The 144,179-nt window shown below is 45.6% G+C and overlaps 4 protein-coding genes across 5 annotated transcripts; 3 read left to right on the top strand and 1 right to left on the bottom strand.

The window, feature by feature from the left end:
* Positions 1-29,803: 29,803 nt before the first annotated feature.
* Positions 29,804-34,430, top strand: ALKAL2 (ALK and LTK ligand 2; the record flags this gene model as incomplete). The annotated part of the gene is made up of 4 exons (XM_080711909.1): positions 29,804-30,047; positions 31,448-31,501; positions 31,578-31,658; positions 34,366-34,430. The coding sequence occupies 4 exons, from the start codon at positions 29,804-29,806 to the stop codon at positions 34,428-34,430; spliced, it is 444 nt and encodes a 147-aa protein (XP_080568035.1).
* A 5,329-nt stretch (positions 34,431-39,759) lies between these two features.
* Positions 39,760-53,167, bottom strand: ACP1 (acid phosphatase 1; the record flags this gene model as incomplete). Of its 2 annotated transcripts, none has more annotated exons than XM_080711748.1 (6): positions 39,760-39,837; positions 39,971-40,076; positions 42,475-42,536; positions 46,308-46,421; positions 46,509-46,582; positions 53,125-53,167. In XM_080711748.1, the coding sequence occupies 6 exons, from the start codon at positions 53,165-53,167 to the stop codon at positions 39,760-39,762; spliced, it is 477 nt and encodes a 158-aa protein (XP_080567874.1). The 2 variants fall into 2 exon arrangements, with proteins under 2 accessions (XP_080567874.1, XP_080567875.1); XM_080711749.1 differs by lacking the exon at positions 46,308-46,421 and adding an exon at positions 46,155-46,268.
* Positions 53,168-53,478: 311 nt separating this feature from the next.
* On the top strand, positions 53,479-81,676 carry SH3YL1 (SH3 and SYLF domain containing 1; the record flags this gene model as incomplete). The annotated part of the gene is made up of 11 exons (XM_080712066.1): positions 53,479-53,609; positions 54,090-54,194; positions 60,783-60,910; positions 62,404-62,517; positions 64,828-64,892; positions 69,513-69,625; positions 70,233-70,361; positions 72,846-73,014; positions 73,654-73,732; positions 77,978-78,034; positions 81,486-81,676. The coding sequence occupies 11 exons, from the start codon at positions 53,479-53,481 to the stop codon at positions 81,674-81,676; spliced, it is 1,281 nt and encodes a 426-aa protein (XP_080568192.1).
* Positions 81,677-89,627: 7,951 nt separating this feature from the next.
* FAM110C (family with sequence similarity 110 member C) lies at positions 89,628-138,267 on the top strand (the record flags this gene model as incomplete). Its single annotated transcript, XM_080712062.1, has 3 exons — positions 89,628-89,687; positions 137,086-137,228; positions 137,352-138,267. 3 exons carry the CDS (start codon positions 89,628-89,630, stop codon positions 138,265-138,267), a joined length of 1,119 nt encoding a protein of 372 aa, XP_080568188.1.
* Between the last annotated feature and the right edge of the window lie 5,912 nt (positions 138,268-144,179).

Raw genomic sequence — 144,179 nt, 5'->3', positions numbered from 1 at the left:
TTAGGTCCGGAGTTGCTACCATTCTGGTTAACAGGGCGGCGTAAAACACCTGATTATGGGCACCCAGTGATGCCCAGGAGACACGCTGAGAGCGTCCTGGGCAACCCCAGCATGGGAAAACCACAGGCTGCACTCCCACACTCTGACACGGCAACTACAGCCCCAGGCACACGCCTGTGCCTTTCGTGCAGGTGCCCACGGCCTGCCTGATGCCCCCTGCTGCACACGTGCTGCGGCACAGAGTGGCCCTGCAGCCGGTACCAGCGACTTCAGGGGTAGAGCACATTGTGCAGTTGCTAAGAGGACTCCTTTCCTTGGGAAATCTCCAGGGCTGGATGTTGGGGGCACGCTGCCCACCTCCCCTTGGTCATGAGCAGTCACCAGGGGGTGGGCAGATAGCATCACACCCTCTACAAGGACAGTCGCCTTCTCTGAGGCCAGCCTTCCAGTTACAAACCCACCAGGGACTCACAGCTCCATCCCAGAGCAGCCTGTACAGGGCTGGGGATCTCTTGCTGAGAAAGGGAGACCACCACGTCTAAGCTCTCCAGAAGCAGCGCCCAGGAAAAGACGAGACTGAGCCTCACCTGTTTTCCACCGCGAGTGGGCCAGCATGCGGCTCCCCGGTCCTCACACCAGCGCCCAGAGTGCGTTGGCCCCCGCCAGAGCCCCAGCAAGCGCACGCCGAGGCACCGCCACAGGAAGCCCAGGATGCTCAGCCTGCTGCAGACAACACAAGCGAGAGATGCCTGCTTTTGCATAAAGTCTGATATGCACATCAGCTGATTGGGAACTATGTCAAGAGGAACATCCTGGAGCCTCAGCCCGTGAGCGCGGGTCAGTACAGCACAGGACACACACACTGCGTGGCAGCCACATGGCAGCCACTGGCAGGGACTGGCAACCGCACACCTGCCCCTGTACTGGGTGAGGTGAAGTGCAAGGTGCTGGCTGGGTGCATCGGCTGGACCAGTGAGGCTGCAGACTGTGTGTCGAGAGCAATTACGCTTTTAAACAGGCGCAGTTATTTTTAACCTCTTACAGTCCCTTCTCCTTTTCAGTGTTCAGAGGCTGTTATAGCCCACTTTCTTCTTTGTTGATTTTGGAAATGCAAATAGAGGTATTTACTGCAAATTGTGAATGAAAAAGCAAGAGGACATCATCAAAGGAGCGAGGGAAGCACACCCAAGGCACGCGGGGCTGGAGTACACCCCTGAGGGAGGGCAGGACGAGTGGTCCCTGGAGGGCACACCTGATGAGGATGCTGGGTGTGGAGGAGCACACCTGAGGGCACCTCAGTGAGGAGTAGGCACCTCTGAGGAGGAAGGGAGGCACACCTGGAGGCATATCTCAGTGAGGCTGAGCACAGGGAGGTTGCTGGGCAGCCCCATTGGTCAGTTCCTGTGCAGGCCAGGATCCGCCCAGGTTTCTCTGACACATCTCTTCCCTTTCCGTGACTCCTGCTGTCTCCCATCCCCATATATGGTGGGCACAGGCTGCATGAGGGTGCTTTGTGAAGCCAGCTGCTATGCTCCCCTGCAAGCCTCTCTGGAGCACCTGCACTGCTCCCTGCCCCTGCCCAGGAACGTGCAGGGTTAGGGTGGCCTCCCAGGTCCAGCCTGCCCTCGGAGTCGTCCTCCTAGAGGAGGGCTGGAGGGATACAGTGGAGATCGGGGTATCCTGCTGCTGATTCTTCCTGGAACGTGCAGCCCAGCTGCAGTTCCTCCCTCCTGTGTCCCTGGCACTGGACTGCAGCCTCTCCTTGCCCTCCCTGTGACCCACTGTCCCAAGGAAATCACTCTCCTCAACTCCCCAGACCCCTCCTGACAAGAAAGATGCTGGGGGCTGGGGGCTGGGGGCTGAGGTGTCAGGAGGGGTGTGTGGAGAGGGCCTGGAGGAGGCAGAGGAGCAGGCAAACCAGCTGCCCCACTCTAGGGGTCGGGGTGGAGCCCTGCATGCAAAGTGGGATGGAATCCTGCTAGGGGGAGGGGTCCCGACAGGTAAAAGTCTGGCAGAGTCTGTCTTACTGTGTTGCTGGGATTTAGAGAATTTCACGTGTGACAGGTCCAGCTGAGCATTTCTTCCACTTTAAAAATAAAAACGAAAAAAATAAATACTATTTTCACATTTTCTCTAGAAGAGTACATCAGATATGGTGGGCTCCCATTGTGTGTGTGCGTGTGTGTGCATGTGTGTGTGTGTGTGTGTATACTCATTTAATCTAAGTACAGAATCTATGCTTTTACTTATTTTCTGCTACTTTTGAGGTTTTCTTAAACAGCTAAATGTTCATGGGGTCAAGTGTGCTGACCTAAAGGACATGGTTGGTATTTTGTAAATCGCAACCATGAACCTACGGTGCCAGTGGCATTTCCTGCAGCAGCTGTAACAAATTACTGCAGAGCTGGTGGCTCAAGCTGGTGGCTCAAGCCAGCACACATGTGTTCTTACAGCCTGGCAGCTGGATGTCCACAGTGAGTCCCAGGTGGGCTATGCCTGCTCTGGCCTCTCCGGGTAGACCCTCCCTTCCTGCCTGCCTTCTTCCTCTCTCCCTTCCTTCTTTCCTTCCTTCCTCTATCTCTCCCTCCTCCTTCCTTACTGCTTTCCTTCCTTCCCTCCTCCCTCCTTCCTCCCTTCTCCTTCCTTCCTTCCTTCTTTCCTTCCTCCCCCTCCTTCCTTCCTTCCTTCTTTCCTTCCTTCCTCTATCTCTCCCTCCTCCTTCCTTACTGCTTTCCTTCCTTCCCTCCTCCCTCCTTCCTCCCTTCTCCTTCCTTCCTTCCTTCTTTCCTTCCTCCCCCTCCTTCCTTCCTTCCTTCTTTCCTTCCTCCTCCCTCCTTCTTCCCTCCTCCCTTTCTCCCTCCTTCCTCCTCCCTTCCTCCTCCCTTTTCCTTACTTCCCTCCCTCCCTCCCTACTTCCTCCCTCCTCCATCCCTCCCTATCTTCCTTCCCTCCTCCCTCCTCCCTCTCTTCTTCCTTCCTTCCTTCTTTTCTTCCTCCCTCCTTCCTTCCTTCTCCTTCCTTCTCCTTCCTTCTTTCCTTCCCCCTCCCTCCTTCCTCCTCCTCCCTTCCCCCTCCCTCCTCCTCCCTTCCTTCTCCCTTCTCCTTACTTCCCTCCCTCCCTCCCTACTTCCTCCCTTCCTCTTTCCTCCCTCCTCCCTCCCTCCCTCCCTCATCCGCCCCTCCCTATCTTCCTTCCCTCTTCCCTCCTCCATCTCTCCTTCCTTCCTTCCCTCCCTCTTTCCTTCCTGGTATCTGGGTCTCTTCTGTTCCTGGGTAATACTTTCTTCTCATCTCTGTACTGTGGTCTCATCTTTCTCCTTCATCTTCAAGCCTCCCTCTTACCAGAACATTTGTGGCCACAATTAGGTCTCACTCAGACAGTCCAGGACGATGGAGAATTTCAAGATCCTTAACTTAATCACATCGTCAAGGCCCTCTTCCAAGTCAAGTCCGCAGACTCCAGAGTTATGACCGGTGTCTCGGGGGCGTTGTTTGGCCATCCACAACAGTCAACACTCTGCCAGCACAAGGAGATCCCCTCAGCCCGATCCAGACCTAGCTGCCACCACCAGACGGCCTCTGCTCCCGCTCCGTGACCCTCAGGGCCTACTCGTCAGCGCCACAAGAAGGGGATGAGGCAGTGCATAACATTATCCCGGTCCTTCTGCAGAGCAGAGGTCCCTAAATGTCCCTACATCCCATACACACCAGCGGTACATCTCTGGAGCTGAATGCCTCACACTGCGAGACCCTCTTCCCCGAGCACAGGCTTCCCAGTTTACAGCCTTTGGCAATGATGAGTAATATTACTACAAGCATTCTAGAAAAACTGTTTGGGACAGACAGATGTGTTCATGCTTCTCAAGTTAATACCAGGGTGGAATCTGAATCATACAACAGTTGTATTGATGCCTTGAAATAAACTGAATCCTGTCTCATGGCATAGAGGACTTCAAAGATCTCCTACCACCCAACATTTGGTATGTAGAATTTTTAATTTCAGCAAATTTCATCACTTTGTAGCATTAATTAATTTACTTTTATTTACTTTTAATTGTTTATTCATCTATTCATCCCTTTGTTTGTGGTACTGAGAATTGAACCCAGGGACATTCTACTGCTGAGCTACACTCCCAGCCCTATTTTATTTTATTTTTTAAATTTGAGATGAGATCTCACTAAGTTGCTAAGGGTCTCACTACGTTTTAGAGGCTGTCCTCAAACCCATGATCTTCCTGTCTCAGCCTCCCAAATAATAGGACTGTGGGAGGTGCCAGCACGCCCAGGCGGCACCCACTCACATTGCCGACATCCTGTGTTCTGAGCGCCTTGTCGTGTTGTACTGAGCTCTTGTGCCGCCCTTGATGGATCGCCTGTGTGTGTCACTCACATGTTTTTACTGACTTGTTGGGCCTCTTTGTACATTTTCTACATAAGCCCTTTTCTGACACACACTTTGTGAATATCCCAGTCTATGACTTGGCTTTGTACTTTGTTAATGACATGCTTTAAAGAGAAGAATTTTTAAATTTTGACAAAGTTTACTTTTCCAATCTGTTCCTTGTAAGGTCGGTGTCTTGTTTGTTCTCTTTAAAACACCTTTGCAGCTGGGCGTGGTGGGCCACGCTCCCAATCTCAGTACTTGGGAGGCTGAGACAGGAGGACTGTTAGGATGAGGGTGTAGCTTAGAGATAAAATGCCCCTGGGTTAATCTCCAGTACCTCCCCCAAAAAACTTTGCATATTTTAAAGTTGCCAGAATACTCTCCAGTGTTTTCTTCCCGAAGCTTTGGAGTTTTTGCTTATATTCTGTGTATGGACTGTAATTTATCCACAGGTGTAGTGTGGTGTGGTTTGGTGTGGTATGTTGTGTAGTGTGGTGTGGTGGTGTGTGGTGTGGTGTGGTGTGGTATAAGGTATAGTGTGGTGTGGTGTGTGGTGTGGTGTGGTGTGTGGTTGGTGTAGTTGGTGTGGTGTGGTATGTGGTATGGTGTGGTGTGTGGTGTGGTGTATGGTGTGGTGTGTGGTGTGGTGTGTGGTGCAGTGTGGTGTGGTATAGTGTGGTGTGTGGTGTGGTGTGGTAGGGTGTTGTGTTGTGGTGTGGTATGGTTTTGTGGTGTGGCAGGGTAGTGTGTGAAGTGTAGTGTGGTGTGGTGGGTGTGGTGTGGTGTGGTGTGGCGGGGTGGGGTGTGAGGTATAGTGTGATGTGGTGGGTGTGGCATGTGGTGTGGTGTTGTGGTATGGCGTGTGGCGGGTGTGGTGTGGTGTTGTGTTGTGGTGTGGTGTGGTGTGGTTTTGTGGTGTGGCGGGGTGGGGTGTGAGGTGTAGCGTGGTGTGGTGGGTGTGGCGTGTGGTGTGGTGTTGTGGTATGGCGTGTGGCGGGTGTGGTGTGGTGTTGTGTTGTGTTGTGGTGTGGTTTTGTGGTGTGGCGGGGTGGGGTGTGAGGTGTAGCGTGGTGTGGTGGGTGTGGCGTGTGGTATGGCGTGTGGTGGGTATGGCGTGTGGTGTGGTGTTGTGGTATGGCGTGTGGTGGGTGTGGTGGGTGTGGTGTGGTGTGGTGTGGCGGGGTGGGGTGTGAGGTATAGTGTGGTGTGGTGGGTGTGGCATGTGGTGTGGTGTTGTGGTATGGCGTGTGGCGGGTGTGGTGTGGTGTTGTGTTGTGTTGTGTTGTGGTGTGGTTTTGTGGTGTGGCGGGGTGGGGTGTGAGGTGTAGCGTGGTGTGGTGGGTGTGGCGTGTGGTGTGGTGTTGTGGTATGGCGTGTGGTGGGTGTGGCGTGTGGTGTGGTGTTGTGGTATGGCGTGTGGTGGGTGTGGCGTGTGGTGTGGTGTTGTGTGGTGTTGCGGTGTGGCGGGATGGGTGCTGTAGTTACTTTGTGAACTCCTTGAACTTCTCTGTATGAACAACTGTGCAGATGTGCACAGAGGCGCTCCTGCTCCTCCCTTCCCACCGTGTGCCTTCCCTTCTCAGGCTGCGCTGGCGCCTCTGGGCAGGGCTGAGTAATGTGGTCAGGAAGGCCGCCTTGCTCCTGGGCTGGAGGAGAAGTCCTTACTGCCTAGCAGTACGAGGGCGCGGGTGTTGCCGTTGCCTTCGCCACCCTGAGGATTTCCTCTATTCCTTTGCACTCCATGAACGTTTTAAAGTCATGAACAAGACTTTAAGTTTGTCAAGTACTCTCTGGATTTATTGAAGTAACCACATGGTTTTTCTTCTTTATTCTGGTCTACATTTCTTTGCTGAAATGTCCCATTGTGTTCCAGTAGGGCTAGTGAGCTTAGGGACATGTCCAAGAGTGCTCTCTGACCCGGGCATCAGAAAGAATTTGTGTAAGTTCCCATGGTCTCTGTCATATTCTTCTGGATTTCACCATCTAGGCTCCAAGTACCTCTGTTGTAAAGGGTTTTTTTATAAGCTTCAGTACACTTTAGTTGGAAAGTTCTAAATATTTATTAGATGCATGTTTATTCAAAGCATTGTTTCTTTTTGTGTCAGTTCTGGTAAACTTCCAAAAAGTTTTCTAATGTGTTATCATATTTATTGGAATAAATTTGTTCATAATGTGTCTTTATAATTTCTTAATTATGCACAGTTCACGTGGATTTACCCTCTTTCCTTTGTGAAATGGATCATTTCTGTCCTCTTTACGATTGTATCACACACTGTAGTTACACATCACAGTGAGGGTCAGTGATACAAATGTACACCCCTGCTTCGTTCTGTGTGTTTCCCTCTGGGACCCACCCGAGGCCCGCCCCTCTCCTGTACCTGTCACTGAGATTGGTATTGTCATAGATGGATATAGCAGTATTTGAAATGTCTCCTTTATCTCCCCAGCTCCCTTCAACTATTGTACTGATCGCCCTCATGTATCTAAAGTTCCCTACTTATCTTGATTAGCGTTGCTAATAATTTATGTTTTGTTTCCTTTCAAAGAAAAAACAGTTTTTAAATTCTTTAATGTTTGTTGTTTTATATTTTACTTATTTTAGCTATTATTTCTTTCATTCTATTAGTTTGGGTTTATTTTACTTCTCATTTTCAGATTTTTAGGCAGAAATACAGAACAAATATAGGCTAATTATTTTTCTAATATCAGCATCACAAGCTGTGGATTTCCTTTTAAAGAGTAGATTTGTGAGGTTTATTTTCATAGAGTTAAAATACTTTCTAACCTCCAGTGTTTCTATCCTTTACCCGTGAGTTGTTCAGAATCCTGTTATTTAATTCCAAGTGTTTGGGAGTTTTTCAGAAGTTTGTCTTCACCTATGGATTTAGGAAGGAACGTTGGACACCTCCACCACAGTTCTGGATTTGCCTGTCCCCCCCACCCGGGTGGCACGTGCCCCCATTCATGATGCTGCCTGTGTCTGACTACACCACTGTTGATCATTGTTGCATCTTCCTCAAAATTTGACCTTTCTATTATTTGAAAAACTGTGTTAGCCAGCTTTCTGTCTCTGACAAAATACTTCAAGGAAGAAGGGTGTTTGAGCTGTGAGTTCAGAGGTTTCATTTCATGCCTTCCTATCCCCGTTTCTGAGGTCCTGAGATGGGGCAGAGCCTCGTGGCAGGCGGGGAGCAGAGCCGCTACCTCACACTGGCCAGAAAGCAGAACACGGAGGAGATGAAGAGGGAAAGGGCCCGGGTCCACCTAAGGACCACTCCTCTGCGTAGAGCTTCCACCTCCAATGGCCCATCAGTGTGAGCATCCGCACGTTAGTCCACGGGAGGTCAGACTCTCACTGTCCAGCACCTCCCAAAGCCCCACCTCAACTCTGCTGCATATACGCCCTGGGGACACTCCAGACCCCAAAACAACAGAGGTCCCTCCTAGTGACCCTCACTAAGAAGGGAGCAGCCAGAGCTCCTCCCTTATACTGACCTCCTTTCTGCCTACTCTTTATATGTGAAATGAATCTCTTGGAGTAAGTCTCACTTTTATCCAACGTGACAATCTGAGTTTTGTGCAATATGAGCCCACTTACACTTAACATATTTATTGATATGGATGGATTCCCAGCGTGGAACCCTGACACCATGCTGATGAGACTCAGCTACTCTAATAAGTGAAAGCCAGATGGAGAATAACCAGGACCCCAGCCTCAGTGAGCTCCTGCCCTCCGCCTGCATCCACCCCAGCCAGTGCTGGCCAGTAGACTGACACCTGCCACAGACACAAGAGAGGTCAGTGAACTGCCTCAGGCCAAAGTCCCAGCCTCTAACCCACATGAATACACCCTAACTAGCCTGATCTCGTTCCTGTGCATCGCACTGGCTAATTAATTGATTATACTAACCATACCTTCCTCTGATCGTCTCAACTCTAAGTCCAAATATTTATTTGTCTGGTACTTTTTTCATATTATGCATCTTTGGTCTGTTAAGCCCACCTCTGGCTAATGAGAGTTTTTTGAGCTACATTTCATTCAGTAGATGATTTTGTTTCAGGTTTTTGACTTCTAAGACCTCTGCCCATTTTTATGAGATGACCTGTGTTCCTATATCATCCCAAATCACCCACCTGCACCTTTTTCTTATCATTAGGGTCCCTATTTTTTCTTTGATATATTTATGCATTAACGACCTTTGCCTTCCTTAAAAAAGAGACATATCTTCAATTTCCTGTCAAAGCACCTTTTCTAGATAACAAAAATTCCCACTCATGTCTACTCCTGAATCAATCTATAAGTATGGATTATGTCACTGTGAAAAATTCATTAATGCTAAAATATACATGGAAATATCTCCATGCTTTTCTAGAGTTGTCCTAAAGTTGCTTCAGCATAAAATGAAAATATCCCAGGAAAAGAGTCAAACCCATTAAAAAATTAATGCTTATTAACCTAGATGTATTAACAAGCTTGTACATCTATCTCAGAAGCACACGTCATCAATATGTGTCAATGATGAGTGGCTGACCTCAAGCTCTCTCCATCACGTCAAGTCAGGGGAGAGACAAAGGCTCTGCCAGGACCCGAGACGTGGCCTTCCATGCGGCCTCAGGCTGCGAACAGTGGCGGGAATTCCCTTGTCCTCGGTGATTACTGTGCAAAAGATTTGCACATAAGTACTTTCACTTTGGTAGCTATTTATTTATTTATTTATTTATTTATTTATTTATTTATTTTTCAGTACTGGGGATGGAAACCAAGGGCATTCTACCTCTGAGCTACACCCCCAATCCTACTTTTTAGTCTTTTTTATTTTTTGAAACAGGGTCTCACTGAGTTGCGAAGGGCCTAAGTAGCTGAGGCTGTCCACAAAATGCGATCCTCTGGTCTCTGCCTCCCAAATGCTGGGATGACAAGCATGCACCATCACGACCGGCTTTGGTAGCTTTTCTGAAGCCCGAGAATTATGGTCTAATGTAAAATCCAGAGTTCCTAAGAAATAGCTCTGGAGCCTAGAATATTAGGTACTGCTGTCTGCTAAACTGTATTTGTTTTTATGGCATTATGTTCTCAAAGCACAATGTTTTATTTATGGAACTCTATATAAAACTTGGAAAATTAAGCAAAAACAAACAAACAGTGTTTGCTTTTAAATCGTGAGAGCTCAGTGATTGCCGGCTGGACATGGTGCTCCTGGACCTTGCTGGGCCACACCTCTCAAGGGCAGCAGGTAGCCATGGCAAAGGTGGGCAGTACAAACCACCATCCCACATGTCCAGTCAGAAACGCATCTCGTGGACCTAACAGGAGAGAGTTCCCAGCTAGCAGAAGGCTAAGAAGTAAGATTGCTGGCATCTAGGTCCTGAATCTACAAACCATGAAACTTGGTGCATCTGGAAACATTAAGTTCTATGATGCAAGATACGGGTGGTTCATGCTGGAGCCTGGGAGAGGTCCCACAGCCAACTGGCTCTAGAAGGAGGCATCTCCCCAGCCGCCCTGCTCATGGGACGCAGGCCAAAAGAGTGTGATCTCTGTATTCTCACTGATATTCCAGTGCCCCACAGGGTTTCTAGAGGTTCTCCCTGTTTACATGACCTGTGAGTCTGGAGGCCTACAGGCAAGGACCAACAGCAAGCACAGTCCCCTGGGTGCTGGAGTCAGTGCACACACTCCTCAAAGCTTGTACCAGGTACTGGGTGCCAAGCTATGGACCTACAGAGCAAGAGAACCCTCTACGGGCCACAGACACCATGCTGACTTCTTGGCTCCTCTGGCCTGCTGCTCTCTCTCCACCTTCTTAGAAAAGATAGAGAATATCCACAGAGCAAACATGGGAAACACAAAGGATGGGAAAACCCTCATCTTCCACAAGACCTCACCACATTCTGAAGCCAGATGCTTCCTCCCACCGGCTCTCCTGACTCTGACCAGGAGTGTGTGCAGGCAGTGCCCAGGGTCACTGTGAGGTCCACACCCGGAGAGCAGAAGCCCGTCCCCAGGCAGTGGCCTTCCCAACAAACCCCACCGCCCGCCCGGAACTCCCAGACTGCCTCGCCTAGGAGTTGGTAAGCTCTTCTCCAGTTCCTAAGGTTTCAATTCTCAAAGCCTGTGTGTCCATCCTGCCTTCTGCAAGGAGCCAGAGAGGGACAGTCTGCCACGTCAGAATCCCACCCCTCCACCCAAAACAATGCAGGACAGGTGGTAACTGAAAACTGTGAGACTCCACCATCACCACCAGGACATTGCACCAAGAAGCCACCTCACAGGATCCTTCCACCAAGCGCTGAGGAACGACTGTGGAGAAGCCCCTGAAAACTCTGGTGGAGAGGCAAAGGGATCTGTCACAAAGCGCCTTGTGCTGTGGCTTAAAAAGGGAGAAGAACACAGTGGCTGCCATTGAACATGGCACCCGGCACACCAGAGACCAGAGCAGAAGCTCCCCTGAGAGCCCCAGGCCTGTGAGACAGGTGACGGGTCTGCGGCCCCAGGCCCAGCTTAGTAAAGGCTGGGGGCCCTTTCTTCAGGTAACGTTAATAACTGGAAGACATTGCCTCCCAACCCCGGCTGACGTCTTGTGTCCCCTTCAAACCCAGAACATGCAGCAGTTCCCTTCCTGATGTGAGATCAGGCCCTTCATTACAGTTTCCCAAAGTTAAACAGATTTATTTTTCTGTCCTTTCTGCTTCATAAGATTAAAAACATCAAAGCTCTGGATGCTACACACCCCTCCATCCTCTCATTTTTTCAGGCCCAGAGCTTCAGAGCAGCTGCGCTCCTGGACACATCCAGGGCTGCAGGATGGTCCTCATGGGGCCCCCACACTACAGCCCCCACTCTACCTCAGGCACAGCAGGTCAGGTGTGCTGACGGCAGCTTTAGGCTAATATCACTTCAGATTTTAAAAAGCATTGTCACACCTAAAAATTGGCATGATTTTAGATACTTAATACCTTTTAATTCTTCCTTTATGGCCTAGGCTTTAGTCTGGCAGAGGGGTGCCACTCTGTTGAGATGGAAGAGAACAGACTGCCAGGCTCCCCGTTCTTGCTTCTCATTTGTGCTCTGTCTTCACAGTCACCCGAGGGCAGGTGCAGAGCTGGGGATTGGTGTTCAGGGTCATGAGGTCTAAACACCACACAGGGCTCTGACCTGAGCCTCCTCTCGCTCCTGCAGCCTGTCTCCTTCTGCTTTCTCCCAGAGACATCTCTCCCTGTCCCTCCTACGAGACAGAAAAGTCTCCCCTGCCAGGCCAGAGCCTCAGAGACAGAGATTGTGAGAGTGAGCCCGAGGCCTCAGTGGACCTCTCTTGTGACTTCCGCGGTGGTCAGACGTGTTCACGTCTTGCGCCCCTCCTCTATGTACGTGGAGATCAGGACTGCAGGGAACAAGTCATCTGTCCGCACCATGCCATGCAGAGCGGGGGCTTTCTCCACAACCTCGTGGCTCCTGCCTCTGCGGCCACCTTGAAGTCAAATCTCACTCCGACCACGGGAATGGGTCAGCCCTCCACACACACACGGAAGGACCATGCCTTCCTTCAAGTCAGCGCAACAAGTATCGGCGTGTGTCACTGGAGTATCATTTTGTCTTTTGCCTTATCTGCTCAGACTGTCTCTAAGGAAAGGCTCTGCCCCAGGTGTGCACTGGGTGGCCCTTGTCCTAGCCTGGAACTGCAGCCCCAGCTGGCTCCCACTTTGCACAGGGCCTGCAGCTTTGCCCGGCCTCCAGGAGGTGCCAAGGTGGGGGTCGTCAGCACTGTGCGGGCGGCAGGGATACAGATGTGTGAGACAGACGCAGTCCCCGGGGGCTCAGAGCTGGCCAGTGGCCGGACATGTCCCGTTATAGTCCTACTGTTTTTAGGACAGAGCATTTCTGCCCACACCATCTCGAGAGATATGGGAAAAGACTTCCGGCTTCTGGACATTCAGGGCTCATAGATGCTTTTCTTCCACATCCCTTCCTCTCTTTTCTCAAAGAACAGTTTGGCCCTTCCCTACTCTTTCTCAGCAATGGACAGGGTTTTCGTTGACAGGTTTAAGACTTGGATATTATTCCCAAATAACCATAACTTCAATTGTCTATTGTGACTTGACTTCACACAGCCTGTCCTCCCAAAGATGGTGGCTTCCACAGCACCCTTCCCAGACTTGCTTTGGACAGAGTGCATCCAAGCACCCAACACCCAGGGTTTCAAGCCCAGGACAAGCAGGTGGGATTCATGCTTTATGGAGCACATGGGACCAGTGAGCTAAGTTTGCCATGGCCGAAGCAGGAAGGCCGGCATGAATTCATCATAAAAGCACCGGAGATGGAGGGAGGGTGGCCCTGCTCCTCACCACTCCAGAATCCAGAGACACCAGCACGTCCAGGCAGAGACAGCACCCAGCCTTCCAGGTACTCCCAGGGTAATGCCAGAAAAAAATCAATGTAGCTTCTATGTCTTCATTCCTTATAACTATAAATGGGAGAAGAGAAAGAAACACCTAAATTTATGAAAGAGTTGGGATTCCTATTATTCTGGGGTTTGCAAAGTCATTATTCTTTCTTTGATTTAAAAAAAAAATCAGTGGGGGCACATGCCTATAATCCCAGTACTTAAGAGGCTGAGACAGGAGGATCACAGGTTCAAGGACAGCCTCAGAAAGTAGTGAGACTCTCAGAAACCTAGTTTGACCTTTTTCAAAACAAAAACTATAAAATAAAAAAGGCCTGAGAGTATAGCTTGGAGGTAGGATTCCCCTGGTTTCAATCCCAAATACAAAAAAAAAAAAATCATACTTCTTAAATGTCCACAGACGGGATTCAAAATATCCAGAGCTGTGCAGCACACTGCCAGTGGCCCCAGCCCCCTCACAGAGAATCCCGGGCCTGGCTCCACATCCCATATCCCTTTGGAGCTGGCCCTCGCTCTGATGACTCCTGAACCCGACAGGAGCTTCTGGTACCATGCGCTACCCTAACCAGTGGGAAGTGGGAGTGCTTCCTAAATTTTACCTGAAAATGTTATTTCCCCTCCAAGCTCTGCTCCATGTCATCTGGAGAAAAACTCTCAAGTGAGCTGGAGGTGGCCACCACACCTGCCTGTAATGACAAGACCAGTGTTTAGCGTGTACCCTCAGGGAAACAACTCCATCGGGGTGTCTGGTGTGTCCAGTCCAATCTAAAGTGAAACTCAGATTGCACTCTCCCTCTCACAATGAGCCCTTCAGGTGGGCCGCAGGCACACGGGGCAAAGGGAGGTGAGGCCGAGGGGCTGGTTCCATCCTGTCCCCAGGAGGGGCGGCTGGCCTCTCTCCAGCCTCCCTGCCGGCCTGGTGCTACTGTTTATATCTGGGTGCTTTTCCTATTACTTGCTAAGCCACCAGAGGAAAATGAAACATTCTAGTCCCGGTGGTGCAGGAGTGATTTGGCCAGAGGCCAAGAAAGTGGCCAGTGGGCTGCCATGCCCAGCCAGCCACGGAATTCTGCCTTTATTTGGGTACCAGAAGAAAGACACAACTAAGAAGGAAGAATGGAAGCTGCAAACATCATCTGCATGGAAAACTCAAGTCCTTTTGAACATGTGGGCTGGCAAAGAAGGCTCCCGTGATCCCCCGGCTTCCTGGCCCTACACACACCCAGCAGATGTCTTGCATTACGAGCAGAATGCTGTGTGGCAGGAGGCTTGTCTAATCAGTGTTCATTAAACATGGACATATAAGGGAGCCAGATCCTTGGCTGGCCCATCCTTTCTATCAGACTGCAGACACTTAACAATGATTTACACTCAGGCGAGTAAAATGAATACATGTGTCCTGATATTACCATGTAACTGGCTAGTTCTCTCCAGAAGGGATGAGGAATTGGGGTTTTATTATTTCTTAAAACAGTCTCTCTCTCTCTCTCTCTCTCTCTCTCTCTCTCTCTCTCTCTCTCTCTCGCTCTCTCTCTCTCCTCTCTCTCTCTCTCCTCTCTCTCTCTCTCTCTCTCTCTCTCTCTCTCTCTCTCTCTCTCACTTAACTGACTCCAGATTCTACAGGCATCTGGTTGTTGTTCTACTCTGAAAACAATATAAAAGTTACAGTTTTTAGTCTCTTTTTTCCTCCTGTTATCACTATTACATCCATGACTTAAATTTCTAATTTATGCATTACTAAACTCAAAGATGTATCTCTGTAAAACAACGCTGATAAGTTGTAAAGCAACAGAAAACTTAAATTTCAGAGATTAACAGGCAAAAAAATTTTTTGACATATATAGAAAAACTTTTTGCTGAAATGACAGCTAAGTCTCGTGAACTGACAGAGTCCGATGCCAGTCTCCAACCTTGCCCCTGATTCAGTGATCCTTGCACATGTAATTCTCCATCAAGAAGATGCAACAGAGGCCCACAGAGGTGCTGCCAAGAGGAGGTGGGACAAGCTCAGGATCACGAGACAGAAACAGTGACCCTGCAGGCAGGTGCGGAGCCGGAACTGGTCGCCAGAACATACCTTACGTCAGATTTCCTCTCAACATTCCGGGATGTGTGTCCTTCAGGTGGACCATCAGTGTCCCAGCCAGGACAGGCCACACAAGGAGCCCAGAACCTGGTGCTCTGGACGCTTCATCTGCTCAATCACATGGCCCCAAGACACTCCACAAAACCCGTGCCACAAGCAGGGCCAGGACAGACAGGCTCTGATTTTTATCCTTAGTAAATGCACTCATTAAGCCGAACCCCCAAACTCTCCTCTCTTGTGTAGGTTGCCGGATTTAACCACACAACATAAAGTAATCTAACTGAAATTGAAGAATACCATCAGCTAGTCATTGTCACAATTCCTAGTATGCACAGAGCCCCTGGGGCCCGAGGAAGCCTCCCATTCTCCACGGAAGGTGGAGGCCAGAGGTCCAGCTGCTGCCCAGGTGATACATGACCCAGGCAATGCTGGGACCAAGCTCCTGTTCTGCAAAGGGACCACACAGCACATCAAGCGCAGGAAGCCCTGGTCTCCATCGCTCTCATTTGCCACTCAAAGCATGTACCCTCCGCTTCTCCACCTGGCCTGGCCCAGATGAGAAAGTTGTTTTTTATTCGTGGATTTAGACCAGATTTTCTTTCCATCGTTTTAGCCATTTCAACCAGTGATGGGTGGTTTAGTCAAAAACATGATTTCTTCCCCCCATTCATATGTGTCTCTGACGATGCTCTCAGACCAAGGTGGGTAGTAAGAGAAATGGACTGACTTTTCTACAGTCCCCATTTTGACTCTATAAATATCTCTTTACAAATGAGTCAAAAATTTTATTTGAGCTCTATTAAGTAGAGCCTTCAAGATCTCCTAAGTAAGCATATTTGATTTGAAAAGAATCTAGGGCCTTTGAACTGAAACCTCTCCCCAGAGGCTTATCTAAAGTGTTCACTCTTGGTGAACCAGGGTAGAAGGTTTGCTTCACTTGCTCAGGAGCATTTGTTGAGTGTCTGCTGTGTTTTAATCATTCAGCTAAGTAGAGTAGTATGCCAAAAACAATATAGATCTACGCTTGCTCTTTGATGCTTACAGTCTAGAAAGAAAAGCTGGCCAGCCTTTCTGAAGGCCAACTTCATCAAATGTCATTCAGTGAGGCCCCATCCTGCAGCACCCAGCCTACCTGAGGCCAGGCCCATAGAGGAGCGCATAGCGCCTCCCACACTGCAGCGATGAGCTAGAGCGCTTGGCTGTGGACCCGCAGCCCAGGCCACGCTCAGAGACTGCTGGTGACAAGGCCTCTGCTGCCAGATGCTGTGTGGCAGCTGCTTGCCCAGCACCCCGCCATGCACAGGCACACTGCCGTTGGCATCTCTTTGTAGACACTTCTCATAAAGCCCGCTACAGAAGGCATCGATGTCTTCAATTTGATGTGCAAAAAACAATGAGTCATTTTTCCTTCTTTCTCCTCTTCCACTTAAAACAAATCCTTTTCAAAAAAACTCAAGGGGAAAAATCAGTTAAATGTCTAGCAAATGCACTTTAGAACAAAAGAAAAACCAACATCTCAGGCGTGACACAGGTACCAATCAGAGCAAGCTGCCCTACACCAGCCAAGGCACAGAGAGATTCCTCTAGTGCACAGCGCGGTGGGGAAGACGCTGAGCTGGGTATGGCAGGGAGGGCCTGCCTGCAGTGCCCAGGCCACTAAAGCTACCATGTGTCTCCAACTCAGGGAACAGAAGCTCACCCTGCCCAGGTTGTCAATAGAGACAGCCCTCCCCAGCACAGGAGGCTGCCTCTGACCCTCCAGCAGCTGCAGTTGCTGCAGGAGATTTGGAGGACACAGGGTCTACCTTTCCACTACAAACTAGAGAAGTACAGCCCAGGACTGGCCACCTAGATGAGAGGAAGTGAGGGGCAATTGTCAGACTCCTGTCCAGAGGCGCAGAGAGCATCCGTCTTGCTGGCCTTCGTGATCTGTTTCCTTTGCATTCACTTAATGTTCAGGGTTGCTGTGTGCTTCTGAGCTGCAGCAAATGCTCCTCGATAATGACTCTCCCAGGATTAACAGAAGGTAAGAGGCCCACTGGACGACAAGCCCCAGAGCCGAACACAGCCTCAATGTATTCTGCCCTCCCTGCAATTTCTCTCTTCCATCTGAATTGAATTCCAGATGTTTACGAGCACAGAGTCTGTGTTGTGTGCTCCTTGCAGCAGGCAGTGAGGAAGTCCACACAGGAGTCCCGGCCATCACACCGCGCAGCACAACCAAGGTCATCCCATAAAGTCACTGTGCATACACATGAGCTCATCATGCCCAGTAAGCTACAGTTGCGGGGACAGCACAGACACAGTCCTGCAACCTCTTCCCTGAAAATTCATCTCCAGTCTTTTTCATTCATGTTTTCAGATGCTGGATTCTAGGATTGGCACAATCCAATTCTGGCTCTGCTGCCTGCTCCCCAATGCCTGTGGGGCTTTGTGGAGGCTCCACAGCCAGATCTGTGTCTGCACATGGTCATCACAGTGACCTCTCAGGACATGAGGGGAGCCAGGCAGCCAGCAGCCCACACTGGCTGTCCTTCTGTCCAGCCTCAGGCATTAATGCATGTTATCTAACATGTCTTAAAATAAACTCATCTAAGCAGAGAGGCTAAACCAACTCAGGCAGATAGACCTGAGAATCTTGTGGACTCAGGACAGTGAGTCCCCTTGGCAGATGGGAGTCATAACTTACGTAGTCCTGACACATGGCCATCCGACTACTGATTTTTTGTTTGTTTGTTTGCGGTGCTTGGGATGGAACCCAACGACATTCTACCTCTGAGCTACACCCCAGCCCTATTCTTTAGTCTTTTTATTTTTGAAACAGGGTCTCACTGAGTTGCAAAGGGACTTGCTAAGTAGCTGAGGCTGTCTGTGAATCACAATCCTCTAGTCTCAGCCTCTCTAATGCTGGGATTACAAGCGTGTGCCACCACACCCGGCTTTTCAACTATTGTTTAAGTTAGATGTTAAGTCACAGTTCCAAGATCTGTTGCGCTTGCACTGATCTTGATACTATTGTGCACATAGCTGATCAATTTTTTAGATTAGAGTTGGTTGTTTCTAATTCACTTTGGGGAAAACGTCCATTTTCTTATTATCTTTATGGAATGGGTCATATTTCTGCTAGGAACAAGATTCCTTTTGTGACCAAGGGTATCTGAAGTAACAGTGGGAGGTAAAGCAGGCGGCAGCTGGGCACTGAGAACTGAGCACGCTGTGTCCAAGGGACTCGGCTCATTTCCTCAGACCTGCAGAACTGTACTGAATCAGTTATCAGGGAGCATCATTTATGCACTTTCTATTTTATAATTTTGAAATTCTTCTGGAATCATTTAAAGAGATGGGTTAGTCTGTGGAGAAGGGAACTCTCGCACATCACAGACATGCGCTCTTGAGTTAAATGGTCAGTCTCATCCAGCATGGATTTTCAATCAGACTCAGTGCCAGGCTGCCAAGGAAAAATACTGATCTCTGGATAAGCAAGAAGTGTTCAGTAGAAACCCTCTGGCAAAACAGATGAGATTTGTTCTCTTAAAAAGCATATAAAAGATGCAGGAGTTACTTCTTGGGGACTGAGGCGGGGTGAAGAAGAAAGAGGTGGAGATGGCGTAAGTTCCTCCCTGCAGAGAGGGGTCTAGCACCCAGCACCAGGCATTCCTGCAAGGGTCCAGTGGGTGGGACCTGGCTCCTTCAATGTAGCCAAATGGTGATTTCTCTCCCTTAGAAGAATAGTCTTTATGTTACTGGTGTTATCCAACAAAATACAAAGAGCAATACAGCATCATATTGTGTTCTCTTAGGTATATCTTAGATAAGCTCGGCCATTGACACAGCACAATAAGTAACTACATATGGTTTAAAATAAGAAAAGAATTTAGGAGGGGAAAAATTGCAACATGCAGCAAAAGACCTAACTGTAAGACCCCCTACCCCAGATCACAGTCTCATGGTCAGCAGAAAGACCAAAATTTAATGCAAATTACATTTCATGTAACACAAGCATAAAAGTAGTGGTTACCATAGCAACACCAGCAGTCTAAGAGCCCTGGGTAAACCCAGGTACCTGGCTGATGCTCTTACTGAGTCCTGTGTCTTGAGAACCCCGTGTGCCTCTTACCCCTCTTAGAAACACTGAGCCATGTGAGAACAAGCATTTCCATAATACATAGAGAATATCAAATACATTTAACAGAATATTACTTTTGTTGACCAGAATTTACAAATTCACTCATCCTGTATGATGTCAGAAAGTGACTCCAGGGTTGGGTCCTTGGATGGGCTAACTCCGGCAGGCCCCTGACATCTCGGGCCCCCAGTCCAGGAGCCCACATTCTCATGCAGCCATCTGCAGAGTAGAAGGGTTCAGGCTTCATCTGTTGTTCTTCCTGAAGCCCAGAGACAGTAGGCTCCTTCCTCCACCTTTACCCCAGCCACTCAAAAGCGTGCTTAGCCATATGGCCACCAAACCACGCCCTCTCTATGAGATAGGCCTGCAAGACCATCACATTTACATAAGAAGTCAGAAGCCAGCGGGAAGAGCAGGAGAGCCCTTCCACATCTGAGTCTTGGCTACTGACTGCTCCTGGGAGAGCTGAGAACAGATAAGTAACTTCCAACTGTTTTTAGGTGGTGAAACTCATTTTTTCTAAGTTTAATAGTAGGAAAGGTCCAATTAAAAATGAAAAGCAAGCCAGGTGTGGTGCGCACACTTGTAATCCCCATGCTTAGGAGGTGGAGACAGGAGGATAGCACAGGTTCGAAGCCAGCCTTGCTAGCTTAAGAGACCCTGTTTCCAAAATTAAATATATATAATAGGTCTGGGAGTGTAGCTCAGAGGTAGAAGGGACCCATCCTCAGTACCTCCAAAAACAAAACAACAAAAAAACCAAAAAGCATTACAAATGAAGACAGGTGAGGTTAGACTCTTATCCCAGATTGCTGGGGCTCTTGTTTCGGTGGAGGCTTTGCCACACAGTGCAGAACTCCATAATTACATCCATTAACACCACGACAAAGAAATAAATGAAAAAATTTAAACTAGGTGTGGTGGTGTGAGCCTGGTCCCAGGTTGGAGGCCAGCCTAAACACTTATTGAGACTCTGCTGCAACATAAAAAATAAAAAGGGCTGAGGTATAGTTTCGATGTAGAGTTGCTCTGGAATCAATCCCTACCATCAGAAAAAAAAAGATTTTTATACAATAACTTTCAAGCACAAAATATCCTGCTACCTCCAAGATGTAGATGGCTCCCCGAGAGGCAGCTTCAGCAGCCTGTACCACGTGACCGCCTCATGATGTGAGTCTGAGACACACACATGTAGCTCATGTGTAATTGTGAGCCACTTAGGAGTTTTGTTACAAAAGTCATTGTTAAATCCTTCTTTTTTTACTTTTAGATCTATTATAGTCTGAGCTATAATTATTTGTGGTTTGAACAGGACATATGTATTAACAACCTTGAGAGTAAAAACGCAGAAGTCCAGATGCAGAAGTGTGGGGAGGGAAGAGACTTGCCTACAGAGTGAAAGGGCAGGGACACTGCCTAAAACAAAGGTGAGGCTAAGGTGTGTGTGCGTGAAGTTTTCAATAGGACAACGGAGATGTAGAAACAGAAGTACTTGCCTTGGCATTGGAGGGGGAGGGAAGAGAGGTGGCAGGCAGTATAAGGAGCTGAATCTCTGCTGCCCAGACATCTGCAGACGTTTGAAGAGTCTAACTTATGTAAAGGAATATAAGTTGGGGCTTCTAACCTTTCATGTGAACATAAATCCGCTGGAGTGGGTGAGTCTGAGCTCCCAACCAATGTCTGACCTGACAGCAGCAGCGTCCCATGATGGCCGCTGGGGACATGAGGGCCGTGACAGAAGCCAGGGCTTAAATGGGTTTAGGTCTGTTTCAAGCTTATTTGTGTGATCTGATAATATATCAGCATGCTTTGGAAGGAACAATGTATCATAACTACATAAATTGACAGTGGTTTCTCCTCCACCTGCAGAAGGTCCATAGAAAGTGCTGACGGTGATGATGATGATAACGTAGCTTTTTTGAATAAACAGAAGAAAGCAGTGCACTTTTACATGTCTTCTCTACACTCTGCTCAAGCTCAGCTGGAGTCTGCCAGACACTGATGAGGCGTGGGGAAGTAGCTTCTACAACTCTTTTTTTTTTTTTTTTTGGTGGTACTGGAGGTGGAACCCAGAGGCTTTCTACCTCCAGGCTATACTCCCAGACCCATTTTATATTTTTATTTGGAAACAAGGTCTCACTAAGTTGCCGAGAGCCTCACTAAGTAGCTGAGGCTGGCTTCGAACCTGCGCGATCCTCCTGTCTCAGCCTCCCAAGCGAGGGGATTACAAGCGTGCGCCACCACGCCCAGCTATACAACTCTTTTTTATGCAAGGTTAAATATTAAATACCAATATTATAATGACTATTATAAGATATAAATTTGCCTTCACTGTTTTCTGTTACTGTATTATTTCAATCTGCTGACAATAGAAATGAAATTTCTCCATATTGTGGTATGTGCATAAAATTGGTCATGCAAAATGAATATGCCGAAATGTACAGAAATAATCAAAGTAATTCTAAAACATCCATAAATTGCCTTCAAAATTCATTTCTACTTAATTACAAAAAACTTATGTTTATAAAAATAATAGAGACTTCCCTTATGAAGGGCTTATTTGGTTTAAAAACAACCCACAGGTTCTTCAAATAACAAACATTTAAGAGTCATTTCAACTTAAATTTTACCAATATTCTAGGGGGACTAAGTCAGTAAACACCAAGCATACCCTCAGGGCCAGATCAAAAGACACCCTTGTAAGAAGTTGTACCAGAAAGCAGAGGGAACTCCTCCAGATGCCAGGCTCTCCAAAGCATCTGGGTGGCTGATTCCACTTTTCCTCCTGTATCCAGTTGTTCTTGCATTTTGTAGAGTAGACATTGACGTGTCATAGAGCAATTTCTCAACACTGAATGTGTTTTAAAAGATGGAGGAAACTATAATTGCCAACCCCCTACATATGGGACTATTCTTTCACAGATCTGCTAATCATAAGAGTTCAAATAAAAGTCAAAGCTGTAAAGAGCTTTCACTTCTTATACATATCAGAAATGGTTGGGCAAAATGAAAGCTACCTCTTTGGAGTTGACGTAAATTTGCCTTCACTGTTTTCTGTTACTGTATTATTTCAATCTACTGACAATAGAAATGAAATTTCTCCATATTGTGGTGTGTGCATAAAATTGGTCATTAGAAATATTCGTCAAGATTTGAGTACGAAAGTGATTATAGACAATAAGAAGATCTGTTTGCCATTTTAAATAGCACCTATCAATTAATTTTAGCAAACACAGTCCCTTCAAAACTTCTTGCCAGCTCTTTGACTAGCAGTGCCTCTAAGGTACAACATTGATGGCAGGTGTTGCTTCCTCTAGACCTCCCCTTGGTTGTTCTCCTCCTTGTTAGCATCAGTTATTGATGGATTTAGCAAAGGTCCTATCGAAGAAGCCAGCATCCAAGATTCTGTATAATACAAATGGACTTTACTTTCCACTGTACATACCACTGTTATTTTGTAGCATAAATTAAATCGGGTCAGTCATTAAATATGCAAGATAAAGTACATTTGCTATTAATAAAGTAATAGCAATGTAAAGATGCAAGCTTTATAATAAATTGTCCCTCTTAAAGATGGGATTCCTCCTCAGAACCAAACATTTCCACATAGGGAAGCAATATTCATCATTGCCACATATCCATATGCCAAAACCCCACTTTTGCAAGATATTATTCAAATTTTCAATATAACAGTATTAGAACTGACCATTATCATGCCTAGTATGGTTACTAGTATGGCTTTTTTGGGGGGGGAGGGTACTGGAGATTGAGCCCAGGGACATTCTACCTCTAAGCTACACCCCCAACCCTATTTTTTATTCTTTATTTTGAAACAGTGTTTCACTAAATTGTAGTAGCTGAGGCTGGGTGAGAACCGTGATCCTCCTGTCTCATTCTCCCAAGTACTGGTCACCATGCCCAACCTAGTATGACATTTTTCTAATGTGTGTTTTAAAAATATGAAGTAGGAGCCAGGCGTGGTGGCTCACGCTTATAATCCCAGCACTTGGGAGGCTGAGACAGGAGGATCGCACAGGCTTGAAGCCAGCCTCAGCTTCTTAGTGAGGCTCTCAGCAACTTAGTAAGACTCTGTTTCCAAATAAAGTATAAAATAGGTCTGGGAGCATAGCCCGGAGGTAGAAAAGCCCCTGGGTTCCACCCTCAGTGCCACCAAAGAAAAAAAATATGTAGTAGTAGTGATTACAAAACCAACACACTGCATTAGAGAGACTCGGGATTCCAATATTCAGCTCTGTAACTTTCTTGTTAATCAAGGAGAGTTAGAGAGAGCTAATTATCAATCCTGTTTCCAGCCTCAAGGGCAGAGTGGGAAACAGCGACCTTCAGGCCTCCTGAGGTCTTCTGAGGACCTGTAAAAGGATCCATAATTTGCGCATATTAGTTACTGTCTGACTGTGGTCATTTATCCATAGTCCGGAAAACAGGGTAGGCAGAAAATGAATCTTTTCTGAATACTATGAATCCACTGAGGGTTGCCTTAGCACAGCCAGTGACAGAATTGTAAATCCTGTGCTGGTAGAAGTAATTTACAATTCAGAGTCAAGCCCATCAATGTCTGAAATACATTAGAAGATTGACATCTCAAAATTTTAACAAAAACCACAGGGGAATTTCACTTTGCACATATAAAGAGGGGAAATAATCTGGAACACACTCGATGCACTTCATTGATGTTTGACCACACAGCAGCAAGGCTGGGAGCCTGGCAGACCTGATCCCTGTAAGTATGGGCCCCACACGCCTATGGAACTAGAGAGAACAGCCGTGCAGTCCAGCACCATGGATGCAAGGTGGGGCACAAGCAAATATAACTAGCACTGTGGACAAAGCTCTCATCTCCACGTCATCGTGACAGGTTCCAAGACAAACAACAACAGACAAATGCTACAGTATAAGAACAGCCCCCCAAAGAAGGGTCCAGAAAGGGAGACAGGGGTGCATTAGTTCAAAGTCAAGTTAATCATGAACAGCATGAAAAAATACTGCCTGCTCCTGAGTTTATAAAAAACATTCGTATCGCCGGGCGTGGTGGCGCACGCTTGTAATCCCAGTGCTTGGGAGGCTGAGACAGGGGGGTCACACAGGTTCACAGCCAGCCTCAGCTACTTAGTGAGGCTCTCAGCAACTGAGTGAGACCCTGTTTCCAAATAAAATATAAAAATAGGTCTGGGAGTATAGCCCAGAGGTAGAAAGCCCCTGGGTTCCACCCCCAGTACCACCCCCCCAAAAATTTATATCTACTATTAAATCCTCTGAAAAGACTCTATGTACTACACAGGGATAGGTGCAACTGCATTTTGCACATGAGAAAAATAAAAGCCAGGCATTTAAGGATTTGGTCTGAGGACACAGGGACAGAGGAAGGTCAACCAGTCATCTTAGCTGGTCCCTCTGAGTCAAGTGTTTGCCTTCACTTGGAAGCTAGCCCCGCTTGTTGCTTCCTATGGAACTTTACTCTTGATCCCAGCACTCAGGAACAATGACTGACCCATCCCTGCTGGGAGGGGAGCCCCAGCTCGCTGTGTGCTGACAGTGGCCTACCTGCCCTGTCTTGAGATCACTCGGCCTAGGCACAAATGCTTGGCTCAGAGCCTCGACCAAGCTGCAGGGCCCGACCTCACTCAGCTGGTCAAGTACTGTGTGCCCCGCTGTCCCAGCAGCACCAGAGCATCACTGGTGCTCCGTGCTCCCACTCAATCCTCAGGGCAAGGTTCCTAACCCCCTGCAAGCAGCCAGGACAATGAGCTCCTCTCTGGTTCCAGAAAGCCAGTCTGGCACCTTCTTGTGGAAGCCCAGTAAAGGCTTTGCCTGTATATCTGTGCTCCTGTGACTCTATTTAATTTCTATTGTCTTGGAGTCTGAGTTACCAGTGTCTAGTATTAGCAGGGCTGTATGAGACAATTCTACTGCAGTTACACTGAGTGAGAGAAACAGGCTTTGCACATGATACCACAACCACATTCAGATTGTTTATCAGAATGGTTAGCTTACCCATAAACAAAAACAGAAGCAAAACTGCTGGATTTGGCGAACAGCTCCTCTGTGGTGCTTCACAAATTCTGCATGTCCTGGGTCCTCCCATTGGGGCACTGTTCAGCAGGACATTTATCTCCAGCAGAAACTACAGAATACAGAAAAAAATTTTTTGGTGGTACTGGGATTCCTGGAAACCCTTCTACTTCCAGACTACACTTCCAGACCTATAGATTAGATAGATAGATAGATAGATAGATAGATAGATAGATAGATATAGATAGATATAGATTTTAAATTTGGAAACAGGGTCTCTTAAGCCAGTGCGGCTGGCTTCGAAACTGCACGATCCTCCTGTCTCTGCCTCCCAAGCGCAGGCATTATAAGCGTGCACCACCACGCCCGGCAAAATACAAATATTTTAATGTTGTTCTTGAGCACATATGATTCTATTTTGTCCCATACTCTTATGTCCAGTTTGGCTGTTGAACATGCCCTTTATATCAAATAGAAAGGTCTTTTTTTAACCTATTGAGAATGGTGTGATATGTTTAATCAAATTTATTCTCACTGATAGTCAAAATAGGCTGGGCATGGTGGCACATGCTTGTAATCCCAGCATTTGGGAGGCTGAGATAGGAGGATCGCAGTTCATGGCCAGCCTCAGCTACTTAGTGAGGCCCTTTGCAACTCAACCCTGTTTCAAAGTAAAGAACAAAAAATAGGGCTAGGGGTGTAGCTCAGAGGTAGAATGCCCCCAGTACTGCAAAATAAAATTTTAAAAATAAAATAAAATAAAAAGATGCCAGGTTGAGTCTTTTAAAGGGCAAAACCACCAACGTCTTCTCCAGTTGGATTTTACAGCTTAAACAGGAGAAAAATCCGTACTTCCTTAAAGCCTTTCCCATATGAAAAATCTTCATCTTGGCTATGGGACAAGAAAATTGAGTGAAAATAAATCATTCATGCTATCCAGTATCCCAGCCCTTTAAACAAAGTGTTATTAGCTCATGTCCCTTCTAGCCGGGGCTGCCAGGAAGTCTGCAGATGCAAGAGAGGGGACAGCCTATACATCTCTGGGAACAGGAGAAAGAACTGCATAAGCCTGCATCCCTAGATACCATGCATGCATTGTTGTTCCTGAGGGCTACAGCAATCATACCATTAGACTGGTTCTGTGAGATGGCTGTCTTCCTAAAAACTTGACATATTTCTAATCATTTCTAATATATTCCTAGCACACTGATTGAATATTGGCAGTATGACCTATAGAACTGGTAGAGATAAAACGTTAAACAATATTTGGTTAAAGTATATAATGTTATCTTTTATGAAAGGTGATGTTTTTCTGTTTAATAAGAGTTGTTAGGTTGTTAAACGAGTAACATAATGGTGGAACAAATGTAACAGTTCATTTGAAAACGTGTTAACATATACTTATTTTAGAAGTTTTTGAAGGCAGTTAATATTCATCTAAAATTAAACAAGTACCTTTTAGGGAAAGACAAAAGGGTTACCATTGTAATGCTAGAGTTTTATTTATACCATCTATGAGTTGAAGAAAACTTTTTCATCTCATACTTCAAATGTTTCGTGAGAAGGGTTGTAAACTTCACAGCATGGCTGGTTTACAGTGAAAGCAGATTAAATCAACTTTTTCCTCACTGCTGTTTCTTCCCATGGTCAAGGTAGTTTTGTTCTATGGTCCAGGGTAGCAAATAAGTTATTTTTCCATTAATTTTAAGATATAGTTTGTTGCTAATTTTATCTCTTATTTTTGGCTTTTTAGCTCTTAACAGTGGATAGTTGTTTACTTCTTCACAGAGGGATTTACATTATTTAATATAAATACATAGCCTCTCCTGGTAGAGAAGACTCCTAGAGATGACTCCAAGTCAATCACTTCAGTGTCTTGTAGGAAACATTGCGTTTTGTTTTCAAGCATTTTGGGTAACAATGATAGGATCACATAGTTTTTGACTGGGGACAATGTCCAACCACCTCGTGTGTGTGTGTGTGTGGGGGGGTGAGGATGGAACCCCGGGGCATTCGACCTCCGAGCTGTACCCCCTGCCCTATATCTTATTCTTTATTTTGACACCGGGTCTTACTGAGTTGCAGGGGGCCTCACTGATACCCGAGGCTGCCTGCTAACCAGGATCCTCCAGTCTCAGCCTCCCAAATGCTAGGACCACAAGGGTGTGCCACCATGCCCGGCTTAGCCACCTCATTTCACACAAAAGAGGCGGCAAAGCTAGTGGCTGTGTAAACGCAGCTTCCTGTGTCCCTGTGAGCCTGGCCTGCTCCCCACGCCAGGGCGTTCAGCCAGCCAGACTATACTGATGATGAGCACAATACAAGTGTTTCTGGACACTGGAGAACTGTGTGAAGTTTATCCCCAACAGTACTGTCAATTGAAAAGTTCAGTAAAGGTTAATAAATTGGTATGTTCTAAGATGTTCAAAGTCTATAAATCTGTTTATGTAGTGTGAGGGCAACTGGAATCATGTTAGCACAGATTCATGAACTACCTGGCCCTTGGTTCTCAGTTCTCAGAATTCCAAACACCAGCCAGGCTCCGGCACCTGTTGGTGGTGTGGGTGTCCAAACAGTGGGGCTGAAGTAGCCTCATGCAGGGAGTGGCAGGAAGGAATCATTACGAGCCTCAGTAAGTTGCTGAAGCTGGCTTTGAACCTGTGATCCTCTGTCTCAGCCTCCTAAGTACTGGGATTACAGATGTGTGCCACCACACCGGGCTAAGGAATCCATTTGTCCCATTAAAAAGTACAGAAGAAGTTGAGTGTGGCGTCACATGCCTGTAATCTCGGTATTTGGGAGACTGAGACAGAGGGCTACAGGCTGGGGAACAGTAAGACACACCGACTCTCAGCGACCTGGCAAGACTGTTTCAGAAACAAAAACAAAAGAGGCTGGGGTGTAGCTCAGAGGTAGAATGCCTCTGAATCCAACCCCCAGTACCACAAAAAAAGAAAGGAAAAAAACACTGCAAAAGAAAAAGGTGATACTGAGCTCTAGCAAGGCTTTCTTGGCTGGTGGAATTTATGAAGAGTAGATCCTATGGGCATTTTTAAAAGGGTAGCTTTTGATTCTGTGAAATACTATTTAAAGAGTCTAGGTAAGTCTAAGTGAGATGACGCTAAAACAACAGCAAGAGCAACCACAGCGACCTGGGTACCTCCCTCCAGGCTGTGGACCCGGGCGCACCCTGCGGTGGCCACACTGGGAGGAGGACGCCACGGCCGGCCGGCGAGGAAGGCGCTGGGCAGCAGGCGGCGCACTTGCTAGAGGAACTTAAATTCTCTACACGTGGGAAGAGGAAAGAGGGAAAGGAAGCATATTTCCTTTTATCTGCCTAAGATCTGTTTAACATGCAATTTTACTTTTTTCCTGGGTGTTTCAGCAGAAACTTTCACGTTTTATTTTGCATGCAAAAACAAAACCCTCACTGTGAAATAAAGCCGTTTGCTGTTAGGGATCGGATCGGAGACAGACCTTGACTTACCCAAGGAGCCCAAGTTACCACCTCCCACCTCTGCCCACTCCCACTCTGCGAACGCTTTCTCTTCCTGAGAAAATGGACTAGGAAGGAAGGGAGACGGTGCTGGAGACCAGCGAGGGCTCGCCGGAGGCCTGGGGCGCTCCGCAGCCTCCTGCCAGGCGCGGTCTGCCCTCGAGCGCACCTGCAGCCGCAGTAGCTCCAGCACGTGCAGCGGCCGGTTAATGGCGGAGGCTTTTAGCCCTCGCCCATCTCCCTTTCTGGCACTGTATTAGCACACCTTTCCCCAATCAGATCGCTGACTTGGAGGACATCCAGCTCTTGCCCAGAAATCACCCATAAAATGGGAAAATACGCAACTGATAATACATTTTACAAGAAAAAAAACGCTCCAGGCAGTAAACTGTCGAACCCCCACAAGCGTGCCTGGCTACATCCAGAGAACCAAACTTTCTTAGCGACCACCCCGGGCTGCGGTCCCTCGCGACCCGCATGCCCCCGCGGGGCGCCGACCCGCCGTGGGGACCCAGGGCCGGCCGTGTAGACCGCGGGGCCTCGCCGGCTCCCTCCAAAACGGACAGGCGCTCTTTGACTTTTTATTCGTGGAGGCAGTCAGTCAGCTCCTCTTTTAATAGCCAGCGATCTGCATTTAGACATAAGCACCCCCAGTTGCTGGTAAAAGCGCCCCTCCTCGTGCTGTGGGAGCGGCGGGTCAAGGGAGGCAGCCGGCTCGGCCAGGCACGGAGGCCGGCGGTGCGGACCTGGGGACTGGGCGCGGGCGGTGTGGACTGCGGGCGGGGCGGGTGGTGTGAACCTAGGCGGGTCGGGGCGGTGTGGACCGGGGCGGGGCGGGCGGTGTGGACCGGGGCGGGGCGGGGCGGGCGGTGTGGACCGGGGCGGGGCGGGCTGTGTGGACCGAGGCGGGGCGGGCAGCCGGTGTTGATCGGGGCGGGGCGGGGTGGCGGTGGGATCGGGGCGGGGCGGGTGGTGTGGACCGGGGGCCAGGGGGGAGCGAGCGGTGTGGATCGAGGCGGGGCGGGTGGTGTGGACCGGGGGCCGGGGGGGGGGGGAGCGAGCGGTGTGGACCGGGGGCGGGCGGTGTGGACCGGGGCGGGGCGGCGGGCCGGGGTCTGACGAATCCCGCGGCGGGAGCGCCCGGCCCGGGGCCCTGACGTCGGCGGCCGCGGGGATAAGAGGCGCGGGCGCCCGAGCCGAGCCGCGCGCCGGCCATGGAGTAGCGGCCCGGAGCGGCAGGTGCGGCAGAAAGTTCTGCGGGACGTCGGGCCTCGCCGCCATGCGCGCGGGGCGGCCCCTGCTGCTCGGGCTGCTGCTCGTGCTGGGCGCCGCGGGCCCGGGCGGGGGGCAGCCCCGGGGGCCGGCCGACCCGCTGCTGCGGCTGCTGCTGGGGCTGGTGCAGGAGCTGAGCAAGCCGCACTCGGGGGAGGCCAAGCGGCTGCAGCTGCTCGGAGAGCCCGACTTTGCCCTGGGTCGCAGGGAGGCCGCGGACTACGGGGCCGACCCCGAGGAGCAGAGAGTGGGTGAGTGCCTGGGCGGCGGGTCCCGAAACCGAGAGACGGCCAGGGACGGAGGATCCGAGGGGCCGAGGGTCAGGGTCAGGGGACGGAGGACCCGAGGGGCTGAGGGTCAGGGTCAGGGGACAGAGGATAAGAGGGGCTGAGGGTCAGGGTCAGGGTCAGGGGACTAAGGATCGGAGGGGCTGAGGCCCTGCCTTGCAGCCCAACCCCACGGGGCAGTGGGTGAGGGGCCACAGTGCTTCCTGCTTTCCATGTCTGATGACAAACTAAATTTGTATTTGCTTGAAAATAGAATTGTCTTTAAAACATTTTAAGAGAAATCAATTTTGATTGTTTTAAGAAACCAAGGAAAAATTTAAAGGACAGTCCAGCAGGAGCAGGAAGCCTGTTCGAGGGCTGGCAGAGTACCATTCCTAGTTCACTTCCAAGCCAGGGGGCTGTTGCCGAGGCCAGTCACTTCTGCCAGGGACTGACTCGTCCTTGTGGAGAGGGGAGTATTTTAAGCACAGCCTTTGCAGCTAGGAAGAGACGGCCCAGCGCTCTCCCCTCTGAGGCTGCCCCATGGGGAATTTCCCAGGAAAGCATGCAAGCCTTTAATGCTTTCATGACACAATTAGGTCAAAAATGATAAAGTCATTTTATGTAGTGACTCTGGTGAGGAGTAAGTGTAGACGGACTTCAGGGAGGGGCTCACCTTGCCAGTGGAGGGCACAGATGCAAACTGTCCCTCTTCCAGTGCAGAAGCAAATGTGATATCCCGTCAGTCCTATGAAGCTACCACCCATGTTAGGGGGATGGAAACTGATCACACAGGCTGGGGAAAAGCAAAACACAGGCCGAAATCAAAGAACGTCCGGAGATGGTGCTGGGAACAGGTGCCAACCAAGAGCAGGGTGCGAGGGAAGTTTGCGTGGAGTCTCTGCTGGGGATCTGCTCTTATAAACGGATTCGGTGTCTCCACTCATGCACACCAACCTTACTAACAGGTGGTTTTAAAGGCATCGAGCCCTTTTTCTAAGTATTTGCCTAGGAAACATGTTCTAAATTGACTGAAGAGTTGGGTTTTCTTTCTAGAACTTTGAAATGCTGTGGAAATCGATTCCCAAGCCCTTCAAAATGAAATTCTAACAGTAACTTATTTGCCAACAGCTAACCATTAAAAACATAACTTTCCTCACCCTGTAGTTTTATGGTCTCTGTCTCTACACTGATGATAGGAAATAGATAGAGAATATTGGCATTTTATGAGTACTTTATACTCTTTAGATAACATATGTCCCTGATGTAAATCTTATCGAATTGTCTGAAAGGAGCAAGGACTGTCTGTCTTGTGCAGTTCCCAGAATTTTCTCAACATTCACTTAAGGTCCCATTTAGAATATGCTCCATTCTCTCTCACACAGAAATTGTCCCTCGAGACCTGAGGATGAAGGACAAGTTTCTGAAGCACCTCACAGGTGAGCACCCTCCTCACTCCTGCTCCCTGCTCCCCTGAGCCCCATGTCTTGCTGACCTTCTTCTCCTGTGTTTCAGGTCCTCTTTATTTCAGTCCCAAGTGCAGCAAACACTTCCACAGACTTTACCACAACACTCGAGACTGCACGATCCCCGCATGTAAGTGAGTGCCCGCCTGCCCTCCGCACCCCTTCTGTGATGCTGAGGGATGTCCCTTCCTAGCTGAGTTGGGGCAGGTGTGCCCAGAGATTGGAGAGGACACCTCGACTACATCAGCCACACTGAGAAGTCCTCACATCCTTCTCTGGAATCAATGGCAGTGCACCTGAATTGGCCTGCTTTGGAGATGGGCTGAACTCTGGTTCAAATTCTCATTTTGTTTATGAGTTCTGGCTCGGAGCCATGTTTGCTCTGCTCAGCTGGGACAATCAAACAGGTGAAGAATGAGTCTCTGAAGTGGCTGCTGCCCTGCAGCACTCTGGGCTGGACACCCGTTGACCAGGGTCTTGGGCTGAAAGCTCCATCACCTGTCCCCTCTGACCAGCCTCCTTTGACAGCGCCAACAGCTCCATCCCTGTCGTCACTGAGCCTGCTTTGCTCTAGAGCCCTGCTGCAGCTGGCTTTATCCCCAGGTCACACATGCAGGTTAGCTTGTCCTCCCTGGCCTCAGTTGCAGCTCTCTCTCTAGCAAGACCTTTTGGTTCTCCTCAATGTGCTCCAGCTATTTGCTTATACAAAAAGATTTACCTTCCCCAAAGTGGCTCATTGTGCTCATCACAAAGCCACTTCTCACTTGGAGCCACTTCCCCTTCATTCAAGTCTGGCAGAAAAGCCATGCAGACACACCAGGAATCTGGAGGAGGCTTTCAGAGCCCAGCAGAGGGCAGGAGCCCCAGACAGCAGCCCAGAGTGTGGGTCCTGCCTGCCAGAGCAAGCCGGTTCACAATAAGTAGTTTCTTCCATTGCTTAGGCACAGTGCTCTGAGTGGCAGTGCCCATCCTTCACAGAGCACCCTGCTCTGCCCATGCACATGTGGCCCACAGCTCTCAGCCTAGTGAGGTGCCCTTGTTTGCCCGGTCCGGAGCAGAGGAATGTGCACCAGGTGAGGCTGCTGTACCACGCAGCACAGTTTGTTCAGTTACGTCCATTTCTGGAGTACTGAACTCCAGTCCCAGCCTTCTCTCATGCCATGTGAACTGGGTGCAGTTATACCCACATACTACCTTCTCTTGCTTCTGCTTGAGACTTACTATCCTGCTTCCTGGGGCCACAGAACCTTTTAATTGATTAAATGTGTATATATCTTATGCCTTCCAATAATAGGATCATAGATTCTAAATCTGAAAGTGCCCTTCAGGTAACTACACTAGCCTTTTCCCTTGCAGACATAGGTATCAGTAAGGCTTGGGTCTCCTACCTCCCTCTGCAAAGCCTTTTCTAGGGTGCCATGCTATGCCCTGCATATGCAAGTGGGGCTTGGCTTGTGGTTTCAGGATACCAAAGTTCCTGGCCACACTCACCTGGGCCCTGAGGTGAAAGGCTGACAGATCTGAGCCCTGAAGTGCATGGCTCCTTCCACCTCTTCCCAGCCCATCAAGAGCTGGAAAGCAGTATCTGACCACTTCTAGGCTGCTTCAGGCTGTATAAAGAAAATACCTCGAATCCTGGCTTGCCAGACTGACTGGAGCTTAGAGCCTTACTCAGTGTGGTTCAATGAGAGTCTGGCAGATTGCAGAACAAAATCCCTCCCAGTCCTGAGGAACAGAGCCTTTTTTAACAAGGCTCCTGGGTACCTATCTGCATGCTAGGGTCTGGCTGCATTGCTCAGACATCTGGATTGATTGGGTGGACACCAACTGGGATCTCTAGACAAGGTGCAAAGCAAAATAATTCCAGTGTGCCTGCTAGTCCAGTCCTAGAGGTCAGAATCAATGCACCTGCGTTATACAGCCTCTTTAGGAAAAGAGATTCAAAAGCTGTGGAAGGAGCGACAGAAGAAGCAGAAGCTCAGGTGATTAGATGTCAGTGGAGATCATTTCTCCCTTTGAACCCAAAAGATGTGAGTCTAAATATTTAAGATATGTTCTTAAAAGTAGAGTTAGCTTTTCATCCAACATACTGTGTAGATTCAGTATTGCCAGTTTACCCATCCATTCCAGTTCTTAGACAAGTCTTCCTTTTAAATAGGAGTTTGCTGCTCCTGAGAAATAAGATTTAGTAATTTATAAACTACTATAGCTTTGTACAGGTCTTTGTCCTGAGGAAAGTGCCTTATGGGCACAGTTACTGAACTTCCCCACATTTTTTGAGATGGCACCTGGCTGAATGGAGGAATAGGAAGTTATGCGACGTGCCCAGGAACATCAGTTGTACTCCAAAATTCAGAATTAGCCTAATTTGATATTTAATAGTGCAAGGAAGGAAGGAAGGAAACAAGCTTCCTGCTTCCTTCCTGCTGTCAGCTGGGTCTCTCTGCTCTACGTCTTGTGACTCGCTTTCCTTGGGATATTAATGCAGGTGTCTTTGAATCTTTATTAGCTCAGGTGAGGACTCAGCTTGCTTGTGACCCAAGTCAAGTCACACAGGGCCTCAGGACTGTCTCCTCAGAAGCAGAACTGGAAGTATTCTATGAGCCCTGACGGCACACACACTTCAGCTTGTGATGCTGATGGCCCCAAAGCACCAAGAATTATAAAGTCAACAACAGAACCCATGATTGCTGATAACCGACTCTATATTGGTTTCAGGAAATTCAGAATATGTAAAGAAATACATTCCATTAGCAGTTGATACACTTTTTAGAAAGCTAACATTTATGTTAGTGTTGCTCAGGTTACTGATGGTCTGTGGTATATTTTTGTTGCAGACTATAAAAGATGTGCCAGGCTTCTCACCCGGCTGGCCGTCAGTCCCATGTGCATGGACGGATGAGGTAAGGTCCCCACAGACACATAGGTCACTTAGCAGGGGCCAGAGTGCCCTCTGGAAGATTAGAAACTCCCTTTGGCTGAAGTAGCTTCCTCTGAGCAAACTGACATTCTTAGTCTCACATAGGCTGAGTGAAAGGCGCCCCCTGCTGGCTGATGCAGTGGCCAGGGAGCCCTCACTCAGGAACTCGCAGCATCTCTAATCTCCGCCTCAGGAGGGAGTGCCTGACTGGGGTGCACTATGCTCCTTCACTAACACAACTGAGGACAAGTACTCCTTGACGATGGAGGCATTCCACGCCATGAGCAGTCAAACTGAGCCCAATACACTCAGCCCAAGAACATGGCTGGCTGGAAGCTTGGCCAGCTGCTGCTGCCAACATAAGAGAATCTTACGGTGTATATCAGCCCAGGAAATGATCAAAATTTAAAATTGAAGTATGACATACCCATAATATTTACAGCATGGTAGAATTGTCTAATTGTTAAGTCAAACTATCCACAGTTGGATACTTCTGTAAATGTCCACGTAAAGGTTTGGAGTGTTATTGGATTACTATCGTGCCAACTGTTAAATAGAATAGCCATCTTCTTTAAATGTTTTCAGTCAGTGTTCTTCATAACCTCAAGTGGCAGAAGTATAAGTGCATTATCGAGTTTACAGTTTTCATTAGCCTCTAGAAGATGCTGTGTAACAGGTAGACTGGCGGTCAGCCATGCAGCAGCAGTGGACTGAGGGATGGTTTCATCTTCCTGATGCAGAAGCTGTAGGACTCATTGTGGACAGCTTGGACACCAGTTCTGTACTCCTGTGTCTTGAGTGCCAGTACCGCCAGTGGTGGGCATAGCACCATACCAATTAAGACCCATTTCCTGCCCTGAATGGGGTCCCAGAGAACATGCCCGCTGTCTAGAAGACACTGATAGGACAACATTCTATTTTCTAGGGGTTGCTCTAGTTTGCCTCATAAGAAATGGATATGTGGGACTCTTTTAGATACCTGGGATGCACAGGCATCATGGAGCCAAGCCACAAGGCAGGCATGCAGGGCCAGTGCCCAGCGCCACCCGGGCACTGTCCCTGCCATTCTCAGCCCACCATGAGCAAGCCCCACTTGGGACGCGGAGAGCACTCTCCATGGAGTGAGTGTGTTTTAGTGCATGTTCCCGTCTTGTAATGCCCTCCAGGTTCTCACTGGCTGCCTTTGTGGCAGGCAGTAAAGACTTCTCTTTGAACCAATGAACAGATGTACATCCTACAAGTCTCCCAGGGCCTTCAGAGCCAGCTGCCACTGTTCAGAGGCTAACCAGGCACACCCTTGGGAAGTTTCCATTTACTGAGAAGTGGGGAGACCAAAGGCCTTGCCATTGGTCCCCCCAAGCTGACAGCTTCTGCAGGCACATGGAGACAGTCCAGCCAAAGCCAAATCCCCGTCAGGGCCATGTGGCCTGTGGTGGTTTTACGTGGTCTGCCCCATAACTGGCTGCAATCTGGCCACATGTGTGCCTTGCCACGGCATATCTTGGGGAAGCAGCAGGGAAAAAGTAGCCCGTGTGCAGGGCAGAAGTGGCCCCAGTACAGCCCGCTGCCTCCAGGGCACCTCCAGACCTGCACTGCCCAGGCACGGTCTGAGGGGACCCCGGAGCATTGCAAGGTGACAGGATGGAGGTCCTTATACGCATGGTTCCGGGTCACAAACGGAACAGGGTTCATTTTGGCCAACACATGGGTAAAGTTCGAACTTTGACATTTCTGTGAACTATGACGATGACTGTTAGGCTTTAAAGATTAAACTTTTCTAAGTTTTAAACTAAAATGGCAGACGTGTGACACTGATCACCAGTCTAGACAGGCTGTTTCTTGGTACCTGGCAGACTGACTCATGACAGGAGGGCAGGTCACTACAGGACCCCAAGAGTAGGAACAAATTCACAGGTCCCCTTCTCTCTGAACCTCACTGACTCACCTCAGATCAAAGGTAAACTTCATTCGCCAGATTGCAGACACTCCTGGTTATTGGACTTACAGGTCAGTTAAATAAAACACTAGAGCTCAGGGGATTTTTTAACAAGTGTTATTTTAAGCAGCAAATATGTACATCATTTAGCCTACAGAATACAGCTTACTAAACTTGAAGCTATCCTTCTTTTTAAAGGATAAATAGTATTCTAACATGGAATAACAGAAATAGCACTGTTCAGTCCTGATTAAAGAATTTGCCTTGCCAATCCTATAAACATGGAGATGAGGCAGACCAGCCATTTCCCAGAACAGCCACAGCCACAGGCTTCTGTTAACTGAAGGTCTAACAGCACAGGCAACACTACGCAGCTCGCCACTCAACGCAATGCCAGCAAGCGCTCACAGGCAGCCAGCCTTCAGCCTCTCTGCATAGCAGGCTTCACTGCAGAACCACGGTATGTTGTAGAGTAAACGAGCCTATCCTGTTTGGAACACAGGAAAGTATGCAGGCACACTGAGATTCCTTGTTTGTAAATGTGCTGTGACATAGCTGAACTTGCAGGTCCTCTAGAATTGATAGCACAACACATGAGCAGTGGTATGAAACCAGATGCATTTGCTTTCAGCTGCGAAGGAGCGGCGCTCCAAGAATCCTGAGAAGTGCCTTGGAAACCAACAGGAGACAGAGCTCTTCACACCCACTCCCTGTGGACAGAGATTTATTTTTGCAGACAGACTCTTCCAAATTCCTTTGCATTTTGTATGCTGTTGACACTGTTTGCAGATATATATGCAGTAAACCAGTGTACCTGAGAGAGACACTTGCCACTCTTCACCTTGCAACGAGCAAACACTCCACATTTGTTGTGCAGTGCTAGAAGTGAGAGAATGTTTTGTTTTCCTGATTAGGTGACATCATAGAAAATATTTCTTTAGAAACATAAGCAGACTCTTAAAATTATATTTTCATATAGCATAAAGTATGATTTGATACTTTGTATTACTTTTACATTTAAACTCCCAGAATATTGTTTGGACCTGCATGAAAAATTTTAAATAAGAATAAAAACACTTCAGTCATGTTTTAGAGACCATGGAGTATAAATCTGTGAATATATCCAGGCTAATTCCACTTGTCCTTTGTAAAATATAAAACAGCATTCCAGCTATTGTGCAATATGTGAATACTGTAAATAAACACGGGTAATAAATGAAGTGTTTGTTATAATAAATGGCTTTCTGAGTGGTTCTTTACCTCTGACAAGTTCATCGCGGGGGTTTATACATCTACAAAGAGATCCTTGCTCTGGCAGAATGCTTCAGATCTTAAAAGGCATAAACAAACTCAAGGCTCAATTAAGCTGGCATTCTTTAAGTCAGAGGTCAGTGAATCTAAAATGTGATTTCTGAGGTGGCTTGGTCAGACTGGCAGTAAATATTCCACAGGTGATGATCAGTTTGCCATATGACTGTTAGGAAAATACCATACTTAGAGGAAACTTAAGACTTGTGAGCAGTCCCAGATATTCACAGGTAGATCTAAATGGATGTCATTTAGAAAGGTAAGATGGACTAAGCAAAGCCCTGAGTTTCTCTGGTCTCCTGGCCCTTGTCATGGTGGGTGTTGTCTGAAAGGACCATAAGGACAGAAAGGTTATCCTACAATGTTTGAAAATCTCTATTTAGGATATATATGTATACCTTAAAGAAAACTAAGACTTAGGAATGTGAAGGGACACAGAAAGGGTAACTTTCTTTACTTTGAGAATATGAAGCCGTCACTAAGTAACGAGGACAGAGAACGTCTGAAGTGCTTTCATTCAATCCTATTTCCTAATTACGGCTAATCACTTAACCTTTCATTCCCAGTTCTTGAACTTTGGGGATACCATCATCATATTCCCCACCCAACTTTAAAAGTTTTCTGTATATCCCAACAATTCCACCAGAAAACCAGGCTCACAGATGTTAAGCCATCTTTGCAGGAGGGCACGATGGCCCTGGCGGGCAGCAGGTAAGTGGAGTCCTCACCGTCCTCCAGAGTGGAGGCCCTGGCTAGCAGGTATGCACCCCCAGCCTCTGAACTCTCCCTATTCTCAGGTGATGGTCTGCGTGACCTTTGGGTTAGGATCAATTTTTGAACTAAGAATTTTCCAGAAGGTAGAGGTCACCAGCTGTGTATGCAGGATCAAGATGAGGTAGAGCCAAGTGCCACTCACCTGCTGAGTCATGTGGGCAGCCTGGGCACCTACTCCAGGATAATAGCCTGAAGCAAGGATGCTTCTGGCTGCAGGACCCTGGAATTCTTGCATAACTAGACACCACTGTACTTGGCAATGTGCTTATTTTCATCATTTTACTTCCTGGTACTGAGGGTAAATATGTGCATGTTGGCACCACAGATCATTTGAAAGGGACAAGACAGGCAATGTTTTCCAGATGTCATTTCACTTGTCAATAAAAAACGCAGGCAGACATCAGATTTATTTCTCAGTTGTATTTTTATAACTCCCCAGTTTATTCTTTTCTCCATATGAATTTGAGATTGCACTGAAATTACCTATATTTGCTGTAACTTTATTAAATGCTGATGAGGAACACTCATGAATATTTCAATACTTAAACACTCCGACATAATAGAAATTTTTCCACCTTCCTAAACTTTTTTTCACACCTAGCCAATTTGCATTTGACATTTCAGTTACATGTGCATACAATAAACACCTCTCAACCAACACAGAAACCATTGAACACAAGTGTCCTTCTCTCCAGATAGAATTAAAGAACTTTTAGAGGCAAAGTGGTTCAACTGTGGCAAATAAGCTGACCTCCCAACAAGTATTAAAGGGGCTAAAGATCGACCAATCTATCTGTCGACAATCTTCTAGATATGTGAGTGTGTGTTAACAGTGTGTGTGAGCTAAAACCCTTCCAATGCAGGTGAAGAGCTGCAGTGGATGGGCCGCTGTGACCCCTCAGAGTCCTGGGCAGGGTGCACAGGCGAGCAAGGGTGCTCTGCCTGTCCTGGCTGTCCACCAGCATCCGGGCCTCACCTGGCCTCCACTTACTTTTCTTCACTGCTCTATTTTGTTCTGTATTTGCTTATTCTGCTATTTTGTACTTAGGGCAAAGCAGAAGTTTCCACTAGTCTTAAGAAGGCTTACTACACCCCCATACCTTTCTGAATCAAGGACTTTTATTCGTTCTGCAAATACAACTGATTACACCCAACCTTTAGGGTCAACAGAAGGTCAGCTGAAGGGCCAAGTGGAGACTGAGCCAAAGGAATGTTGTCACACTGGAGCACAGGCTGAGGAGAAGAGCTTGGATGGGAGTGAGTAGCCTGGCCAGCGGTGGGGCAATAAAAGCCCTAGTGGGCCTTCTCCAGGAAGGATCTGCAGCACCTTACACACTGCTGGTACACCAGCTCAAAGTCAGAGTCATTCCCCTAAAGGAAGGGAAAAGGAAACTAGCATCACTAGCACAGAGAGAGTGTCCTTGCAAGACCTCGGCCCGCCATTCGATACAGCGGGATGGGCTTGCTCCTCTTTACACAGGCCCTCAATATGAACTATACTTACATAATAGGGATCTTCAATAATGAGTTGTTTTTGTGGATCATAGCTTCCAAGGAGTTCAATTTTAGCTTTGCAGTTTTTAACTTGATTACTTTTTCTATTCAAATCCCTGAAAAATCGAAACATGAACTTAATTTTCTGATCTATGGTTTCGAGTTAAACAGGGACATCTGCTAGGGGTTTATGAAACATCCGTATCAAAATCCAACACAAGTGACCTGATTTGAAATGAAAATGAATACTCTGCAGAGCGGTAGGACCCTTCATGCAGCTGAGTGCCAAGACAATGTGCAGCAACAGTACTTTCTCACTGATTCTATCATGTGAAATGCACACCAAAATCAGACGACATTTTCTCTCACAAAACTCATTTCAAGACCATCAACCAAAAGATATTATCTCAGCTGGGTGCTCACCTGTAATCCCAGTACTTGGGAAGCTGAGACAGGAGTATTGTGGCCAGCCTCAGCAACTTAGTGAGGCTCTCTATAACTAGTAAGAGCCTGTTTCTTTCTTTTTTTTTTTTTTTTTGGTGGTACTGGGGGTGGAACCCAGAGGTTTTCTACCTCCAGGCTATACTCCCAGACCTTTTTTTTTTTTATTTTTATTTTATTTGGAAACAGGGTCTCACTAAGTTGCTGAAAGCCTCACTAAGTAGCTGAGGCTGACTTCGAACCTGTGCAATCCTCCTGTCTCAGCCTCCCAAGCACGGGGATTACAAGCGTGCACCACCACACCCGGCTGACCCGGTTTCAAACTAAAAAATAAAAACAGGGCTGAGGCCGGGCGTGGTGGCGCACACTTGTAATCCCCACGCTTGGGAGGCTGAGACAGGAGGATAGCACAGGTTCGAAGCCAGCCACAGCTACTTAGTGGGGCTCTCAGCAACGTAGTGAGACCCTGTTTCCAAATAAAATAAAAAAATAGGTCTGGGAGTATAGCCCGGAGGTAGAAAGCCTCCGGGTTCCACCCCTAGTACCACACACACACACACAAAAAAAAAATAGGGCTGAGGATGTAGCTCAGAGGTAGAATACCCCTGGGTTCAATCCCCAGTACCACACATACACACACAAAGATACTGATACTGTCTCCGAGATACCAATGATAAAAAGAAACTCAGGAAGCCATGGTAACCAAGCACTGACTAACTGACGAGGCCCCAGATGTCAGTGCCTGGTGTTGCTGCAGGGCACTGTCACTGCCTAGGTCCCCTCCTCCTGCAGCTCTGCCTATGTTTTCACCTGTAGCACTCAGGCTGCTACAAAAGGGAAGGTGTTTTGTCTGCTTTCTTGTCATTCGTCCATGTAGCTGGCATGTTCCTACCAAGCAACTAGGATATGTCAGACAGACGCGCCTATGGGAACAGGACGCATGGCCAAGGGTGTCCGTGGTGTGAAGCGCTATGGCAAAGATCAGGCGCATAGACGAGAACTGCAGGAGGCCTGATAAAAATCTGGCCCAGAATGCAGGCCACAGGAAGTCCACCAAGAAACATTTAGGCTGAAGTGTGAAGGCCCGAGCAGCAGCAGGGGCACTTCAGGCAGAGGGACAAGTGTGTGAAGGCTGAGGGGAGATAAGCTTGTCAACATATAAACAGTGCTCACCCTGAGCATCACACTGGCACCCCCAGTATCAAGGCTCCTGAGAAGACATTCTCTACAAAAACTCTGATCCGTGGTATAAATGAGAAAAATGAGGACAAAACTAACCAAAAAACAAAATTTAAAAACTTGTAAATTTTTAATGAAGGACCTAATTAATAAAAAAATAACCAAATAAAAACACAGATAATTTCTCAATCACAGAATATTTATGAAGTAGCAGTGATGTGAGTTAATAGATGCTGTGGTTACACTGAGCTGAATGCCTGCCAGCAGCAAGGCCACAGGGGTGGATGGACAGGGCCGGTGCAGAAGAGGGACGCCTGAAGTGTGTGGAGGCAAGCGGTGGAAGAGTGCCCAGCCCTCCACACCCACCACCTCCCGTGTGTGAGAAGTAACTTAAGCTCGCTGCTCCTCAGCTTCCAATCTGACAATACTAGTCATTGCTACCTAATACCTTAGCCCAGGGGCTTTAGTTATCAGAAAATAAATCCAGTAAGAAGTCTTCTGTCTACCAGTCTTGGCTGGGGAGGAGGGCAGTATTAGTGGGAAAATAAGATAAGAATCAACAAACATTCTCCAGCCTAATCATTACATCAGTAACAAAATCACTCCTGCAAATCAGTGCATCTCCTAATATTACAGACTCCAATCCCTTACCGTCTTCAGTCAATCCCCTCATGCCAATTGAATCTTTTCTTCTGCAAGATGTGTCTCTTTGTAAAGAGACCCTTAAAGCAACTCCAGATTATTCTCTGAACATCCTGCTATTCCAAATAGACAATTCTATACACTGCAAACATCACTGTATATTAAATAATTTTTAAAAATCACTCTGGACAACAAACTGGCTTATTACCAAATTGAGTGTGGGAAAGAATTACTCTTTAAAAATATGATTACCTGAGATTGCTTTCATCCATACAGAGTATATAGTCAAATGTGGCAAAGTCTTCTTTGGTAATCTAAAATTGAATACGAAGTTAAAATACAGTGTTTATACTATTCGCATCTAGAGAATAAAAAATAATAGTTAAAAAAACACTATACTTGTTACTCACTAATTAACAATTTAATTAAACACTTTTAAGTTAGAGTCTACTTCCCAAATTGCAGTGCAAAGAAATTTTGCACCATAAGGTTTTTTGCACTGATAAGGTTTTTTTTGCACTTTTTGCACTGATAAGGTTTTTTTTGCACTGATAAGGTTTTTTGCTCAGTATGTAGACAGTTTATCGGTCAGCTCAGTCCCTCAGTAACAAAGCATAATCCACTGACATACTAAAATGCCAGGTATTTACCCCCTTCTCCACTATTTTTCATGCTATCAACACTTGCACCCTGGACCCCAGCAACCCGCACCAGCTGAAGCAGAAGACCTGTGTCCGTGTGGAGCGACTCGTCTACATGGGGACATAAGTGCCTCTGAGAATAGTGAGGTGGAGAACAGACAGAGCTCTGGGGAGGGAGGAAGATCAATTTCAAGTAGGCTGGTGAGCAGAGGTTCACCAAGCAAGAACCCCAGGACCAAATGAATCCCAGGTTCTTTACTCTGAACACCTGCAGTTTGGGCATGGCATGCAAAAGAAATGCACTCAGGAGTTTCATGAATTCAATCTAAAAGCATACTGTTCAAAGCTGAGCATGGTGGCGCATGCTTGTAATCCCAGCATTCGGGAGGCTGAGACTGGAGGATCGTGGTTCGCGAGTAGGCTCAGCTACTCAGTGAGGGTCTCTGCAACTTAGTGAGACCCTGTTTCAAAATAAAGAATAAAAAATAGGGCAGGGGGTGTAGTTCGGAGATCAAATGCCCCTGGGTTCCATCCCTAGACCCGCAAAAAATAAATAAATAAAAGCATACTGTTCATCGTTGATAAAAGTAAGCCTATTTAAAACATAAATGGCCAGGCGTGGTGGCGCACGCTTGTAATCCCCGCGCTTGGGAGGCGGAGACAGGAGGATCGCGCAGGTTCGAAGCCAGCCGTGCTGGCGTAAGAGACCCTGTTTCAAAAATATAAAATAGGTCTGGGAGTGTAGCCCGGAGGAAGAAGGGCTTCCAGGAACCCCAGTACCACCAAAAAAAAAAAAAAAAAAAAACATAAATGGAAGGGGCCTCACTCTGTATGCATCAAGGAAGAGTTTACTGAAAAAAGAAAAGCTTATATAATAAAGAGAAATATCCACCCAACTAAGTGACTGAGTGCTCACATCTCAAGAGACAGACTGCAAAAACTGAAAAGAAATGAGAACTCAGCCGGGCACAGTGGGCACACTTGTAATCCCAGCATTCGGGAGGCTGAGACAGGAGGATCCCAGTTTGCGGACAGCCTCCGCTACTACTTAGTGGGACTCTCTGCAACTCAGTGAGACCCTGTTTCAAAATAAAGAATAATAAAAAATAAAAAAAAATAGAGGGTGGAGCTTGTAGGTAGAATGACCCTGGGTTCCATCCCCAGAACCACACACACACACAAAAAAAAAGAAATGATAGCTCTAAAATTACGTCATTACTAAACCTATATATAGAAAAATTAAAGTTTTAAAAATTAAAGCCACACATGGTCAGCACAGGTCTGTAATCCCAGTACTTGAGAGGCTGAGACAAGAGAAGCTAAGACAAGAAGAACACAGCTTTAGCAACTTAGACTCTGTTTCAAAATAAAAAACAGTTGGGGATGTGCAGAGGTAGAAAACCCCTGGCTTCAATACCCAACAGACACACACACACAAGGTAGTGTATCAGAACCAGGCAAAGAGGCACTGGCACACACCTATAATGCCATTACTTGGGAGGCTGCAGTAGAAAGACTGTAGGTTCAAGGCCAGCAGGTAGTAACTCAGAGAGATCCTGTTTCAAAATAAAAAATAGGACTGGGGGTTATTAAGCTCAGAGGCAGAGCACCTCTGGGTTCAAACCTGAGAAAAACAAGTATACTAGAATATTTATTATACAAATTGTGACAATTAGTAAATAACCTATAAATGTAAAAAAGAGCTGGTATAATATTTATAAAACTTACTTTACAGCTGATGTGATGGTACATGTCTGCAATCCCAGCTACTTGGGAAGTCAAGGCAGAAGAATCACAATTTTAAGGTCAGCCTGGGTAACTTGGCCAGACCCCATTTCAAAATAAAGCAAAAATATCTGGGGATATAGCTCAGTGATAGAGTGCCTGCCTGGTGTAATGCCCTAAGTCCAATCTCAAGTATAACAAAACAAAATCATACTTTATTAGCATTTTGAAATTAAAAGAAAAAAACCTTTCTACTTTTTTTTTTCAGCATTAGCAATTAAGCCCAAGGCCTTACACATGCTAGACAGGTACTTTACGACTGAGCTATATCACCCACTCTTTACTTTGAGACAGGGTCTCCTAAGTTTCCCAATCTATCCTTGAACTTGAGATCTTCCTGCTTCAGCTTCTTGAGTAGCTACGCTTACAGGCATGCATGCACCACCATGCCCAGCAAGAAATTTTGCTTTAAAACAATAGGAAGAAGAAAAAAACAAGAACTAGATTCTCTGGAAATGCTACTTCCAAAACTGGTGACTAAAACTGCTCTTAAAAGTTTCTAGATTTACTTTTCAAGGCACATGATTTTTTTTTTTTTTTTTTTTTTTTTTTTGGTGGTACTGGGGTTTCTAGAAACCCTTCTACCTCTGGGCTACACTCCCAGACTTATTTTTATACTTTTCTGAATTTTGGAAACAGGGTCTCTTAAACCAGCGTGTCTGGCTTCAAACCTACGCGATCCTCCTGTCTCCGCCTCCCAAGCGTAGGATTACAAGCGTGCACCACCACGCCCAGCAAGGCACATGAATTTTAAGTAATCTGTTTACATCCACTTTTAGTGTATACTTATTGAATAAAAAGCCATCCAAGCTTAAAATCAGATTGCTTCTAATTCTAAAGGACAACTCAAAACAAAGCTATACCCTTGAACAAAGGAGAGCAGAAACTGACAAGGTAAGCAAAAGCCTGAAGAGCGCAGAAGGAATAGATGATACAAAAATGTTTAATCTTCTGCCCAGTGAAAATTACACCCAAGAAAAGATAAGTCCTTAAGTCCTGAATTAAATAAGGAACTCTCAGAAACACACCATGTCTTCTGATTCACGCATGAACACGAAGCTACCTTCTATGTGAAGTGGAAGTGTCTGTTACCTCGGGCACGACAGACACAACCACACCTACAATACACCAGCAGTGCCCTGCATTTCCACGGCACCTCAGTGGGAAAGCTGCTTTTCTATGTGCTGTAACTGTTCTAGCAACAGACCTGTAATAGAAGGAGAACAGTCACATGGCCTGGCTGCCTAACTGGAGATCATACAGGCTGTGACAGAATGGAGCCCACAGCTCAGGGCTAGCTGGTAGTCAGGGCTCTCTCACTGTGGATTACATCATCTTAGAACTTAGTAAGCAACTCCAAGGTTATGTAGGGCTTTCAGAACTGCACAGACAGCTGGTTAGTTAACCCCAATAAACACATCCATTCGCACACAGGCCTGGTCAGCCGCTCATAGCGTCTCATGTTATGGGACTCTACGTAGTAGAAATTAACAAGATCTCTTCTACCTGTCTTGCCTTATGGGCTGTGCTAATGCCATGATTTCTTAGGCAGCTCACAGCTCTTGGGTCCGGGGACCGGCCCACGTTCCAGTCAGAAACAGCGCCGCTGTCAATCGCCCACTGTAACAAAAAACAGAGGTCCAAGTTCAAGTACGGTACCTGCCGGGCAACGTGACTCATAGGGATGCCATGCTTCTTCATGCAACTCTGCCCTCGATAGTCAGGGGGGTTTCCCACTTCATACGTGGACGTGGCTGCACTGTCTATCCTCCACTGCAGGGGAAGAAAAAGAAAGTTTTCGGCATTTTCCTGCCCAAAGGTGTTCAGACCAGCCTCTTTAAGGTCTTGAATGGTACTTACGTTATCTGAAACATTCTGATCAGTTACAAGTTTTCTGAAAACTGCTTCTGCAATGGGTGACCGGCAAATGTTACCTTAAAGAGAAGGGAAAGGCACAAGAAGTGAGTTGCAATGGAAAGGCAGACAGTCCTGGTGTGAAGAGTTGGTGAACCACCTCACACACTGATCCACTGCAGCCACATCTTCCCTGCAGAAAAAGAGGCCCACCCTGCTATGCAGGCTGAGCCCTGGCAGAGAACAGCTGATCAGACCTTAGTTCAGAAGTCTGACACCAACTGTCCAGGTACAGAGACACAAGAAAAGCAATTTTAACCAAAATCAGTCATGGAATCAATGAGGTTGGTCACAACCAGCATAGTTTAAAATAAAATACAACAGAATTAAGATTATATATTTTCAAGTGTATCACACATAATGAAGATGAATACTGCTTCACAAAACAATATGCAAATAAAGTGTTAGGCATAAACAGTGAGTCAACACAAACCTTTACTGAGCAATCCTGTACAAAGCCCTGTGCCAAGAGAGCTCTTCCATCAGGTTTAGCTAGGTTCAAGGTTCAGCCTTCCAAACCACCCCAACTGACAGCAGCAGCTCTTCCTACAGACCAGCTGGCTACAAATCCAGGGCCCTGACAAACTCCCTCAGACTTGATGATTCTCCAGGAGGGCTCACAAAACTCAAGAAAGTGCTATACTTATGATACAGCTTTAAGAAAATACAGACTGGAATGAGCCAGAGAAGAGATGCATGCTCCAGGGGGTTCCAAACAGAAGTTTCCTTGTCCTTGGGGAAACCTTACCTTCCTGCCACTGACAAGTGACAGTACTCCAAGAGTACTACTGCTACCACAGGAAGCTCACTTGAGCACTGGTACTCAGAGATGCTGCAGGGGTTTGATTACACAGGGGTAACTGACTGGACCTCTAGCCCTGTGCTTCCAGGCCCCCTCCCCTGCCATATGTGGCTCAAGGGATTCACAGCCCTGGCTTGGGTGTCTCATTAGCCTAAACTATGGAGTTACAAGAAGTAACGGACATTGCACCACTCCTAAAAATCCCAAGGCAATTAGCAGTGACCTCCTCCCTGGACAAGAACCAAATTCTTTAACTACACAGGGAAAAAGATAAAAGGCATTGGATCTCCTCTCCAACTAAATCATGTATAAGGTCATGTACTTAGAGGAGACTCAGTACAGTAAAAACACTGAAAAACAACAGTGCTGATAAGTGAGCACTACACTACAGGATACAGAAAATAAACATCCTACAAAGCACAAACACAGCATAAGTAAACCTCTTACCAGACACACAGGCGAATGAACTGCTGTTTAGAGGAGGAGGGTCCAATGGGTAGAGCAGGGAGATACATTAGGTCAGGTGCAGAACTAGAGGATGCGCTGCAGTACTTTAGTGCAGGTGGCAGCAGCTGCCAGCTGAGGAGCCTGGGACACAGGAGTCCTAACATCATACCAAGATTTGGGCTTAGTGTGGCCAGTGAGAAGAACCTGAAGGTTCTGGGGAAAAGGATAATGTGATGTATTAAACCAGTATCTTTCATATACTCACTACAAGCCAAGCACTATGCTAAGGCCCTCAGATACAAAGCTATTTAAGACACAGGCCCTTCCTACAAGGTAGAAAAATGACTGGCAGGTTTAAGGAAATATTAAGAGGATCAGAGGACTGCAGGCAAAGACATCCACAAAGTGAATATGAAAAATCAAGTGAAAGATAGTACAGGAGGGAAGGTACTCCCAAGGGTCACCACTGTGTGCCTATAAGAAGACAGATTAACAAGAGAAAAACCTAACTGAATGATTCCATCAAATTATAATGGATACTAGAGCCCTTCGAGTGAAAACTCAAGGACCAAGGAAAACTGTTCAGTTTGATGCTTGGTTTCGAAGAAGACTGGACAAAGGCTATCATCTGATGTAGAAGACTGAGGGAACCAGAAAGGCCTGTCTATTCAGATCCTTCTTGGCCTCTCAGGCACCGTGCCTTCCTCTCAGGTCTGAAGCAGGACACCCCCCCCCCCCCGGAAGGAAGGTATTCAAGGGAGAAGAAGAACTATAATCTTTCTAGTTCTAATGGTTTCTCTGAAGGAGAGGAATTCCAGCTTCAAAAACCTGCCTTAGAGGAATTCTGATTTCCACAATTTGCTTCACTTTGGGGGGCCAGGGACTGGAGGGAAAAGATCAGAGAGAGAGGTTGTCCAAAGTACTCAATAAGACAAAGAGTCATACTTTGGGATTCCATGTTAGCCCTGCTTTAGAAACTGATTTAAGGAGGTGGTAGTAGAAAATGAAGGGAGAGAAGAGAAACTGTCAGAAGAGATGAAACTAGATAACACTTTGCCCTCTGTTTTGGTCAGCATTCTCACTGCTGTGACCTAAAACACCTGACAACCACAGCTTAAAAAAAGGAGTTATTTGTTGCCAGTTCTAGAGATTTCAGAGGGTTCAATCCAGGTTGGGTTGGTGAAGTCTGTGAAGTTAAAGGCATGGCAATGAGAGGCATGGAACAAGGAGTGCAAAGGCTTTGTTATCACACCACGAAGGAAGAAGCAGAGGACCCAGTGGGAAGGGCCATGGACATAAGTATATCCTATCCCCAAGGCCATACCCCCAGTGGTCCATCTCCCTCCCCCCACCCCAGTCACACTGTACTGGCCTAAGTTCCTGCCCAATAAATGCACTACAATGGATGCATCCAATGATGAGGTTAGAATGCCATGATCCAGTTATATCACCTCTGAATACCACCAATACATGAGCTCTTCAGAAGCCACTCTAAATCCAAACCACACTACCCACAATGTTAGATTCTCCTTGCTTTTGACAATCACGTTGAATCAGAATCTTCCAACTTGTGGCAAAACACATTGGCACCTGGTCCATGAACCAATTACTGCCCTTGCTGCCACAACTCTGGATGTCTATGTTATAAGCTCTGAGCAGTACACACACACACACACACACACCACACACACACACACACACACACACACAGTGGTTCTCCACACAGTGATAAAACACCAAAGCAAAGACAGGAATTAGCTTTGAATGCCTTCCATATGCCTTTCTACATTCTGAATTTTTGTTTGATTTTTAAAAAACTTAAATATTGTCATCAACATGATTTTATTTCTAACAGGCTTCCTTACGACATGTGATTACTTCATTTGTCATCATATACCCTGACATACTTTTAGCAACCAACAATCTTACTAAATCAGAACAAGTGTTATGATTTTAGAACTCTAGGGATAATAAAAGATACCTACTATTTCAAAATTTGGAGACAAAATAAAAAGACTAACCCTGCCCCTTTATAAATAATTTTCACTAACTATAAGTAACAACTTAGCCCCCCCCCAAAAAATACAAGCACTTGGACTATTTAATAATTTAAAAGCAGATCCATTCACATGTTTCACCCAGACAGCTATATTTAAAGCAAGGAGATACATAAATATTAAAAATAAGATTCTACTACTACAGAGACTAAGAGTAAAATCAAAGTACTTATAAAATCAACAGAAAAGAAACCCAAATGCTAATAACTCTCCCTCTGTATTTCAAAAGCTGGCATCACCATATTAATGTTATTAAAAATATAGAGGCTGTTAATATAGCTCAGTGGTAGGACATTTGCCTAGTATGTGCAAGGCCCTGGCTTTAAATCCCACCAATAGCAAAAATATACATGCACTTAGAAGCTGGAGCTCACTGGTCATCAGTAAAACACAGAACCTCAGGCTTTTCTTTGGAGTAAGTGCTAAACACTTAAAATGCCACTGCAGCTCTCTCACAAGCCACCTTCCAGAGGTCTGTATCACACAGCAAAAGTCCCTCTACAACTCTACTGATCTGTAGCCCTGCCACTGCCAAACCTCTGAAACCTAGTCTCAGAGGGGCCAAATAAATGCTCCCTAGGAATAAAACTTACATTTCAAAGCATATAGCTTCTACTGGCCTCTAACAGATGGGCTACCATATAAAACGCATCCACTCACCCTCAAGTCTCCAGGATACCCACAACTCCCCACCTCTCCAGCAAGGGTGCCCCCCTTTCAGTCTATCTCAGCACTGCAGCTGGAACCAATTACTCCCTCCCCAACTCTGCTAATACCTCCCATGGCTTATCTAGCTCAGAGCAAGCCTGTCCTTAATCATCCTCCCAAGATCAGCACCTCAAATAGGAGTCTAAAAATGACAACTCCTCACCTTCGTGTACAGCCCACTATGCTAAGAATGACTTACAGTTTTTAGTAAAAAAAAAAAAAGTAGAATATCTTGGGATATGTGAAAATTATGTAGAGTTCCAACACTGTTGTCTATGAACAAAGTTCTACTAAAACACAGCCAAACAATCATCTATGTGCTGTCTGGGGTTACTCCACTGGCTAAGCCCACAAAGCTAAAGCATTCACACTGGTTCTTTATAGTTTTCAGACTCTGCTCTAAAACACCCATTGTAATGTAAGGAAACCATCTAGAACAGTACTAGGTAGGTACCAATGAGAGGCAAGAGAACAGTCATTCAATTTATGCATCGAGTCCTATAATACAGAGGAATAATCCTGGTTGAGAAAGGCCACCAGGTGCCTGGGCTCAGCCACTGTGGCTTCTAGTTATTAAAACTGGCTAGCACTCCCACCTCAAAACTGTACCTGCTGTTTTCTGGATCCAGGATGGGCTTCCTGACTCCTTTCAAATCTCTGCTCACAAACCATTTTCAGTGAATGCTTCCCGACCTCGCATCCTACACCCATCCCAGTTCCTGCTTTATCTTTCTTAACACTTTACACCAACAGAATAAGCACACCAGCACTGCTTGACTTAAGACCAAGAGAAAGTGAGCTCCAGAAAGGCTGGGGCTTGTCTGTGTGGGTTACTACTTCATGTACCTAGCACCGTCATATGGAGGTGCTCAAAAAATCAAAACAACAACAAAAAACAACAGCTGCTGAACTGTACTGAAAACAGACATATGCAAGTAGACACCTCCCCATCAAGAGTCATCATGGCACTTCATTCCAGCGCTTCAACAATATTAAACAAAAATAAACACAGCAATGGGACAATACTAGGTACTCAACCTACAAGGAACTTTTTAATGAATCTATTGATCCCGCTAGTCATTCTTCAATGAAGACCTTAATAAGCAATGCCCACTCTCAGTGTAAAATGAGGCAAGCCTTTTATTTTTCCCTCAAGGAAATTAGCTCCTACAAATGCCTAGTCAGTATACTATACTGTCCTGAGACTGAAAAAACAAAGAAAAATAAGTCATAGTTACTGCCCACAAGAACATCAATTCTTGCTGAGATCTCAACAGACTGTCAAATAATTGTTTATGGAATAAAATACCTCTATGAGGAGGCCAATGAAGCAACTACACACATGAAAAGTAAAGAAGAGAATATCTGGGTCTGACCTTATGAAATAAATGCAAGGCTTTCCAAAAAGGCAATGCGGCATCAAGTGCGGCCAGCAAGGAGTTCTGGAAGGCAGTGCTCACACTACAGTTTATCCTGAAGACAAAAGCAGCTCTGCTCTGTAGGAAATGCAAACTGTGCAAAAGAAAAATACTGGACTCCTACTGAAAACTTAGTAGTCCCCGAACCCCACTTGGGATTGAGGCACTGAGAAAGAGCATTGCAAACCAGTAAGAAGTGGATTCTATTCTGCTTCAAGAAAGGGGAGCTAAGTACCAAAATTCTAAGAATGAGAATAATCTTGAACTTTTCATGGGGAAAAACTAAGACACTGGCATGGGCTAGAGACCTAGGTTACATTGAGACCTGGAGAGTCCAGGACCCAGAATTGAGTGCTGTATCTCCCATTACATTACCTGAGATACACTATGAGTGCAAGCCTAGAACACTAGCGAGCAAAGCAGCGCAGGGCTGGCGCAGGTCCCTAACACAGCATCCATCTGCAGCTTTCAGGATGACCAGAGAAAGTTACGAAGAAATGTCTGCTGCAGAGAACAGGACACAGGCTTGGGGACAGGTGGCAGGTGAGGAGGGACACAGGCTTCAGGGAAGATGGGTTGAGTGGAAGAGGACAAAACATGGGAGACGGGTGGGCGAGTTTAAGATAACATAGGACTGAGGACAGAGGAAAGAACACAGAACTGGGGAGGATGGGCAGATGAGGGGGACACAAGATGGAGGAGGACAGGCAAGGGGACACGGTACTGGTGAGGGCGGGTCGGGGAGAGAGAAAAGGCTTGGGGCAAGACAAACAGGTAAGGGGGCCACAGGCTTGGGGACGAATGGGCAGGTGCGGGGGACAAGATGCTAGGGAACGACGGGCCTGTGAGGGGACCACAGGATTGGGTAGGACGGGTAGGTGATGGGGACAGAGTATGGAGGACGGAAGGGGGGAGCACTGGCTTTGGGGAGGACGCGAAGTTGAGAGAGGACACAGGGTTAGGAGAGGACGGCAGGTGAAGGGACCGGGGCTCAGGGAGGGAAGACAGGGCGAGGTCCCGGGCGCCTGGCCTACCCGGGCCTCCCGCCACGGCTCGTCTGGCCCACTGTTCCTGGCCAGCGGCGCAACCCATTCCAGGAAGGAAGACTGAGCTAAGTCGACGCCCCTTACCCAGACACACGAACAGCACGGACTTAGTAGCCTGCTCGGCCATCTTCAAGCACACACGCCCGCGCCCGGCGAATGCGTCAGCGTGCGTGTCGACGCCGCGCGTGCGCACAGCCAGCTCCCGCCCGCGCGCCTGCGCACTGGGCCGTCGCGGGCGGTACCGCGGAGGCTGGGCCACCAATAGCCGGGGAGGGGCGGGACCGGGGCTGGGGGGCGGGGCTGGAAGGCGAGTGGCACTGGAGGGGCGTGGCCTGGCCGTAGCGCCGGGAGACACCTCCTCCTCAGCACCTCCCGGGACGCGGAGGTTGGGATGGGGCGGGACCACCCGTTGTCTAGCGGGTAGTGAGGCGGGGCCAGATGAGTGGGCGGGGAAAGGGTGGAGATAGTACTGAGGAGGGCGGGGCCGGGCCGGAGAGACCAGGTCCCAGCACCTCCAGTGCCTGCAGGCCGAGGTGGTACCGGGAGGACCCGCAGCTTGGGGAGATCAGGTGGGGCGGGTCTGGGGGCGGGGTCATGCCGGGTGGGGCGGGGCCAGCCGGAGAGCAGAGCCCCGAGGGGCCGAGGACCTAGCATTTCCAGCTGGGAGCTGCTGAGCCGAGTCTGGAGGGACCAGTCCCCGGCACGTCCCGAGGGCAGGTCTGGGGACGGGAGGGGCCTGGCAGGACTGGCGGGCCTCCTGGCCCCGCCGCGGAGGGTGCTGTGCGGGTGGCTCTGCTGGGCGGAGGGGCGGCTGACCTGCAGCCCCGAGTCCCCGCAGGGCTTGTGCGACCTAACAAGCCGAGGTGGAGCCCCTTGGAGCGGGCCTGCCCGCGGACAGCTCTCCAAATAGCATCGAGCTACTGAGGCCAAATTTAAAAAAAAAAAAATAGATGTTTAGACCCTCCGCGGAGCGAGGAGGTCCGGCGCAGCCGTGCGCGTCCGCTTTGCGCCGGGCAGCGGGGCCGCACACCTGTCCTTACCTGTGTCAGGTGTGCCCGCACCGCCCTAGGAGGCGGAGCCCAGCGGCCGCGCTTCCTCTTCCTGAGAAGGTGCGGGGAGCTCAGGCGCCGGAGAGGAGCTGTGCAGGGGCACAAGTAAGTAAGGTGTCGGGTAAGGGCGCAGGAAGGCCGGAACAGGACGCCTTGTTTTTCGCGACCTCCCTTCCCCTTTTAAGAAGGCGTTGCTGGTGAAGGTAGATCGTGAAGGACCGTGTCGCCTAGAGTGCGCTGCGTCTAAGTTCACACTGGATCGGTCCCCACATTGTCAGAATTAAGATTAGCACTTCCCAGGATTTTGGGCCACAGCAGTTCTGATTCAAATTTAGCCACGATTTTTCAATTCATAAGAAAACTTTTCCTACATTTCTAATTTTGGCAACTGAAATAAACTGTATTTTAAAATATCTAATGATTTTGCTATCTTTTTTGTTCCAAATTGGTTTGATGAACAGAGCCCTGTGCTCTTGACACATAAGGGCGGCAATAGTCGCCTTTGCCGCAAAGCCCTAAAAGTTCCTGTTCGGGCTGGGGGCCCACCAGGGAGAAGAACGGGCCCTCCACACAGCCTGCGACAGGGAACAGGTGTGCGCACTAGGTGGTGTGGAGGCGGGCGCTGAGATCTAGGTACAGCATTTTTTTTTTCTTAAACTGATTGATAACAGTGATTAAGGAATTTCGTTACTGAGATTTCACAGCTGACTGAAAACTCATTTGCACTTCACTTCAACAAATAATTCTAGCTTCGCCGCTGTGCCTGCTGAAGCCAGTCTGCAAAGGACCAAGGAAAGGCTCCACCCTCGGGTCAGGCTTGACCAGAGAGCGTTCTGCCCTGGAGAGAGGGCGTGGGCTTCTCTCTGCTTGCCCGGCGTGCTTGCCCTGCATTCCTGCGCGCCTGGGTGTTTTATTGAGATGTGAAGAAATGTTTGGATTAATCATGAGTTAGAAAATGTGCACACGCAGTTCAGAGAATAACAGGTCTCTGGGTTAAGGTGCTGTTTACCCTAGGTGATGGCTGTTATTGAAATATCTGAGCAGAGTCGGATTGCTTGCAAATTGCTATGTAGGAGGTTAAAATAATCAGAACAGTGGTAATCTCCATCCTGCTCATCCGATTTAAATTAAGGAGAATTGGTCATTGGTCCACTGAGGTTCAATTTAAACAAAGTTTCTGTAAAATGAGTCCGTACAACCCCTCATCTTTTGTAAAATTAAAAAATTGTCTCTTACCCGCAAGAGTGCTTCAGTACTTTTATTCTGTTGAGGAAATCTTTATTCTCAGATTTTTCACTATTCATAACTAAGAATTAGTGTTTCAAAATAAAGTTGATACCAATCAAGTAGAAGTATTGTACCATGTGACCACAGAGTAGTTGCAAGTCAAGCTACTGTCCTCGGTGGATTATTGCAGATAGCATCATAACAAGACGTAATCTTCTGCCGGTTGGGACCTAAGCACATTGAGTATTTTTATTTTCTCTGGAAAGAGTCCACTTTCATTCAAGATGACCAGACCAGAGTGGCCTGTGTTGAGCCAGGGCCCAGCAGGATAAACTTTGGTGTGAGATCACAGGTATAGTTGCGGGGAGTAGGGCTCCCAGCTGCGCTCACTGAGAAGGGCAGCATTCACAGCCACTGAGACAGCACAGGATGGAGACTTCTGCTGTTTGGGCTGGGATTTGATCAGCTTTTCCTAAATATGGTATATCCTGTATATCAGCTTGTAGTAAATACTGTATAGATTATTATATCCTATTTTCTTTGCTCTCTAGTGGGGTTTTATCCGTTTAGCAAGTTAAACTCTATTTCGTGTAAATTATAAGATTTAATAATTTTATTAGTAAGTAATTGATGGAAACTTGGAAAACCGTTTCTAAGCTCTCTTTTTCTATAGGTTCTTCTTTTATAATTTGGTGTCTGTTGAGGAAAATCATATAGTGGATGATTATCGATAGAGGGCATATTTGAGGTCCCCAATTGGGATAGAAAGTCAGGGAAAGGTGTTTTGATTTCTGTCCTTTTGTTCCTGACCCTAGGTTGAACAATGGTCAATTTTCATGCCCAGTAACAATTTACAATGACTAGTATGCAAATATCACTGGTAGCCCCAGTGGTCCTAGCCTGAGTCATTGACCTATGATCAATATGTAAAATTATTTCCAGATCTAAAACTTATGCAAAGTAAAAACTTTCTTCTAGCACTTTATAAAATCTTCTTAATACTTAAAAAAGTCTTACTATGGAAAGTTTTAAATATTTTAATTGCTTTTTAAAAGAATACTTTATATCTAAGAGTCTCTTAGATTGGAGTTTGGCGGCCACCCTTTTATGAAGAAACTCAAATATTTATAGGTCATTTGCTTGACTTTGGAATATGAGAGACTCAGACTTATATGAGGGCTCATGTGCTAGCCATGATTTGGAGTTCAAGACACTTTGTCATTAGGCAGTAAAATGGAATATGATATCGACATCCTGGTCAGACTTGTTCTATATTCTTCATGGCAAAGAGGAGGGAGTGGGTGAGCCAAGATGAGAGACTGAAGATAGGAGTAAGGCTTCTATCTGAGTTGTTCATGTGTGTGTGTGTGGGTATGGGTGTGGTATGGAACCTCGGGGTGTTCTATCAGATCTTTTCTTTTTTAGAAACAGGGTCTCACTAAGTTGTGGAGGGCCTAAGTTCCTGAGGCTGGCCGTAAACCTGCAATCTCCTGTCTCAATCTCCAAAGTATGGGGATTACAAGTGTAAACCACCACGCCCAGCTCATTTATATATTTTTTATTGTTATGACATGGAAATTCACTGTACCTAACTGTGACCAGGCACTGTGATTTTATCAGAAATCTGACCGAATCTGTGGTGTTTTCTGTAGTTTAGCAAAGACACTGAAAAGGGCTGCCTCACCCTGACCGGGCGGGGAGCAGCTGCTCACCCACAGCCAGGGAGCCAGAGGGAAGAGCTCTGTTCTCAGCTCACCAGACTCTTCTGAGTGCTGTGGCTCTCTACCCATGTTTACAGGCTGACTCTACCTTCCCCTGAGCAGGGTGTTTGCATAGATAGCAGCTCTCAGCTGAGGTATTTGCTTGTGTGCCTGTTGTAATCCTGCTTAGTTGAGAGAGTTCCAAGTAGAAAGTATCTGCTGATCGGATTTATGTATGACATTGCATGTGTCAGATACTGTTCTAAACTGACTTCAACAAAAACAACTCTCCTCATCCATGTAACTTCAAGTCTGGGCTCCTCTAAGTTCTGCATGGCCCAAACACTCAGGTTCTCTCTCACTTCTGCCTGGCTGTGCTCTCAGAGTCCCCTGTGGAGACTTACCTGCTGCAAGCCCAGGAGTGCCTGGAGCAGTCCTGGCAGTGCCCACACAGCCCTTGGTTTGAGGCTGGTGCTGGACCAACTGTGGCTGGAAGCTCTGCTCTGGCCCAAAACAGCCTTGCCTCAATATTGCAGACTCGGTCACCCGCTCCAGGTGACTTGCAGACAAAAGAAATGACATCAGAAAAGCCGGAAAGAACATGAATAAAAAACACAAAACAAAGAATTTCAAAATAAAAATGTCTCCCTGCTATGCCTCTCTAGACCCCTGACAGCAGGAGACGTTCTGATGGGATACCAGGGTTCTAGATATGGTGAGTGTTTCTGGAAAGTATTCTGACAATATCATAAAAAACTTAAAAATCATGGGTGTTTTTGTTTAATGATTCTAACTTATTCCGTGTCATAAAGGAAATGATAAGACAAAGCATGGATTAGGAGAAATAGTAAAAATATATGTGAAGTCGGGCATGGTAGCACATGCTTGTAATTCCAGTTCGTGGGAGGCTGAGACAGGAGGATCACGGATTCGCAGCCAGCCTCAGGTACTTAGTGAGGTCTTCTGCAACTTAGTGACACCCTATTTCAAAATAAAACATAACATAGGGCTGGGATGTTGCACAGAGGTAGAATGTCCCTGGGTTCAATACTAGTACTGCAAAATTTAATAATAATAATAATAATAATAATAATAATAAAAAATAAAGAGGAACATAAATCCATGGTATGTAAAGATCTTTTACAACTAAACAAATGGAAAATACTGCACATTTTTAAATGTACAAAAGATTTGAACAGACACCACAAAATTCAGAAATAAGTACAAGAAAAAGTATTAAACAGCATCAGTTATATGGGAAAGGAAAACTGAATCCACTGGGAAATGCCATTTTAATAACTAGCACTCACCAGACTTGTTGGCAGGGGGCATGGGGCGTGGGGTGGCTGGAGTTCTGTGGAATTTTTGTGTGCATATAAAATGGTTTCACTTCAGAAAACCCTGGCAGCTTCTCATGTAGTTAAACATGTACTTGCCATGTGAACCAGCAATTCTTGTCTTAGGTATTACTCCAAGAGAAATAAAACAGATACAGAAAAGACTCTCATGGGGATAGTTATAGCCATTTTATTTAGAATAGTGCAAAAGTGGGAAGCTACTGAGTTGTCCAGAGCAGGTGACTAGAAGCATGGCGCTAGGTGTCTCCACATGTTAGGTTCTTCCACAGTGAGGAGGGTGGGTTTCCCGTCCATGGGACGACACGGCAAGTCCACGGATGGTATGATGAATGACATCTGCTAGCTAGAAGAGGGAACATGCTGTTTATTATTATAGGGGTTTGTTGGTACTGAGGATTGAACCCAGGGACATTTTACCACTAAGCTATACTCCCATCCTTTTTTATTTCAAAATAGGGTCTCACTATGTTACTGAGACTGACCTTGAACTTGGGATCCTCCTGTCTCAGTTGCCCAAATAATGGGTTTAAAGGTGTGTGCCACCACACCCTGCTCTGTTTACTTTCATTTTTTAAAATTCTACAACAGCTAAATCTAATGTATAGTGATATAAGTCAATGCCATGCCTGCCTGTCACTGAGGTGGATTCAGGGAAGGAATGGCTGGAGGGCTGGGTCTGTGGTCCATGCTGACTGAGCCACACCTGCAAAATTAGTGCTTCATTTTGTAAATTATATCCCAGAATTGACTGGAAAAGCTCATACCAAGAGCCAATGTTTTAGCTGCTGTGAAATGAAAGTGAATGAAAACACAAACTGCTGAAGCATACCGATGGTGTGACGCCAAAGGGAGGGATGCACACACAACCACCAAGAAAGCGCATCCCTCTCCAGATTCACACAACGGGAAGATTGTGGGCTCCACCTTCACAGGCTCAGGCCTTGATGATGCCCCTGTGTTGGGCCTCAAGGGACCAAACCAACTTCTTAACGAAGCTCCAATATGACCCTAACTTGGTTTCCACTCTAAGTTGCATATTTCAAGTATACTAGGCACCAAAACACATTGCATTATTTGACTGGGAACACCTACATTTTGCTGATAAAAGCGCTCTTTCCCCGTGCTCTTTGATCATGGGGCATGGTGACTCAAGCCTCCTGTGGCCTGCTTCCAACTTTGGTCTTGCAAGTCACTCAATAGAGCAGTGTGTAGGAACGCTTCCACCCTTTCCATAGAAGCCTGGCGTCCATGTGTGCATCTGTGATCATAGATGACAGACGAGGGTACCCAGCACAGTACTCATTGGGCCTTGGTGACCATGTGTCCACCTGCGATCATAGATGACAGATGAGGGTACCCAGCACAGTACTCGCTGGGCCTTGGCAACCCTGTGTGCACCTGCGATCATAGATGACAGACGAGGGTACCCAGCACAGTGCTCGCTGGGCCTTGGTGACCATGTGTCCACCTGCGATCATAGATGACAGACGAGGGTACCCAGCACAGTACTCGCTGGGCCTTGGCGACCATGTGTCCACCTGCGATCATAGATGACAGACGAGGGTACCCAGCACAGTACTCATTGGGCCTTGGTGACCATGTGTCCACCTGCGATCATAGATGACAGACGAGGGTACCCAGCACAGTACTCGCTAGGCCTTGGTGACCATGTGTCCACCTGCGATCATAGATGACAGACGAGGGTACCCAGCACAGTGCTCGCTGGGCCTTGGCAACCCTGTGTGCACGAGGGTACCCAGCACAGAACTCACTGGGCCTCACATCAGAGCCCTGGACTCCTTGGCTCTCCAGCTCTCTCATCAGTGACAAGAGAACAGTCTACCTTCAACACACTTCAGAGCTTGTGTACTGTGTCTGTGTGCCGTTCTTACAGAGAGACGCTCAGGAGTTCATGCTTGCTCAGGCTGGAAGTACAACGTGCTTGCAGAGGCTAGCTCCAGTACTGGTAGTGACATTTAATCCCAAGTGTCTCAGAACATTACCTAGGGAAAAGTTTGCAAGAAGCCAGTTCAGACTCTCTAAGAATAGTCAAGCATATTGAATTTATATTACATATCACCAGCTGTTGAAAAGTGCATCTTTTGCTACTGTTTAAAATGTTAACCCTTTTAATTATGAGAAGTAGTTACATAATGGGGCATTGCACCAGATTTTGTTTGAGATTCCTAGGAAGGATCTATGGTTTTATAATTTCTGAGGTTTTGAGAGCTTAGTCTGATTAGATTTGGCATTTTAGGAGAATAGAGAGGACATAGTAATTGAGGATGTCTAACTCATTTCCTTGTCTAGTGGGCTGTAATTTGTCAATGCTTAACTGGGGACAAGGAAAACAAAAGTGCAGTAAGTTCTCAATTTCTATTTTGTGGATTCTTTTATTAAAATATCTTTTTGCTGAATCTTTCAGTGAATAACCCTATACCTTCCAATCTGAAATCTGAAGCAAAAAAGGCTGCTAGGATATTAAGAGAATTCACAGAAATAACTTCAAGAAATGGACCTGATAAGATCATTCCTGGTAGGTAATTGCAAAATGTGTTTGTTTCTGACTTACCTTTTGCATTCCTCAGTATTTTTCATTAGGTAGCTGATCCTGTGAACACCAGAAAGTACCCAGGCCCCCTTCTTGCTCGGGGAAGACCCGGGGGTGTTCTTTCCATGTGCTCCCCATGTCTGCTCACAGGCGGCTGCAGACGTGAGCCAGGGTGGAGGTGCGGGTCCCTGAGCTGCAGGTGCCTACCCCCCACCCCCGCTCCACCCAGCTTCCCTCAGACACTCCTGCTTTTCTTTCTCTCTAGAACTTCCAAAGCAGCCTTGCAGACTCACTAGCTAACTGCACAAATAAGTTTTAATTTTGTGCTTTTATTCCTCAACATAAGATATTCAAATGCTATAGTGGTTTAAAGAGATATTAATAATTCCCAGCACAGCTGTGCATCAGCACCCTTTGATCATTAAATATAGGCCCTAAATCCTGTTCTACCCACTGGATGGGACACAGAGCACTGAGGCAGGGATGTGTCTCTCTTCCTGTGACTGTTCTGTAGTCAGGCCACATTTGGGATTGCCACCTCCAGCCATTTTCAAAAGGTGTTTCATGTAATACTCATCTTGAACAAAGGAAGTTCACATGCAGATTAGCTTGGGAAATGCTGCAGACCAATTTCCCTCTTAATTACTCACAGTACATGAATCTGTCCCACATTAAAGAAACCAGTTTAATTTTTCTAAGCCAGACTTTCCAAAGTTATTTCCCAGAGATTTAAATGAGCTTTAATTTTTGTTGATAAAATAATACTAATAATAGCATCAATTTTGGAGCTAGGCATTGGGCACACTCCTATAATCCCAATTTTTGGGAAGCTGAGACCGGATCGCAGGTTCTACGCCAGCCTCAGCAACATAGTGAGATTCTCAGCCACCTAGTGAGACCTTGTTTTCAAACAAAAAATAAAATGGGCTGGGGGTATAGCTCAGAGGTAGAATACCCCTGGGTTTAGCCCCTAGCCCCCCACCACCACATACACACAAAACCACAGTTTCCTATGCTCTGACACAGTATTTGAGTATTAACTATTTTGGATTTTGAAATAACATAATCATAGTAGAAGCTCCATGTTTTCCAGGGGCATCCACATGACCTTTCTTGTGTTCCAGAGGACAGTGTCTGACTGCACAGACTTTGCCCTCTGTGACACTGCAGTGAGCCTCCAGTGTGGTCCCTGTGCCCCCAGCTAGGTCAAGAGGAGTGCTGCTGATAAAGCCACGGCGCAGTTCTGTTCTTGGTGGGTGCATCAGGGTACTTTCAGAAATGTGAATAGACCAGTATTTTGGAAATTGAATGATATTTTCAGTATATTAAAAAATTTCAAAGTAGATAAATCACTTAATTTGTATTCCAGAATTCCCACTTTTCTATTAATAAAAGGTGAACTTAGCTGTCTGGCTTTAAGATCAAAGTTCTGCTGTGAGCAGTGTTTTCACTTGGTTTTCCTGTCTGCTTTCCCACAGCCCATGTCATTGCGAAGGCAAAAGGCCTGGCCATCCTCTCTGTGATCAAAGCCGGGTTCCTGGTGACAGCCAGAGGAGGCAGTGGCATCGTCCTGGCGCGCCTTGCGGATGGAAGTGAGTTGACCCTCCTGCAGAACCTTCTCTCCTGCTTCCATCGTGAATGCTTCTGTAGGAAGCATGGCAGGAGGTTGGTGCACTACCAGCTGCTTGGCTGGATGTGCATAGCCTTAGTGTCAGGAAAAGGCAGGAAGGGGTCTGTTCCCCCTACATGGTGGACAGGACAAGACTCCAGGACGTATCTGACTTGTGTGCATCCGTTAGTCTCCATGATACTATTTAAACATGGCAGTATATGCATCTTTGTCATTAGATGTGAACTCTATTACTCACTCTTGTAAAAGAGCAGTTTTCTTCTGTTTATGGAAGTTGGTACTAAAATATGGGCCATCAGCAGGTCCCTCTGTTTCCGTGGGAGATCATGATACATTCAATGATATCCCCAGGCAGAATCCTACCAAAAGCAGCACTAATTTCTGGGGTGAAATCTATTACTTTATTTTTTAGAGACAAAGTAGAAATATATTTGTCACAAATCCCCCAAAACAGTACTTATACTAATGTTTCAGTCATCCGATGGTGTCAGAACCAACTAAAATGCTCTCTTCCATCATCTAAGGGCATCATTCTATTTATAACACCATTCTATTTTTGAAACACTAATAACTTACAGTTAGAGACAATAAATACAGGTGTGGAGAGAACACACATCCTTTAAATATCAGCCAGTCTGATTCAATGATTCCTTCCCTGGGGTCCCCACAGCGAACAAGAATCTCCCAGAAGCTGTGCTGTGCTTTCTTAGCTCCGTGTGCGGCTGGGGTTTTGGGCAAATCCCTAGGTTGTGCCCATCGCTCACTTTCCCTCTGTAGGCCTCTCACACAGATTTCAAAGAACATAACATGTAGGTTAAAACAATTCAGTTAACTACAAAGTTTTCTGCCACAAATTTTAAAAATAATAAAGTGAAGCCGGGTGGGGTGATACAGTATTTGGGAGGCTGAGACAAGAGGATTGCAGGTTTGCAGCCAGGTCAGCAATGTAGTGAGACCCTCTGCAACTTAGTGAGACTTTAAATAAAGAATAAAAATAGGGCTGGAAGTATAGCTTGGAGGTAGAATGCCCCTGGGTTCCATCCCCAGTACTGCAAAAATAAAAAAAAATGATAATAAAATGAAACATTTAAAACTTGGAAAAATAATGCTCTACTCGAGCTTTGCTCAGATGTTCATGCGCAGACATATCAGTGTGAAACTCAGCTATGCCAGGCGCTCCAAGGCTGCAGGGCCAGCCCTGGCCACCCAAGGATGGTGCTGCTGAGCTAAGCAGGACCTACCCATACGGAGCCTGAGGCCTTCTTAGCACCAGAAAACTTTCTACTGGTTTCAAAATCTAAATTTCTCTTAAAAAAAAAAAGTCTAAATCTCTCTCCTCGTTCTCCTGAGCAGCGGCAACACACCCAGCTGAGAGTAATTTAAAGGCTATTGAAATAAGGCAAAGCAAGCTTCCTTCCAGACAGTCCTGTGAATCAGGATGGTTCCCAACATAGGAAATGAGAAGCAGCTTTGGCTATCAGACACTGATTTTTGTAATGAACCTCCAAGCCCAGCAGTAGTCCTAGTATGTCAGGCAATACCTCTTGTCCAGAATGCAGCAGGCAGGGAAGAAAGAGCATTTGGAAGGCTTTATTCTGACCCCCACACACCAAGTTAAAAATAGTTTTTTCCCAGATTTGTTTAACATAACTGTTTTTTATATCAGGAAAAAATAAGTACACAGTAATCCTAAAGTATGCCATATTACAGTAAATGGAAGTATTGTACTGCTTCCAAATGTAAAGAAATTTATCTTATTAGAATTCTAATGATCTTGAATTTATTGCCTGTTTCTTGTGCTTCTGCCAGGCACAAGAGGGACCTAGACAGCTTTTGCCTTCAGGAATTTATACTGGAAACAATTTAGTATTTGGATTGTAAAATACTTTTACAAGCACAGGAATGATTGTAAAAGAGGAGAGTTCTTCTGATCACTTATCTCTATGATAAAATTGTAGCCAAGGACTAGAGCTGCAGCTAAATTATTAAAATATAGATAGTTGAAATTATCAAAATGTATGTTCAGTGAGTGGAACACACAGTTTGTTGTTACAGGTGTTGGGGGGCCGAGGTGACATGAGTTTGTGATCTGACTCACATGATAGTTAATACCTCTCAAACATCTTCATCTTCTAAAAGATTGTACTTTTTAAAGCATTTTAAAATGAGAAAATTAGTATTCTTATTATAAGAGGAAACATTTTTCTTTTACATATTCATATATGAATGGCTTTTAATGTTAAAATATGTTTTTTTGTTTTTGTTCTATCAGAATGGTCTGCCCCTTCAGCCATTGGAATAGCTGGGCTTGGTGGGGGATTTGAAATAGGAATTGAGGTAAGTACATTATATATATGCAAACTTGCCAGGTTCCTAATGGTACCTGTGTCTCAGCACATAGAAACAAAGAGGTCTCCTAGAGTGGCTAATTGTGCCTGTAGCACCAGTAGACATTGCTCCCTCCTGCTGGCTTGCTTGCTGTGCTGGGGCTCTAACCCAGCCCATGTCCATGCTGAGCACACCCAGTCACCTCTTCTCTGCCCGATGAAGCTATATAATAGTTCCCATTTTCTCCTTTCCTTTCATTGAAAGGAGGGTCTGATAAACATTACTTGGCAGTTTCTGGGTTGTGGAGTCATGTACTCTATCGGTAGGCTGCTGAGAGCTGGAGTGTGGTCCTGAGGAAAGCCAGCTCCACACAGCCATAGCCACTTGTGGCCCAGTGCAGATCTATGGCACCTGGTGTTCCAGTCCCTCCACATTCTTTCAATGACAATGCATTTCACAGTATTTCTATTTAGAACTTTGTTTTTAATGACTATGGCTGATATCATGGGCTGGAAGTTAACGCATGAGGTCTAATTCCCCTAGACCTGTGTACAGACATCCACTCCAGGGGATCTTCTCATCTTCTCTCATCCACGCTGCCAGTTTTTCATCTGCTGCCCTGTCACTAAGTGATTGGTACATCAAATCTCCCAATGTGCTCAAATCACTTTCTTATCAAATTCCCATCCATTTCTTCTGGAGTCATCCTTTTGAGAATTTACTCTGTTGCCGTAGTTTCATATTGCCCAAGCCTCCCGAGGAGGAAGTATTTCTGCTCACTCTTCTTCCTTCCTCTGATCATTTGCAATCATGCTGCATAAATCTGTGGTTATACATACAGGGAATATTTTAGTTCTGATTATCAGAGCTGTATTTTATATTATATGCAACCAAATCAAAGCCTGCAGAAACTGCTCCCTTTTGTAGGAGGTGTATCTGTTGATATGCCTTTGTTGAGACCCGTGTGGGATCAGGCCTTAGACCTATAGTTCAGCACATCAGAACCCCTTTCCTGCCGGGCTTGGTGGTGCACGCTTGTAATCCTTGTGCTTGGGAGGTGGAGACAGGAGAATCGCACAGGTTCAAAGCCAGCCATGCTGGCTGAAGAGACCCTGTTTCCAAATAAAAAAGTATAAAATAGGTCTGGGAGTGTAGCCCGGAGGTAGAAGGGCTTCCAGGAACCCCAGTACCACCAAAAATAAAAAAGAACCCCTTTCCACAGCCCTCCAGCTCTGTGATAGGTCTGGAAAAGGGGGAATGCTTTGTATATACTGCAAGCTAGCATTTATTTAAAAAATAAATAATAATGACTGCACTAAATATCAATAGGCTAAAGGCCATAAACAAGTTTCATCATGATTCTTTGGGAATTGTAGCATTTTAGTTACAATTTAATTAGACTTAAATTTAAAATGAGTTCAAAAGCAACAAATTCCCTTGAGTTTTTTTTTTTTTTTTTTTTTTTTTTCTTTTCATTTGGGGATGTCATTGCATACCTTCATTTCCCAAAGGCGATTCTGCTGGAGGCTGATTCTGGGCTGGAAGTCTGATTTGCCTTCTCTGTGCTCTCTTGTCTCCACCGCTCCTAGGGAAGCCAGCTTCAGTCTTAACTGATGTTCCTTTGACATGGTGAGACATTCTTTATTGCTGCCTTTGAGGCGTCTCTGTGTGCTCTGGCATTTGCAGTGGGGCTGGTTGGCTCTCTTTGCTGTAACCCTGCTGGAATTCCTGAATGTCCACGAGTACCTTTCATTGCTCTTTCTCCAAAGCGTTCTCTGCTTCCTCGTCTGCATCTCTGCCACAATCATGTGTTGAACCTAATGTGGCTCAGAGTTCTCTTTGTTTCTGTGAACGTGTGGATTCTCCAACTTATTGTTTGTTTACTCGAATATACTACTGAGCCCCTTACTGAACTTTTCATGTTGGTAATGTACTTTTTAATTCCAGAATTTCTATTTGGTGTTTTTATATGGCTTTATCTCCGATCCGTGTAACAGTGAAGTACTCTGCATTTGATAAGACAGTCTCCTCATGCTGGCTTTACTTCTTCATCATTTTATCTGTAAATCTTCTAACATATTTGACTATTTTCTGTCTGCTAAATCATAAATATGGACATCTAAAGGCAGTCTCCTACTGCCCTAAAACCCTCACATCTACAGATAACATTTTAATGTGCTGGCTGGGATAAACTGGGGTGGAGACTCAGCTTTAGTAGTTAAATTTTAACTCTTTTAGACATAAAACATTGGGGAAAGTACTTAATCTTCTTGAATAAAGCCTGTGAAATTAAGCTTGAACCAAATAACTCTTCAGTTACCTTTCCCTTCTGACAGCTCTGACCTGCAGCGAGCCCCCCACTTCCTGTTGCACTGTTATTCTAGACCCCCCATCTCTTTCAGGGGTGCCTCAGAGCACCCTGAAAGAGATGGAGAGGAAAGGTGTTTGGTAGGAGGTAGATTGATAAAGGGAAGGCAATTCTGAGACACAAAGCTTTGAAAGTCAGTGGTCGGGGAGAATGATGTGAAGACTTTGTTTAAAGGCTGTTAATATTTTCTTTCTAAATGCCATTCATGGCCTGTCTTCAGTTTATACACTTGCCTTTTGTACCAAACAACTGAGTTTTCACTGGATCATCAGCTCCTATTATTGGCATTTGAATAATGAAGACAGCATTGTCCAGGGAGAGTTCGCTCTCAGCTTCCTGCAGGGGAAGGCCCCTACGCTGAGCAACAGAGACACTGCTAGGGTCAGAGCACAGTCCTCAGCCCCTGGACCGTGTGAGAGAAGACTGTTGTCTGAGGAATGGGGGCTGCTGAGAGAAGGCACCTATTTGTTTTGTGCGGTGACTAGCTATGCCACATGGGCTGGGAGGGCAGAAAGGGTTGGGACCCACATACTAAGGCTGCTCCTGGGCCTAGGAATGGCTGAAAGAATGGGAGGGGAGAGTGGCATAGCCTCTGTGGGACCACACAGGGACCCCTGCTTTACCCAGTGCCCATTGTCACAGGAGAAGCCATACTCCTGGTTGCTGGATGACAGCATCCAGTGGAGGGAGGTGTGCGGGTCCCCAGGCTGGCTTCACAGTGGCTATAGAGATGAGGAGGCTGAGAGCACATCTTCCCAGCTTTTCCTGCTGGTGTCCCTGATTTTTAATTCTTATGTTTAAGGATTTAGTTAAATGAAAACTAGCATCTTATTTGTTAATTTTTAATGTAAACTCCTTTCACTGGATTCTCTAGCCGCCTCTGACCTGCTGCAGCGTGGTGTTCTGTTGCCCAGTTCTCTTGCAGAAAATCTCTTCTCCCTACTCTGTGCAGTAGGAATAAACTAGAGCCACAGGCATTCACAGGCTCCCTGAGCTGTCTGCAGAACTGTGACCTGGTTCTCTGTCTAATTAGTGGTATCACCAAAGAACACAGGATCATCTTGCTCTTATTTCAAAGAATCCGAGCAGAGACTAGATAAAAGATTAGAAATTGATTTTTTTCTTAGTTGCCTCTTAAAGCCTCACCTTACTTAAGTGTTCTGAGATGTACCAAGCAGAAGGACAGAAGGGGAGCAGCTGCTAGGTCCTGGGCAGGAATCTGCACTTTGTAGTGTGGACATTCGGTGCTGCGCAAGGTGGGTTTGCTCACTGTGGTCCTCCTGAGATACAGGCTACATGGTCATTGGCCAGGGACTTAACTTTGCATAAGAAATGCTAAGTCATTCAGTGTCATTCAACACCATAATCCAAAGAGACTGTCCATATATAAAAGGAAAGTAGCATTTGGCAGGAGTGAGGGGAACCCTTCTGCAGGACCAGCTCTTGAACATGCCTTAAGAACCTACTTGTATCAGGATCTTCCTTAGCCCTTTCAAATATAATCCCTTTTTGGTTGATGGCATTCTGGTTTTTGCTTCTTCTTAGAGAAGCATTAAGCCACCGTGGTGGGTATCACTAATGGAAAAGGATCTACTCCTGGCATATATAGGGCTTGGGTGGCCGTGCAGCCCGTTCTTTACTGGTGGTGTGATCATGCCTGCCAGGAGTGTGTTCAGTCGCTCACCTGCCTGCCTGGTCAGGTCTGCCCTGGCTTTCAGGAGTGGCAGTCTCTGCCTGGCTGGACAGGAGCCTCACGACCTCAGGTCAGATGAGCAGGGAATGGCACGGGGAACCTCACGGCAGATGCCTGGTACTTGGTGCCCCCGGCCGTGTGGCCTGGTGCTCGGTGCCCTGGCCGTGTGGCCTAGTTACTTGTGCAATAGGCCTCCTATCACAGCAGAAAGTAATGGCTCTTACTCATTTTCATATTTGTTCTGTCTACATATAACATATTTGAGTTTAATCAACATTCATTTAAATGATATTTAGTTGTAATTGTTTTTTGTTGTTTTTGGTTTTGTTTTGTTTTGTTTTGTTTTTGGTGGTACTGGGGATCCTGGAAGCCCTTCTACCTCTGGATTACACTCCCAGACCTACCTATTTTTTTTATGTTTTTATTTGGAAACGGTCTCTTAAACCAGCGAGGCTGGCTTCGAACCTGCGCCATCCTCCTGTCTCTGCCTCCCAAGCGCAGGGATTACAAGCGTGGGCCACCACGCCCAGCTTGTAACTTTTTAAATAAATTGATTCTTACACTTCAGGTATCGGATTTGGTGATTATCCTGAATTACGACAGAGCAGTGGAAGCTTTTGCCAAGGGTGGGAACCTGACACTTGGAGGGAATTTCACCGTGGCTGTTGGGCCCTTGGGAAGGTGAGTTTTGTAAAGTGCTCTTAGAATAGATGTAGGAAAATGAAGACTTAAAGATACACATTTTTAGCATTAAGAGGAAATTTGGTTTAAAATAAGCAAACATGATTCTAGTGTCTGCCAGAAGATTTGAGGTCATCACAAATAAAATCACAAGCACAGGCTGTGTGATAAACTAGAAATCTGAAACCAGAGCATAAAGAAAAAATGCAACATTTCAGAAATATAGGCATGGTTTCTGTTGGAATTGGACATAAAATTTACCATAAGCTTTGAGGGAAGGAAGGCGAGTTAGATTAACTGATACAGGGCAACATTGCTCAAGACAGAACTTTTACTCAGACCAGATCATGAAAATCTGAAAACGGGTGGGTCTTATTGAGCAGTGTTCACAATACTGAAAGTGAATTTTTCTTCTCTCTTAATGGAACACTGTTCTCAGTTTGAGTGTTGTAGAAACACTGCATACTAACAGAAGTTACATAGTAAAATGTCTGAAAAGGCGTGAGGGTGGTGAGCACACTCCAGGTGGGAGAGCTGGGCTCCTCCAGGGCGGGCTCCGGCCACCACACCCTGACTGGAGTCCCATGTTCACCTCGACTCACTGCAGGAACTTGGAAGGAAACGTGGCCCTGAGGAGCTCTGCCGCGGTCTTCACCTACTGCAAATCCCGCGGACTCTTCGCTGGCATCTCTCTAGAGGGAAGTTGTCTAATTGAAAGGAAAGAAACTAACCGGAAGTAAGTACACACCACAGCGCCACAGTAACCTAGCAAGTGTGATGGGGTGAGGACACTTCAAGACCAACGCTCCTCAGTGTTCACAACGTGCGTCTGTATGTTCTCTTAAATATAGCAAGATATAGCTCTTAAAGGTATATTTTATACTTTAAAATACAAGATAAAAGCAATTGTACTTATAGAAAATTTAGAAAAAGTCAAAGAACAAAGCTTTCTATCCCCTTAAGACCCACATTATTTACATTTCTCTCTCTTTTTTTGTTGCCTTCCAGCATTTTCCTCAGTGTAATATTCCTTTGTTTTGCCAAACTATTGCAATCATAATTTTTGTTTAATTGCAAATACATTTTCCCCACTTAGCATTATAAGAACCATCAGCCTGCTAAGCAGGGTGGTGCACTCCTATGATCCCAGGACCTGGGAGACTGAGACAGGACTGCAGTGTCGAGACACAGCCTCCCCAGAGTTGAGTAGGCCTGCTCTGCAGAGGAGGAGAGCTTATTCAGTTTCCCTCCAGGTCACCCAGAATTCTGGTTTCCTTTAACACTGCAAGTTAAACCAGAAAACAGTAGTAGCAATGGGAGAAATGAGGCTTGGAAAGCTTCATCTTACAGAGTCAAGAGCAGTATTTTTACTTCTGGATTTATTTAAGAAATATAAGTTAAGAATGCTTTTAGAAACTTATGATTCTAGCCTTTGGCAGACTTTTCTACTTACATTCCACTAAATCTTGGGTAAACTAAGACAAATATACTTCTTAATAAATTGCAGGACTTCCAAACATATAAGGCAAATCTTTATTTTTTTTTAATTTTTATTTTTTGGTGGTACTGGGGGTAGAACCCAGAGACTTTCTACCTCCAGGCTATACTCCCAGACCCATTTTATAATTTATTTGGAAACAGGGTCTCACTAAGTTGCTGAGAGCCTCACTAAGTAGCTGAGGCTGGCTTCGAACCTGTGCGATCCTCCTGTCTCAGCCTCCCAAGTGCAGGGATTACAAGCGTGCGCCACCATATTTTTTATTAAAATGAAAGTTTTGAAGAAAATATACAGCTACACATGTAGGTTCCATTTTGATTTTAAAAAAACCTGAAAAAGTAAAAACCTATAAAATATATATATATATATATATATATATATATATATATATATATATATATATATATATCTGCTTGCATCATGGGAGAAGAGACAATTCCACGAAGGGGCCAAGGAGTTCCCAGTGGGGTAAAGAATGGACCTCGTCTGGGGACCAGTGGAATCCTTGGCTTACTTGAGGGAAGAGAATTTCATATGAGCCAGTCAGAGACACAGACATAGATGTGTTAAAGAAAACAAGAAGTGTACATCCAAGGGCACACCTTGCGTCCCTGGCTCTGTGTGTGTGTATGTGTGTGTGTGTGTGTGTGTGTGTGTGTGTGTGTGCGTGTGTGTGTGTGCTGGGAGTTGAACCCAAGAGCATTCTACCTCAGAGCTACACCCCCAACCCTATTTTAATTTTTATTTTGAAACAAGGTCTCACTAAGTTGCAGAGGGCTGCAAGCCTGCTGTCCTCCCAAGTACTGGGATTATAAGCATGCACCACACCTGACCCTAGCTCTTCTTTTGAAGGGACTTGGAGAGTGGTGGGCGTGGGAAGCTGTGGTGGAGATGACTTCAGTCCTGAATCTGATCATCGTCTAGATCCTTGACATCTTTTTTTATACTTTTTAAAATAGATTTATTTTTGCTTAAACTATTCATAGGTGGGATAATTAACAGTTCTCAAGGTACATATCGTAATTGAGAGTAAAGATTTGTAAATTTCTCCAAAACTTGAAAGTGCCAGGCCTGGCTTGGCGAGTGAGAAGCGCTACACAAAGCTTTCACGTTAAAGTTGCTTTTCCTCATCTTGCTTTTGTTTCCTTTCTACCTAATTCTTTTATTTCTTCTATTCTACTTCGCCTGTATGTATATTCTTATAAATATTTTCATTCACAGAGACTAGCATGGTGGTGCACGCTTGTAATCCCAGCATTTGGGAGGCGGAGACTGGAGGATTGTGGTTTGAGGACAGCCTCAGTTACTTAGTGAGGCCATTTGCAACTCAGTGAGACCTTGTTTCAAAATAAAGAATAAAAAATAGGGCTGGGGTTAACTCGGAGGTAGAATGTCCCTGGGTTAAATCCCCAGTACTATAAAAAAAATGTGTATACATATATGTATGTGTAGGTGTTTGTATGCATATGTAGATTGCTTGTTATACTACTAGAGGAAGGGTGCTCATCTTATGATATTTATGAAATCTTATAAATATGTGTGGTAGTTGCCTCTGGAGGTGAGCTTAGGGTGAACTCAAGAGGTGTACCTGGGCTATGGCTTGTGGCTCGGTGCATGTGAAGTGTAACTTTTGAGTGATTATGCACACATGTGAGCATGTGCTACATTTAACTCCACAAAGATCTGCATCTGTTAAAGATGTTCCTAATTTTGTATTACTAGGTTTTACTGTCAAGACATTCGCGCTTATGACATCTTATTTGGAGATATGCCGCGGCCTGCCCAAACAGAAGATCTTTATGAAATTCTAGATTCTTTCACGGAGAAGTATGAAAGCGAGGGGCAACGTATCAATGCAAGAAGAGCAGCCAGGGAGCAGCAGAAGGTCCCTGGCCTTTGGATTTCTGTTGCTTTCAGTAGTCACAGGGACCTTCTGTCTGTCCCTATCACCAGGTTCCCAATGACCTACTAAACTTCCTTTGTGATTTCACTTATGTAATGTCCTTGTGAAAATGTCATACGACCTTGACATCTCATCCAAGGCCCAACAGTTTGTCCACTATGATTGCATAACGTATAAACAATATGGGTTAATAATCCTAGGAACTGTAGTTGCTGAGTATCAGCCATGACAGGCTGAAATCCCTGGCTTTGTGGGTTAGTCATCTCCTCCCACAATGTCCTTTTGGACTCTGGTGTCAGCTACACAGAAAGAAAGAAAGAAAGCCTGCATTTTGTCATCGCCGCCTCTCTCTGCTGACCACGTCAGTGTTCCGGCAGTCCCTCGACCTCAGTCTCCCACAGGTCCTCAAGAAGCCTGGGGAAGGGAGCCCCACTCTAAGAGGAAGCTGAACCTTTTGTCCCAGTCCCACTTGACACGGCCCAAGAAGTCCCTGTGGGCTCTGAGGGTTCTCCTTTAAAAGTGCGTAGGGTGAAATCTGCTATATATAAACCCCTTGGAATCAAGAGGCATTCTGTGTTCCTAAGTCAGGGCTGGGTTTAAATTACATATTAATTCTTGTTCTTCCAGGCTAAAGAATTACCTCCAAAACCATCTTCCAGACCACAGCAACCCTCTGGGCCAGTCCAAGCGAACTCTGGCTTCCAAAGTGAGTGCTTTTGTCATAATTTAAATAATATTATAATGAAGCAATCGTTAAAGATTCTCATTAAGACATCAAGCAACATTGTTATACTTTACAGTCAAATAGAAGAACTAACAGGCCTTTAAAGAGAACAGTAAGTGTTCAGCTTCTTCTACATCATGAGATAAGTTTTCCACTGCCATCATTTCCATCATTTGTGAAACCTCCTCATACATATAGTGCTTTCTTAAACCTACAAAAAGATTTACCTTTAAAATCATATCATTTATTTTTTATTTCTTTCAAAGATAGCTATGCTACTAGTCTGAACTAGATTAATAAGTCTGTTTTTCTGTATACCTATACATTGACATTTCTGAATATGAATTTACCATTTATTCCTGGAAGCTCAAAAACTCATAAGATGATTTTTAAGCAAGATGAAATTTACAAAACATTCTATTTTGGTCTTCTCTTTATATTGTTCAGTTTTATAATAGTCTCTAGTCTCTTAGTTTTTGGCTTTTCACAATAAGCTAGAAGTAAATAGAAATATATTAAAAGAGAAGCTTCCATATAACGGTTGCCTTTTATATAAGAAGCCCTGTGCTGTGGCTTCTAGAACCATAAAGATGACTCTAACCTAGATTTTGCCCTGAAGGAATTTCCAACATGGCAGAACACATACTGTGTGTAGAAATGTAATTCTTATTAGTGGAGAGAGGAGTAGACTAAATATGAAAGTCTTCAGAGAGCAGGAAGCTCAGCCTCAGCCTCCTCCTTCATGTTCTGTACCAAGTTTCCCCAACGTTCAGCCCAGGTCTATCACGACTTCTTGGAATACATTCCCACCATATTCATTCCTGCCATATATGTTCTTCACCATAATACTCCCCACCATAGACATTTCTCACTACATACTTCTCCACCACACACATCCCCACCATATATGATCTTTACCAAAACATCCCTACCATATACAGCCACACCACATTCATTCCCCACCACAAACATAACCCTGCCTTACACGTGCCCACCATGTTGTGCTGCACCATAAGCACTCCCACCATCACATTACCCATCATAACTCTCCTCTGCAATACATTCCTTATTGGTATTTGGGTTGGAGCATTTCAGGGTATTTAGGTCAAGGCTGGCTACCTCTCCTTGGTGACTGGATTATGTTCAACCCCATGTTTGAGTGAATTTGCACATCTCTCGTATCTTGCTGGTGTTTTGGATTTCATCTTGCATGAAAAGTCTCCTCATTTCGTTGGTCCATTTTGTCTATTGGGACTTGTCACTTTCTCGGTTTGTGAAGACACTTTATATATTAATGGCTTTGTCATTTGGGTTGCAATATTTTTCTACATTTGTCATGTGCATTTCTACCTAAAAGCTTTATTTTTATAAAAGATATGCCAGCCATCTAGTTGGTAAAGATTTGGATGTTTTAGTCATAGTGTTTAGGTCTTCCTACTTCCTATACACAATTGTATTTACACTATCTGAGGTAACATGATATTTTAATTTTCTAGTTTCTGGATACTCATTTTCCATATACTTTAAGATTATTTTACAAAGTCTTTCCTCCTCTCCCACTATGTAATTTGAGTTGATATATCATTATATACTTTAATTCATTTTATAATTTTGGATGCTAATCATACAATATATGAATTTACTAATTGAATACACATCATGGTTTTCTGTTATGCTTTCCATTTGTTGAGACTTTATATCCTAGGGTAGGATTCATACTTTCTATACCTTTGCTGTGGCATTTCTGCTCAGTAATTTGTAACTGGTTTGTTGTGGCCAGTGGACTACACTTTCCCATTTCTACCTCAGAGTTGAGGAAATCTTAATTGTCACATATTTTGTTGGTCTAATATCTAGTCAACCACCCAAAGCTATTTCTAGTCATTTCTTAAAATTAGGTTTCTTGAGATGTCTGTACGCTCTCTCTGCCCACAGACCTTACATCTTTGTCCCATGTTCATGAACTCCTGAGGCACATAGGGACCACCAGGGGGAGGTGGGCTCAAGCCTCCACAAGACATTTCCCAGACCCCGAGCTGAAGGTCTGGTGTGTGGGTTTCTATTCATCTTCTATCCTGTTGCAGTCCTAATCTTTGCACTTGGAGTAAAGAAGAAAACTTTCAAACCATCCCACTTCTTGCTAGAGACATTGCCTGCAGTGTAAGAATGACCATCCAATCTGAATGTGGATGTTAGCATGATTAGTGAATGGTGCTGCAGCAGACCCTCCATCATTTCAGAAGACTGAAGGACCTAATTGAATTTCATCTGCATTTATAATGAGAATAATAATTCCTATCATCATGAAATACTAATTATTTTTAAAAATTACATAGCTACCTATCACATAAGCAAAAAATTATAGGGAGCAGGATGTGGTTGCACATGCCTATAATCACAGTACTTGAGAGACTGAAATATGAGGATCTCAAGTTCAAAGCCAGCCTCAGCAATTTAGTGAGACCCTCGAAACTTAATGAGACCTTGTTTCAAAATAAAAGATAAAAAGTGTTAAGTGCATAGCTAGAAATTAGAATGCCCCTGGATTCAATCTCTAGTACAAAAAAAAGTTATGGTATAGTATTTTAGTATCTTACAAATCTTATTTTATTATGTTGTCTTAGTGGAAGATAACTGTTTTGTTTGTTTTGTTCACTGTCTATCTCAGAAGAACTATAAAAGAATGTAGTTGCATTGCTATAAATCACCTCCTTTTAGCCTTCATGAGTTCTTACCAGAACACCTCTCCTGGACAGAGTGGCACCTGTGGCAGGAGAATCACTAAACCCAGGAGTTTGAGGCCAGCCATACACCTGTCTCAAACAAAAAAAAGAACCACCTCTCTTAGCACCTATATTTAGAAAAGGAAGAGTCAGCCAGGCATGGCGGTGGTACACACCCCTAATTCCAGTACTTAGGAGGTTGAGAGAGGAGAATTGTAGGTTTGAAGCCAGCCTCAGGTACTTAGCAAAGCTCTCACCAATTAGCAAGACCCTGATTCAAAGTAAAAAATAAAATAAGGCTGGAGGTATAACTAGGAGGTAGAATGTCTCTGGGTTCAATCCTTAATACCACACACACACACACACAATACTGAAGTATAAATTGATATTGAACCTAGGTCATTCTAGCAGTAAGAAATAATCATCTTGTGTACATGAACTAGTTTTATTTGTTTTTTGGGTTGTTTTTTTTTTTTTGCGGGTCTGGGGATGGAACCCAGGGGCATTCGACCTCTGAGGTACCCCCCCTGCCCTATTTTTTATTATTTTTTTTAAAACCAGGTCTCACTGAGTTGCAGAGGGCCTCGCTAAGTAGCTGAGGCTGTCCGCGAATCGCGATCCTCCGGTCTCAGCCTCCCAAATGCTGGGATTACAAGCGTGTGCCACCACGCCCGGCCATGAACTAGTTTTAAAAGGCTTATTCTTCTATTGAAATGCACCTCAAGTGGTATTTCACATTTATGTTTAGTGAGCTAATAAATCCAGAATTTTTTAAAGATTTAGGTTAGTCATCTATAAATGATCACTAAGTTGATCTATAAGAAGTTAGTTAATAGAACCTGTGCTTACTTAAAATAAAATTTAAAAAATAAATTTACATGGATATTTTATTATAGGAAATGACACAAAATATTACTATAAGATCTTTGAGGAAAATGGAATGAAAAGATAATTTGAAGGTGAAGTATGTTTTGTACAGTTGTGACTGAGAGAAATGGCTCATTGATTTTTTAAACACAAAGTAATGAAGTTTAGATCACAGTTGTATGTAGATTCTCTCACTCAAAAAGGAGAATATGATCATTTAAGTAACTAATATGTAAAATATGTTGAAAAGTATACCCCTTACAAGTGACTTAAGGTGTCAATTTAAAAAGTATAGACTGCATGAATATGTGCTGCCTAATTGTCCTGGGGTGAGCAGGCAGAGCTGTTTATTCATCGCTGGTTTGGGGCTGCCTGCTTTCCTCTCTCGTACCTCGTGGTTGTTTCTGCAGAGACACTCTGCCTCACAGAGGCCAGGTCTTCAAGGTGCTCTCTCTATACTTGGCGTACGGGTGGGTTTGGTCAGGCGTGCCTCTCCATAGATAGTATGGCCAAATAATGATGTTCCTGACATTTACAGTGACTTAAAGCATTTGCTTAGGAAGGATTTGGCTTTTTTTTTTTTGCATCTTATACAGTGTATACTAATAAGCTTTCCAAATATTCCCTCTTTTTGTAGGTAACAGAAATGAATATAAGCTGTACCCTGACCTTTCCAGCTATCATCAGACAGTTGGTAAATAAAAAGTATTTGTTAAGCATGATTAATATCCATTTTATAGTCACAAGCTTTCTGATCAATCTGATGGGTTATTAATCTGTGGGATAATGTTCATTCCTCCTTTGTTCTATAGGGTGTCCACATTAGTGTTAGAATCAGATCATTAAAAACCCTGGGCTTTTGACCTCTTGCTGGCTTCTAATCTGAGAGATGAGGGTGCCCGTGCCCCCAAGAGAGCAGCTGCTGTGGTCACACCTGCACAGGCCTCTTGGTGCTGGCTGAGGAGCTTCAGGTGGTTAACAAGAATAGTGTGCGAGTTTTGTTAATTTTTAATGGCAACATAATTCAACCTGTCTTATTTAAATATTCTCCTTGAAATAATTAATCAGTTGTTATAAAAGTAATAGCTGGCGTGTTGGTGAGCACTTGTAATCCCAGTATTTAGGAGGCTGAGACAGGAGGATCACAGGTGCATGCTAGCCTCAGCAACGTAGATCTCCCTCAACTTAGTGAGACCCTTTCTAAAACTAAAAAGATAAACTAGCCTTGGGGTTATGGCTGGGAGGTAGAATGCCCTTGAGTTCCACCCCGCCCCCACACACACCAGGGACCCATTGCCATGGGGTGACAGGCCTCTTCTCAGGAGCATTGCCCCTTTGCCCCAGGCTGCTTTCTACCCCAGGAAATTGTCCATTCCAGAAGCTTTCTCGAGGACTGACCCCTCCTCACCGTCTCCATGGCCTTTCTACTCGGTGCCTAAATGCTCTTCCTGCTTCCCCATCTGTGCTTTCTGTTAGAGAAGAAGGGCTGCTTCCACCTGGTAACGTAAGGTTGTGACTTCCAGCACATTTCCTGATGCCCAGCACACCTTCTTTGTTGAATCCTTTCCCCAACAGGCCTGGGAGAGGGAGAGGGGTGGAGGGTCAGGCATTTAATTGGCCAGGTGGGGCTGGCAAGATACTGCAGTACCCACGAAGGGTGCTGGTGTGATTACTAATGAGAAAAATCTCTGAAAGGGTGTTTTTATTTAGCATCATTACACAGCCCTCTGAGCTCATGTCAGGTATGCATACCATGAGCACCTGCTGTATACAATGATCTTTCATTTACATGTCTCAGCAGTATTTTAACTTGCTTTGATCATTTTGACTTTATCAAAAAAAAACTTTTTTTTTAGGTCTGGGGATGGAACCCAGGGGCATTCAACCTCCGAGCTACACCCCCTGCCCTATTTTTTATTCTTTATTTTGAAACCGGGTCTCACTGAGTTGCAGAGGGCCTCACTAAGTAGCTGAGGCTGTCTGCGAACCGCGATCCTCCAGGTCTCAGCCTCCTGAATGCTGGGATTACAAGCGTGTGCCACCACGGCCAGCTTGACTTTATCAAAATTTAATGTTAAGGAATGGTAGAACATATCTATAATCCCAGTACTTGGGAGGCTGAGAAAGGAGGATAGCAGTTTGAGGTCAGTCTCAAGAAACTTAGCAACTTGTTTTAAACAATAAAAGATAAAAAGTTTGGGGGTTATAGCTCACAGGTAGAATGCCCTTGGGTTTAATCTCCAGAATAAATAATAATAATATAATAAACAATAATTTTGTGACATTCTCTTAATATTATTCCTTAAAATTGATAGGCTTAATAGCCAGGCATGGTGGCACATGCTTGTATTCTCAGTACTTGAGATGTTGAGACAAGGAAGAGCACAGGTTCACGGCCAGCCTCAGCTACTTAGTGAGGCCCTCTGCAGTTTTGTGAGGCCCTGTTTTAAAATAAAGAATTAAAAAAATAGGGCTGGGAGTATAGCTTGAAGGTAGGATTCCCTTGGTTCAATTCCCAATACCGCAAAAAAAAAAAAAAGACAGACGTAAAAGTAAATACAGTATACCATATGAAAATGTACAGAAAGTCTCTGTAATGTAGAAGACAACCCACTACATTACAGTACCTAGTGTGGGATAGTAGTTACTCTTGGGCTGTCCTTGAGGACCCAAGGCTTGTGGCACATGCTTCACAGAAAGGACAGTACTGTTCTTTGCATGAGCCACACGCTCAGAGTTTCAGTCCCTCATTCAGTTAAAGGGTGAACTCTCTTTCAACCCACAGGCCAGGTTCAGCTTTTTATTGTTATAATGGCATTAGGGGTTCAAAAGGAAATGGCTTTAGAATTTGATTATTCATTTTTCTATATATCTATACTTACAGATGCATTTTATAATATCTAATTGCCTAATTAATGCACAAAATTATATGAAACACAGTAATATAAAAGTCCATGTGGCTGACTATACAGAAATATTCATTCTTTAATATTTCATAGGTTATATACAGTTTATAATATTTATATTCTTTTGCCCATGTTAACCACACAATTCTCAAAGTATTTTCAGAATACATTGAGTTATATGTGTGTTATATTAATACACACACATTATATATTTTAGTGTGTGTGTTACTTGTTAAACCTCTGTAGATATGCATTTCTATGTGCTGATTTGAACTTCTCTGTCTTGAGATGGCAGGCCAAGTAAGTTCAGAAGTTAAGACAGCTATGAAGCCCAGAGAGGAAAAGGAGTGTGCCAGAGTAGTAAAGTTTATCTGATCTGCAGTCCTCAGCACCAACAGCCAATGACCACAGCTTTCATTTTTATTTTGTGTTTGAGATGGGCTTTCGCCATGCTACCCAGATTGGCCTTGAACTCCTGGGATCAAGAAATCCCCCTGTGTCAGGTGTGCAACACTATGTCCAGCTGAGAGTTATCCCAGCAAGTCTTTGGTGCTATAGTCATGAGCACATGATCAGCATCCCTCGAACATCTCAGCCATCTGTCTGCTTAGTTGGGCTACCGTAGAGACACCATTGAGGGCAGCTCACTGCTGACCTTGGATCCTCACCGTTCTGCAGGCTGGAGGTCCACTGTCACACCGCAGGAAGGTTCAGTGTCTAGTGACAGTTCTCTCCCGGCTCACAAGGGCACCTGCTCACCATCCTCACCTGGAGGCAGGGCCTCTTTTGGGACTTGCTAATAAGGCCATCCATCCTATTCCTAACCATCACTTTGGGAGTTAGGATTTCAACATATGAGTTTGACGGCGAGGAAGGAATACATTTAAACCATAGTAATTACTATTCCATTAAAACAAAGTATCAATAATGTTATTTATGGAGTATTCAAAACTCAAGCAATTATAGTTACAAATATTTGCTGAATACATAGGCATAGAAAAATGTATAGTTCTGACTTATATGGTTTTGGGAAATGCTATTGCCAAACATTTGCTATTTTCAAAGGAGAAAAACATTGGAGTGTAATCTTATAAACACTGCGTAGGCCACCCACGGTGATTTCGTCACCCTCCAAAGCAGCAGAACTGAACTCTGAGTGATGCTTCCTATCTTACCTGCACATGCTTCTATTTTTCCCCTAGAAAGCACAAATAATTTGAATACTGTTTCTTGTTTTAGGCAGTTCGAATCGACCAACACAGGTGACAGCGCTGTACTCCTTTGAAGGGCAACAGCCAGGGGACTTGAGTTTTCAAGCTGGAGACAGAATCACAGTTCTATCAAAAACTGATTCTCATTTTGATTGGTGGGAAGGAGAGCTTCGAGGTCAAACTGGCATTTTTCCAGCTAACTATGTGACCATGAATTAAAGCTTATAATATTTTTCTCTGATATTATAAAAATATTTCTATACTAGCAGGATTTATAATTCAGTTCAACATTCTTTAATATGAGTTCAAAAATACTCTGTCCAGAAAACTTTTAATCTGGTATGTCAAATATTTTTCTCTGTACATAAATAAATAGTTAAACACTGTATTGATTTCATTGCATATGCTAGTTAATTGTTTACATTTTTGTGTGTTTCTCTTGAGACCTTGCTCAACATTTGATCTGTGTATGCTGTAACTGTTTTAGTGTAGACAAAAGGATGGCTGGGCATGGTGGGCCACACTTGTCATCCCAGCATTTGGCAAGCTGAGACCGGAGGATCACGGTTCGTGGACAGCCTCAGTTACTTAGTAAGGCCCCTTGCAACTCAGTGAAACCCCGTTTCAAAATAAAGAATAAAAAATAGGGCAGGGGGTGTAGCTTGGAGGTCGAATGACCCTGGGTTCCATCCCCAGACCTGCAAAAAAAAATAAAAGCATGGACTGGAGAGCCATGTTCAACTTCATGTGAATTGGGATCATTCAATGAGTTTCTGAGCCTTGAAAATGGTTATCATGTTGACTGAACAAGGTGTGGAGGAGCCTTGTGCATGCAGACCAGCAGCCTTCCTCTGATCCCTGGGGCTGAGGTAGGAGCACCTGCTCTTTCCCTCTGGACACCTAGAACACATGTTTATCCATGTTTGCAGTAGACCATGTTAGCCCTGAGACAGGGAGACTGGGCATTTTGAAAGGCGACTTCTCACAAGAGGGAGACGAGAAGCTCGGTTAGTTGACTCCACACACGTAGAGTTTCCCACAGGAAGTTTTTCGATTTCAGGTCAGTGGATTTGCCAAGTTCAGTCTGGCACAATCTGCACAGAAGCAACATACAGTAAGGATCATCTGTTATTGATGAAGAATAATTTGAGAGATGTTTCCTATTTCTGAATTTAAGAAATCAGAGTGTAAAACTGATTTGTTTACTTAAAAAGTATAGGTAGGACATAAAACACAGACTCAAACTGATAGCAGAAGCGAAATCTGTGTAATCTGTATGGTATAAAACAGATGCATATTCATTAATGCATATTTGTTTTATTTATTTATTGTCATACTGGGAGTTGAACCCAGGGCATTCTACTTCTGAGCTACAGTCTCAGATCTTTTTATTTTCTATTTTTCTATCATTTTGAAATAGTCTCTCTAGTTTCCCGAGAGTCTCACCAAGTTACTGAGGCTGGTATCAAACCTGGGATCCTTTCAGATCAGCCTCCCAAGGACTCAGGTTACAAGCATGAGCCACTGTGCCCAACATTTTTAATGCCCTTTTATTAATGAGTCATTCAAAAGTGGAAGTCAGTCTGAGAAGCCACCACACTGATGTGCACCCAGGGAGCCAGCCCCCATATTTCTCCCCGAAGGGATAGGGGGCTCCTGAGTGCTGTGACTTTGCTGGTGCCCCAGATGAGGGTGACAGGCAGGCTTTGCTCTGGCCTGTTCTCAGGTGGCAGCTGAAGCAGGGGAAGCTATCTATGGCCCAAGCAGCTCTTCCAGGTTGGTCTCACCATGCACCCCACACCTGAGGACTCCCAGGGAACCTCCAGCAGACCTGCAGGCTTGCAGATTTCTGCTCCTCACACGCCCTGAAGTGCACTGGGATGGGGTCCCTTATCCCCCATGTCAAAGGGAGGTTGCTGCACAAGCAAAAGGGGAAGTTGGAGCCAGCAGCGCTGGTGGAAGCCCTGGCTCAGAACCTGGAGCTGCCTCCTGAGTGTAGCCCCGGGCCACCAGGTATCACCAAAACTGAGCCCCACTGCTGGCCCTCCACTCGGCCTAGGGCAGCACACAGCAGCCAGCCCCACCCTGACCCTGTCTAAACAGAGCTGCTCTCCAGCAGGGAATATAAACACCCGCTGGTGGTCCCCGTGAGTTGGGGTCAGCCGAGATGGCGGCTGCTGCGATGAAGCCCATCTGCAGGGCCAGTGCTCTGGGCTGGGGCCCTCACTTTCCAGGGAAATGACCCTGCTCTCTGACCCCACAGCCCAGCAATTTAGAAATGTTTTGGGGTTTGCCTTAGAAGAGATTATGAAAACCTTGAGATGTCCTACTCAGAAGGAAATTCAAAAAATCTAAATGGTTTTTAGTGAAATAAGAACAAGATAAAAAGCAAAGTGAAGACATTATAAGCATTATTGTTTATCATGGGAATCTAAATCAAATGTCATATTTTCCCAGCAGAGGTAGGTGTTTGGCAAAAGCATGAGGGTACTGACTGACGCTCCCCAGGCTGGCCCTGTTCCAGGCCTAGGGAAGGGAAGCGCATGTGTCCTGACTTTCTTGCCCTGGGCCACCCAGGACTCTGCTCACTTCCCAGCAAACTCCTGAGAGGGCCTTTCTGAAATGAAAACAAGTCACATCTAAATAATTCTGCTACTGCAAGTAGCAGCAAAGAAGAGAAGAGAAGAAAACATTACATTAAACTTACTGGAATTTCTTTTTTGTATAATAAGTATAGAAAGCCCAGAGATGAGGAAGGGAGTCACGGATGGCCCTAGAAACCCAGGCACACTTGATGTTCTGCACAGCGTCCTAAAGCTCACATGAAGCATATGTCCTCCACCAATCCATCCTAACACCATTCACCCATGCACTCAGCCACACAGCCACCCACTTATCCACCCACCATACACCTATCTACCAACCCATAACCTTCCACCTATCCATGCATCAATCATCGACACATCTACCTCTACCCATCCATCCAACTATGTATCTCCCCCTCCATCTGTCCACCAACTCATCCATTCTTCCATCTACATACCCACCCACCCATCCTTCCATCCACTGCCCACCCACCCATCCATCCATACATACATCTATACACCCACTTATCGATCCATCCACCCACCCACATACACTTTTACCTGTTTATCCATCCCTCAACAGATACTCAGTATGTACTGTGTATCAATAACTGTTTTCAGTACTGGGAAAATAAAGTGAACAAAGGAGGCAAAATGACCCTTGAAGCATATGTCTTCTGGGGAAAGATACACCATAAGCAAGTGTAAAGTGTGATTATAGCATATCATACTCAAATGAATGCTGAGAAGAAAGGGGGAAATGAGAGTGTGTCTGAGGGTCTTGTGCTCTGAGAAAGGTCCTCCCAGCTTGGAGGCAGATTACAAGACTGTCCAAGAATGCGCCAGAGGCCCTCATGCTGGGAGCAGGTTGGGACAAAGTACCAGGTGATATATGGACTAAATTTTGGGCCACCAGAATATTTTGAATTTTACTCTGAATGAGATATACCATTTTGGTTTGTAGCAGAGATGTAGTGTCATTTAATTTCTTTATTTTTATACTGAGGATTGAATCCTAGAATGTTCTATCCCTTAGCTCCCCCCCCCGAATCTTACTAAGTTTCTGAGGGTTTTGCTAAGTTGCTGAGGCTGGCCTTGAACCTGTGATCCCCCTGTCTCAGCTTTCCAAAAAAATGTGATTACAGGATGTGCCGCTATTCTCAGTTGATTTATCTTTTGGAAAGCTTTCCAAGTACAATTTTGAAAATAAACAACAAAGAAGAAAGGACAGAGATGGCAAATGTGTTGGATTCTGAGCCTATTCTGAGTGTAGACACAAAACAGGGTCCTCATGGGCATGAGAAGAAGGGAGGCTGGCCAGGCCTGTTATCTAGAAGATATTTGCCATCGATGGGGGAAGAGTGTGAGAGGCCAGCTCTGCCCAGAAACTCGAGAGCAGAGCCTACAGCCTCTACCTTTGCTCCTTTGCATGGAGCATGGCTCTCATCTGCTTCCACTGGGGCTCTCCTACCAGCCTGTCCACACAGGGTGGACCATGGCTTGTCTCTGACAGCTGATGGACAGAGCATCTGCACCCAGCCTGGCCAAGACAGAGTCTCCTGCTCACTTTGGTTTTGCCTTCTGTATTCCTAATTTCTGTGACAGCTCAACATGGCTTTTAAGAATACTGAGCCTTCCTCTGCCCCTGGGGACTGTGTGCTGGGGGGGTTCGGGGGGGCATCAGCACATCTGTTCTCTCCACTCCCCATGCTGCTCCTTCAGGTGAGCCTGTAGTGCTCCCCAAGGGAAGCAGCACACCCTGGTTTGCAAAGGTGAGAATCACACAGATGCTAAGTGGACAAAAATATGCAGGGACTGTGAACTCAGGAACCATTTTAAAATGATCACAGTGCCCGCTTCCCACAGGATACAAGCAGGCAGAGGCAGATACTGGTCTCCACAGACTTCTGCTGTGTACCCAACCTTCCAAAGGACTGGCCTTGGTCTGAATTTATTTTTATAATTACATGCACGTTATCTAAAAGAAACAAGGAACGTGGGAAAAGATGCGGTTTAAATAAACTTGAAGCTGTGGGAATGCCCAGGACCAGGCTGGGGAGAGTTGGGAGTGAGCTCAGTAGAGTAGTTACAGTGCAAACCAGCAGGGCAGTCCTTTTACTGGAGTGTTTGCTCCTCACACTAGACGTTCAGAATTAAGACGAATAGATTTTACTCTAATGCACTTAACTAATTTCAGAGCATGTGAAGTATAGAGAAAAGCCAGCGATTGCTGGCTGTGAGGGTGACAGCGTGGACCTCTTCTGAAGCTCAGTGTGATGGGTTCATCATGGTACTGTGTAGCTCATAGCCACGTTCATGTTTGACTTAATAGTGTTGAGGAACTCCGAAACATTCCTCAGGCGTAACCGAGTCCTCAACACCTCTGCGTTGTGTATCCAAGTGTTCCCCAACACCATGTGTTGTTGTGTTGTGACAACCTAACAACAACACAGAAGAGTGCTTATGAAATATTGTTCAAGAAAGTTCAGGGCACACATTTCAGCAAGCAAGACAGCACAAGCTGCGTAAAATTTGTTTATATTCAGAGACCAGAAGAGAAAATAAGGGTGAAGTATTTTTCATGTCAGGTTGCTGGATTGTGCAGAGTTTTCTTCCTCCAACATTTTACATCTTGTCTTATTTTCTTGACAATAATAATAATGTAGCTAAAAAGATTTCAAGTAACATCCAATTTTTTCAAAGGGTAAAATTAATCATAAGCAGGATATTCATTCACTCTTGCTTATTCTGGCTAATCTCTGCCCAAAAAAGCCAAGATTTATCTTAATGCCTGCAAGGAGGAGGTTATAATCCTGCTTATTTATTATTTATTTTGTAGTACTGGGGATCAAACCCAGGAGTATTCCACCCTCAAGCTATACATACCCAGTCTTATTTTATTTTTTTATTTTGAAATAGAGTCTTTCTAAGTGGCTGAGGACCTTTCTAAATTGCTGAGGCTGTGCTCCTGTCTCAGCCTCCCAAGTACTGGGATTAAAGGTGTGTGCCACCATGCCCAGCTAGGTTTTTATTTTTCAATGGTATTTGAAGGGAAGCTTTACTATAACAATTTAAAATGCTGTAGGATATTTAGTGGAGGGAGAGTGAGGTCATGTTCTGTTCATCTTGTAGCAGACCATGTGACAGCCAGAGGTGGACCACTAAAGGGTCTGCCTCCTGGAGGCTCCTGGAGGCGGCCCTGCTTCAGCCCAGCACCATGAAGATCGGAACCCTCCCTCATGGCAGAGGAAAGCATACCTGGCCAATAGAGGGAGTCACTGGCAGAGGGAAGACAGAGGTACCTTGGACCAAAGCTGTGTGGTCAGGAGGGGACCAGAATCAGAGCTTAGCAAAGAGGAACTTAGAGAACCCACAAGCGATTACATTCTGGACACAGTGAAATACATCCTGGACAGGAGCTTCCGGTAGCCACTGCAATGTGAAACTCGCCCCAGACTTGCAATCCTGCAAAGGGGAGTTTTGAAGTCCCCTGACCTCCCACCCCATCCCAGGAAACAACCACTGCAGCCTTGACCTCTCTCCACCCTGCAAATGCTCATCCTCCGCCATCCTTCCTCCCACAATGGCCCATCTGAGTGCTTTGTCTCCATTGAATCAGAGTAAAAACTGATATCCCAACAGTCCCCCCTTCCTCTCCTTCCCTGGGCCCTGAACTCTGATCTCAGGGGACCAGGAATGGATGTGGCTCCACCCTGTTCCCAGCAGCACCTCAGGGTAAATAAATACAAGCTGATTTGGGTTTTGTTGTTTTATTTTGGTGCTGGGGATTGAACCCAGGGACATTCTACCTCCAAGCTGCACACTTGGAAGCGTAGACTTTTATTTTTAAAATAGAGGTAGCTGGTGTACCAATTTTTTTTTTGAAACAGGGTATCCCTAGGTTACTGAAAGTGTTGCAACATTGCTGAGGCTGTCCTCAAACCTCTGATCCTCCAGGTTCAGCCTTACAAGTACTCGGATTGCAGGCATGCACCACCATGCCCAGCTGTAACACATGCCTGCCTGGCTGTTCCCAGGCCTCAGCCCACCCACTCCTCACCCAGTTCTCTCTCCTGACAACACAGGCACCCTTTCTGCCCTGGCCTTGAGATACTTAACAATCTGGAGCACGTTTCCTCATTGCCACAAAGCCCTCTCCTTTCTCAAGTAATCTTTCAAAGAAAGCCTTTCTACATTCCAGCCCAAGTGCTGCATTTGACATGATAGCAGTTAAGAGCCACCTCCATGTCCTTACTGAGGAAGGGCAATAGTGACCAAGGGGCTGCTCCTTCTCGTCACGAGGCAGGAGCCCAGCTATGTCCTTGAAGATGATTCTTGACTAGCCACCTAGGGACAAGATAGTAGAATAAAGCTTTTTTGTACTGGCCGCCCTCTGAGGTGAACAAAGCAGCCTCTCCTGGAAGCTTAGACCACAGCATAAAGCAGCTAAGTCCAGCAAGGTGGCACCACCCAGTACTGGCCATATGGAGTCCAAAATGTCACTGCCCAATCCCAGCCAAGTGGAGGCTAACACAAGAAATCTAGCTCCTAAAGAAGAAATGAAACCTGGCCCCAGCCCTGTATTGGTACCCTGCCTGTTATTGGTCAATCAAAACCTGTCTCTATGGGGCTACATAATCTGTATGATGACATCATTCAGGGCTCAGGCCCAGAGCTTTGCTCACTGAGCCTCTTGCTCTCCATCGACCAAGCTTCTTGCAACAGCCAGGTGCCCACCTACAGGCTGCCTAAGGCAGCCTCTCAGCTCAGAATCAGTAAAAGTATAAGCAGGGGCTGGGGTGTTGCTCAGTGATGAAGCAGTCACCCTGCATGCCTGAGGCCCAGGGCTGTGAGCTTCAGGAAGTGTTCTGAGGCTGAGGCTGTGATTCCTGGGGGGCAAGGACAGCACCAGAGCAGAGCAGGACCCTGCAGACCTTGCCTTCCTCTGAGTCCTGGTGGAGGTGGGGCCAGAAACCCAGTCTTCCAAAAGCGGAGGCCTCTGAGGCCAGAAACTCTTGACTCTGAAATGTAAGATCCCACTGCAGAAGCAGACACACATCCCCCTGGGCTGAATGAAGTGCTATGGGCTTGGTTTCAGGGTCATGCCCCCAAGAACTGGGCTTACAGGTGTGTGCCTCCACGCCCCGTTTAAATGCTTATCGTATAATAGAAAGTGAAATGAATACCATACCAGCATATATTTGTAAACAATGACTAAAATAATTTAAACACTATTTATACATATGAACACAAACTAAGAGGGTGCATGAGAAAATACAGACACATGTTTTTGTTAGGGCAGAGAGAATGCTATCAAAAAATTTAAAAAGCAACAAATCTGAGTTTTGCTGTTTTTAACCGTATAATCTCTGAATCAGATGGTCTTCACAATTCTGTGCACTCGGCCTGTAGAGTTATGAACAGTCATGCAGTGTACAGAGGAGTCTGCAGGTGTGGGCTGTGGACACTGCTTATGCTGGGCGCCCATGTCAGCACCACAGGCTCCTTCCTTTCACTTCAACCCACTGTGCATCACACCCTCTCCAGGAGTCCCTGCTGCCATGTGACAGGGACTCAGCTCTGACATGAGCCACATCGCAGGGTTCCTGCATGCCAATACCAATGCAGAGCTTCACAGTCGCTTGGTAAGCGTGCAGTGCTCTTTATTCTTTTAATCCATTAAGCACAGGCTGTGAGCTAGTCAGAAGCAAAACTCTTTGAGGCTTGGTGTCTTTTTGTAAGTCAACCTTCTCCTCAGACTCACGATATGTTATTGGTTATGGGAAAATGTCTGTGGAGACCATGGAAGGCCCAAGACCATGTAAAATTGGAAGGTTAAAAAAATTTCTAAAATAAACGTGTTCTCTCTCTCTCTCTCTCTCTCTCTCTCTCTCTCTCTCTCTCTCTCTCTCTCTCTCTCTGCTTCCTCTAAAGCTAGAAAACATTTAGTCAGATGTTTTCGGAAGGGAAGCAACATCCCAGGAGGAGTCTGTGATTCCAAGCAGCAGAGGCTCCAGACTGTCCTATTTTAGGTGCCGTGAACACAGAGAACTCCTGGAGGCCCGGCTCAGTGTGCGCGTCATGGGTCTAAATTTTGCACAGGCCTCTGCTGGCACAGGCTGCCAGGAAGGAGCGTCAGGGTACAGGGGCTTCATCGGGGCACTCAAAACAGCCAAGCTCACATGGGGCCTCAACAGCGAGAAGCCTGGGAGATGCAGATAAGTCCATCCAGTGCTGGCTTATAATGTGGCCTCCTGAGGAAGTGAAGTTTTACAGCTGGTTCCCAGGAACAAGAAGTAGAAACTCCCGAGCCTTCTTAAGGCTGGAGGAAAGCCCAGCACCCAGAGCGAGCTGCCTGGTGGGAAAAAGCATCTGTGTCTTCCCCTGGTCAGAGCAAGAAAGCTCCAATCACTTGGGGGAAAAAAAAATGGTCTGTGGTCTCAAATTGCTGGAGGTCCCTAGTGCGGTGCAATACAGTGAAAAGGCCCGACACATGATTTAGAAGGACTTGCATCCCCCACTGCCACAGCGGCAGCGAGTCACCTAGAAGATGGCCTCGCCTCTTCCCAGGGTGCGCAGGACTGCATAGAACGTGATGACACACAAGAGGCTTTCAGCGCATGTTCCTTCCTTCGCTGTCATGCCCTTGCTGAGGATAAGGTCATGTTTCCTTTAGTTTTCTTCCATCGAGGTTACAAAACAAAACTTGAATTCTCTCTAGCTTAATTTCTCAACATTTTCACCAATATGGACTTGCTGGCTGCAGCCAGACCCTCCAGTCCGTCTGCCTTTCTGTCCCTGTGAGTTATGAGCTCTGCAGGGTGCAGGCCTGTGAGACTGGACTGGGGCGGAGGCTGGTGGAAGTTGAGGAGAAGGAGAAGGGAGTCGACTGCCTTGTCCAGGAGAGGCATCAGAGGACCTTCAGTTACGCTATTATTTTTTCAACCTTATGTCATAAAATTCTTACCAGTAATTTTGTACTATGATTAGGTAAGCACATGTGCTTCTTGAGCTTTTATTTCTAATTGTACTTAGTAATCACATACCTTGTCAGTAGTGTTAAGTACATTTGCATTATTCCAAGTAGATCTCTTAGCAATTCCCTTTCTCCTCTTTCTATGGTGTGTGTGTGTGTGTGTGTGTGTGTGTGTGTGTGTGTGTGCGTGTGTGTGTGTTGGGGACTGAATCCAGGAATGATCTACCACTGTCTTATATCCCCAGCCCTTTTTTTATTTTTTATTGTGGGGCAGAGTCTTGCTAAGTTGTACAGACAGACCTCCAACATACGATCTTCCTGCTTCAATCTCCCGAGGTGCTAGAGTAACAGGCATGGGGCCACCAGGCACAGAGGATGTGTATAGATATTTTATAGTTCTAGAAATTGAACCCAGGGCCTCACAAATGCTAGGGCAGTGCTCTACCATTTTGACTCCTTGAGATATTTCAAATGAGTAGAGTCATACAGCCTGTCTTTTGGGGACTGGCTTATTTTTTTTAGCAGAATGTCCTTAAAGTTCATCTATGTAGTAGCATTTGTCAGAATTTCCTTCTTTTTTTCTGCAGTATTATGAATTGAACTCAGGAGCATTCTACCTCTGAGCTGTTTATTTTGAAACAGCATCTTGCTAAGTTATTAAGGGTCTTTTTAAGTTACTGAGCTAGTTGGTGAACTATTCTGGAAATCTGCAATCCTCCTGTCTCAGCCTCCCAAGTACTGAGATGATAGGCATGTTTGTAAGAATTTACCATGCCTGGAAGAATTTCTTTTTAAGGCTATATAATACTCCATCATAAGACCCAGTCTCCTTATCTACTCCTCTTTATATGGATGTTTGGATTGTTTCCACCTTTTGGCTGTTGTGAACATGGATGTGCAAACACTGAATTGTATCACTTGGGGCATGCACGCAGAAGTGGGTTTGCGGGTCACGTGGCAGACACAGCTTTAGTTTTGGAGACTCTTCAGCTGCATGGTGGGCACTACCTCCCACGGCGCATAGCTCTCAGTCCTCCACTCCTCACTCTTCTGCTGATTCTGGCTGTTCTGATGTGTGTGACTTGCAATTCTTTGATAATTCGTGAGGTGGGCCTTTTCCATGTACCTGCCAGCATTTTGGAGAACTGCCTACTCTAGTCGTTTGTCCACTTTTTAATCGGATTCTTCTTGCTGTTGGGCATCTGTGCTTTGGAATCATGCAATTAACTTGGGTCAGTGAAGCAGCCCGGTGCCCTTTCACCTGAAGTGACACACTGGCACGGAAGCTGAGCCTGGTATCGGAGGTCTTTGCAAGTGTCAGGAGAAACGGGCACTGTGAGGTTTCATTGAACTCAGCTGCTCACCCTCAGCACTGTGCTTCTTTGAGCTGAATGATCCTGGGGCGGGCCCTCTGTACTAATGGTGTTTGTAGCCACTGTGCCCAGCCCTGCCCAGCTATCACACAGGGTCCCCAAACCCTGCCCTGGTACAGAAGCCCCAGCTATAGTTTAGTGGAAGGAGCCAGAGGTTCACATACTATCCAAGTCTCATTACCATCACTGTTTTGGATATTGACCATCATACCAAAGAGTTGATTTTTAAAGTTTTTTTCTTTCTCACCCCCAAAAATACCACACACTAGAGTGAAGATAGTTATGTATGCTTGATAAGTATTTGTGGTCAAAAGAAAGAGTGCTGTTAAGTCTCCTTTAAGATTCTGCACTGGTTAAACTTTGGGAATACAAATGACTCTAAAGGAAAATGCTGAAATTCTAGAAGAATTTAAACTTTATTTCTGCTTAAAAATCTTATCAGCTAGTGATTTGAAGCCCACATGCAGAGATAATCTGTTTTCAAAACAACTAGCTTGGTGTTATTTCAATTATATTTGACATGTGTACTGTACTCTAAGAATATAAAAATAAAACATCTCTCTCTAGACCACTTATAAATATTCTTAAAAAAATAAACTCTCCATGTAATTGCTCTTGAATTTTGGCATGAACACATATTCTTTAAAAATGACCATAAAGACTCATTTTTATTTTCCCTGGTGCCTACTTTAGCAAATGAAAGCTCCAGTTCACCAACTTTAAAAAAATACAACTAACACACCTTCTATTTGCCTTAATCATTAAAGAAAACATTGGGTTAGCCATCAACAAGATAACAACGTATTGTAATCATTGTATAATCTTAGAATATGCACATGACTATAATACTTTCACCAGCTTATTTGGAAATATACAATAGTGTAAAGAAAAATGGCCTTATGTTTTCCAAGTCTTTTATGAATTAAAATATGATTTGAGGTTACTCTGTGCATATTTTGAACTTTAGCTTTTCCTCATGTTTAAAAATCATCTAGATAGACAATTTTAGTGATCACATAGTATTCCATATCTCTCCATTCACTAAAATCATTTCTCATGGTGTGCAGATATCTTTTCTCCACCTTTGGATCATGTTGACACCATCCTTCACACCTCTGTGCATATAGTTTACTGTCAAATGTCCGTGGAAAAGGAATACTTCACAAACTGGATTCCCATAATAGCAAGGGGCATGCTGCTTTTAAAGGTAGAACCATCTTGCTGTGTCCCCAGCTCCTTGATGCTCAGGTCCCAGTATAAAATGATACAATATAGCTGGGCATGGTGACATCTGCTTGTCATCTCAGCACTTGAGAGGCTGAGACAGGAGGATCTCAGGTTCATGGCCAGCCTCAGCTACTTAGTGAGGCCCGCTGCAATTTACTGAGACCCTATTTCAAAATAAAGAATAAAAAATAGGGCTGGGAGTGTAGCTTAGAAGTAGAATGCCTCTGGGTTCAATCCCTAGTACCGCAAAAAAAAAAAAAAAGGGTACAGTATTTACCTACAGCCCACACAATTCTCCTGCATACTTTAAGCCTTCTCTAGATTATGTATAACACCCAGTACAGTAAACGTCTGATATAGTTATTAAACTATATCATTTAGCGGATAATGACAAGAAAAATGTCTGCACCTGTTTTTCCCAAATGCTCTGGATCAATGGTGGCTGAGCCCAAGGGTGGGAACCTGTGAGAGGGAGGCTGTCTGTCTGTAGCTGGGGTATAAGGATGGGGCTGGTGCTCAGCAGAAAGCAGTGAAATAGCCCTGCCTACCTGTGCCCCAAGATGCTTAGATTTTCCAAAGTAAAGCTGCCGGTAACTCTATTTATGAAATCATACTATCCAGTGCTTTGTCTTGTACAATTTTCCTTTCTTATGCAAGCCAGGTTTCTCTCTGGATGGACATTGGTGCACTGGACTAGACAGTACCACAGTAATTCCAGAACTCAGTGTCTTGGCCGGATGAGCAGGACTCTGTGTGATGACATCCTCTGTTCTGTCCCAACATAGAAGGCACTTGTTTGTCCACACACATTTGTTAAGCTCCAGTTTCACCATTTAACTAATTCCCTTTTAAGATCATCTTTTCCTTGACTGTATGGGTAATGTTTAATTTTGATGTGTGTTGACATGTTTGTACAAGGGACTCCTGTCTACCCTCCATCCTTTTCTACCAGTTGTTTGCATTTTTAATTCCATTTCTCTTTCTACAGTTTTTAGATGTCACATTATTTCTCCTGAGCTTCTGGAGAGTTGAGTCACAAGTCACTTTACCCATAGGTACTTAAGTGGACATTCCTTAAGAGTAAGAATTCAGCGTTTCTAATGCAATATTACAAATTGCCCCAAAGCTTGGTGAATTAGAATAAACACGTCTGTGCTCTGTGAATCTGGGCTGACACCACCAGTGCTTCTACACCAGGATCCTGCACCAAGCTGCCCTTAAGCTGTCGCTAGGAACCTGGCTGGTTTGCAGAACTGACCAGGGTGGCTCTGAGTCCCTCCTGCGCTGTGGGCAGGATACAGTCTTGGGGACTGTGCTCTGAGGCCTCTCTGTGGGGCATCCCTCATCTGCCTCTGAGTCAGAGAACAGGAGCTCATCAAGGAGCTCAGAGATCCTGGGACCCCAACTTGGAAGAAAACATTCTTGCATCCCATTAGAAGTGAGTCATGGGCATTCTTCTGCAACAGCCTTGACCCAACTGTCCAGGGATGTCCAGGGCCAAGCTGCTGGACAGCTCAGAGACACTCTCTGTCTGCTGTCACTGCAGTGATTCCAACAAAAGTTAAATCACCATTTTCTGGCCACAGCACATCCTCCTTAATTAGATTGATTATGTGAGCTTTATGTTATGAAAAGCAACAAAACTTAATACTTTCAAGGATTTATGATAGAGGCATGTTTTTATTCATGAATTATTTAACTGGAATGCTCATCCTCCTCAGAATAGCTCCCTACTGAAATCCAGGAGCAGCAGGAATATGAATCATACTCATAGGAAGCAGTGAATCTTTGCAAATGGCGAATGATTCACACATTTTTTCTGAAGTGTGTATCAATTGTTTATTCTCCTGTAAATATGCAAGAGGAGACTGACGCCATTGTGCCACATGTGTTCCCATTTGCCCCCTTTCTGCGGCTCCTGTGGGCTTGGCTTGGGGTCTGTCTCAGCTTGAGGGCTCCAGAGAAGCCTCCGGAACAGTGGCAGCACCATGAGGCTCCAGGGTGCTGTGCCTGTCGGCCTGGACTAGTGAGTGTCTCCACTCCTGTCTCTGGGTGGAGCTTCGCTCTGGGCACACCACACAGAGGCAGCAATGCTGTCTTTTTTTTTTTTTTTTGGTGGTGGTACTGGGGTTCCTGGAAGCCCTTCTACCTCCGGGCTACACTCCCAGACCTATTTTATATTTTTGAAACAGGGTCTCTTACACCAGCACGGCTGGCTTCGAACCTGCGCGATCCTCCTGTCTCCGCCTCCCAAGCGCGGGGATTACAAGCGTGCGCCACCACACCCGGCTTGTCATTTTTATTTAACTGGAAGGAAATTGAAGTTCAGAAAAGTTATACCCAAGGCTGAGCCTACATCTAGGTGGAAGGAGCATGTCGGGCTCTTGCAGCTGCCCACTCTGCTGTGCCCAGGGTCCATGCACTTCCTTATGAAATGCTGCTGCCAACTGTCACTGAGCTGAGGCTTCTGGACAACACAGCTTCTCCACACTGTCCACCCCAGCCAGACCCCAGGGAGCCTCTGGTCACCTTCCTGTCTCTAGGTCATGGGGCAGAGTTAAAGGTATAAATGCTGCTTTTCTCCATTCTCCACATGAGGGCTTTTTTGTCCAACAGCTGACAAGACCTGGCTGGATCATGGCTTGTCAGAATGCAACACCCCCAAAAGACCATGGCATTTTGGAGAGTTTTGTTTACATGACACTAAGCACTAAATTACCTTACATTCTAAATACAAGTTTCATGGGCAATTTGTATAAGAGGTTTATTTTTAAAGAAAATAAATTACATGACAGGTTTATTATATATATTACAAACTAGACTGGTGAACACTTTACTCAACATTTTAAAATCTTTAAATAAGACCTTTCAGCACATAAAGCTTACATAACAAAATCTAGCAAAAATCTGCAAAATCTAAACACATTCCTAAGAGAAAGGGTAGCACTAAAGCTTACACACTAGGCTTTCGGGGTGGCTAGGCCTGTACCCTGAGGTAACTCTGACTCTGACCCTCAGGATACTCACCAGGCTTCTTAAGCAGATTGTCCTGGAGTCCTGTGGCACTCAGCCAGTGAGATGTTAGGCAAGGTATCACGAAAGCCCAGCTGTGGTATCAAAAGCAGCCCACGCCAGCTCCTGGCCTGTGAGCCTTGGGAGCTGGTGTGTCCTCTGGCTTCTGTTTGGACCTCTCACAGTCCAGAACCCTGAGGATTGTCCAAGGGAGGACTGGGCAGCCTGAGGACACAGGTGCTGGCTCAGTCTTTAGACGTGGAGCCAAGAAGCACTGATGTTGCCGCCACCATCCACCTGGGCACATCAAGTGCAGGTGAGCAGGTTCAGAAGGGTGAACCTTGTAACCCAACCAGCCCTGGAAATTGAGGACTCTGCCGCACATGTTTTCTGGAGGAGTCACAGGGTTTCCATTTCTTTAATTTGTACATACTTGCAAGGCAGGTAATTTGAGAGATCAAGGACACTTGTATTTCTTGGAGTGAAAAACTTGAATTGGTTAGGCATCAGCTCTGTAGGCAGTGCCACAGGCAGTGTGGCCCCACACACCGAACCACAGAAAGGAGAGACTACTCCCCAGCACTGCACAGCACTGAGCCTCAAGCAATATTATTCCTGTAGCCCTCAGCCTTGGCAGTGGCCAGGAGAAACTAACATGTTGGCAGGCCAGAGGCTCCAGGCATGGAACCTCCTCTGTATCCACCAGGGTGGGAGAGGGACAGGGCAGCTGCTCATTCATGAGTTGCCCGTGCATGGCATGATGACCCAGCCTCTCGCCAGGGGCGCGGTCTCCAGTTTGTGATGGAGGTTTAGAATAGGGGCTTGGTGTGAACCTCAGAGTTTGCAGACAGGGCAATTAGTACTCAAGTCCCTGGTTGTTCCTGAGAACGTCTGGCCGCATTTGTGTTGGCTGGTATACACTTCCCAGGAAGAGCTGTGCCTCCGTTTTGCTTTCTGATTTTCAGCAGTGTCCTTAAGCACCCATGAATATTTACACATGTGGGACCAGTATGTGTGTGTGAGTTGCTCCCAGGCACCTGCTCCGGCTGTGCCCTGGGCACATTTTTCTTCTTTTGCAGCTGTTCTTTCACTTCCTGGGGGCAAAAGAAAAAAGGAAATCATTTGCGCACATGCCATAGGCATCTTGTGGTCCTAAAGGGAGGGATGGGCTCAGCAACACATGGCCACTGGTGGGTGGGTGGGATCTGGTTGTGAGCAAGCAGGGAGGCGCCAGGAGAAGTCTCATTGTCTGTGTGCCACAAGCCACCAGTGCCAGGCCGCCTGCTTGCCCTTGGCTTGTGCATTCATGTGTGTGTGCATGAGCATGTGTGAGTGTGTGCACATGTGTGGATTTGTGTGTGAGAATGAATATTAGTGAACACATGCATGCATTTTTGTGTGTGTGCATGTGTGAATTTGTCTGTGTGCTATGAGCATAAATTTGTATGTTGTGCACACACAGTCCATGTGTGTGTTTGAGTGTGTGTGAGTGATCATATGTCTGAGTGTATGGCCCATGATAGGCTCCAGAAACATCCTACAGAAGCAAGCCTTCCCCAGCGCTGTTTCCATGTGGGTATAAATTAGTTTCCGTTTGAATATGGACACCGTGCAGCTTTCTAAGTCTGGAAGACTTCACATTCATCTTTCTTGGACTCAGCCTTGTGGATGTTCCCCTGGGTCTGTTCACATGACCTTCTCTAAGTACATGGGTTCTTGCAAGCTACACCCGCGTGGACATAGGGGTCTGTATTTAAACTCTCTTCCTTTTACCTCTGTCCATTCTTCCCACTCCCCTGCCTTGGGTCTCCCCAAGGTTTCATCTGTTGACTCTTTGCAATGGAGATTGAGCCCGTGGGGCTACGTCCTGAGTTTTGGCCCTTTCTCCACCAGTCACTTCCAAATAGAGCTGTGTCCAACCATAGAGCTTTATTTATTTGTTCTTGGGTCTCTCAACAGCTAAAGTTTGAGATATATAATGATAGTGTTGCTTAAAAATGAAACAAAATAAGTTATATCAATGTGTTTTGTAAACTTTAAAGCTTCAGAAAGGTGATATCTTGCTATTATTATATAATCATAAAATCTTCAACTCCTTGCTTCTTAGTTGCTGGCCAGATTTTTAATTGATTCTGTTCTCTTTTTATTTTTTTAAAAATATGGTAAACATGAAATTGCTGATATTTGAATATACCATGGATCTTGGGCTGAAAGAATAGAAAATTCTATGATCCTAATCATTAAAAATTTATCAAAGTGATATATTAGTAAGATTGAAACCTCACACAGTATCCATTTGTGAATAGCGGTATAAAACAGTCGCTTCTGAGGATGTTAGTGTGTGTTTAGGAAGCAAAGTTCTGTCTGCTGGTCCGCCTCCATCTTTCTCTCCCTTGGACTTGATCCCCTTCAATGTCTGGCCTTCCCTTCCCAGGACCCATTTAGCAGGGACACCACAGGAAGGGTAAGATCTGCAAGGGGTGGTGGCTCCTCCAAGACCTGCCTGGGTGGGTTTCTGGATGTGAGTGAGCGATGTCTGTGACCTGGACTGCTTCACTCCTCTGGAGCTGAGCTCGTCTCCTCTCAGGAAGACAGGTGCTGGACCTGGGTGCTCCCACCCTTGCTTTCCTGGGGGCCAAGTCATGAGGAAGGGTGAGGTGGGGCAGTGAGATCCCACTGCCCCTCATGCAGGTCCCACATGTCCTCTGCATCAGGGGTGCAGGCCCGAGCATCCCCTCAGTGCGCTGCACGCCCTTGCACCTGCCGTCCAGCATCCCATGCACTCCAAGGCTGAGTGCTGCGCTGCTTACCTAGTCACCTTCCCACCTGCCAGCCATCTCCCAGCCTCTGATGACTGGACCTCATCATGGTGGTTCTTGGGAGGAGAGAGATGGGATGGTGAGGATTTAGCCTGGCATCTTGTTGGAAATTTTTTTCAGAGAAATTGGAAAGCTTGAGAAATGGGTTAAAAATATTCAACAGCCCACCCATTCGGGACCACTTGATTTTGTTGTGTGGTTTGGGGGTTGAAAATTAGGGCCTCTGCACGCCAGGGAAGGGTTCTGCCATTGAGCTGCAACTCTCAGCCCCATTTGAACATCCTAAGGCTCCAGTTACTGGATTTTCTGAAAGAGATTATGGATGAATGATTAATTATTTTGTTTCTGTTTTCTTTAGATATATTGTGCCAAATTAATGTAGTGTTGTTCACATTAAAAGGAGCAGACCAAAATTTATATGTGTATGTTTTTAATAGAATAGCTTAATGATTCATAAAGTAAGAAAAAGTCTTTACTTGAGATCAAATGTATTCTTTTGCTCAACATAAATTAAAACTTGTGCTTTGAAATACTATACATTATTTAGGAATTCTTATATTTTATATTGTTTTTCTTGAGCTTTTGCATTTGAAAAAAATGAGCTTATATTTTCTAGTAATTCCTGTTCAGCACACTTCTGGAAGCACGGGAGAAATGGACTGTACTGTAACAGAAAGAAGAGGAGAAAATCATGAGTAGCACTGTCACTCCTCCATGGAGGAGCAAAGGGGTTCAGAAATTCAGAAATGGCCACAGTTTCTATTTAATCAATGATTGCTCTTCCCCTCATATCCTGCTTTGCATCCTTCTGTATTTCTTTGCAAAGGTTAACTAACACAGATGTCAGCATCCACATGCTGACTCCACATCTATTTTTCTTATCCTTAATTGTTATGTGTGTGCCAATGATGTTGAGGGGATTCTATCTGACCCTGGGCCCCGGGTGTTTGGAAAATGCTACTGTACCCGCTACTGTCCTTGGTCACCCTGGCCTGAGACATTCATTTTCCAGCTTCTGAACAGGCTCCAGATGCCCTCTAGTGGGAAAAAAGGACACTGTGGCACATCCTTACTGGCCTTCCTCCTCCATCCAATACCCCACCTCCAGACACAAGGCTCTCAACTGGGAAAAGAAGATCACCTGATGAGACCCACGATTTAGAGGCTGCACTCTTCTGAGGTTCTCTGAGCCAGCAGTTACATTCCTTACAAATGTTGTATTTGAATTCCAGTTAGAAAGGGTAACAACTTTATCTTCTAATTCTGGGGAACATTTTTAATACATCTTACAGTTGATAAGCTGCGTTTAAAGTGATCAAGCCTCTTCCAAGCTTCTGAAAAGTATCACTGCAATAGAGGTGAGTTTTCTTTTAATAATATTTCAGAATCCAGAACAGCCAGATTAAAAGCCTCAACTATCCCATGATGTTTGGAGGTAGGGAGGTCACATTTTTTTTTTTTTTCTAGGAAATCCAATTGTGTCTGCAGAAGCTTCTTCAGGCAGAGATTAGAAGATTTTCAATTAACAAAAACCCCTCACACTTGAGGAGCACAGGCTCCTGAGGACCTGGTCTTCCTCCTCCTCATCTTCACACGTGTGGAGCATGAGGCTCTGAGGACCTGGTCTCCCTCCACCTCATCCTAACACGACTGAAGCATGAGGCTCTTGAAGACCTCACTTTGAATGGGGGTACAGCTGCTATTCCTGGAACTAGGGAAGGATACTCCTTAGCACTTCTTGGCTCCTACAACATGCTTAGACTCCTAGCCAAGAACCTACTTCTGGGGAATGGCATTTGACCTGGACCAGGAAGACCAAGAATGATCATTTTCTAACAAGCCTCCTAAAATCCTCACTCTATTTTTCTATTGGTTAGTCTAGCTCTAGACTTTCCTTGCAGTTGTTCAGACACATTCTTGTTTTTTACTTTAATCCCACAGAGTCTAGTGAGTGAGTGAGTGGATGAGTGTGTGTGGGTGTGTGTAAGAGAGAGAGAGAAAGAGAGACAGAGAGACAGAGAGACAGAGACAGAGAGAAGACAGAGAGAAGACAGAGAGACAGAGTCAGGCCTGATCTACAGTAGCCTGCCTTGGCCTTGGAGAAATGAATAGTAAATGGGAAAATAAATGGTTTATTCTTTTCTGGCATGTTCAAAGTACATATCTGTCCCCCCAAAATTGGTTATTTCTCTAAAATTCATCTTATAACATTAAACATTTGAAGCCATAATAATATATTTAAAAATCATGCAATCCAAGGGCATTGTAAAATGTGCCATCAGTTAAACCTGTCTCCCCATAGACTGTGACATGAACTCTGCACACATTTGCCCTCTGTGGTGCTGGGCAGGAATGGTGCACAGCTTCTGTCTGACCTCAGGCCCCTCTGTGAGTCCCACCTCGCTGTAGCATGTGCTTGGCGTTGGCTCAACCCATGTTTCTTGTGATTTGTTAGTCATGCAAAAGCATGTTCTGGCTTATGTATTTATAAGGACTGTGAACAATATTAGATCTTTGTAGTTATTTAACTTTTGGACACAAACCTTCCCAGAGAAACTCTAGAGAGCATCTTGATTCCAAGTCAGTACGTGCCCTTTGAAATGGCTCTCCTGCAGCCCGGGTTCTATTGAATGCAGACAAAATAAAGGAAGACAGAAATGAGAACTAACTGGAAGCTTAGCCGGGTACAGAATGGCAATGACCTCTCATTTGTTTATTCTCTTTAAAATAACTAAATCATATTAAAACTCATGAGAAATATATTGATAAGCGGTCATTCATTCTTTATAATGTTTGAGTTTCTTTGTAAGTTTTCATTTAATAAAGAAGAGAAGGTTTTGCTGTTAAAAGTGGTTTAGAAAGCCAGGCATGGTGGCACACGCTTATAATTCCCGCGCTTGGGAGACTGAGACAGGAGGATCACACAGGTTCAAAGCCAGCCTCAGCTACTTAGTGAGGCTCTCAAGCAACTGAGACCCTGTTTCCAAATAAAATATAAAATAGGTCTGGGAGTATAGCCCGGAGATAGAAAGCCTCTGGGTTCCACCCCCAGTACCACACACAAAAAAAAAGTGGTTTAGAAACAGAGATGGACTAAGCTCTTCAATGCACACGGCACCCCGAGGCTCCTGCAGATATCACCTCCCCTCTGCACACGGCACCATGGTTCATTAACAGTCAGGTCACCACCTACACCTGACTGTAGGGCTTCAGAGAATACCCCTGGCCTTTATAGCAAATGTCAGGTTTTTTTTTTCTTTTCTCTTTTTGGGTATTGGAGATTGAACCCTAGGGTAATCTACATTCAAGCTACATCCCTAGACCCTTTTATATTTTATTTTGAAACAGGGTCTCACTAAATTACTAATGCTGGTCTTGAACCTGAGATCCTCCTGTCTCAGCCTCCCAAGTACTGGTATTACAGGTGTAACTCTTTCAAATTTACTGTGGCTGGGCGTGGTGGCGCACGCTTGTAATCCCCGTGCTTGGGAGGCGGAGACAGGAGGATTGCACAGGTTTGAAGCCAGCCTTGCTGGTTTAAGAGATCCTGTTTCCAAATTAAAATATATATATATATATATATATATATATATATGTGTGTGTGTGTGTGTGTGTGTGTGTGTGTGTGTGTGTGTGTACACACACACACACACACATAAAATATGTCTTGGAGTGTAGCCCGGAGGTAGAAGTGTTTCCAGGAACACCAGTACCACCAAAACCAACCAACCAACCAACCAAACAAACAAACAAAATATAAATGTACTGTGATATTCAACATCACCAGCCATGCTTGGTGGGCAATACACAAAAAGTGAAAAATCATTGTTTTGAAATGCATGAAATATGGAAGAGGAAATCTCATCATTCCTATATTTCAGTGAGATAAGTATTCCTAGGACAGCAGAATTTGTGAGGAACCACAGATGCTTCCAAATATTTTTGCATTTATCATGAAAAAACTAGTTTAATGTCCTGCACAAATCAAATTTTTATTTACTTCTTAGTAATTACTATCTAAAGACTGTAACTAATAAACCCCATAACAGCATTAGGAGAACAATAATCTCCTCCACTCCCATGTTCCATTTGTAACATATCTGGAAAGCCAAAGTACAAGTAGAATAGAAGATTTATGGCAGAAGAATTTCATCTTCAGAATTCTTACTCCTTCCATATGAGATAGTAAATTACCTAGAGTCACTACTTTAACTAAAAACAATCTTCTCTCTCTCCTGCAACTTTAAGGCTTTAGACTAGGAATTTCATGGTCCTTGGTGCAAGGCACAAGAAAGGCCATGGAGGATGGGTGCCCCAAAGCTCAGGGTGGCTGGGGCACTGCAGCCTTGCTGCCGGGGTTGGTGGGGGAAGAACATGGTGTTGCTCCCCAGGTCCAGAGAATTTCTAAAGGCTGGGTGAGCCGGTGCATGTGGTTTTATAGGTCAGAACCCAGCTGGGAGGAGGCAGTATGGCTTGCAAGAGCAGGAAAGGGGATGAGGAAGGGGAGAACAGGATCAAGGGCTCCTGGGGCTTATGCATCCTGGGACTCAAAGCAGGCACCGAAGGAAGGAGCAGCTCACACCCCTGGAGGAAACAGAGCTAGGGACTTCCTTCAGGAGCAGCTGGGGGGAGGAAAGTGCTCCACTTGGGTCTCGTCATGGCACACAGCTAGAAGGCAGAGGTCCAAGGCAAAGAAGGCTTACAACAAAGTCAAGGGCACCCAGCCAGATACAAGATGGGCAGAGTCCAGAGGGCAGGGTCAGAGAGGAATCCTGTGCCACAGCCCTCCCGGCTCAGCAGAGGGGCCCAGCTGGGGGGCTGTGCAGAAAATGTGGGCACGGAGCCGGGCGTGGTGGCATACGCTTGTAATCCCCTCGCTTGGGAGGCTGAGACAGGAGGATCGCACAGGTTCGAAGCCAGCCTCAGCTACTTAGGGAGGCTCTCAGCAACTTAGTAAGACCCTGTTTCCAAATAAAATATAAAATGGGTCTGGTAGTATAGCCCAGAGGTAGAAAGCCTCTGGGTTCCACCCCCAGTACCACACACACAAAAAAATGTGGGCACACGAGGACCCAGGTAAACACAAGGCTGTGCGTTAATGTGACTGGTTTCACCCTGGGAAATGCTTATGATGAGAGATAATGTTTCCTCTTTTATATATGCCTGCTTAATTCAGTGGGTGTTTGATACATTTAGCTTCACTTAGTCCATTGAATTCATTATATAAGTGTCTCCACTCAGAACTGAGATTGCCCAACACAGACTAATGGTTCTTCCTTGTAGTATCATGAGGACCCTGTGTCTCCGAGATGCCAACTGGCTAAGATAATCACCTTGGGGTTGGCCGGAACCTCACAGGACCAGCAGCCCCACCTCCAGACCTAAAGGATTAGGAAATGTACCATGAAGCAAGTGGACTAAAGCAACAAAAGAAAAAAGCAAAGTCCCACTCTAAAGAGTCTGGTGCTCCCCCTTCCCACACCCTCCAGCCCTTCCCAAGCCCTGGGCTCTTCATCTGAGGCTCGTCCTGAATGTGACCATCTCACTGCATCCGCTGTGTCCCATCTACACCAGCCTGTTCCTTCTATGTCCACATGCTTGCCTGTGCTGGCACGTCACCTAGGGGTCTCCCTACTTTTATACTGCCCCCAGAGCTGTGCCTGACACCCCAATCAGTCCCTCAACTGTACTTCCTCAGAGAGGTTTACTCCCTGACGGCAAGTAAGGCACCCTGAAAAATATCACCCACTGACCCATGGCTTTGTTTTATGCGAAGCAATCATGAAGTTCCTAACAAACAAATAGGGAAACCTTTTTTCTGATGGTGCACACTTGTAATTCCAATACTTAGGAGGTTGAGACAGGATAATCGTAAGTTCACAGCCAGCCTCAGCAACTTAAAGAGACCCTCAGTAACTTAGCAAGACCCTGTTTCAAAATAAAAGTAAAATAGAACTAAGGGTATAGCTCTGAGTTAGAATGCTCTTGGGTTCTATCCTCAGAACCACACACACGTACGCACGCACACACACATGTAAGCTCTACTTGCCCTCTGCCTACATTTTAATTTTCTCTTCTCTGGACATCAGCATCTTTGCTGATGTCCAGAACATTCCCTAGTAAATGTGTTTCATGTGAGCTGAGTGGGGAGATGCCTGCCCCAGGCACAGTCTCTGCAGGTGGGTCTCAGTGGGACCTCAGCCACACCTCTGAGTCACACCAGCAAGCTGGAACCCAGTGACGGACCAGATGAGAGAGGGGATACAGCCTCTTGACCTTAAGCCTCAACCCCAGGACAGCATGTTGGTCCCTGCTTGACTCTCCAACTCTTTGGTCTACCCTGCTGTCCCCAGCATTGTCCTCTGTCTACACTGCTCTTCAGAGTAAGTGAAACAGTTAGCCTCAGGTATCTCTTGTTTGACAAGGTCTTTGATAGTAGTTGAGAGGTAATGTCACAGGAGAGGTTGCATATCTACTCTACATATCTCTGTTTTATTAATTTATTTGGTTGATTCTTTTTGTGCCTGAATTTCCCCACTAGCATCTCTGTTTTAAAAAATGTGCTGCCTGGTTTTATGGGAGTCCTGGGAGTGCTGGTCCCTCAGAGGTTCCATCTCAGGGGAGCCACCTGTTTGCAGCCTTGCACAAGTGGTGAGGTGCCAGCACCATCTGGCTGGATCTTGGTTGCGCAGGGGAAACCTTCCCGCATGTGGCCACAGGATGGCAGAATAAGCCAGGCTAATCAGTGAGCCACTCAACCAGCTCATCTGATCCAAGTCCCTCGGTTCCAAAGTGGACAGTGCTTCCTATATGCTGACCTTCTCATTGAAACGGGAATAGACTCTGGGCCTCTGTGGGCGTGGTTTTGAGGTAGTTTACCAGAGGATCCGCTGGATGTGGTTTTATCCAGAGCCTGTGGTTTCATCCAAGAGTCTGGGGTGATGCAGAATGCGGCAGGTTACAGGTGTTTGTCAGGTTTTACAGAGCCCCCAAGTTACATAGAAACAATGCGGTATCATATATATTTGACTCTTTTCATACTCAACATACAGTGAGATCAAGCAGTATTTCTCTTTCTGTATATGACTTGCTTAAATTGTCATACACAATTTAACCTGACTAGACATTTCTCCAAAGACATACAAATGGCCAGGAGAAATGAAAACTTCTTCAGTAGCACTATCATCTGGGAAATGCAAACCAACCACAACCAGGCATAGCCTCACACCTGTTGGGGTAGTTGTTATCAGGAAGTCCAGAGACAAATGACGATGAGGGTGGGAAGAAAAGGAGATCTTTGTGCACTGTTAGTGGGGTGGTACCTGGGCACACTGATGCATGCTACATCATAGGAGACAGTGTGGAGGTTCCTAAAGAAGTTTAAAACAAGATGGGTGCAGTGGCACACACCTGTAATCCTAGTACTTAAAAGGCTGAGACCTGAGGATTGAAGGTTTGTAGCCAGCCTCTGCAACTTAGAGAAGCTCCTTACAACTTAAGTAAGACCCTGTTTGAAAATAAAAATTAAAAAAAAAAAAAACAGGGCTAGAGATATAGCTCAGAGGTAGAATGCCCCTGGTTCAATTCCTAGTATCACCATAAATGAATAAATAAATAAAAACAGCTGCCATATAACCCAGAAGCACTTCTCCTGGGTATACAACTCAAAGAAAGTGAACTGCCCACCGTATGAAGACATCACATTCTCACACTCACTATGGCACTGTTCAGAATATCAGGGTATAGAGACAACCTAAGTGACCATCATGGACAAACAGAGAGAGGCATTTCTTTTATTTTAGTAGGCAAAAATGGCTCAGGTGTCTTGCTTCCCAGGAGCTCCAGAAACATTCTCCCCAGAGCACAGAGGACCTTCCTGCTACAGAATCACAAAACACGTAGGATATGGGCCAGAGAGACTTACAACTTGATCAATGTTTATCTTGGTTAAGATAAAAATGACAAAAATCTGTAAAAACTGTGGAAGGTGTGGTTTCTGTCCACAAAGCATATAAGAAAAGCTTAAGGTGGAGACATACACCTCACTCCCCCTCACTTAAAGATGTGAGGTTCTCCCAGTCTATAAGTCATTTTTTCCTCATTTCCAGAGACCTCTTTGAGGAGGGACAGACCTTTAGAGTTAACTTGCCCTGGTTCCTTGCAGAGGCCACATCGCAATCTTCCACTTAGAGTTTCCTCCTTCTGTTGGTGACCCCCCATAAGATTTAATTCCCTTCCTAAGTAAGTCTAATAGAATCTTCTATAAATGCAACCAAGATCAAGGGCAAGGATTTTACCAGCACCAGAAACTCTGCTTCTCTCTCTCTGTCACCAGCTGCTCTGCCATGTTCGATAAGTAGGCCTCCAGGCTTCCCTGTGGCTGGGTGGGGACAGGCTGCCCGTCCCTGCGCTTCATGTGGGTGGGATAGTAACGCACTTCCTTCTTGCCTGGTTCCCTTTGCTTGTTAGGTCTGTAGACTAAGCCACGCTGTGAGTGGCCATGGGTCTATCTTATTCTTTGATGGGAAAATAAAAATTCTCATTTCTCTGTTAGTAGAAATTTGTGTGGTCCCCAGGTTTTCGCTCTTTCTAATGATACAGCCACAGCCTGTGTGCATTTCTGCCCATCTGTCCCTAAGAGTAAGGTCCCTGGGTCACAGAACATGCCCCTTTTGTAGACTTGCTCTTTCTTCACACTATAATTTTTAGTCAAGTTTCATACACATTTTATGTTTTAGAAATCCTAAATTTTCCTGATCGTATTTTTTCTTGCTCATTAATTTATTCCCATTTCATGCTTGTTTTATTTTAAGGGCTTCGGAGCAGGAAGAATTATGGAATAGAAATGTTAAATGTTTCCCTGTTAAATATAATATAAACCACTTTAATTTTTAACCAACAAAAGGGGGTGCTGGATCACCCCTTCTGTAGGGTCAGAGTGTTAAAAGTCTGTTCCCGAGGAATCTATCACTGTTGTCCCTCCTTTAAAAAGAGCATATACATTACTTTTCTAATTTCATTTCAAAGGTGAATCTGTTATCCCTGCCTCTGAAGCTGCTGGAACTGCCATCAGTTACTCTGCTGACTCACCCAGGATGTGTAGCTTTGCTCTGCCTCTGGGTCTCCCCTCAGGGCTTGGAAGTAGAAAGGAAGTAAAGCTGGGATCACATATCAGTCTTGCCACTCCCTGTCATGTTTAAAAACCGGGTTAACAAGATTTTATAGTATCTGATTCTTTTGTTAATCAGATGGGAATCATGAATCACACCCTAAGGAGGGTCTAGATCACTGGGTCTGGGGTCCCTGACATCGTCTCACTGGGTTCTGCCGCAGGCTCTGGTCACCCTGTGCTTCTAATGGGGACATCTCTGGACAGAGCCAAGCTCCCCAGGCCTCCAGACCTGTGCAGGACACTCTGGTCTAGAGCGCACAGTTAGCAGGAAGGGAGGAAAGCAAGCATCTGGTGACTGAGGCCTAAATCTGAGGCCCTTTTGAGGTAACTGCTCTTTCACTCATTGCCTTTCACATTTTACAGACACTACACCCTTGCAGTCACAGTCTTCCACTATTTGTAAAGTGTTTTTTCACTCTAGCTAGTTTATTTCTTTCTATAAAGTGCTGCCTCTGTAAAGTATTTATTTCTATATTTATTTATATTATATTATATATTATTTATTTATATTATATGTATTTATTTATATTTATTTATATTATATGTATTTATTTCTATAAAGTGCTGCCTCTGTAATTAAGTAGGCACTGTAGGAAAACTACACGTGTCACGGGAGGTAGATGTGGCCCCAGCGCCAGCCCAGGGCATGGCGGCCTGTCACCAGCTTTTGTCTTTGACAGGCTGCCTGTCCAACGCTGCACTTGCCCAGGCAAATTCCTGGATCTGAACCTTCCCTTCAGGTCGGCGTCTCTGTAGGGTGCTTGCTCCTCCTTCCTAACAACAGTGAGAGACCATTTTTTTCTTAGGAAGTGCTGACTCTGGTGTCCACCTAAGCAGGTCCAGAGTCTGGCACCAACTTGTTAGGGCAAGAGGCACAGTATTAAGAAGAGAAGACAGGCAGGCACAGGCCGAGGGTCCCTCAGGAAACACTGTTCCACGTGCTGCTGTCTACTCACCTGCAGGTATCAGCTGCTTGGTTCCAGAGGGATTTATTACCATGAGTGATCTCAAGTGAACTTCCTTTCTGTTCTTCAGTGGGATTCCAGATGAACAGAAGCACAGGATTGCTGCCATAAAGAAAACATTCCCAAGAGCATTTATGTCAGCAGGGAGTAGACATGAGTGCTGTCCTTGCTCCAGCTATCATCGGCCCAGGCTGCTCTTCTGACTTAGTTATGGGGATACTGGGAAGGTAGGAGTGCAGAGTGTGACCAGAACAACATTTTGGCAGGTTTCTGCCATATTGCCTTTAAAAAGCAGTTTGGGAAAAATGGAGACCAATCGTTTCTAAGCCAACTGCTCATTAGAATCACCCCAGAGCTTTAAGAAATGCACTTCTTAGACACTTTGATACTTAACTTGGGTGGGACCTAGACATAGGCATTTTTAAAAATTTCCCTAGATAACGCACTAATTTAGATGAACTCCAACGCAGAGGGTTGCAGTAAACTTTGACTCATGAGTAGACAGACTTTTTAGTGTTCGGGTGGATCTCTGAGCAATTCCCAGCAAAACTTTTCACTGCTGATTCTGTGCCGAAGTAGCTGAAGTGTCAGCCAGCCAGGTTTCTCTGTAGAGCTTCCACAGAAAACTGTGCCCAAGAGTTCATGGTGGTTTATTATAATTTTACTAAAAAATGAAATGCATGTGGACCAGACAAAACTCTTACCTCCCAGCCCACGCAGGTACCGTGCCTCCCTATAATTCCTGACTTTCTTTGGAAGATAAGAACTGTTAGATTTTGTAACAATTTCTCTATATTTCCCAAATAGTTTTGTAATCTAAGCTTCCAACCACGGATTTATCCTTCAGAAGATAAAAATGCATCCTATTCTGACGTATGTTCTACTTTCTTCCATGAAGATCTTAACAGTTACATCATATATAGTAAATGTCACAGAAGAAGCAAAGACAACCCTCCTTTGACTCTTTCCTCCATCTTTAGTGCCCCACTGCAAAACCTAGTGTTTTCTTAAGTAGCTCCTTCCTGTCTTGCCATATCGCCTGCACCCAGGCGCAGGCTGAACTGCGTCCAGACCTGTACACCCAGCTGGCTGGTTTCACTTCACCAGTCTTCTCACTTCAGGTTGCTTCTGTCAGCACCATGTCAGTGCTGCTTAAACCATCCAACATAGCTAGGAAATCGGGAATGCTCTGCTGGTCCCATGCCAACCTGACCAGTGGGATCCTGCCAGGCTCTTCTGACCTAGCCATCCTCCGGCTCTAAACCCGCACCTGCCTCCCAGAGTCACTCTGGCACATCCTGCTTCTGCACCTATCTTTCACCTTGTACAGTAGTCAATTCAAAATGGATCAAAGCCCTAGAAATTAGACTAGAGTCTTTGCAATTACTAGAAGAAAACATAGAGCCAACTCTCCAACATATGGGCACTGGAAAACATTTGAACTTTCAAAGTTGTTTGCCTAAAGTCTGTCACCCTTGACAAGCACATCTGGGCCCTCAGGCGCCTCCAGGCTACTAGTGTGGGACTCTGAAGCAACACTACTCAACTTTTCCCTACTTCTAAGCATAAAATTCTGGAATCAAAGAAATGTGCTGGCCCACCTCCTTCTCCCTCCTGGAGAGGCTGCCTGGTCTGCCCTGGCTTTCCTGTCTACCTCCTGCATGGATCCAGCTTCACTCTTCTGTGCCATCCTCAGGAAACTGTAAGCCCCCAGTGACTCAACCTCCTTAGAATTAAATTTCACCGATTCTTTATTATACACTACTATCTACTGAGTACTTAACATAGTAAGTATCTTTATTATACACTACTATCTACTGAGTACTTAACATAGTAAGTAAGTTCATCTATTATCTCCAAACTTTTTCAAAGCCCCACAAAGGAGAATGCTAGTCATACATTTGTTTGTGTCCCTGTCTCTAACAGGTCTCCAAGTCCTGTACAGCAGCCAGGAAGGGGAAGAGCACAGAGAGGAGTGTGATGTTTTGGGACGACGTGCAGTGCCACCTCCTGGCCACCATCTTCAACGAATATTTGTCAACCCATAGTGCGAGAGAACAACTACACACATCCTGGTGTGACCTCCTGTGTATAAGGCAACTATGGTGAAAGCATTTGGCCCCAAATCTGACATATATTAGGTTGTCAAACAAACATGGAGCAATTCTTGTAACTGAATAAATGAATCAAGGTTATATTCAACAACTTCACTAAGTTAGGAGAATCTTTTGCAGTCACACTTAAAATATAAACATCATAAGATCAAGATTGAAAAGTCCTGTGGCAGTCACTGCTTGAAGTGTGGGAGCCTGCTCACACAGACACACACACACACACTCACATACACAAGTGCGGTCCTTGGGCTCCCACTGAACTCTGGAGAGGTCCTTGTGTGCTGTTCTGCATCAGGCCACACGTGGTAGCCAGAAATGGAGTAGCAGTGGTAGTGGTTTAGGGTCCCACAAGACAGTTCCAAGTAAGCTGCTGTGTCTATCTATGGGAAGCACTTACTCTGAGATGCTGGAAAGTCCTGCATTTGGACTTATTCTCAGGAATGACAAAGATTCAGAAACTTAATAACACTAAAAATAAAACACTGGTGACTAAGACAGATGATATGCAATCCTGATTAAACTCTGGGCATATCTAGAAGAAGAATTGTGTGGAATAAGAAGGCCATAAAGGAACAAAATTGTGTCCACTCAGCAGCACACAGAAGACCTGGGTGCAGAGCGTGCAGGCAGCCTGTGGCTTGAACTGCTAGCTTAGCAACCTCAGATACGTCAACATGCCTGACTACACATTCTTTAAGTTCCTTTCATACATTTTTTTGGGTGTTACTGGGGTTCCTGGAAACCCTTCTACCTCCGGGCTACACTCCCAGACGTATATGTATATATTTAAATTTGGAAACAGGGTCTCTTAAGCCAGCAAGGCTGGCTTTGAACCTGCGTGATCTTCCTGTCTCTGTCTCCCAAGCACGGGGATTACAAGCGTGCACCACCACGCCTGGCGCCCTTTCATACATTTTAATATGCATTTCCTGAAACCTTCCCCTCAAACGATTCTAGAGTTTTTAGGTAAAAAGAGATTATGAAGAAATGTGTTCAAGATTCTTCTTTTGGAGGTGGGGATCAGGGATTTTTTTCTGTCCCAGGACTGGCTAAAGAAGATGCATGGTCTAGAGCCCTTAAGTCAGCCTCCACCTGTTGGCACATAGCTGTGCAGTTCTAGCAGAGATCTTCTCCTTTTACTCTAGTTCTGAGCTATTAACAATATTAATTGGAAACCAGTTGAAGTGAAATTTTTCTTGGATGAAAAGGGAAGAACACTGGATAAATATTGTCTCGTGCAGAAAGGGTTTTCCGGGAACATGGTCCAGCTCCCCTTCAGGTCAAAACTGTCTCTGCAGGTGCAGTCCTGAGCCTCCCAGTCACGTCCAGTTGAGGGTAGAGGCAGCAACCCGTGGTCTTTCAGGACCTGTGTCCCTTTCAGGGAGTCGATGTTGGCCAGGCCCTCTGGAACTGCGTCTGGTTTCTCTCCCTCCCCCAAGGCCCTGCTTGGTGTCCACACAGCAAATCTCAGCCCATACAGCCTGTCATCTCTCTTGTGCATGGCTCTGTAATAGGTTTTCAGGGCACAATCCAGAATAAGATGTGCCCTGGCATTTCAGAGAGGCTAGCCTGGTGCACGCCATGAGTGCTGGCTCAGCTGACCTAACCTGCCGTTTCCAAGATAGAGGAGTGGTCCAGGGAGCCCCTCCAAGTCAGGCTATGCAGGGCGAGTCCTGGCTTGCTTTCTATGGCTGTCCTTGGCAAGCCCAGTGAGGACCTCCACTACTGTTTATCTCTGATTCAGGACACCTAGTCAATACATATTCTTCACAGCAACGCTATGATGAGGGCTATTAATATCCTGTAGCGCAGGTGAGAAAACCAAGGGCCCAAGATTATAAGCAAGTAAAAGATGCAGAATTTGAATGTTCTGTGCATCTGTACTTTAATTACTATGCTATACTGCTTCAAAGGAGGTATAACCAGAGAGCTACAGAGGTGGCTGTGAACAAAATAATTTGTATTACATGTCTGAGTCATGTAGTAAGCAGCCACTAATATGATTATGACCGTTAGACGGTTATTATGGAGATCAGTGGTGTTGATTGGGCATTTAAAATAATAACGGGATCTCTCCACATTCTAGAACCCAGAAATGTGTGAAACTTAAGTTGCCGAAACATTTAAAAAAGGAACATGCATTTTTTCAGAAAAGATGGTCTCCTTCTCCATTGTCAGTACAGATACTGATTCCGATCAAGTCCTCAAAATTTTCCTGTGAGATTTCACCTCATTTATCACACAAAAGGCTCAGCTTACCTTGGAAGTCACCCACCCCTTCCAGCGTGGCCCCCTCTCCCGTTGCCTAGTCCTGGGGTGTCTTGTTTGAGTTGTGGTGCCAAGCAGCACAGAGAGTTCCAGGACACCCTTCAAAGGGGCTATCAGAGTCAACATCTGCTAAGTGAAATATGTCTGCTCTGAACAAAATAAGGGCATGTAACCATGCACTGAATTCTTGCCCACCACGTGTGCAGTCCTGGAGCTGCGCAAGGAGGCCTCGGAGGGCCACTGTGCTCCAAGGTTGGCGTCTACTGCCCATGCTGATGTTATTCTTCCTTTGTTTCCTCACAATTGTGCCACAGGGACCTTTTTCTTTCAAGTTCCCATAAATACTTCTCTTGATGGTTGTTTGGAACTGTGGTAACTAACCCTGGACTGGCCTGGTAGTTGGGCTTTCTGCCGTGTCTGTGGAACAGGAAGGCAGGGCTGTCTCTTGCTAACTGGCAAATTCTTTTCCCTGAGCTCTTCTTTGCTCCCAGGGACCACAAGGGATCACTGTAACGATCACGTGGTGATGATGATGATGTGGTCTAATGACACCTCCTCAAACTTGTGACAGGCTGATTTACAGTGGCCCAAGTCCCCACCGTGTTCCCTGTGCTCATCACCACCTCCAACCACAGTGCATTTCCAGTTCGACCAGGAGCAAGTAGTGTTTATCTTGATCCTGAAGGTGCAGCCTTGGGGACAAATCTGTGTAATCCCAGTCATGGATCATTTCTGTGGGGAATTTGGAGAAGAGCATCACCTTCCCTGGGGAGGAAGGAGACATACATGGTCAGACAGCCTCCATCCTGTTTGACCTGCATGATGAGGCTGAACTCTCTTTTCCTGGGTGTAAACTACATGACTTCAGATCGATGTTTTGGGTTCACTGAGTGAAAAAGCCATTGTTATAACCTTCAACCCAAAGCAATCCCCATTGCTCATGTACACCTAAGCCAGCCAAGGCCCATGTCAGCAGATGGAGCATGAATACCAAGCTGGAGGGATGAGAAGAGACAAGAGCAGAGCTAACTAGATTTGTGTGGGAGCAACATATCCAGCTATGGGTGACAGGGGCCCAAGACCTCTGCTAGATCTAAACATCTACAAACAGGTTGTACGTAAAGTATGACCTCAGGTCTCTGGTGTACAGAGATTGCTGTCATGCTCTCTCTGTGAGGAGCTGCCACCTGCGTGCTGAGCCTGTGAGGGAGGCTTCAGCTGCAGGCTACAGAGGAAGCCCCAGCGTCAGATGGGGATGGTCTACAGTTGCTGCCCCCGCCCCAATCTGCTGACTTCTGTTGCAAAAACACCCTAAATCCTGATGCTTGAGTTACACACTCACACACATGTCCCCTGCACATGTGGTTCACTCAGTATCAGATTTATGAGCTCTGCCTTAGGACTGCAGATCTTTTCTTCTCAAAAGCTAAAAATGCCAGGCATGGCGGCTCACACTTATAACCTCAGCATTTGGGAGGCTGAGGTTCAAGGCCAGCCTCAGGTACTATTTAGTGAGGCCCTTTGCAACTCAGTGAGACCCTGTTTCAAAATAAAGAATAAGAAAACATGGCTGCGGGAATAGCTCAAAGGTAGAAAACCCCTGGGTTCCATTCCCAGAACCATTAAAAAAAAATAGCTAAAAAAATTCATTTGAACAGGGCTAAAAATATGAGGTTTAAAATTCTATTTTGTACTTTGGATTCTGATTTTATGTATGAGCTCTGTGATTCTAGTTACCAAAAGCAATCTTGTGAAAATATCGCTGTTACTTTTGGAATCCTCTGTACTTAAATCAGCAATATATAGAGAGAGAGCAAAGCAAATATCCCTTTGTGCTGCAGTATTAGTTTAGTCACAGATTATTAGTGAACTAATATGTAATGAGTGTTCTTATTGCCTTTCTGTCAGGCACTGTGCTAGTCACAAGAAATATGACAGATTAGCAAAATCAGACATGATCTCCCTTTATTTTGCTGATTAGTGGAAGAAATGTGTACTGATCAATCAACATATGTGAGTATATTCTCAGTATTGATAAGCACAATCAAGAATGTGTGCAGGAAGCTTCAAAGTATGTGAGAGACCTGAGTTCAGGACCCTTATCGCTAAGGTAGGTTCATACCAGAGCACATGTTTTATCTCCCAGAGTGAAGAATGGGCATGCCAAATGCAGGGAAAACCCCATGCCTGGCAGGCTGGCGTCTTCAGTTGCAGTCTCACTTGGTCAAAGAAGGATATGAAAACTGGGAAGGTGCCCTGAAGGTGACAAGCAGGACCTATGGTTTCCAGAAGCTTCTTCTTTTTTGAGTATTGTGGGAACCTGGGAACAGCCTGAAGAAGACAACACAAGGCAGGAAACGCTCTCTGTGGGTAAGATGCCTGCTCTTTCTGCAGCAGGGTATGAGTGCAGAGTAGGCTCAATTCCAAGCATATGGTAGAGAGGAAGAGCCCAGCACTCCATGCAGGGAACTCTGGACAACACCATGAAATAATATTGGTACTTGAGCTTTGGGGGACTTTCAGATCCAAACTACAACCACTATATAATGGATATAGTTTTGGAACTTTTAAAGAAATGTTAGAATCAACTAAATTCTATTTTTGTTTTTATATTATAGTGTACCTTTTTTTTTTTGTAGTACTAGGGATGGAACCCAGGGAATTCTACCTCTGAGCTTTCCCCCAGCCCTAATTTTTTAGTCTTTTTAATTTTTAAACAGAGTCTCACTGAGTTGCGAAGGGCCTCGCTAAGTAGCTGAGATTGTCCACAAACTGAGATCCTCCAGTCTGCGCCTCCTGAAAGCTGAGTTTACTAGCATGTGCCACCACGCCTGATCATAGTGTAACATTTCTTTTAACAAGGCCTAAAGAATTTTGGACTTTAAAATAACACTGTTCATCTAATACAAACATAGGGTTTAAAAGCTTAAAATCAGATACCAGATGTTTTATCTCTGTAAAACTGAACAGTTAACAACTTGGAAACGTGCCCATGACTGAGGAATTTATTTTCTATTTTTATTTACTTTTTTCAGTGTTCTGCTCCCCTGAGTTTTTTGGATGAATGAAAAAATAAAAATAATAGGCCCTCACTTTCAAGGTGTGGTGAGCTTACATTGTATTGGATTTGCTTTCAGAGAACAATAAAATAATGCATTTTGCTAATTTCTTAACAGTTCCAAACTAAGCCTAAAAGTCAAGATGATATAAAAATGGAGAATCTCTTAGAATTTGAACAAAGAACTCAATCTGTAAGTCATTAACTTAAAGTACACACCAATTACACTTGTGTATAGCCAGCTATTATACAAACACAGCCTCTACCCTTTCTCCTAATTGTAAGAATTTCTCTAAGTGTTAGGTCTTGGCAAAGCTAGCTTTGGCTTTTGTCAGCTCATGAGTAACCTTTACCTTTAAAAGTTTATATTATTTCTCTGTGGACTCTCACCCAGATGTTTCAAGTTACTAACTTAATAAGAACATAAACATATGTAAAAATCTTGCAAAAGAAGTTAAAAATATGTGGCTTATAATGAGTGTGTGCATTTGTTACACTACTGCGTTAGCACAATAAGCAAAAGAAGATGATGTAGGAAACGTGCTTGCAGAAGTATAGCCCTAGGTTGAGAGAATTATTTTCTCCACCTCCCTCCTGTTGGCCAAAGTTGTCTTCTTCTGGCTCACTGACTGATGACAGGTAGCATAAGCTGCCTACAATTTCCAACCACAAATAAATCAGATTAATAGGAGTTTTGCTTTGAAATTTCCTACAAGGTATCAAATCAACCCATATGGCAGTTCCTTTTATGACACTGTTCTCTCATACTAAAAGAGCTACGATACCAAAATTTGTATCAAATGTGCATTTGTCTATTTTATTTTCTTCAGAAGCAATCATTTAGATAGAAGAGCTACACGAGGCCTACAAAAGGCCTGCAGAGCCCACCACAGTCAGAGCTGCAATGCAGAAGCAAGGCAGGTGGTATGTGAGAAGTGCACCCTTCCCTCCCAGCACAGGAGAGGAAGCCGCTGTGGTTAACCCAGCGCCTCAAGTGAGACACCGAGGTGGGAGCTGACCAGCGTGAGCAATGGCAGAACGGGGACGCAGGGGCCTAGCAGCAGACAGGTTTTTACCTACTCCAGGTCTGTGTGTGGACCCAAGGAAAGCAAAACTTCCCCTCGTGGTGTCTTTGCCTTCTTACCCATGTTCATGTCTGACCCTAAGCCCGTGCCACTAGCAGCTGTTCAGAGGAGAGTTAGGGCCATGTTGTAGCAGTTGCTCAGGTTGCTGTCCCAAGGATGGTTTGGGAGTAGCAGACTCTCCCACTCTAAGGCACACTGAGACAGACTCGAGGCAGGAGGGCAGTCTACACTACAGGATACTGAAGCCAGTAGAGACGAACTCAGGGAAGGAGCATGGTCTACACGGCAGGACACTGATGCCAGAAGAATCGAACTCAGGGCAGGAGCACAGTCTACATTGCAAAATACTGATGCCAGAAAAAATGAACTCTAGACAGGAGAGTGGTCTACTCTGCAGGACACTGATATCTGTAGAGATTGTCCTGGGAAAAGAGTGTGAACTAAATTACCTAGATTTAATAACAAATATTCCACTTTTTAAAAGTTTTAATAAAAATAGAAACAAGAATTTTTTTCTGAATAGGGTTAGTGTTATCAGAGAGTATATTCAAGAAGTATCTGTGTACAATGCAAAAATCCTCCATCTTATCTTGAACTAGTGGCTCTGACTCCATCTAACCTTCATAATTTTTATTGGGACATAATACTGTATATGTTTTGGGGGTACACATTGATAATATTATACATACATGCAATGTATAAAAATCACATCAGGGAAAGAAGCACTTTCATATCTTCAAACATGACTCTTCTTTATATTTTTGAAATTTCATTCTTTTCAAATATCTCATAGGTTATTCCAGCCTTTTGCACGCTTCCAGGCTGAGTAAAATCCAAAAGTGATTATTCTACTCCAACTGTGTTTTGTGGCCCTTATTGGAATTCTTTCCACTGCCCTCTGCCCTTCCCATTCTAAAGGGAATACTATTCTATTCCATTCATCTACAAGATTGACTTATTAGTCTCCACAAATGATTGGAAATATACAGTGTTTGTTTTTCTACAGCTGGTTTGTTTTATTTAACATACAACCTCCAGTTTCATTTACATTGATGCAGATGACAGGATTTCATTCTTTTTATGGCTGGATAATATTCCATAGTACATATATGCCATTTTTTATCCATTCCTTCACTGAGGGCCTCTGATTTAGTTCCATATTTTAGCTATTGTGAATAGCACTGCAATAAACACTCTATCCATGGAGAGATCCAGCGAGCCACAATGCGAAAGTAGCACTGAGCATACCTCACATACAGTTCTTGGTTTGCAAGCACCAACCTCCAGGGAGAGTTTCCAGAGATCCTTAAAGAAATGACAAATATCAAGGCTGAGGCAGAGAAGAAAGAGAAAGAGCCTCAGATACCTTACTGTGCTAAAACATAACGAGCTATTGAAAGAAGGATAGAGATATGTCAAAAGGCCCCAGAAACCAATTTCAAGGGTCTCCTACTGGCCAAACCTGAGATTATTTGAGCATAAAAATAAATAATAGTCAATGTATTATAATCTAATGAATAAAATAGAAAACCATGAGTTGAGTACATATTTACATAAATAAGTAAATAAATAAGAATAAATGGAAATTTTAGTGAGTAATGAGATTTATATAATATTGTAAAATATTTATCTTTAAAGGAAAAATAGTAGTGTTAGTGGGAGAAGCCAGTAGATATCACCTTAGATGAGCAATGAAAACTAATATGAACGCTAATGGGAATCACTAAAACTGTGTCCACCCACAAAATGCACTGAGAGTAACACAGCATCACCTCTATGATGTTCTCACAAAAGATGTGTGGGCTGGATCCAGTTAGGGAGAAACATTAGACAAACCCAGATGAAAAAGTGTTCCTCAAACTAGTCAGCCTGTAATCTTCAAAACTATTATTATTGCTTTGAGATTCTTGAATGTAAAATAAACTGTCTATTGTATGCAATCCAGTCTTTTTCCCCATTATATGTATGAATACCTAGATGTTAGGTTCTGGACCCCCACGGGGCAGAGGCGGGTCTGGACCCCGTGGGGGTACAGAACCTAACACTATTTTAGACAAATACTTGATTTAACCAAGTAAAATGTTAGAGCTTTTATTTTGGGATAGAAATGACCCAAGACATATGCATGTTAAAGGAGTACTTTGAAGTTAGACTTCATGAAACATTTAAATTCTTCCTTTTCATACAACTGTTCGTTTTTGAAGATGTGATTTTGGCTGCAGATGTTCATAGAAAGATGTCCTCTTTGTATATGTGGGAAATAAAGAAACTTTTAGTATGACTAATAAAAGGGGAGGGTATAAAAATATCTTAACCATACATGCATGTGTGTGTCTTTTCTAAAAAGCAGTGTTTATCAATAGCATTTAAAGACATAAAGACTTTAAAATTGTTTTTGGTGTCATACAAAGAATGTTAATTGCTATTTTAAGACTTTCCCAAGTTCTAAAAAATTCCACTGCAATTTTGTTGTAATTTCCAGCTTCTTGGCTTGTGCAAATCCTAGTGGCCTTGGGTTCCAAGGTCTGCCTCCCTGAAAGTCTTAACAGAGGAGCACTCCTTCCTGATGCTGCTCTGAGTATTCTTTTCAGAGTTCTGCCCTTGTCCTGCATGAATTCAGAAACAGGTGAGAAGAGAGGCTGGAATTAAACAAGAGACCGGGGTGCACAGGACCATGGAGAAAGCAGCAAACCCAGCAGACCGCAACGCAGCCTCTTCTGATTTGAACTTTCTTAGTCCTGGGCCTGCTGCATTTCCCTCAAATACTTCTACTTTGAGATTCCTTTCTGCTGATTTGGGTTTCCCTGGGTTTGGTCTGTGTTATCTACTATCCCCTCCCTATAGCCGATTCTACTCCTGAACCTAACCACCAGCCTCAATACTCTGTTCCAACTTCCCTGGCTCCCTCCGTGGACATTAACACCCTGCAGCCTATGGTAAGATCTTACTCGTGTGTGTGTGTGTGTGTGTGTGTGTGTGTGTGTGTGTGTGTGTGTGTCCAAGAATGTATTACTTCTGAGCTATACCCTATCCCTTTTTATTTTTTATTTTTAAACAGGATCTCCCTAAGTTAATACACAATGGCCTTGAACCTGTGATCTTCCTGTCCCACCGAGTACTGGGATTATGGGGTATGCCAGGGCCATCTGGCTCTTCTGAGCACTTTTTCTTACTTGAAGCTATAACTCAACTTTAGTTAATCAGTACTCAAAATGCCTTTCTACAATGTGATTAATAATGCTTTGTATTCACAGAGCATTGTGTTTTACAGTATACTTTCACATGCCTTTGTGAAGTAGGTATGCAAGAGTTAACTATTTGTTTTAAACATGGTGAACTGAAATTCTGAGAAGTTAAAAGTTTCGTTTAAACAAACCTAATAATGGCCAGAGTAAGGATCCAGAGTCTAATATTTTATTCAAGCCTTACTCTTTGTTGCTCTGTATCTTAAGGCAAGGAACACACACATGTTGTTTCTTTCCACAATGTCAGCTTTATTGATCATAAAGCCAAAGGGGTAATCATCACACAATGTTCAAGTTCCAGTCTATGTCTGGAGGACTTTGGTCAAATGCATATTTCATTAATTACACACAAATTTTAAGTTCATATTCGCACAGCTCACTCGCTAGGAGTTCAAAGTCCAAATCAAGAGTCCAATCTGCAAAGTAGGAGGTTGAGGCTGTTGCTTGTGGCCTAGTTGTCCTTGTCAGGCCAGCTCCAGGTAGCAACTCACAGGTATCTGGAGCTCCTACTCTAAAGGGAAGGCTGGAGGGGCTTGTGTCTCTGCTCGGGGGCAAAAGCCTTGGTGTTGGGCAATCAGCTGTAGCTGCAGGCATACCCCTTTGGATGACTGGGGCCAATGGAGTGAATTGGTCCTGGAGTTGTGGCAATTGCTTGCCTTGCTTGCATTTAGCTGGCCTTGGGTCCTTCTTTAAATAGGGTTTTTCCATATGTGTAGTCATGGCTGGATTGTTTACCTTCCTTCTGATTATTTACCTTCCTTCTGATTAGCTCAATATCAATGTGTTCAGATGGTCCAATGATCTGTACCATCTAAACTAAGTTTGGAGGAAGCAGGAAGAGATAGAGAAGAACCTTGGACCACCTGCTCACATACATGTTTAAAGTCATGCTAAGATGATAGAATTTCAGCAGATCCTGTAAGGTTCACATTCTCCTTGAATCACCACTGATCTGTTCTTCATACCCTTAGAACAGTATGGCATTTTCCAGCTTTTGTGTAGCTTCCTTCCATCAGAGATGAAGCAGTGATTTGCACTTTCACAAAGTACATGTAGAACCACATTGCTGGGCACTGGGTTTTGCTTTTATCTCCCAGTGGGCAGGGGACTATCTTCCATAGCTCTGGCACTGGCCCCAAGTATCAGCCCTGTGGGCTTGCAGACTTTCTCTGAAGAAATTGGCTGCAATAGGTACACTGACCTCCACCTACCCCAACAGCAGGGCTGTGAAAGCTCATTGGCTGGCCAGGCTTCACAGTGATTCTTGGATAAGTTTTCCAGGAAATAAATTCCTTATATGTACTCTTTCAGTCAAGAAACCATTTTTAATCGATTAACATTATTATTTTTTGTAATGTGTGTGGTACTGGGGTTTGAACTTAAGGGCAACCTGGCTCTGAGCTATACTCTCAGTCCTTTTTGCCTTGAAACAGAGTCTCACTAGCTTGCTGAAGCTGTTTTTAACCTGTGATCCTCCTTATCTCAGCCTCCCAAGAACTGGGATTACAGGCATATACCACCAGTTCTGACAAGAAACCGTGTGTGTGTGTGTGTGTGTGTGTGTGTGTGTGTGTGTGTGTATGCATGCATGCATGGGGGAGACCAAAATCAAACCCAGGGGCATTCTACCTCCAAGCTGCACCCCTAACCCTATTTTATTTATTTATTTATTTATTTATTTATTTATTTATTTTTATTTATTTATTTTGTTTGCTTTGAAACATTTTATTTACACTAAATTGCTGAGGGCCTCACACATGCCTATAATCCCAGTACTTGGGAGGTTGAGACAGGAGAATAACAGGTTTAAAGACACACTCAGCAACTTGATGAACTAAAATATTCTAAATAAACCATGAAAAGGGCTGAAATCCTTGGATTCAATCCTCAGTATTAAAAAAAAAAAAAAAAAAAAAAAGCCTGCCAGGCATGGCAGCACACGCTTATAATTCCAGCATTTGGGAGGATGAAACAGGAGGATCGTGGCTCGAGGACAGCCTCAGCCACCTTGTGAGGCCCTTTACAACTCAGGGAGACCCTGTTTCAAAATAAAGAATAAAAAAGGACTGGGGGTGTAGCTCGGTGGTAGAATGACCCTGGATTCCATCCCCAGTACCCCCCCCCACACACACACACGCGCGCGCCTTATAACCATTCACATTGTATTCTCAGGAGTGGAATATCCAAGTTTAAAGAGGTTGATTTGAACTTGTGACAGCTCCTTTGCTTTAATAACTGCTTGTTCTCTATTTGATGTCCGAAAAAATGCACCCAAGAGATTTTTCAGAGTTTGAAGAAATTACAACCACTGTTTAAATGGGTCCTTGGCTTCTCCAGTGCTGTCTGGCACATGCATAGCACCTGAGGACCTGTACTTCTCTCATTCCTAGGGCCCAGCAGTGTATCTGACCAGCTCCAGCTTTTCCCATCCCTCCAGCTCTGGGTCTGTGTCTCTGCTCTTCCCCTGCTCCATGGAACCAGAAGGGCAAGAGTACTGTGAGACTCAGACCCACCTAACCCCCGGAGCAGCAGGGACTGGAGAGTATGTGAGTCTGGAGAGAAACGTGGGTTGGCACACCCTTGTGTACATGTCACTCATCCCCAAGCTCTCTCTTTCATGAACTCAAAGACAGCTCACCCTTTGTTGTTACAGTGGCACCCACACAAACACTCTCAGGCCCTCAAGAATCCATTACTTTCTCCCATCTCTTAATTGGCTCCGTCATTGAGCTTTATGCAGAAGGACAGCATGGTACAGTTGCTAAGACCAATGCTGGAGGGCACAAACTCTTCACAGCCCCTTAACAAGGTTAAATGGATCGAGAGCCCTGCATTGACCAGTTGTTAGAACTCTTCAGGTTTTAAAGAAAAGGTGCAATGATGGACCCCCTCTGCCAGCCACTTTGATTTTTGGAAGAACCAGGGCTTTTGTACTGGTCAGACTGTCCACATGCGTGGAACAATGATCACTTTTCACTGTTCTTTTGTCCTTTGCCCTTTGCCCTATGGCCCTAAAGCATCTCTTGATTAGGGGGTAAAGCCCCTTCCCCACCCCAAAGCTCGTGTGGCTCTGAATTGCTCTGTGGTGAATTGCTCTGTGCCCAGTAGGAAGCTGGCCGACCTGGAATCAGCAGGGCCAGAAAGCCCATGAGTGTCCCTGCAATACCTCCCTTCTCTGCAGCCCATCATGAGAGAGCTCAGGACAGTGTGTGGCCCCCTGTTTTGTTATAACACATAATATGTATAGACAGAGAGAGAGGGAGGAAAAGATAGTACATTTTTATTATATACGAGCACTCAGGATGGCTGTCTGGCTTCCAGGAGAAGCTTGCCCGTGTCCTTGTTTGTTTATTGTTTGTTTGTTTGTTTGTTTGTTTGACGGTACTGGGGATAGAACCCAGGGGCATTCTAGCTCTGAGACATACCCCTCAGTCCTATTTTTTATTCTTTATTTGGAAACGGGGTCTTACTAAGTTGCAGAGGGTCTCAATAAGTAGCTGAGGCTGGCCACAAACCCACAATCCTCCTGTCTCAGCCTCCCAAGAACTGAGATTATAAGCGTGTGCCACCATGCCTGGCCTGTGTCCTTGTTAAAGACGGACAGTAACACACCCTATCTCTGCTCCTTTCTGTTCCCAAATTCCAAGGGAACAAGGAGAGCAAGTATAAGTCATAATGTATGGATGCATATTATCCTGAAGGAAATTGGCTTTCTGTCATGCATGGTGGGAATTAGGCCATGTTTGTGTGATTTGTGGAAAGCTGATTTCTTGCATGAATGCCAAGTTATTGGGGATGCTGGTCATACAATGATACAAAGCAAGCTAAGCTGATCCTTTTTCTGTAACTTATAAAACCCTCCTCCCTATGGTGTGGATAAGAGCACCGTGGAGAGAGAAGTGCTCATTCAGGAGGCCACACCTGGACAAAGCATCAAAAGGGTAAGAGATACTATTTTCTGGTAAAGTACCAGAATTACTGCATGGAGCAGAGGAACAGCTGTCCAGCTCTTCATCTAGACTTCTTGGCAAAGTTCCTAACTAGTCCATCTCCACTGGATCTCCCCTATAAGCATTTCACATAAACCTTTATCTCGCATACCATCTCTAGGTCTCATTTTGGTCTCTGGGAAGCTACCACACCACACTAGCACAACTAGGCAGTGAAGGTAAATGAGGGTCCTCCTATTTCATGTGCTCACCTGCTTTGCCCCCGCCCCATGGCTTCACCTCCAGAACACTCACTGTTCTGCTGGAGGCAGCTGTCCTGGGCCTGAGCCACACCGTCTTGGCATTCAGAGCTGCACCACCCTTTGAGCACCAGGGCACCAGCCTCCCTTTGTTCTGAAACTGTAAGGTGAGGCTTCTGTAACTAGTCAAATACAGGGTTGGGATGTTAAACAATGCTATCACCTTCCACCCTTCATATTGACCTATCAAATTTTCAAATTCAAGATCAGTGAAGGGAATCAAACTCTGGCCCTTGTTCTGCCACTGCCCAGTCATTGGGCCATCACACTCCCACAGCAGCTTTGCATTTTGATGTCACCAAACCTAGGTCTACAAGCTCATCCCACATAAAAACAGATGTCCAAGAGACAGATGCTGGGGAATAAAAGAAGTGTCCTCTGTTAGCCAGAGATGGGAGAAGTGGGAGCTCTGCTCACAGGTCAGCATCTCAACTCCAGGGGTTGAGGGTCTAGGATACAGGAGAGGGATAAGAAGGCAGAAAGCGGGGCTAATGAAGGGAAGGAGTATTGGAGTCACCGCTGGTAAGTGTCTTTATCTTTGAAGGGGGAGGAGAGAGAGAGGCGAGGCAAGTGTAGGTCATATTATGCATTATAACAAAAAGGGAGGCACACACTGCCCTGAGCTCTCTCTTGAGGAAAGAGGCTGCCGAGAAGAGAGGGATTGTAGGGACACACACGGGCTTCCTGGGCCCCTGCTGATTCCAGGTCAGCCAGCTCCCTCCGGGCCACAGAGCCACTCAGAGCCATGTGGGCCTTGGTGTGGGGAAGAAGCTTTGGCTCCTGAGCAAGAGTTGCTGTGCTCACGGTGTCTCCCTCCATCTCAGACTAGCAGCCTGGCTTCTCTCCGTCTCTTCAGCCTCCTCTGGCTGGTTTTAACCACCTCCTTCTTTTGAGGACCCCAGCAGTGAGTGACCTGTGGTCTCCAGCGATCCAGAGTAAGCTCTCTCTTTACAGATCCCCGAATGGATCACATCTGCAACATAAAGTGACAAGTCCTAGGGACTGGGATGCAGGCATCATGGGGATGAGGGGAGGCTGCTGTTCTTCCTGATACACGATTAACAAAATAAGTCTGACAAATGGTTCTTATATGCAGTTGCATGGAAACAAAGCCTCGGTTTATTAGGACACAGATGGCAGTGATATTGTGAGATAGTGGTCAGCAGTCTTCCTGGCGCCTACAACAGAGAGTACTCAGAAGCACATCTCACCCTCCAGTGCAGCATGCTTTCCTCCAGAAGGACATACCTCAGGACAATGTGCAGGACTCAGGAGCTGATGGGTAAAACCATCTCTGATGAATCACCTCAGGATACTTATCCTCTGCTCTCTTTGGATTCCCTGTGGCTGGATGCTCTCCAGTACACCTATCAGCTATCTGTTGTCCACAAAGCTATGAAACACACACCTCAAACCCCAGTGGCTTTACACAACTGCAACCTAGGCTTGGCTCTGTTCTCCAGTTCCACTGTAATGGGCTTCCTCAGGCATCCATGGCCAGCCTCAGATTGGCGGGAGCCTGCAGCCCTGCTAGCTGGCTCCCTGGTATGGGTCCAGCTGTCCCTGAACTCTCTGTGAGGCCCTGGCTGGGCAGCTGGCTCTCTCGCATGTGCTTCCTGGGCTCCTGCCAGGCTCCAAATCCACCAGCCTCCTACTGGCCACCATGCAGTTCAGGGACAGATCACATGAGTCTCCAAGTGGGGAAGGAGATTCACCTTCTGAGCAAATGTTGAAAGGCCAAGGAACAGAATGAAGACTGCTCCATGCCTGTGGACAATCTGCCTAGTGCAAAAGCCCTGGTTCTTCTAGAAATCAGTGACTGACAGAGAGGGCTGCACATTTGTAATCTCACCTGCCTTCTTAAAAAAAAAAAAAAAAAAACAGGGTGGTTATTGAACACAAGCTCCTCCTGGCACCTAGGACACCCCAGAACTCAAAAGAGGGACCTGAAGGGCAAAGTCAGTACCTATCCCGCAGGACCGGGATAGCTCCACCCCAGGGTTCCCCTGTGCACTGATACAGCCTTGGACAAACTTGCAGACTCTCAACACCTGCCTCGTCAGAACATGTCCACACAGTGTGTGAACTGCCAATTGCTTATGTAAGATTATATTTACTGAATATTAACAGGACACAATGCCTTGAAACCTGTGCAGAGAGACCATTAACATGTGCCTGCAGTTGGCCACCCAATTTGACTTGCTGGACGGCTATACAGAGTTCTTGTTGAGAAAGAACAGCCATGCCACCATCATTCTGCTGGCTTCCCACAGAACCTCAAGAGTCTATTGGACAGGGAATTTGGCTTGCATATCTATCCAGAGCTTTGAGACAACGCTGCAACCCATGGAGCTCTGTGGAATCCCTGGCAGCCCAGGAGCCATCTAGGAAGGGGTGCCGATCTCCCCTCCAAGGTCTTCCACAAGGCAGGACTCCAGTCCTGACTTCCACAGGGTGTAGACTTGGCAGCATCTGTGTCCAGAAGTCTCTTTCCCTTTGTTTCTTGTTTTATGATGAACTTTGGAGTTGCCCTACAATAATTATAAGAAAGAAAACTGAAACTAGTCAGTTCAAACAAAGGTGACTAAAGGGTTTCAAAATGATAAATTAGAAAAAAAAAAAAAGCCCTAAGGAAGTTATTACAAGGCAAATCTTCTTATTGGTGTAATAGATTTTTGTGAAGAGAATATCTATTGGGTTTTCTATAAGTTTGTAAAAATAATAAAGAGGAAATAGGCTTAGTTAAAACAGAGATTTCATAGCAAGACAGAGAAAAGACTGTGGTTCCTTCAACAGTTAATATGATCTGCAGTAACGCTTCTCTTTGTAGCACTGAGTGAGGAGGTGATATACAGGAGATGCAGCCTTGATGTACAGTAGGAATTTAAAGAGCACTCTGTCCCTATTCCCCTTCTGTGAACACTACAAGACATTTGTGCAGACTGATGCTGTTCTCCTGAATGAGGGTCTGTGACCCGCCTGCTGTCCACACACAGAACAGGTATGACTTGCTCTCCAGTAAGTTTGGGAGGTTATGGAGCAAACAAAACTGAACAGATTTCCTTAATGTAGAAGTTTTCAGATCTTTGAAATTCTAATATGTAATGTCAATCAGAAACAGAACAACTTAATAGGAACTTTGCCAACCTGGTCACAAGGCAAGCAGCAGTCTGTGCAGGGCCGGCTCCATGGAACAACCTACAGGGATTTTTGTCTCTGCTAGGAACAGTGTCTAAAACCCAGCAGTGCCCCAGTCCTGAGGGAGGGTGCAGATGCAGCAGGAGGAGAAGTGCTGTCTGACATGTGTCATCACACCTGGAGCACCAAGCTCCACATCACTGTCCATGCTGGGTGTACTCCGCCTTTTATCCCTTCATGAAGTCTCCAGTTAGAAGTGTCTTGCCAGAGGGCGAGAGAACAAGGGCAAGGGTCCTGTGTTGGAGCCTGCAGGTGTCTGGCCATTTCATGTTCTGCTACTGCCCCTGTGTAATCACAGAGCCAGCTCAAAACACAGATCTGGTGCTGTGGAGGACCTAAGGGAGCTATTACGTTCTGCAGATTAAAATAGTCTCCACCTGGAAACTCAAAATATTGAAAACAGTTAACATACCCTCTATTCCTTTTGAGGATCACAAACATACTGGAAACCTGGTTAGGAGTCCCTTTCTACCAGAGGAGTTCTCAACCAGCTGACCCCAGCGGCAGCTTCCAGCCTTCCCAATGGCGGCACCTCCCGCCTGCTCTGCTATCAACATGGCTATGGACAGATCTATGGCTACCCTTCACCAGTTGTGCTGATGGGCCTTGTTGCTTTACTCCATCCTGTCCTTCCCTGCTGTCTACCTCTTTTTCCAGCTTGTGTCTATTTATCTGAAAGACCTACACAGGATGGAGCTGACTGTTGGGTGTACCCTGCATTCTAGACAAGCCTGTACAGAAAGATGAGTCACATGGGGCTGATCAGAGAGCGGCCTTGGGGCCTCTGTTTTGTTTTAAGCAAGTCTTTCTGTGGATCTCATAGAAGTTGTTTTTCCTGAGAACTAGAGAGCTATAAGAAGTGTCACCTTTCAGACCTGCTGGTACTTTTCCACAAGTCATCACAGCAGCCACTCAGATTTGAGGGGTCTCACAGGGCAAGCTTATTTTAAAAATAAGAAATTAGGCCCATGCAAGGTAATTAACCTACACAAAATCACATGGTTGGTTAGAACTGGCAGTACAAGGAAGGGAGCCACGGAGGTGACTGTCCAATCCAAGCCGCCTTTGCGTGTAAAAGGGCAGTATGAATAGTCATTTCAGGATCGTCCCAGGCAAACAAAGATCTGCAACCCCTGGTCATAGTTACACTTCTGAATTGTATAGTCAGCATGGCCCGCCCAGAAAGTAAAGACAGTAATGTTAGGGTTTGGGCGGGGAACTGTTCCCGGGGACCTCTGCTTGGCTCCTGGAAATTGTTCCCATAGCCACACGTCCTTGTCCTGAACTAAGATAAATATAACACTAGTCCAAATTCTTGCTGAAAATTTAAATGAGTTTATTATTACAAAGACAGAAATGCAGAAGACAGAACAGCCCTATACTATCCTGAAATAGTATAAGAGGATGGCCCGAAGCAAAGTCACTGACAATTCCTGGATACAGAATATTTTATAACCAGTCTTCTGACAGGACTAGATTTCTGGGGCCGGTCTTTTGACATGTAGATGAACTCTCCAGCACAGACCCCCACACCTTTTGTTACACTCCAAAATGTGTTAAGTTGCTTATCTGAGTCTGGGATTCCCTCACATCCTTGAGGAAGTTCACTTCTCTTAGAAAGGCCCTCTGCTTTAGGGCTCCTTCTATTCTCTCGCTAATTACCCTTGGGGGCCTGGAAATTTGCAGCCCTTTCCTTGAAGCTCCTGGATTTTTTTTTTTTTACTACCAAAGATATATTTTGAAAATTGAAAATCTTTCCCAATACTGGTACATCAATACATTTTGAAGCCTCTTCCCAATACTAGTACAATAGCAAGTACTTTTGTGCAGTGATTCTACTGAAAATAAAAGTGGCTTTTGATAGAGAAGACAATTTGTATTTTGGTTCTTTTTTTTTTTTTCTTGGTGGTACTGGGGTTCCTGGAAACCCTTCTACCTTCGAGCTACACTACCAGAACTATTTTTATGTTTTTATTTGGAAACAGGGTCTCTTAAGCCACCGAGGCTGGCTTTGAACCTGTGCTATCTGTTAGGTTCTGGACCCTCCCCATATTGGACAGGGGTGGGGCTGACCCGCCTATCCTGCGAGACCCAGGATGTTCCCACGGAAAGCCACTCCCCTTTGATAAAAAGGGGAACATGGCGAGCTCGAGACACAGAAGCCTGTGGGACGGAGAGATTTCTACATCCGTGGAAGGCTCTCTTCCACGCCCCTCCCACCCCCACCCCGCACCCGTGACACGGGGGTGGGGGAGGGAGCTGCCTGGGACTAATGGGCTGATCTAATAAAGACTTATGCCGCCTGCATGGCCGATCTCGCGCGACTGTGGAACTCACGCAATCATACACTATCCTCCTGTCTCCACCTCCCAAACACAGGGATTACAAGCGTGCACTGCCACACCTGGCTTGTATTTTGGTTCTTAAGCTGAGAAAATTATTTTAATGTTTATTCAATTTACTCTAATAAATCCTAAATTTATTCTTCATTAGCTAAGTAGTGTCATTGTTTTGCATTAACACAAGCAAAACAAAACAATTAAGTAGCAATGTCATTTTCCAAACTCTTCAGATTGCATGAAAGAAGGCAAAAATTAGTAATCAGGAATAAAATTTAGTGATTTTGAAAGTTAAATGCTTAATTTAGCTTTTAGATTAGATTTGGGGATTTTCCATTACCTGAATATGAAAATAGATGTCAAACTTATAAACAAAAATATAAATATTGTTATTAAACTTTCAATTATGAAGTGAAACTAAAACAAGAAAGTGTTTTAAAATCAGAATGTTGGTGATGCATTTTAATGGGTTAGTTTTAAAAAATTAGCTGAATTAACACAGATACTAATAATTGTATAAGAAAAAATGAATGCATTTAGCAAACAACCAGTTTACCCATAGCCTGAAAATGCAGTTTAATTCTTAGTTAATTCTTTCTGAAGTTCCAGGTATTAGTCATCTTAACAGAAATTAAATTCTGTATCCTTTTCTCCTTCAAAATACCTTGCTTGGAGTTTCTTCCTCTGGAGTCTGTGGCAACTACCCCAGACAGTGTATGATGGGACAGGGAACAGGTTAAGTTTGGTTTCCTTTTGTTCAAAGATGAAATAGAACTTATATTGTATCATTTTCCCTTTGGAATGAATGGTCCCCATCAGTGTCTGGCCTCAGCTCTTCCAGCCAGAGGTGCTTCCCCAGCAGATATTGCCTCTTCCTCATGCACACTACTCCATACCACTCTTTCCTTCTGTTGGCAACATGTGTACCTCCCACCAACAATGGCTCCTTCTCTCTTAACCACCTTTTTAGGTTAGTACTGTAGTTTCCACCAACAAGCCCTAGGAAAATGATTCTACCTTTATTCATTTTCAGTTCTTTACCATCTACTTCTGATTAACTCAGCATGAACAGCTTCTATACCTATCCGTCCTTTAAAGCCACACTGTGGTATTGCCTGAAGCATAGCCTTTAGATAGGACCTTCTCGTGGCCACCCCTCTGCCGTGGCTGTCCTGGCAGATCACCTCCTGGATGCCATGCTGACTCCCTGATCCTCCCTGGCTGCTCTGTGGCCCCATTTTCCAACACACACACATCAGGCAGCATAGGTCTGGTTAGGGAACCTCTCCCCCACTTTAAGCCCTCCTTTGCTCATGGCTGACCCACTGACCTACTGCCCTGGTCTCAAATGTTGATCCTCCTCAGCTTGCCCCAGGCTGTGCCACCTGCCTGGAAGGATCTGCCACGCTTCACAGCCATAACTACTCCTGACTAACTCAAATGCATTGCCAAAGCCTGAATCAAAGAGGTCTCAAACTGAGCTACTTCTCTTCTTCCTAAATACCTACCATTTACACTGACTTTTAATTTGGAAAATTCCAGTTTTCCAGTTATTTAGGCAAAGCCTACAATGTCCCCACTCCTATCTCTCCAGGTGGTCACCAGCCTCTCTCTCTCTCTGCACATTTAGCCACTGTAGCATCTTTTCTAGCCAGCCTTCCATTCTCATCCTACCATGTTGGTCAGGATATTCCAGACAAGCACATCTAATAGGACATGTGCATGTCTGTAAAAAAGAGACTCATCTCAAGGAATTGACTCTGCAGTTATGAAAACTAGAAAGTCTGAAGTCCACAGGGTACCCAAGAAGAGTAATGCTGTGGTTCAAGTATGAAGTTTATGTCCTACATAATTTCCTCTTGCTCAGGGGAGGTCATTCTTTGATCTACCAGGCCTTCAAATGACTAGGTGAGGCCCAACTATATTATGGAGGGCAATATGCTTCACTCAAAGTCCACCAGTCTAAAGGTAAATAGCATCCTGAAACTCTTTCACCAAAGCTTCCAGAGTAATGTTTGACCACATCTCTGAACACCATAGCCCAGGTAATATGATACAAAACCATCACATGTAGCACCCACTACACACATAAACATGACAGTGTTCTCTAACCAACTTTCTGTCTTTCGATTCCTCCCACTTCAAACCATTCTATGTAATAGTGTTGATTAAACTTTCTCTTAGCTTATTAATATCATACAGTTGCTCACCATTTTGATATCAAATCACATGCACATTCCTAATTATGGCATCTAAGGCACTACTTGATATGGAACCAATTAATTTTTAAGTCTATTTATGGATGATGTTTTCATTTTATATGTTGCCGTAGACAACTTGCTATTCCCCAGACTTTGTAACTGTCTCCAAGCAAAGCCTTTGTCCCTGATGTTCATTCATATTAGCTGTTCTAATGTATTCATTATATAATCATAATTTACTGTCACAGTCCAATATATTTCAGTTGGTAGATGCTATGATTTGGATACGATTTGTTTATCTTCTAGGGTACATGTATTGGAGTGTGGCATGCTGGGGGTAGTAGGACCTGTAAGAGGAGAAACTTTAGATGGAATTAAGGTAGCCTTTCTGGGACACCAGTTAGTTCTTTCAAGGGTGGGTTGGCACAAAAATAGCAGAACTAGCCCCTGTTCAGGGTCACATTTTTGCTTTGCTTTAAATTCACACTGTAAGCCGGGCGTGGTGGTGCACCCTTCTAATCCCAGTGCTTGGGAGGCTGAGACAGGAGGATTGCACAGGTTTGAAACCAGCCTCAACTACTTAGTGAGGCTCTCAGCAACTTAGTGAGACCCAGTTTCCAAATAAAGTATAAAATAGGTCTAGGAATATAGTCTGGAGGTAGAAAAGCCCCTCGGTTCCATCCCCAGTAACACACACACACACACACACACACACACACACACACACACACACACACATTGGCATTATAATGGTTTGGATTTATAATATCTCCAAAGACCTCATAGAGAATAGGAAGCCATACTGGAGGTGGGGCTTGGTTGAAGAAGGGGTACACAGGGGTATGGCCTTGGGATGATATATGGTCCCTCCTCCCCTGCTCTCTCTCTTGCTCCTGGTCTCTGTGAAGTGAGCAGAGCTGTGCTCTCTCCTTCTGTCTCCTGCCACCATGCTCTGAACTCCACAAATCCAGAACTGAACCTCTGAAATCTCCAAAAATGTGAGCAAGTAAATATTTCTTCCTCTAAGTTGTGTGGTCAGGCTTATAGGTCACAGCAGTGAGAGGGCTGACAAGACACACATGTATCACGCTCATACCCCACTGTGAAGTGTGCTCTGGAAGTATGATTGTAAACAGTTTCTCCACTCATGGTGTGTCATACCTTACCCAGCTTTCCTACTGTTGCCACATGCAGGCTGACTTCAAGACTGTCTGCAGTAGATATTCTGATGGTCTCCTACTGTGCACACATCTCTTGTTAGCCCTTTAGGATAAAATCCCGAGAGTATAGTTACTGGATCATTTAATCCTTACACGTTATTTTTCCTGCTCTGATCAAGTCTTTGAGGTGGATAGCAGAAAGGAAATAAGTTCAAAGATAATCCACCCAGTTGAGCAACAAGAACAACTCCAGTACCCCCCCTTTTTTTCAGTAAATAATCTGTTTAAGAGATAGAAAATTAGCCCAGCATGGTGCCATAGGCTATTAATCCCAGCACCTGGGAGGCTGAGACAGGAGGATTGCAGTTCATGGACAGCCTCAGCTATTTAGTGAGGCCCTTTGCCACTCAGTGAGACCCTGTTTCAAAATAAATAAAAAAATAGGGGCTGGGGGTATGCCAGGCATGGTGGAGCATGCTTGTAATCCCCTCGCTTGGGAGGCGGAGACAGGAGGATCACGCAGGTTTGAAGCCAGCAACTCTGGCTTAAGAGACCCTGTTACCAAATGAAAATATAAAAATATAATAGGTCTGGGAGTGTAGTCCAGAGGTAGAAGGGTTCCATCCCCAGTAGCACCAAAAAAAAAAAAAAAAAAAAAAATTCTTCATGGAAGACCTAAAATCATGTTAACCGGGCGTGGTAGCCCACGCTTGTAATCCCCGTGCTTGGGAGGCAGAGACAGGAGGATCGCGCAGGTTTGAAGCCAGCCATGCTGGCTTAAGAGACCCTGTTTCCAAATTTAAAAAATATAAAAATAGGTCTGGTAGTGTAGTCCAGAGGTAGAAGGGCTCCCAGGAACCCCAGTACCACAAAAAAAATAGGGCTGGGGGTACAGCTTGGAGGTAGAATGTCCCTGGGTTCCATCCCCAGTACCACAAAAATGAGAGAGAGAGAGAGAGAGAGAGAGAGAGAGAAGATGGAAAATTCTGGCTATAATTTTGTCTAATAACCATGTCTTAAATACAACTTCCTATTGAATGATTGAATGAGCGTGTGTGTCCCCCAGTCGCATAGAGACACGCCGAGATCTATAATCGGTCTTACGGATATCTTTATTCGTGGGAGATCGGCCTCCAGCCCCCGCGTGGTGGTGGGGGCTGGTGGCGGGGGAGAGCGTGCGTCCCTCCCTCTCGGGCTCCTCTCTGAACTCTGCACTCTCTTCTTCTGGACCCGGGAGGCCTGGTTCCCTCCCGGAATCGCAGAGCTCCACCTCCTAGCTTCCGGCCCTGCCCCCTGTGGGGCCGGGGGTAACTCACACCTTACACCTATAAGTTTGACTATTTTAATGTGTCCAATTTTCAAGTGTGAATTCACTTAACCTTATTCAAATGGTGGTAAAATGAGTTGTCATCAAAACAATAAAACCATTCAAATCAATAAACATTTGTTGGAAATTTGATCTGTGCCAGATGCAATGTAAAGCTCTTTTACAAGCAATCTCATTAACTGAACAACTCTAGCAGGTGGACCTAGTGGGCTCTAATTTGCAGATGAGCAATGGGTGGCTCTTGGAGGCCCAGTATTTCAGCCTCTGGAGGAGGCAGAGCCAAGAGGAAGCACAGGTCTTTCCTGTCATGCCTACTTGGCACTCAGCACGAAGCAGGAATGTTCCAAGTTGTGAAACCAGGGTGTTTTGCAGATGGCAAAGCAAAGACCCTGAGAGGCCAGCTACCTGTCCAGAGGTGTATGGCCAGCCAATAGTGGGCTCAGGCTCAAATTCCAGAGTCTGTGGACTTAGGGTTCTCTCAGAACTGCTGCTGCCCTGGAGGCAGTCACCGTGCCCCAGCGATTAAAGAGGGTTTCCTCTGACTCAGACGCCAGGCCTGGTGAGCAGAGCAGGCTAAACTCTGGGCCGCGGGTCATCCACCTGTAGGAAACAGTTCTTCAAAGCAGTGGCACCTCTTACTCTGTCTCCCAGGGGTCTGTTTCTATCTTTCCCCTCCCCGTGGGCCCTGAACACACCCTGCTGCCGCCCCCCCTCTTGGGAGATAGCTGTGTCCTGTGTTGGTGCCGTTTTCCTGAGACAGAGCATTCAACTGCAGTTTGTAAAGGTCAGAGCACTCCCGGAACCGCCTCCACTAGAAGATCACATGCACATTTCACTTGTCTGGCAGATATTTTTAGTCTTTTGTCCAACTTTTGGAAAGAGTGGAATTTTGGAAATACGTTCTTACACTTTCAGCATTCCTCCCCGATCCCCTGCCTGGTAAACCCGCAGTTTCCTCTTAACTTCAGTTACAGTAAACTGCAGCGATTCTGGGCATTTGGTCCAACTCTCCCAAAGCCACTGAGCATGCCCGCACGAGTCAGTGACTCTGGACCCCAGCCAGGCCCCGCCGGGCTCTTGGATTCTTTGACCCTTCAGTATTCTCTATTCTATTCCTTTCTGATAATATGTGTTCGGGCATAGACTGGGGAAATTAAACAGTCAAAAGCTTCCAAACACACTGAAATCACTTGAGGAATTTGAAGGCCCAGGAGACACCTTCGCCGGGGAGCCTGTCCTCCCCTCCCCTCCCTAGAAATGGCAGCGCCCCGCAGTGACCTCAGGGCCCCAGGAGCGGGAAGGAAGCAGCAGGTACCTGGCGCAGGGCGGGCTCGGTCCCTCCCTCGGGTCTGGGGTTGGCCGCCGCCAGAGGCGGGCTCCGCAGGGGGGCGGGGGCAGGTGCGGAGGGGGCGGGGCCTCGCGGGGGGCGGGCCCGCGGGCAGGGGGGGGCGCCCCGGGGCGCGGGGCGGGCGGAGCCGCCGGGTGACTCTGGGACCTGCGGGCCGCCGCACCTGCCCTCAGCACCCCGGACCCGGCGCGCTCCCCGCCCGGTGGACTTCGGAGCCGCCGCGGCCGCGCCCGGAGGATGCGCGCCCTGCCGGGCCCCGAGGCGCCGACCCCCGAGCCGCAGCCCCCGCGGGGCGCCGAGGCGGTGCGGGGCGCGCAGGCGGCGCGGAGGAGCGCGGTGGAGCGGCTGGCGGCCGACCGCGCCAAGTACCTGCGGGGGCCCGCGGCCGGCCCCGACCCCGACCCCGGCCCCGGCCCCGGCCCGGTCGCCGAGGCCCCGGGCCCGCCCGTGGCGCGCAGGGCCATCGCGCGCAGGCCGCTGCGGCCCGACTCCCTGGTCATCTACCGGCAGAAGTGCGAGTTCGCGCGCGCGCCCGGCGCCGACGGCCCCAAGGCGGCGCTGGGGAAGAAGCGCCTCCCGGGCCCGAGCCGGGACCCGGCGCCAGAGCCCCTCGAGGCGCCCCGCGGCGTGGAGGCGGCGGGGACCCCGGCCCGCGCCGGACCCCCGACGACGCCCGCCGGAGCCCAGGCCCAGGGCGCGGGCCGGGAGCCGCGGGCGGCGAGCCGTGGGGGGCTCCGGCGCTCGCAGTCCGACCTCAGCTCCTCCCGCTCTGTGGCCAGGGCCGAGGTCGACACCTTCTTCCAGCACTGCGGCCTGGATCCGGAGGTGGTGGAGGCGCTGGGGAGGGAGAACTTCTCAGCCGGGTCTGACCGCGTCGCCCTCAAGGTCCGCAGCGTCAGCGTGGCCACCTCGGACTGCGGCTTCTCCCGACACAGCAGCTGGGAAGACGACGGGCTGCAGGAGGAGATCATGGAGCAGGTGCCCAGCACCACCTCTGTCGTCGAGAAGAACGCCCGCATCATCAAATGGCTGTTCGCCTGCAAGAAGGCTAAGGAGACGCCCAGCCAGGAGCCGCAGGGGCCAGCCTGACCGTCCACCTGAGGAGACCAGGACCCAGGTGTGTGCGGGAAGGCCAGGGGAGGGCTGTGTGTGGGCTTGGTGAGTGCATCTACGCCTGTGGGGCTAGTCCCTACATTTGGAAGGACCTAAGAAACAGAGATGCAGTCATCACAGCAGTCAGAGCCCAAGGGCCCGAGACAGGTGCCCGCAGACCAGGTGGTTCTTTTCAGTCCTCAGAGCCCTCCTGCCTGTGAGCAGTGGGGCACCTTTGGTGTGGACCCAGGTGAGGTCTGCATGCACCTGTTGCCCCAGGTAGGTGCTGCTCCCTCACCTCCCCTGCACCTTCCTGCAGGCCTTTACAGTGGTGATTACTCCCCAAGGGATCTTCACAGCTATTTGGCATTGGTTTAGCAAAAAACAGATTTTTATTGGGCTAAATTTTACTTAAGTTGTTTTTGAGGGCTTCAGTTTTTGAAGGATGGTGGGGAAAGAGTTGGACTACTTTGTATCATCTTCAGCTGCTACGATTTTATTAAGTTGTGTATCCATTCTGAATTGCTATGATTCTGTTGTTTGTCTCTGATGATGGCAGAAAAGGAAGGTAAACTTTTCCTCAGGACAACTAGTACAGGACTGACCTCAAGGTCTTCTGAGTAGGTACTCAGGTGTGTTGACTTCAGTTCCCTGAATTAGGGCATCTGGGAGAAGTGAAGGCATCTTTTCAGGGTTCTGGGGGGGGGGGTTTACTGGGGATGGAACCCAGGGGCCTTCTATCTCCAGACCTATTGCTATATTTTATTTGGAAATGGGGTCTCACCAAGCTGCTGAGAGCCTCAATAAGGTGCTGAGGCTGGCTTCAAACCTGTGCAACCCTCCTGTCTCAGCCTCCTAAGCACTGGGATTACAAGCATGTGCCACCATGCCCAGCTTCAGGGTTCTTTTTGAGAACTAAGGTTTTAAACACTTCAACATCTTTTTCCTACTCACCCTCCGATAACAACTTGCTATAAATTTTGAAAAAATATTCTGCCAGCCATGGAGATACTAATTCAAAGTACAGTATCAACCTGTAGATCTGGGAGAGGGAGCTCACTGAGGGAGCATGGTGGCACACACTTGTCACCCCAGCACTTGGAAGGCTGAAACAGGAGGATCACAGGTTCATGGCCAGCCTCAGCTACTTAGTGAAACCTGCAGCAACTTAGTGAGACCCTGTTTCAAAATAAAAAATAAAAAATATCACTGGAGGTGTAGCTCAAAGGTAGAATGCCCTGGGTTCAAACCCCTCCCCCTTGTATTGCAACCCCCCCAAACAAACAAACAAACAAACAAACAAAAACTACTCTGAGTGGCTTTAGTACAGATGTGAAATCGTTCTCTAAAACACAGAAGTCTCATGACTTAAGTTCATCCATATACTTTGTTGAAGATTTGCATTTTGTATTAGACTAAGTCCCCAAAGAATGTGTATAGGGAGTCAGAATTTGAAAATAAATGTTCAGCTGTGTTTTTCACGAGCTATTTTAGGGTCTTTAGTGAGGCATGCTGGCAAGGGCACCCCTCATGGCAGGTGAACGCCATGTCACAGGATGGGCTTGAAAGGTAGGTGCTGTCTGGGGCCGGGGCTGCTGGAGACCACAGAACTGAGCTGGGCTTGTCTGCTGTGAGCAAGTGCCTCTTTCTAAAGGCCAGGCCTCCATTGTCTGCTTTTTATTTTCTGTATAACAAGTTGCATATCTGTGTTCTGAGGTTTGAACCCAGAAAAGGAAAACACAAAAAGCATTGCCTACTAGGCTGCTTAAAAAGGATATTCATGAATAAGCTCCCTTCAGATGTCCAGTAGGTAGAGCTGGGGTATAATTGTGATGACATACAAACAAACCAAAATAAAACCTGACAGCAGAAAAGCAAAGCAGCCCCTCTGATTCCTTTAGACCCACCTCTCTTCCCAGTGCTCCAATGTTAGAAAGGTGACCAGGGAGAGACTTTAGGACTAAGTGCCCAAAGTGACCCTTTCAAAGCCTTGTTAGGTTTGGACATATGAAGAATATAAGACATTTTTTCAAGCCATGGGAATGTTTCCTTCAGGAATAAAGGAAGTTAGAGTCAAAGCAAATAGGACTGTGTGGGAAAGTACCAAGAGAGAACACTTGCCCAGCTCCATTGGCATGCCCTACAAGGAGAACAGTGCACGACAGAGCTCCTCAGCCCCCCTTGCTCATCCTAAAGGGGAGAACAGTGCAGGACAGAGGTGCCCCAGCTCCCATTGTTCACCCTACAAGAGAGTGCAGTACAGAATATAGAGGTGCCCTGGCTCCTATGGTGCACCCTACCAAGGGAAAATGATGCAGGACACAGGTGCCACAGCTCCGCAGGACAGAGCTCCTCGGCTCCCATGCTCACCCTGTTTCTCCACCTTCGTTCTGTGCCCCTAATGGGAGACATGTCCCCTGACTTCTGTTTCACATTGTTGCTAAGAGCAGAGGACTGTCACTCAGAGCCTGTTTTGTCTTCAATATGCTGTTGGCAGTCACCAGCAAAACATTTGCCTCAGCAGCTCACTGTTGGATCCACAAGGTAGTGTGGGCTCTCAGAAAGTACAGTGCTGCTGGGGGATTGTGAGGAGTTTCCTGGGTGTTCTCCTGCACACTGATCATGTTTGCTCAGACCACAGACCCTTGATGACTCACTGCCTACAATTACTCACTTCCTCTGGGAAAAGCAAGTTCCGGGGGCGGGACCTGACACCCTCGTCCAGAGCATGCACAGGCAGGCTGTAGGTGACCTGCACCCCACACATGGGGCACTGCTGTTGACACTACTTCCGTGAGTTCTGCATGAAGCAAGGAAGCAAAGATTCCAGCCCTGCTTTTCCTCTAGTTTATCAGAACATTTGTTTGAAATCCTTAAGGATTCAGTTTAGGAGTTTATGAAAAATTCAGAATATTTGGATAACAAAGGTAGGCTTTATAAGTGAAAGAATACAAATACATTTTACATAGAAGTTTGGCCCCCTTGATATATGAAAGATTTATACATTATAATAAAATAATGCATTCAGAACTAAATTATAAGTTTTTAGGTTTCTTATTCCATAGAGTAAAAATGTTTGTCAGAATTTAGAATATCAGAACTGGGAAATGACTCATAGCCCACTGGAGACCCTGAGTAGTGGTGGTTACATGTGAATGATTTTGATACTCTCTTTCCCAGAGTAAGATCCATAAAAATTGCCCTTCCATTCCCTGCTTCTTAGTTATTTTTCTGTACCTCAACTCATCCAATTGAATATTTGCCAAAATTTAGGTCTTTCTGGTTCTTTATCTTTTGCATGGAGCATATAGAATATATAACTTGATGGGTTTTTTTTTTGTGTGTGTGGGGGGGTACTGGGGTTTCTGGAAGCCCTTCTACCTCCGGGCTACACTCCCAGACCTATTTTATATTTTTATTTGGAGACAGGGTCTCTTAAGCCAGAGAAGCTGGCTTTGAACCTGCGTAATCCTCCTGTCTCTGCCTCCCAAGTGCCAGGATTCCAAGCGTGCGCCACCACGCCCGGCAACTTGATAGTTTTAATACTGGTAAAAATATATTAACTTGTCCTTTGGGATAATTGGGGCTAACCATCTTTTTAATTTCAAGGCAAAATATTCAGATCATCACAACAACAACCACATTTTGATAAAGAAGGATGCCTGTAGAAACCCACTGAGAGCCTGTGGGAAGAGTTATATGTCTCATGTTTGCTGTACTTATCCCTGGGACCTTCAGCCTCTCTGCTCCTTCCTTCTTTGCTCCCTTGGGGAGGCTCTGTGGGCACTGTGCCCTCCTGAGCAGCGCCTTTGGGTACTGTGTTTGGAAAGGGTGGAGTCTGCCTGCCCTCTGATGTTTAGTCTGGTTACCTGTCTTACTTTCTCTTTCCCTGTGCAGCCCTGAAGCAGTTAGTACTGGCCTCCTTGACACTTAGGGATGTCTCTACTGCACCACAAGTCCTAGAAGTTTAGAAGGTTCTGAAGTTTCTGAAACAAAGACAGCAAGGAGCTATGTAGAAAGCTATTCTGCAAGAGAAACCAGATGAAAGCTCCTTAAAAAACCTACCGAAATTTAAAACAAAATGCACTGATGTCATAGAACCAAAGACAGTAACAGGGACCAGGTTTTGTAGCACAGTGTTCTGTGGCAGGCAGGAGCAGAGTCATTATTTTGTTTTGTTTCTTTTCACTCCTCAGGAAGCAAACATTCCCGATGACAAGGACCCCTTAAAGTCGTGGGTGACTTGGGATGCAGGGCCATTTGTGCAGTGCCCCCCCACAACATGTGACTGCTGCTTTCCCAGGAGTGGAGCACCCTACTATTCAAGCTGTGTGATATCAAAAGGTTGAAGTGCTGGGGAGGGAAAGGAGACCTTGAAATGGACAGAGCTGTGACCACCAACAACGGAGGTGCTGGAGACTCTGTCCTTGTCCAGTGCCCTACCCCCATCCACACAAGGCAACCTGAAAGGGAAAGCTGTTTGGAAGTGTTTCCAGGGGCATCTTTTTGACCAACTTGCTACAAAAACGTGCTTCAGAATCTAAAATGATTTTTTAAAAAAGAAAAACAGCATGAAGATTAAGTATCAATGCTGCAGTTTTTACTTCTTTTGACCTTTTTTTTTTTTACTTCATTTGCAGTTCTGTAATCATGAGCAAGTATTCTACTCAAGTTCTCTAACAGAACACACACACACACACACACACACACACACACACACACACATCCATATACAGACCCCAAGTTCCAAAGTGTCACTGCACTGTACGTGGTGTGTTCCCAAATGGTACAACTGGTTATCTTATTTGATGAGTCAGAGCACCTTTCAAAGCACTTGAGGGCTCCAGGTCAACCTCTTGGTGCCACCCCCTCCCTGTGGGGTTGTCGGCATGTGGAAGTACCCACTGAAAGATAAAGTCCTGCTGAATAAAGCCCTTTATTGTATCTGGACATTTTCCTGAGAGCTGCCAAAGAGTCTTGGAGTCCTCTCACCAGGTTGGAAACAACATCCCCAGTTAGAATGCATTCCAGTGCCCCTGTTCTCATCTGAAGAGAGTGACACCTGGCTTATGTGGAGTGTGGGCACCTGAAGCAAGAGCTCTCCTGGCCTGGGATTGGTTCATGCTCCACATTCTATGGAACCACCCAGATTCAGCATGAGTTCACTCTTTTGCAAAGGATGTGTTTTGGAAGCAAGGATGGCCTCTGGTGGCTTGGGGACGTAGGGATCTGCATGTGGGTTGGCTCCAGACACCCAGGGTAAAGGGATTCCAGATTTGAAACTTTCTAAGAAAATCTTATAACCTTGATAACCCAAAGAAAATTTGCCATCCAGTCAATTATTTCAAAGCTTATCATGTTTTATCAAACTATCTCTTAAGAGAATATGAGAAGAAATGTGTTTCTCAAAGATAACATTTTATACACCATTTTTGATATACTCATATTTGTTTAAAATTATCTTCTGAGTTTATAACTTTTACTGTGAGAGTAGGTCTGTGAGTTACATAAATACTTATTTTCAGTTGCTATTCTCCAGGTAGTTTCCCTTTATTTCAAAGGACTCTCTTTTTATCATTTTATTTAAGTCATTTCACATATATTGCTTACTTGAGCTTCATCTCGACTGCAGGTATAGTGCTTACTGCTCTGCAGGGTGCCTGGCAGAGTCGTGGCTTGCTCTCTAGTAAGTCCCAGAGCAGCACTGGGCTTCATAGGCTGACAGGTGGCTCTCTGCCTGAGGAAGTGCATGGATAGTGGTGACCCTGCCTGAAGAAGTGCATGGATAGTGGTGACCCTGCCTGAAGAAGTGCATGGATAGTGGTGACCCTGCCTGAGGAAGTGCATGGATAGTGCTGACCCTGCCTGAGGAAGTGCATGGATAGTGCTGACCCTGCCTGAGGAAGTGC

Source organism: Muscardinus avellanarius (genome assembly GCF_963383645.1).
Source record: "Muscardinus avellanarius genome assembly, chromosome: 15".
NCBI classification, from domain to species: Eukaryota; Metazoa; Chordata; class Mammalia; order Rodentia; family Gliridae; genus Muscardinus; species Muscardinus avellanarius.
Note: the sequence above shows the minus strand (reverse complement) of the source record. Positions and strands in the feature narration are given on the sequence as shown.